Raw genomic sequence first — 121,565 nt, forward strand, 5'->3', positions numbered from 1 at the left:
GTATTTTAAAATACTCATCCCACGAAACCCTTTGCAGATTCAAGCCAGCACCTTAAATTGCAAGCTATAGAGCACAGGCTTAGTGTTCTCGCGCCACAGACACCACGATGTAGCCTCATTTTGCATGAACTACAGCTTCTACATGGTCTTCAACGGCCGCTCCACATGGAGTGTGTTGCAGCAATTCATGGTAGGTAGCAAAGGTCACTGTGTCAAAGTCTTCATTTCCAATAGCAGCAGCAAGCGTCCTAGCCAAGTAGAGATGGAGGCAAATGAAAAAAAAATCTGGACAACAATTGCTATCTGGGGTATCGTGAAGCTCCAGGATCCCAAAAGTAAGCGAGTGTGACTTCAGTCAAAGGATCAGATACCTCCTCCTTTCTGCCTAGCTGGAATGACCATAGCATGTGTCTTGGCCACAATCCAATCTTGGATGGGAGCCAGGCACCGGGAAAGCCAAGCAACCACACCGTGCAGATCAGAGCAATGGTGATGGACGGCTGGCATGTGAACAGAGCTTTTACTCAACACCAGCTAAATTAGTACTGCCTGTGCCACACCCAAGTCCAACAACTGACTGAAGGAGATCTTAGGACTGTTTGATCTTCCTTTCGTGAAGGAGAATGTGGCAGGGACAGGGCAGTAATTGGGCAGATTGTCCCCATCAAGAGACAGCCTACCAGTCATCAGTGTGATGCTGGCACTAGCCCTCATCAAGGGAGGCAAAGGCCAGCTCTGCCAACCAGTGCTTCCCCCTCCCCACCATAAGAATTTATCAGCCAGAGTGTAGGTCCAAGATCTAAGCTCCTTGGGCCCTACCAGAACATCAGCAAACAGTACATTGCTCTCATCCTTAAAAGGTGTGAGCACACAAAGGGAGGACAAGATGTTGCTCAATACTAACACCACCTGCATCGGCTCGGTCACAACTGCAGTTTTGAATCGGTCAGAAATCCTAGCCCCTGACAATCTTAGGGGTTTGCCCTAGAACTGTTACAGCTTTCTTCTGCTGGAGTGGGTAGTACTACTGATCATTATGAGCAATGTCCCTAATATGTCTCCTTCATGTGAGACAAGCGCAACTCAGTTAACATAACTTGATCCTTAAGGACAGCATTAGCAAGTCAGGGCATGAGCCACCTCCACACGCCACCACAGAGTGTAACCACAGCCGTTGGATCCTTCCTGACATAGCAGAAAGTGAAGGCTCCCCAAGGGAAAGTAAGCCAAAATGCTTGAAAGAGACAATGCCTCAAAAAGATAGATTAGAAAAAGTATCAAGTGCTGTTCATCTTTATTAAAGTTCCCCTGCAAACTCTGAGGGGAGATGTATGGGGAAGGGAGTGCGAATCCTAAAATATGATGGCCAAATTTTGAGCCCTATTCCAGTGGTGCAAAGAGGCCATAAAGCAAGCAAATCTGGTCCCCTGAAGACTCATGGGCTACTGCAGCATCATTGATACCATTCACAGTGAAGTGAGCGGCAGGGTGCCCCTAGCCCACAGCAACCTCTGGCTGTCGGAATGAGGCTCTGGATAGTAACACATACATGAGAGCAGTGTTCAATTTGAAACGGGGTCTGGATCAGGGGAGCGTACAGATGGCTGAAAGCCAATTGTGGCCTTCTGGGTGAGATGTGCTTGGCAGGACTAGAGGATTCGGCTCAGTATCTTCAGTGAAGTAGGATAACAGGTAAATAATTATCTCTTCTCGATAGGTACCATCTGTGCAGGTTTCTCACTGCTGCAAAGCTGGTCATTCAAGGATCTCCTCAGACAAAAAAAGAACAAAAATAAAACTGCCGCTAGTGGAAAGAACAAGGCCCATGCCAAAAATGTGAACACGCTTTTTTGTTTTTAAACAGGGGAAGATGAGAGCTCCACAAAACACCATGGGTACAAACATGGCTGCAGCATGGTTTCAGCTTTCACTGTTGGCCCTTGCATCCTCTTTCTGTCAGACTAGTGATGACCTGCAACCTGACCTCAAGGTTTTAATTGAGTTACATGTAGCTGGGCTCCTGTGTACCCTTGTTGTCTGTTGGGACTCTGGGTATATTACCACAAAGTCTGGTAATGCCAACACGCTGGTAAGAAGGTGGATTGTGCTTCTGACACCCTGCAGAGCAGTGTCCTTGATCAGCCAATCATTCACCTAGGGGAACGGAGGACTACAAGCACTGTCAGCTTCTTAGGGTAGGCCTTAACTACCACCCAGACCTGACTGGGAAGCAGGAAGGGACTCAGGTTGATCAGCTACTCAAGGCAGGACTGACCCTGAGCAAGCTGAGATGGGAGCTGTTTTGCTGAACTCAAAGGGCAAGTAAAGAATTGACCTACTGGAAGTTTCCAAGGTCACAGTTAAGTTCTGTGGTAGCCATAGCGGAAAAAGGGGTGATTGGTGAACGTAGATACTGTCAGAATGAGGACTTGATGCTGCAACTGCCCAGTCTCCGGGCAGCCCATGAGCACAGTTGAGCCACAACAGGGCCACTTGATTGACCACTCTGCTTGACTGGCTGAGGAAGTCAGCAACCCCGCTCTTAAGTCCAACAGTAATAACTGATCTCTGGCTGCTCAATGCTCTTTCCCGCAGCTACAATCTCGCCAGTGCCTGCCTGTTCCTAGTCTTGCTTCAGGCCTTGTTCTCAGCCATGCTACCGTCCCATCCATCCTGCTCAGTTCCTGATTCCGGTTGTGACCCTTGGCTCTGACTTTTGGTACCGGACTCTTGCTCTGACCTTCAAGCATTGTTCCTGGCCTGACTGCCTCTTCTCTGACTACTAAGCCTGACCGCCCATATCCTTGATGGATCATTTGATGATTACCTGTTCTGTTCATTCCCTCTGAAGCACTTGGCATTGGCCACTGTCGGCAGACAGGATACTGGGCTAGATGGACCTTTGGTCTGACCCAGTATAGCCGTTCTTATGTCCTGGTTCATGACACATACTACTGCTGCCCTCGAGGACCAAAAATCCTTAAGCATATCGGGAGCTCTGCTTAAGTCATGTTAGGGAGTTGAATCCAGGTGCGAGAACCCTGCACAGAAAATACCTTTATAGGAATAATAATCTACCATTTAAAAGTGAATATGCCCAAGGCTGAAGAAGGGTTGAGATTCCTCTTGTAGGTAAGTGGGGGAAAAAACCCACAATGAACATGAATAGTAGTCACTGCGTGAACTTGCAGAATGATGTGCTGGACCAAACCCAAGCAGCTTACAACCCTTGGGTGAAAGAGGAGTAGATTTCAAAGGATTTGTAATACAGGCACAATTAAGTCTAAGATCTTTATTACATTTTATAGATTAAATATATCTTCAGTAGAGTTTTATTTTAAAACACACAAAAGGGAAAAAAATACATTCTTCATGTACATATGAAATACTGACCATGTAGCAGGGACCATAGACAGTGCAAAGTCTTAACACAGATGCAAAGACATCACCACCTTGGACGATTATCATTACTTTTCTACAGTATAATTAGAGCAAATCAACACTTCTTCATTGCTCCAAAGAGAACTTCAAACCCTTCACTTTCAGGGGATTCTACTGGGTGGAGTGTTAAGGGTTTTTAAACTCACTATAAAATCTTTGCATTGCACAAAAACTCCCATACTTCCAAGTTTTACCTCTGAGGATTTACACATTCATAACCAGAGGGGGATGTTCATTTATGATTGCAGCCAACTCCAAGAAAACCACAGAAAAAAATATACATCCCCAGTAGAGAGAGGAACTAATTGGATTTGTTGATTGTTGCAAGGTCCAGTAAAATGTGTACATGCACACGAGAGACTGGAGACAGTGAAGCGTGATTGAACAGTTCCTATTACTAGTCTGGAGAAAAGGCATTGGGATGTGACGAGCATCATTTTCCCCAGACTAATTCTCCTCGTCTCTCAGTATGGAATATCATTCTGGTAGTACTGGATCATGTCATATGTCCTACTCCTACAAAACAATAGAAGAATCATGGGTGAATGAGAGGCTATAGAAATGCATCAGCAGATCAACTGCAAAAATGAAATCCCAAAGAAATGCACGATACATGGATGATAACCTCTAATTAAACTTAGACCTCCACATTGAAGGCACTGTGAAAGCAGTGTCATGATGAGTAACTCATAACAGTCTGCTCCAGTTTAGACTAGCAGAGCTCATTTGGCACTGACGCCAGTCAGCTGAAAGTACATAGAGAAATCATTCCATAATTTCATGATTAAATCAGCAGGTCCTTTGTTTAAAAAAAAAAAAAAAAATCATACTACTTCCCTCTCTACTTCTTAATCCTGAGCTGAATCCCATTAAGTGGAAACTGTGCTACAGTACAACATTACAGTTGAGCATGTTAGTGACTACAAGGCTAACCTGAGAGATGCTTTGTCACTGACACAAGGACTGGGGCAGCAACATCAAAAGGAGAGACTGACTTATAACATAGTCAGAGTTACATCCTCACTAACTGAACTGGCTAAGCATGGCTCTGACTAGCCTTCCACCATTGCGGGACCAAAGAGAATAACTTCTTTGCACTTTACTAAGGTGAGAAAAAAGGGACAAAGTTGCAGTTGTTTTACTATTTTATGCAATAGCAGCAAACAAGCTTTCAGTGCTTAGACTTGCAAGAGGCACCTTAGGCAGCTTAGATAGACTCAACTCTTCTATTTAGGGGAAAGAAATACATAATTCACTTAAGTAGTATTCAGAGTACTGCACAGGGGCAGGGTCACATAAAAATCCAAGTAACCTAAAATAGACCAGGAACAACAATGGAAATAGAAGTAATCGGAGTAGCAATAGCAGAGATATTAACAAGCAAACCTAAATATTACTTTTATGTTTGTGACACCGATGAATCTGACATGATCTTGTATCTTATGCCATAGTAGGAGTTGAGGCAGCCAACGTCAGCTTTTACAAAATAGGAGCTAAACCTAATATTTAAAATATATATTTTGCATTTAATTTCATTTTCTCTTTAAATCTTTCATAGAATAGCGTAAAACTATTTATGTACCGGGGGCATGAACACAGTTACCACTGGGTAATGAGTTAACAAGGCTTTTGGGGTTTATTGTGAAGCCAATGTGGTGCTTTATTCTATTCAGTACACTAAATACCATATCCCACCCAGACTGGCTTGGGCGAGCCAATCTGCCAAACCGTTGTCTTTGCTCCCCAAGGTGCTGTTCTCATTTTGAACCATTGGGCATTATGCAACGTCATGTCGAGTAGTCGGATGACTAATGCATCAGTGTGATACACAGGTATGAAGAGAAGTTTGATTGGAAAGCCAGGAACGGTTATCACAGAGAAGGGTAGGTTATACTTTTCTCCACAAATAATAATTTAGCACTTACATAGTGCTTTACATCTTCAAATTGCTGTACCGACAGCAGGTACTACTCTCCCTGTTTTACAGAGCTGAAGTAACTGGGCAAGGCAACACAGCAAATTGGTTGCAAAAATTATTTTAAAGCCCAGCATTCCTGTCTCTAAGCCTGATGCTCAGTCCAGTCGGCTGTACATGCTGCTTCCTCTGCATATATACTCCCAGCTTTCTAAAAGGCAACGAGCACGAAGGTCACAATCTCTCTTCATTCAGAAAAGTAGGCAAGAGATCCCTGTGGCCAGCCAATACCATTCTTTGGCAACGTTATCCCTGCATAAATCAGAAAGGATTCCCAACCCCCAAACAGCATGGCACAATTAGCTAGGTGCAATATTAGGGCTGGGGTGCTTGGCTGCCTTGTGAAGCCATCAGGCATAAGTCACTGCTGGAGGCAAACTGCTGAACTTGATTAGGCCATTGTCTGCTATAGCACAGAAAATCCCATGTTCTTTAGACCAGCCAACAAAAACTGCTGCGGACCAGCCTCAGCTTAGCACTACTCTACTCTCACACTAGGGAATATATGGTAAGGTACAGTATGGTCACAAGCTAGGGCCGCTATCTTGCATTACCATGAGGTCAACTACCGAGCTTTATGCCCCCTATGGTTCAGTAGTTCAACAAAATCTTTAACCCCCTCAGAGGCTAACCAACTAGTGTCCAGTCTAGGGAAGAGACCTGGAGAAGACAGACAGAAGATGCCAGACCTGTTACTGAGGAAGCAGCTCTGAATGATCTTAATGATGAAGTTTGCTGCCTCCCGCTCCGTCATGTTGGGGCTGAACCTATGCCTGTATGGGGGGGAAAAAGCACACATTAGCTGTGCTCCTCTGGTTCTTACAGTGGGGGAAAAAAAAACAGTTGGGTATTAGTTCTGTACAGCTTTTCTCCTGTAGTAATTATTAGCACCCAGTGTATTCCACAGACACGGACACTCGAAGAATCACGTAAGTGTTGGTACTCATAAGAGAAGAGATCAATACTGTAAAACTGTGGCTGGATTTCCAGCGAGAACTCTAGGAAGAGGAGAGACCTAACCAAGCTCCTTTTCTCTTGCAGCTCCTGCCCTTCAAACATCTATACTTTGGAGGCCGTAAGTTGGGGCTCAGATGGTCTCCTCCCCATCATATGGAATGAATGAATGTCTGTAGGAAATGGTGACTGCAGAGCTAACGCTAGAGTCAGAAGGTTGTGAGTTTGATTTAAGTGCCACGCTAGGAGCTGGACGTACACCAAACTACTGATGTTGTAATGCAGTATTAGGGGAGTGCTGTACTGTAAGAATAACACATTTAGATCCTTGGTGCCTGTCCTGGTGAATGTTAAAGATATCAATGACATTTGAGAAGAGTGCAGGGGATCATCTTAGATTCTGGACAACATCCCCCTTCTTCAAACAGGTTCTCTCCTCTATGGTTATGTGTTTGCTAATGCTGAACAGTGGAAGCGTGGACTTTCTAATTTCCCTAGGGGTGCTCAACCCTGGCTCCACCCCAGGTCCCACCGCCACTCCACACCTTCCCCCAAGGACCCAGCCCTGCCTCTTTCCGCCCCCTCCCCCGAGCACGTCCCACTCTCACTCTGCCTCTTCCTGCCCCTGCCCCAACCCCGCCCCCAGCCTCCTGCACACATCTGAACAGCTAATCACCAGCAGGCGGGAGGTGCTACAGGGGAGGGAAGTAGCTGATCGCTGGGGTCCGCCAGCGGGCAGGAAGAACTGCGGTGGGGGTGGGGGAGGTGCTGATCAGCAGGGCCACCAATGGGTGCTGAGCTCTCACTATTTTTTTTCCCCATGGGTGCTCCAGCCCCGGAGTACCCACGGAGTCGGCGCCTATGCTGAGCAGTTAAAAACGACTCTATTTACCTGCACAATCACAGCACTAGTTGAATTTAACTCAGTTTGTGCACAGTGCTTTGAAATCCCTATTGCATGAGAGATGCTATAAAACAATCAAGTTCTCCTTCAAAACATTTATTAGGCCATACTTGGCTAGGGTAAAACTACACCTGCTGCTATGTTAAGACAAACAGTAGAGGCAATGCTCCTATGGTGAAAAAATAATGAAAGGGTTAACGGATATCTGCATGACTTACTTCAACAACTTGATTGTCTGCCCTCGGAAACAGGGGAGTCCTGTATCCAACATCAAGGTAACCAGAGAGACCACAGCATCCATGTAGGGTCTAGAGAGAGAGAGAGATGGCAAAAAACAATTAGAGTTCTCAAACTTTTCCTGCCTTTGCTGGGTACAGAGCATAAGCTGAGGAATTCAGCTGGGAACTGGATCACACCTTTTACTGTAATTAAATCTACACAGTTTAATCCTTTTATGTTTGCTGATGGAGCTGTACTGCCGTTCACAGTCTGTCACCCTAATTAAATTACTGCGACAAAGGCAATTTCGTTCCCCTGTGTTTGGCAGCCAGATAAGCAGAATGGTGTGAGATGGATAACAACCTCGGGGAGAATGGTACTAAACAGTATTTGGGTAAAGTAACATTCTTTCGGCAATAGTAAAAATGTAATCAGCTGGATCCAACAGCACACTGCTCTTAAGCCAATAGCATGGGAAATCCATTAGCATGGTACTATTTCCTAATGCCTCTATGTAGCCCTCCATTACTTATCCCCCACCATTAGGTTTGCCAATTTTGGTTGGACGTATTCCTGGAGGTTTCATCATATGACAATCTTTAATTAAAGATTAATCTTTAATTCCTGGAGACTCCAGGACAATCCTGGAGGGTTGGCAACCCTACCCACCATCCACTATGTGAATACTCCCAACATTCAGATGATATTTTTGCCTCAATTTAAGACCCTTCCCAGGCCTGCCAAAATTAACACATTGAACTCTGCTGATATGACGATTGCTCCCAGACGGACACAGGTTGGGCTACCTGAGGAAGTTTAGATTTTTTTAAGTTAGCATCAATAATAGTTAGCACTTATAGAGTACATCTTCACTGCACAGTTAACTTGGGCTATTTTACTTGGGTGTTGCCCCTAACCCTTCTCCTGTCCACACATGAAACACTCTCACCCAAGTGGGGTTGTGCTTTCAAACCAGGCTAGCTGGCTCCCCTGGGACTACAGACTAATGCTCGGGTTGGCTTTCACTTTGGCAGGTAATCTTCCCACTTTTCAATTAGGACACAGGTTAAATCACTCAAGTGCTGATGATCCTCCAGTTGCTTCCCCCAATTCCTCTAATGTGCCTAGAAGGTAGACAAGTTCTCACAATTCAATGAATAAGAATTGGCTCCACTTAGTGCAGCACAGAAAACAACAGGATATGCCGTCAGAAATCCTAGCAACACACGAGAGAGTGCAGTGCCCGTGAGGACACAGTAACTTGGCAAGGGCTTTGCAGTGCAGCTCAGACCTGGGGTAGGCTAACCAGGTGCCAATCCCCTGAGTAAACTCAACATCGAAGACATATCCACAGAGGGCTTCCCACAGAAGCATCTCAAACGCGTTCTATAAAAGGTGGGAAATATCAGCCACATTTTAGACAGAAAAAATCTGACAGAGAGAGATTAAAGGGTAAATTTTCATAAGGGCGGCCCTCAATCTGTCTGAAAATATACTTTTAATGATTTACCCAAAAGATTCGCAATGAGGGCTGGTCTACACTAAAGCTGTACGTCAACCTAAGTTATGCTACTTCAGTTACCTACGTTACATAACTGAAGTCAACGTAACTTAGGAGACACTCTCCCGCCGACTTCACCTCCCCAAGAAGTGGAAGGCGAGTACAGACATCGATGGGATAGTGCTCTGCCATTGATGTAGCTTGTCTTCACCAGACCCATTAAATCGACACTGCTGCATCAATCGCAGCAGTGCCGATTTAGCTGTAAGTACAGACAAGCCCTGAGATAGTGGCAGAAGGGGGAACAGAATCTAGTTCTCTTAACCGCCAGTGCCCCATGCCCTATTCAGTAGGCAATACTGCCTCCCTTGCTCAAGTTAGATGGTGCTGGACTGGTGCTAACACCAAAGTAAAGATTTAAGAAATCTTCATTGGGACTAGCTGGCTGCAAGTTGGACAACTGGACTCACCAAAATGTTATGTGCTTTTTACAATGGAAGTTCTGGCCCCACCTTCTATGGCCCACCTGATAAACATCACATCAGCTGGAGTTAAATGTGGTTGTCCTATTAGTGCTGATGGCAGAGGTTTCAAAGGAATTCAAAAGATTTCTCCATACCCCAGATTATTAACACCATACACACTAAGTACCGCGAAGCAAGGAAAGGGCTACACTGAAAGATCAGCATGGCAGGAATTCCCCCATGTGACGTACAAGTATGAAATGAACAAGAAACCAGGAAGCTCAATCAGAATGAGAAGTCAATGCAAACTTTGTAAGAAGCCACCTTGCCACACACTCTGGCATTGTTAGAGAAGAGGAATGCATGTTGGGATAGACTCAGGCCCATGACAGAGTACTCTTCCCTTCCCAGATTTTAGATCATATCCATTATCTGCTGAATACAAGCTGATTCCTTACGGCAAGGGCAGAGTTTTCACAGTTCTTCATAGTTCAAAGCAAGGTCTAGATTCTGGAGTCATGTCTAAGGGAAGATTATCACTGTTTTGGGGAGCGATGATTCCATCTGCACAGGACCTGGCTTTCAGATAAGCATGAGATTCAAATGCACTAAGCAGTAAAGAAAGCTCTTTGCTGCTTATCCACTGAATTAGATGTGGAAGCGCTTCTGGCTGTGAGCAAATGAGGAGAGATGCAAAGCCTTCTCACCTGACTGCTAGGTACCCCCTGACACACATCTCCATGAACCACTTGAAAGGGGTGGCCTCCATTTTTCCTCCCATTATCATCACCATCTCATCTGTCAGCTTGATGTCTGGTTCCCAGCCCAGATTTCCACCAGGTGAACTTTCAAACATGAAACCAAAATCTGCACACACACAAACACACATAATAAACCAGTGAATGTATTATATAGGTTAACAGGGCACTGATCGCTGTAGAAACTAAATGCTTAATTACATCCAAAGAGAACCAGGAATCCATGTGGAGACTTGAGCGTAAACAGAGTCAGCCTATCTTGGCTCACCCCCTAAAGAAGGGCCATCAGTCTTCTGGACAGTCAGGCTGGAATTTCTCTGTGGTTTCAAGCCTTATGTGACAACAGCCTAGCTCGTGGTGACAGTTAGTGTCCCTTTCATTAGCCATATTTGACCAGAGACTGTGACCATTCCTCTCCCATGCAGACCTCAAATCACTTCCATCCCTGTGTCAACTCCAGACTAGAATATGTAATGCACACCTCTAAGGGCTACCTTCAAGATCTCCCAGAATATCTAATTAGTGCAAAATTCCCCTCAGTATCCCACCTCTCCCAGAAATACTCTTTATCCTTCCTGGTACTGTCCCCAAAGTATGGCATAAAAATCCATGGTTTCTCTGCCCATGAGGATACCAGTCATGGAGCTGTTCCAATCTGGCTCTCCTAAAAGTGGGGGTAACAGCTGAAAGGGATAACAGAGGTGGGCCCAAGACCTCACATTATGACTACATGTTGTACGCACTCCTATTGCCCTCCTCTGAAGTGTGTTTGCAGATGAACTTGGAGTGCATGAATACAAAAGTAAAGATAAAACTTAATGTGAGGTGTTTCACAACTCAGTACATAAGTAAATTTCTCATTGACACATTAGCGGAGTTCCATAAACGCAAATTCTGTGCAGAGGTTACACAGCCTTGGTTATGTAAACTTACCAGCTAAAGCACAAAATCTAAAAATCACCCATACAGTGATGAAAGAAATCAAATGATACTTCACTAGCATATCTAAAATTTAAAAACCAAACAAGTACTTGCTTAAGGCTGGTAGAAATTTGCAAGTCTGCATTACAAAGCAGCAGACAATCACACATATGGTACAGAAATGCACACTTCTTTCAGAAATCAGGAAATCTTCCCATCCTTTTGATAATCATGAAATCACTGAACAGAGAATGACTTCAAAGGAGGAGAATTCTTTTTTTAAACAATATCTTGCAGCAGAATGAAAAGGCAGAGACATACAGAGGGCCAAGGGGACACAACTGACCAATATGAATGATGTGCCCCTTTTTGTCCAGCATGATGTTGCCATTGTGTCTGTCTTTAATCTGGAGCAGAAACAACAGGAGGCTATAGGCAGCCATACTGCGGATGAAATTATATCGAGCCTGCATAAATGAGAAATTAGAACAAATTCAGAAGAGGAGAGCTAATGTGCTACACCATCCCAAGAGCAGATATAATCCGATAAAGAATTTCTTCCATTTATGGTTACACTATTTTAAATGAATCACATTCTCCAGTTCTGCAACAGCTTCTGTGCATAGCCTGCTCACAGTTGAGAAGTGGATTATCTGCATCTGACACCATGTACAGTATTATGGTAATAATTATACAATATAGTGTCATGGTATTTCTTATAGCCAGAATGCTTCTCGAGTCAATATTTTGCTATGTCTGGCCAGTTGGTATGTTACCTTTTGGAAAGCGAGGCTTGACTCGTCTCCATATTGCCTTGTAAAGTAATCATACATTCCGAAGTCTGTCTGCCGGCCCAGCTGGTCACGGGAGGTGCAGTCAGGAATGCATTCAATAACACCACACTGAAGGGGAAGACAAACAAGACTGCAAAGCACGTTCCCAACATACATTTCTCATGGCTGATGGCAGCTATACAGATCCCATGGGACACATGGGTAAAAATTTATAGAACACTGAATATACATTTCCCATTTATTCATAAAAAAGAATGTCCCGAACTTTCCACCTTTCCTATAACCAACTGACGAGGAGATTCATGATTGCTTCCCAGAGGTACTTCTCTCTGGTGCTTTCTGCTGCTCGCACAACATATTCTCAAGGGAGGGGGGGTAGGAGTGTCTCAAGCACCAAGAGCCCAGTCAGAAGCTTAGGGGAAGGTGATCTGTGGATAAAAATTCCCTGCTCTAGAGGAATATGGGCTGAAAGACAGATGCCCCTTTTAACAGTGCTTAATTTTGTTCAGAATAGTTAATCGTCCACTTACCCCTGGGGCTGTGGCCACCACTCTATAGGGGAACACAAACAGGTCCAGGCCTACCAGCTGAAATATATTCTTGAAGAGATCAATGATTTGTAAAGCTAACATGTCCTGTTTACAAACAAAAGGAGGCATAAACATTAGAGAGATCATGCAACAAGATCCAACTGGTTATGAAAGTGGTCTGAAGAACAACAGAGCAAACAAACACTCCACAGAAAGTTAGCAGATGTGTACTTAGTGCTGCACTCACTGTATCTGTAGAGGAAAAAAGCAAGGGAGGAAAATGCAGTTTGGGTGAGCAGGAAGTCAATGTACACAGATGTCATTCAGATAAGGTGTTAACACTGAAGACTTATCTGCTTGCCTCGGATGGATATTAAAATCCCTGGCATTCCTTGAGAACAGGAGTAGGAGTAACTCCAACATAGTAGCCAATATTCCCCCTCTCAGTTAAAAAGAAACAGGTTTGAATACATAGCACACATCACTTTGGAAGCCACCGCTGCACTACCATTATCTACACTTTTAAATAAAGTTTGCTGTTTGGAGTGTGAGGCTTAAACAGGCATTTTTGGCACTGGGTAAAGCTGTGTCTTGAACATATGAGATTTTCTTTCCACCATTTTTCCAGGATGGGGTAATATAGTTCTCCCTCTTCACTCTGTCTCTGTAATAAGCTAAACATTGACTCTAAGAGCCGCACGGAGAAGTGTACTCAAGTGTGATTCTTACTCCCTTTTAAAACACAACTGCTGTCAATCAATTTTCGATTACTATAGAAGCTTTTTACCTGTCTGCAGTCATCGCCCACTTTAAAGATAGCTGCCTGCCAACAGATTTTCTTACTGTCAACCCCTTCTTCTCCACTTTCGTCTATGGAGTCAGAGCGACAACGCAGACCTGCAAATAGAGCACGAAGCAAAACCTGAACATGGAGCTTAATTAGCAGCCTTGAATCACAATAAATTACAGTACTGGAAAAAGAACAGGAGTACTTGTGGCACATTAGAGACTAACAAATTTATTAGCGCATAAGCTTTCGTGGACTACAGCCCACTTCTTGTCTACAGGAGATTTTCTGCATTGCAGGGTGAATTGTACTGAGTAACACTGAATTCCTGAAGACGTTATGTTTCCTGCAGTACAGGTGGAATTTATACATACAAATTATATTCCAAAATAGCCCTCATGGTCCCCCTGAAAAGTGCATGTACAAGTCAAGCCCAGGAGCTAAAAATCCTTCTGAAATTTCGGATTTAAAAAAGGATTGCACAGCCGCATTAACCTGAGTTTCCTTGTTTTCTAAACTACCCAAAGACACTTAATTTACATGCTGGACTTAAAGGTATTGGCAAAATTTCTTTAGTACACAAATATCTGCCCTGTTTTCACAAGATCTGGTTTGCCTCTTGAAACTCAAGCAACAAGCTTATTTTCCCCTCACAATTTACAGAATTCAGTTGAATTATCGTGCCTTATGTTAAAATTTGAACCCAATTTTACTGGAATGATACCATCCACCAAAAGCATGAAATTCCAATGAGTCACTGCCTGTTAACTAGTAGTACAAATGGTTAAGAACTATATTACTGACCTTCTTTTTCAAGTTCACTGACTCCACACCATTTAACCTTGAACTTGGCCAAGTATGGTGCTTTTGCAGCACTGAAAGTACAAACACACACATAAGGAAGTTGAGTTTCATGTATCCAACCAACAAAATGTCCTAGAAAAGACCTAAATATTGTAACTAAGATTATCTGAGGGACAAAACAACATGATGTTGCCTCTGCACAGGAAAGAGACAAGGTAGGTGAGGTAGTATCTTTTATTGGACAACTTCTGTTGGTGGTAGGTACAAGCAAGAGCTACTCCTCTGACACACTGCTTCCTTTCCCAGACCAGAAGAAGATCTCTGTGTAGCTTGAAAGCTTGTACCCCCACTAGCAAAAAAGTTGGTCCAATAAAAGATATTCCCTCACGTACCTTGTCTCTTTCATATCTTGGGACCAACAAGGCTACAACAACACTGCAAATTACCTCTGCATAGGAGTTCCGGACTTGTAGTCAATATCCAAAACAATCGCTTCAGGATTGCTGGGCAAGTAACAGCCTACAAAAGGGGAGAAGAGAACTTGATAGACATGAAGTGAATTCACCAGCTACTGTGACAGAGTAAAGTTCTAGAAGTTTGATAATACATTGATTCATGTAATTTTAAAATTTATATTGAAGTTAGAAATGGATACGTTACTGTCTACCATCATAGGATAGTCTACAGACTGCAGGCTACAGCCTATAAAGGACACAGGATAGCTTTTAGATTGGTCATTAATTGACAGATAAAACTTATCCCTCAAAAATCCCTCATAAGTACTGATATGGTGAGGGCCCCTTGTAATGGACACATGGTACAGAAATAAGGATGGGTTAGGGCAAGGCCTAGAAAGGTTTCCTTCTAAACATTTTAAAGGTGAGATTCAGAGGGAAAAAAATTGTCTTGGAGCAGTAGAGACTTTCAAAGTATGGGATATGTATAGAAGGGATAGAGGGCAGGGAGAGGGAAGGGCAGTTAGATGGATGTTTCTCATCCCTGAAAACTTATTTCTTCATGTGCGTAGCCTGCCCGCCCATCATCTACTAACAATATATGACACAAAGCAAAACCTCGCTCTTCAATTGCACTGCTCCCTTCATGTCTGTCCTTCATGCTCTTTGGGGCAGGGATCTTCATATTTGGATTGTGACATGCCATTCACACTGTTGGTACTATACAAATATTTGTGCTACCATGTTCATGCTTAGCTTGACAAGGAACAATAGAACAAGTCACTTCTTAGCCCCAGGCAGCAAAAATATTAAAAGAGGCAGAGAAGAGACCAACTGTTATGAAATTCCCATGAATCACTCCTACAAAGTACAGTATTCATGCTAAATGCGAAAGGAACATACAATATGATTAGACCACTTCTTACCAGGCTGCACTTTCACCTCAGACAGAGCACTCAAACAAGCTTTCTTTCTTTCATCTCCTTTAGGGAATGGCCTGGGAAGAAAGACAATTTATTTTACTTACTGAAGTCTGTTGTTATTCTAGGAAGAAACATTTGTTTTGTTTGTTTAAATGTGAAACAATCTCTTACTGCACTGCTGCAGCTTTATACCCACTAATTCAGTATCGACTCTGAACCTTTTCTTATACTAATACTGATTAAAGCCTTTTCATTTTTAAAAACTCTTTTCTTACCTCTGTGCAGAACACTGGATAGGAAAGGTAGTCACATACTGTATGGTAGCTGGCAACAAGCCTTAGTAGTCTATTTCCCTTCTCTCCTCAGTTGAAAGGCCACCTGGAGTATAATTTTATTTTCCAAGTGTGTGTGGGCGGGTGAAGCTAGCACCCTAGCGATCTGGTGGCAAATGCACTGCATGTTTTCCAAGCATAAGATATAAAACAGATCCTTAAAGGGCTGAGCTACATGCTCACAATACATGATCGCAGGAGGAACAGTTTCTCATATGCGCAGGCTCCAAGTCCTTTTCAGAACTGGCCAGGAAATCCTTGGATTCAAAGCCCTCTCAAAGGCCTGCAGCCCTTCTCAGTGCTTGTAGTTTATACAGTACCAAACTGTGTGCAATTATAAATGGCCTTTCCCTGGCAGTCATAGAAAAGCTCTATAGAACAACGTAACATGAGTAACGTGAAGCTGCCCAGACAAAATAGGAAATTTGCCTGTATGACAAATTATACCTACACACTAAACCAGGGGTTCTCAAACTGGGGGTCGGGACCCCTCAGGAGGTCATGAGGTTATTACATGGGGGGTCACGAGCTGTCAGCCTCGACCCCAAACCCTGCTTTGCCTCCAGCATTTATAATAATATTAAATATATTAAAAAATGTTTTTAATTTATGGGCGGGGGGGGGGGGGTCGCACTCAAGAGTCTTGCTATGTGAAAGGGGTCATCAATACAAAAGTTTGAGAACCACTGCTCTAAACCAAGATCCTTGAATTCTCAATCCAGGCTCCCATTCAGCACAAAGGGAAGCAAGTGCTTTGCAGCACTTAACAGCAACTCTGGTTGATTAAACAATTAATTTATAAGCTCCAGAGTTCTGTTCAGCCAAGGATGATCATGGCTGTGACCTGCTGGCAAAAGTCTCTGACTCAAGTGCACTGGGCGTAGATACACCTGCAGTGGAAGGCATATGTGCGCAACCACTTGAAGGAGAAAAAGGTGTTTTATTGGCATAGCTTACTCTATAAACGTACTAGAATAAGATACCCAGCATAAGCACCTTCTTACCAGAATAACTGCATCTGCACTAGGGGATTGCAGCGCTTTATCTATATTGGTGTCTAAACCAAGATAATTAAAGTGATACAAAACCTGTGTGTTGACAGGTCGTAAGCCATGTAAACAGCAAAATAGCATCAAAGGCCTGAAGTAAACAAGTTCAGGCTTGTCTATACAGGGAAATTTACCAGTATAATTATACCTCTGATAGTTCAACCACTATAACTCCTCTTATGGGCATTTATTCCAGAATAAGAGCACCTTTTTCTGGTTTAGGTTAGACCACTTTCAAAGTGACAGACAGGCAAAATGTCTGTGCAATTACATTCCTAATTTGTTCATGCACTTACCACCCCTGCAGGTGAAAATTGGATAACTGGAAACATAATTATAAATTAACATGTACATTTCCCAATTTGCACATGCAGTCATGGCAAATGTCTGTGGGCATTAGGCATGCAATTGTACACTTCCAAGGATGTAGAAGTCAAGTACCTGAAAGGCGTTCTTTATGGTATACAGCTAGGTGGTACAGTGGGTTACTGCACCAGCTTTTCATTTCTGGAGACCAGAGTATAGCACTTAGGACATTCAATCATGCTAGGTCACATCTTCATTCACATTTGTGCCCTTTACAAACCCCCCACACGATCCATCACATTATCTGAACTCTTTGCTTAAGAGGTGCCTGGAATGGAGTAGAAGACGGAAATGCCTGCAAAATGCCTACGTGGTTAAAGCCAGTGCTATTAAGCTATTTATTCATAACCTTAAATAAATAAAAATGAGTGGGACATTCACTCAGGCACCAATGCTTTCAAGAGCTAAGACAGAAATGGCCCCTTTAAGTCCATCCTAATGTATCCAACCTTTCAACATACATAAAAAAAGTCTCCTAAGGTCTGGTGACTCCTGTGACAGCTGTACCACTTGGCCTGATCTTCCCGGATTAACAAAATGTTAATGTTAATTAACAAGTAGCAAAATTTCATTTTAAAAAGTAAAACCAAATTTGTTTTATAGGGAAGATATGCTGCAATACTTTCAGCTCCTTTCTATGTCAGAGAATGTTTTAAAGAGTTTAACAAAAGCACATGCTTAGGTTATGAGCTTGTGTGCTAAGCCACTGCCATCCTCTGGCAAACTTTAAAAAAAGTTACTTGATGTACTTTCACTGCCCTTCCTTTCTATTATTACTGTTGTACAGAAGCTTCATGTTCATTAAGTGATAACAAAATCCAGTGTGAGACATCACAATCTATCTCCATTAAAGCTGGTCTGCTGCTCCAGAAACAACGAATTATAACAGCACTTCATGAATAAGACAGAACACTGCTACATATGCAGGATAAATCTTCTATTTACAGTACACACAGAAATGCCTTTGTGAAGAGAGACATTTTCATGGAGATTTTAGTAAAATATAACGTGTATCCTTTGCTGGAGCACATCTGTGGTTCTTTAAATCCAAAACAAAACGTTTCCAGCAAGTTGTAATTTGCAGAAAATAATGGAAAACCCTGACATACCTACATACTTCAGTGCTGCTTTTCCTGCGTGAAGCAAGCTTTGCTAACTTTCCAGGAGAATGCCTCTAACCTATCCAAATGCCCATTTTAATGAGGCAGGTGACACTAACTAGGCCTGTGGGATTTGTTCTACTGGCACAAAAGCATCGGTTGTTTTACAATTTTCATTCCTGCCGAGCTGCACTTTCCTACTCAATGTCATTCCACCAACACTGAACTCCCAATGCTTGCTTGCAAAACAAAGATAAATCAGATTAATTTAAAACCAAAGTTCAATCTATGACCATTTCTTTATGGCCCAAACTGCAATGCGTATTTCAGATGGTGGGGCTACTAAAATAGTCATTGCTTACTTATAGTTTACCCAGGTCTGACCAGATACTAATCGATAGAAATATAAAGCAAAACAAGCTTTTGTATCTTACTAGCACAGATCCATAAGCTGCTGGGAAAATTTATTTAACTTTTGATACACCAGTTTTTTTTGTTTTTTTTAATCTTTCTGGGAATTCATGGTCTCAGATCCCATCCAAAGCAAAGCTTCCTATTCAGGACAACAGTTATTTGCAGAATAGGGAGCTATACAACAGCTCAATCTCCCGAACTCCCACACTTACTTGATGATGGCTGAAACATTGGTGATTTTATTAAAGAAATCAAATTCCCGTTGGTAGAACTCCTTGGCCGGCCCAGATAATGAACTGGTTATCTCTTCTACTAGCTGCTCCAGCAGTTCCCCGATGTCAGCTGCATATGTAACCAAAAGAAGCAAGCCTGAGTAAAATCTTGGACACCTACCCAGAAAGATAACTAATAAGAGGGAAAAAGGGAGATTTTCCTTTGAATCACGAACACAAGCATGCATGCACCTACTTCATTGAATTCCACAAGAAAAAAAACCCTCAACAAAATGGGTCTTATCTGCACAAACAGAAGATTCATAACTCCGAAGGAAAAAAAGATGGGGGGATTCAATCCATGAAATAAGGAATAGGAGAGATTAGGCCCAAGCATGCAGTACTCACGATCTTTCTGGTGTCCCTCTTCATCCAGGAAGATATTGGTTTTCATGTTCCAGATAAACTGGTGGGCCAAAAGCTGGGATTTGGCAGCCGCCCACAGGATGTATTCCCGAACATAGCCCATCTGCGACAGTACAAATTCACAGTCACTCAGAGACCAGTGCCCCAACTTAATCCCATCAGCACCATCTAACCTTCACATCTGAATCTATTTAAAGACTGGAAAGAGAAGACAATGGCAATGTCTGAGTGCTTTTCTAGGAACATGAAGGTGGCACCATGATCTGGTGGACAAGGCACTGCACTAGGAGTCAGGAGGCCTAGATTCTACTCTCGGCTCTGTCACTGACCTGTTGTTTTTTTTTGTTGTTTTTTTGGAAGAATCACTTCAATCTCTGTGCCTGTTTCCCTTCCTTCGTTCAAGAAAGGGGTTAACATGTTCAGGACAACTCAGTCCTTTCTAAAGTGCCTTCTGTGGCTTGAGTCTTATGACTCCAGGGGGCAAGATTTCCTGATATGATGCATTAATGCAATGCACAGCACAATCAACGACAGTAGGACATCTGGACCCACTGGCACTAAACTTGGAGAAAAACTACACATGGTCACCTATACTACTGGTTTAAGGACATTGCCCGGACCAAAATATAAATAGTCTGTGGGTGGATGGGAATGCTTGCATATCTGGGAGCCAATTCCTGGGTCTACCATGGAGCCAGTTTTGCCCAAGGCTTCAACATGAACAGGATATGACCTGGTATCTATGTAGTACATCTGTGTACGTATCACTTTGCACTCTAGCTCCTCTCTGTTGTTAGTAACAGCTATTGCCAACTACATGCCGGGGTACAGAAAGTTTGTTCATGCAGACTTCTCCAATTCTATGATGGGTTAGCGATACAAAGAACCTCACATCTATTGAAGACTACTTATAAGTTTAATATACATGGGCTATGCAGAGTAAACAAGTGCCTCTAAAAAACACACCTGTCTCTAAAGACCATCACTTTTCTTATAAATACTGGATATGAAGCAGCATCATTCGAATCCTAAATTGTGGCTATTCTGCTTCTCTTAATTCAGAGCTAATAAAACGTCTTTTGAAAACGCTCTGAACAAAATGTCTGCATCATGCAGTATTTATACGCTCTCACCTTATCGTAGCGAAGGGCTTGCACAATCTGTGGAATGTAGAATAAAATGGCATCCTAAAAAAAGAAAAAAAAAAAACAGAAATCAGTTAGTTTTTTGCTAGTATCAAGGAAAAATGTTTTTTTTAAAAAGGCATGGGCATCAGGAATTTCATTCTTCATTCAACTGAAAGTGCATGCCCATTTCCCTCTGCCCACACTGCCCCGGCAGAAACGCTATTAACAGGGCTGATGAACACTTAGTATTTTACAGACCCTTGTAACTATTCTGACAAGTATTCAAAACCCCCAGCTTTACACAGTTCCAGAAAGAACACCTTTCACTGAAGGAAAGCAGTTTTACTCATAGAAGCAGTTTGAGACACACGCGGTCTTTAAAGAAATAGACCAAGTACTACAGCACAGAACAATGACTGACAGCAAACACACTGCAAAACAACTGAACCAAGATTATATAGGACAATCAATGTTGATTTCCAAATGCAGCTTCATCTACTTTATCTTCCCAATATAATGAATCAATTAAAAGAAATTTGTTAATTTCTTAACACAAATGAAATTAAGACACGTGGGCACAAAAACCCAAAGTCCTAATTGAGCATGAGTAGGTTCTCTCTCGATCTCTCCTGGAACATAGTCTCTTACCGGAGGGAAGGACCGCAGGACTTTAACTCCATACTGAGCTGTTAGAGGATGAGGTGGGTACATGCTTGAAAAATATGAAAGGCCAGTAGGTGGATCTGTTGGTGCCCAGCATAGAACATGGCTGAGCTCAGGGGCATCTGCATCAATTGTGTGCCATGTAACCAGGTACTGTAAGCAGAACACGGAACAGTCTGAATTTACAGGCCCAAAATAATTTCTGGTGCAACACACACCAGGGATAAATTTGTCTCACAATGTCTAATTATAAAACCATAACCTATGCTGCTACAATAGAGAAAAAAGTGACGCATGAATCGATTTTTGCAAATTAAATGTGCTGCATCTTTAGGTGCTGTATTAAATAGTAAAAGGCATTTAATTTTCAGGCACAAACATAGCACCATTTAACCACTAACTGATCTCAGGTTGAAAATCACCAGGTGCAGTAATTTACACATATTGAACTGGAGTTCAGGTCAACCAAAACAGGGATACAGCTGTTTAATCAAATCATCTCCCCTCCCCCATAGCTGGTCCACTGGCTATATTACTTATGAATGAGTTTTAGTGTATTGTGGGAAGTTTCATATACTTCGGGGAACATACTTTGTAACAAGATGTGAGCACAACTCAGCAACCACATAACTTTGTTTGTGTAATCCTCATCTGCACATCCTATTTCCCTATCTATGGCTGCAGCTCTCACTTACCGAGTCACATTTACAATTACAATGTGAGTTTTTCAGAGTAAGGACTGTGGGAGTTCTGTATGTCTGTGCAGCTCTTAGCAGAATTTGGGCACTGTTATAATATAAATTACTGTTAAAATTAATTACCTTTATTGCTTCAGGTACATCACTAACAGCTCCTGGGTCCAACCGAACCAGGCGGGTCACTTCGGTTCCAATAGCTTCAGTGTTTTTAAATCTGAGTGTAACCAGGAATGTATATGTGTTAGTAGGTCAAGGTGAGCTTCAATTCTCACTTCTACTTTTGTGAAGAGAACAGTTAGACCCAGGAACACACATACTTTAACAACAGAAATACCCCACATGAAATCCATGTACAATAAGGGACAAACATGCTGGCAAAAACTTACAAGTTGGTCAGAAATATCTAACCTCATTTTGCTAGTGTTTCTCTTCACACCACTAGTTGGCTCAGCCAGTCACAAACTTCCTGGCTGAAGAATTCTCTGTGGAACCCTACGGAAGCCTGTCTCCACAACTCTGCTTGTGTTGCAAGAGGCAAAGTACTTCCTTTCCCTTCAGGGGCTAAGCAAGCTACTTCTGTTGTCTTACTTGTTTTAAGGCTCAAATCAATTTAAGGCTAGAACACTCTTTTCAAAGAGGTTTCTAATTCAGTTTTAACTCTGTACCCACTGGCTGATGAAACAGTGTGAAGTTGGTTTAGTTGGAATGGTCTTCAAACATCACATCTGGGCTTTATGGTAAAAGAATTGAACTCAGGCTCCAATTTATTGAAATGGGCTAGGATCTTCAGTAGACTAACTCTTATTGTCTAATGGTCTCAGCCAGCAGTGCAGGGATGCAAGAGGGGTAAGGAGGTGGTAAATGTGAATGCTTGCCTTGAGTATTTCCTATGCAGCAGAGGGAATTATATTTTTTTTTTTTTTTTGTTTTGTTTTTGTTGTTGTTTTTGTTTTTTGTTTTTTTGAGTTGCATCTCACCTGGTAGGCAGCTGCACAGCAAGATGAGGGGAAATGCTCCAAGCCAAATTCACATTATCCTTCCACTGTTTCTCAGTTAGAGTGATGTACTTAGATCTCCAGTTTGCCACTGTGTTCTCTGCAGTTTGATCCAACTCCAGTTCAGGGGAGGAGAGTGGGTTGTACCAGGTGATCAAACGCTCAATCTCAGTAGCCTGAGGACAACACAAAAACAAATTGCTTTCTGGATGTAGATAAAACATTCCAGGTTTTTCTCAAATGCTAGTTTAGTCTATTTGTGCTACAACAACTACAAAATGTTAGAAATCCATTTCACACCCATGCTCTTGTGAAACAAAGGATGACCTACCAGCAACGAGAGCAGCAGTGTCCTCCGTTTCATGTAGTATTTGTGTAGCTGGGTACCTCTGTTAGTCTTCTTAGACATCCCTTGAGAAAAGAGGGAGAAAATGCATTCAGTCGCTTTTCTACAAATACACTGAATGCAGCTTTCAAATTGTCCCTTACCGGCCGTCTCAGCAGACAGGAGGAGGACTGAAATGGCATGGAATGCTCCTAAGATGGGACTGAGTACACTGGCAGGGTGATGGGAGGAAGCCTGCACTGCAGCTGCATGTAGTGTTCTTGTTCTATGAAGATGCCAAGTACTTAAATCTACAGGGCTATCAATCTGGCACCTTCACCAGCATTACGTCCACTTTAATAACTTATAAAAACAATAACCTGCAGCTTGCAACTGTACAAATGTACATTCAGGCACCTGACAAGCTCACGTCCACTTTGCTGTCCAAGAGCTCTGGCACACTGATGAACAATAAGCAATTTCCTCTCAGGAATTTAAGCTACCGTAGCCTCTGGTCTTACATTATCTGCATTATACAACAAAATGATATGGAGAAAAAAAATTGCTAGTTTCAAAACCTTGCTCTTTGCTCCCAGTGAGGCACACCTTTCCTCAGCTTTTTGCAACAACAGTCAAGTCACTTGACTCAAGTGTAACATCAGTAAAACCTGAGCCAAAATGTTAATGCAAATATTGGCCTTAAATGACATTGAATGGAAGTGTACTCTATGGTTACATGAGTAGCTAGTGACAATTAAAGAAAGAGACCTGATTTTTTGGAGATGGTTGACATGCCACTGGACAACGGGTAAGTATTTATCCATCCCTGTGTGGCCTGTTGCCGAGATCCAACGGTAATATCCAGGTTACTCCGGTTGTCTTGATTATCTAAAATAAAACAAAATGTTTACACATAGAACCAAATAATCAAAGAAACAAAAAGGGTTTTTGAGACCGCACATCAGGAACTCACCAGGAGGCACCAACTGGCTGGCTGTTAAATACTTCTTATCAGAGAACATGGCAGTCCAAAACTTGATCAATATGCTGATATCCTCACGTAGCCTCTTCTCCCCTTGTGTGGGGAACTTTGGGGGATAACTTAAAAATAGATATGCAAATGATTATAATGCAAGAGTCTAAAAAAAACTATGTTTCTTCTTCAGACCAGGGGCAATGAGTGAGCACAGATTAAGTCTCATTGTGTTTTATCCTTACACCTTGAATATATTGCACTGGGATGTGCAGCCTTCCTATCAACTTCTGAAGGGTGAAAAAGCAGCCTCTTGGTGTCTATGAATAATGTAGAATTAAAAACTGACATACTTCTCACCATCCCAACACTGTCATATGGTGCTGTCACTTATATTACTTTAGATTGCACCCATGCCAGATACTAAAAAGGAACATTTGTCCACATATTGCGTAGGGGTACATTTTCAAATCGGAGTATAAATTTCAGCCGCACACTCTCAATGGCTTTCACAGGAATTCCATGTCTAAAATCCTTTGAAACACTGAAAAATTTATCTCAGTAGGGTCTGTAATCTTCAAAACCAAATAGATTAAAAGAAATTTGTATTTCCCCTAGTAAGAAGGTACAAAGCACATCAAACTATTAATTCCTTTTTGACTTCTTGAGTATACATAATGAACAGCGTAGAAGCACAGGTGACATGGAAAACGGCTTTTCTTGGGGAATTGGTGAAAAGAAAATAAATAGTACCTGAAGTAATCAAAGGCAGTAGAATAAATCTTCTCTCTCAAGACATTGCGAATGGTTGCATTTGGAACGACATCAGCATGCAGCAGAAACAACCCGAGTGTCAGCAACCTAAAGTTCAATATATACAGAGCATGTGAAGACAACCCTTGCACTCTAAATTGCTAAGAACGTAAGAACGGCCATACTGGGTCAGACCAAAGGCCCATCTAGCCCAGTACCCTGTGTTCCGACAGTGGCCAATGCCAGGTGCCCCAAAGGGAATGAACTGAACAGGTAATCATCAAGAGAGCCATCCCGTCGCCCATTCCCAGCTTCTGGCAAACAGAGGCTAGGGACACCATCTCTGGCCATTCTGGCTAATAGCCTCCATGGACCTATCTTCCATGAATTTATCTAGTTCTTTTTAAAATCCTGTTATAGTCTTGGCCTTCACAATATCCTCTGGCAAGGAGTTCCATAGGTTGACTGTGTGCTGTGTGAAAAAAATACTTCCTTTTGTTTGTTTTAAATCTGCTGCCTATTAACTTCATTTGGTGACTGCTAGTTCTTGTGTTATGAGGAGTAAAAAACACTTCCTTATTTACTTTCTCCATACCAATCATTAACAAGCAGGTGCTTGGGGCGGCCAAGGGAGAGGGGCGGCACCTGCGGCAATTCGGGGGCGGCAGGTCCCTCACTCCCTCTAGGAGCGAAGGCCCTGCCGCTGAACTGCTGCCGCCGATTGCGGCTTTTTTTTTTTTTCCTCCCCCAATTGCCTCCACAGATTGTGACTTTTTTTTTTTTTTTTTTTTGCTTGGGGCGGCAGAAATGCTGGAGCCGGCCTTACCCCTTAGTCATCTCTTTTCTAAGCTGAAAAGTCCCAGTCTTATTAATCTCTCCTCATATGGCAGCCATTCCACACCCCTATTATTTTTGTTGCCCTTTTCTGAACCTTTTTCAATTCCAATACATCTTTTCTGAGATGGGGCAACCAAATCTGCATGCTGTATTCAAGATGTGGGCGTACCATGGATTTATATAGAGGCAATATGATATTTTCTGTCTTATTATTTATCCCTTTCTTAATGATTCCCAACATTCTGTTTGCTTTTTTGACTGCTGCTGTACATTGAGTGGATGTCAGACCATACTAATAACTATGGCACTGTCCAAGCCAAGCATGAACAGATTTCTTTAAGCAAAAGATGAACTATGTCAAGACACAAAGTAATGTCATGGACTGAACAGAAATCTGGTGTATGTGGGTGCAACTCAATTCTCTTCAGAGTTGAGTTGCTTCTACCAGGTCTAGGGATAGTAAAATATGTAATGTCTGAATTTGGCTTTATGTGTTGAGTACTTCGGAGCAATGCAAACTTGAACTAAAAGAGGGGAAAAATCTTTATTTTTAAAAAAGCAGAAAACAAAATCATGAAACATTTTTACCCTGCAATGTTTGCCTAGTATCGCACTTCATGGCCAAGGCATGTGACATACATATTACGTAAAGGATGCCAATTTGTTTTGTTGGAACGAAGACAGCACTAGTCAAAAACAGTGCTTTATTGCGTCATCTTTTTATTCTCTCATAATTGGAATGTGGTGGTCCGTTTTCATGTTTCACTGGCATTGACGCAGGATGAATTATCTGAAGAGATTCAAGGGAGCCAGATCTCTCTCATTCAGACACTCTGGGCAAACTGCATATCATTCACCATCAACCTGTTCCTGAAACTACGGCTGGAAAACAATGGGACATGAAAATCTCCAAGCTAGTAAGCCAGAAAAATGGATACAATGTTTCTGCCAAATCTCTGGGGTGATGCATGAATTACACCAGAGACTAATGCAAAACTCCTGGTATTTGGGGTAAAAAAAAACTTTCAGAAGTGCCTAGAATGACTTAAGAAGCTAAGTCACACTGACTTTTAATGGACTTAGCCTCCTACGTGCTTGAGTCACTTTTGAAAATGGGACATAGTCTATTATATCATTCTAGGCACTTCAGAAAGTTTTATCCTTTGAGATAAAGAACAAGTCCTATACTCGGCATTTAGCTCTTTGTCCTCCTACCCCATGCTCCTTCTAAGAGAATAAACATCACTCACTTGAAACGGGGTCCAATAGCTGCCACATGTCGGTTCAAACTGCTCTTTGCCCCTCCAATATTCAGAGACAGGGATCGCTGCAACAGGCTGGAGAAGATCTCAACCTGGTCAGAACTGCAGTACTTGGCTATTTCAAATCTCTGCACCAGAAACTGAGGAAACGAAAACCAAAGGAAAAATGTAGCTCAACAAAACCAGAATCCCCCTTGCATTTCTCCCATTCTTATGCACCTCTGCAAACATGAAAATGTCGCCCCACACTAGGCACAAAAGTACTGCAACCATGAACAGTGCTACTGGTCCAAAGGCACAGAGCATCTCATTCTTGGTGCCTGTTGCCTGCATCCTCCCATCCCATCATTATCCGAAGTGGAACACTGCAGAAAGGGGGGTACTTGCATCTATCCAGATGTAATGTGGTGTGACCTCTGGAGGGCAAGGCCGTGGCTGACTCTCTTCTGAAGCAGCTAATGGATCTGCTTCTTTCTGCTCAGCGGAAAACAGGCCGAATTTCTGCTCCACTGTCATTTGCCAGGCTCCTGCCATTTCTCGCATGAACTGTGAAAACAAAGATGAGTGTTTGTTGCTCTGAGTGCGTTTACTTGTTTGCAGGACTTTGCATTAGCAAGGAGCACACTAGTTCTGAACACCCCACAACATCTGAAACTTTGAAACTCATTAGAAAGGTATGGGGCTAATCATCGCCGTGACTAAGCCTACTTCTCCACTGCAGCATAGCTCCCTGCACATATTGGGAACTTCTCCCTAAATTACCTGAGAGAAAGTGCTGGTTCTCAGTCATTGTAGCTGTTTCGACATGCAGTGGTTTCAGCATTTCACTGGCTGCCACTACACTGAGGAGTTACCACGCCATTACTGCTAGATTTACTCACATTTCAAGAAGTACAACTGTTTCGCCCGTTACAGGAAAATAATAGCTCTAAAAAACGTATCTTGTAATTCAGGGTATTAATGCCAGAAACAAAATGGCATTGCTAGCCAAGTTCCTTTCACTCCTCAAAAGAGGTGTTATGGCAAAGCAAGAGAAAGGAAAACTCAGGTCTGGTCTATGTACAAAAGTTGTATCAGTTTCTTAAATCAGTGCAAAACGGTTGTACAGACACTCTTATTTCAGTTTAAACAAGATTTATTTAAGGTAAACTGAAATCAGATACTTTGAAACCAAAACAGGAGTGTTCATGCTGGAGTTTGCAACAGTTTAATGACATTGGTTTAAAAACCTAATTAAGTTAAACTGGTGCAACTTATGTGTGCAGATAAGACATGAGCCCGAAGGTACATATCTAGAGTCTGTAATTAATGCTATATAAGGGAAAATTGCCAGCACATCTAGCTTAATCATCCATGAACTGGCTGAAAGTACAGCAGGCGATGTGTAAATAAATCCACCTCCAGCAGTACATCCAGAGAGTGAGATTATCCACATGATAACATCAACTCATTAGCATACTGGGAAATCTTGACTCAAGAAATCAACAGTTGTATTTAACATGCCTATTTTGCACGGATTTATTTTAAATGAGATTTTACTCCTCTCTTTTTTCTTAAAAAAAAAAAACTAAATCATTGAATGAAGCTCCCTACCGGTACTTCTATTCCATTCTTAGCAGCAAGTAACCACTCCCAGCAAGCAATTGCTGTTTCCATGCCATGTTCAGTAAACATTCGCAGGGGGCCCCAGCACAAGTGATGCAGGAGCTGAGGGTCACAGTCTGAAAACAAACATTCATACAGATTTCTTTGACAGAGAAAATAGGAAATAGTTTTCAAGTCAGCAGGAAATTGGTCTGCACAATTTGTGACAATCAACTCCAAACAAATACCGTCTAGCTGTGACTTCAAGAGGTTTCCCCTGAATTAAATTTACAGGCTAGAACACTGTTCTGCTTCAATTTATACTCACTGGGTTTGTGTATATTGCATCTATAATTGTAATTTAGTGCTAAGAGCATCAGCACTCAGAAGTAGAAAATAAAGTTCCATTTGTTTATTACCTTTGCTACTTATTAGCATTGCAGTCAACATAAACATGGCCTGGGTGTAGAGTTCAGGCTGGCCTGGTTCTAGTGCATCATTTAGCTGCTTGATCATCAGTTTATTCAGGTCAGATGCCCGACCTGTAGCATTTGAGAAATGAATCATTCCAGCCACCTGTAAAACATATTTCTTTGGTCAATGGTGATGAGAAAAATCTCTACATGGCTGACTCCCCCCCCACCCCAACGGTCTGGTACATGCTGGAGTCTAGGTGTATTCACAGCTCAGCATGGAGATCCAATGCAGGCCTTGATGCTACATTTTGCTAATATTACCAAGTAGACCCAAAGAGGAACGAGGGCTTTATTTGCAATTGAAATATCAAATAATCTTTACAAGACCAGAAGTGAAATGATCTCCTCAATGAACGGTGTGTATTAGGCCCTAAAACTAGAAAAGAGAATGTTCATTACAGTCCTTGTTTAGATATACAGGATGATGCCTCTTTGCCATTATAGCTGCATTCTACTTAATCCTCCATTTGAAAGCAAGTACAAGTTAGAAAAGCAACATGACCACTTGGGGAACTCCATGAGTTCAGGAAAAATTCTATAATTACCTCTCCTGCATAGCGATTGCGCAAGTTAAGAGAAGACATAAAGTTGGAGTAATCTTTCTTCACACAGGCTGGTCTCTCAGTTAGCTGGGTTGCCTATAAACAACAGTTGTAATTGTTATCAACTGTTAATATTCAAAAATTGTTTTATCCATATAAACTGTCTGGACTTTTAAACAGATCATCCATTCAGTGTCAAAAACTGAGAACACTAACAACTGAAATATTACCATGGCTACCAGAACACTATCAAAGAACATATAGGTTGATCTCCCTAATACTGCGTTATGCTGGTGTTAATGAGCAAATAAAGGAATCAGTGGTGACAAAGCTCCTTCCCCAACACGTGCAGCCACGTAGGGCTTTGCTGGATCAAGAGTTCAGGTATAGGTAGGGCCCTACCAAATTCACAGCCATGAAAAACACATCACGGAACATGAAATCTGGTCTTTTGTATGCTTTTACCCCATACTATTCAGATTTCATACCATGCCATTCTACTTCTGTGGTGCCTTCAGAGCTGGGGGGCTGGAGAGCGGCGGCTGTTGGCCGGGTGCCCAGCTCTGAAGGCAGCGCCCCACCAGTAGCAGTGCAGAAGTCAGGGTGACAATACCATACCATGCCACCCTTACTTCTGAGCTGCTGCCTTCAGAGCTGCACGGCCAGAGAGTGGTGGCTGCTGACTGAGGGCCCAGCTCTGCATGCAGCAGCTGCCACACTCCAGCTGCCCTGCTCTGAAGGCAGCGCCACCACCACCAGCAGTGTAGAAGTAAGGGTAGCAGTACCAGAACCCCCCTACCATAACCGTGTGACATCTCCCACAACTCCTTTTTGGGGTCAGGACCCCTACAATTACACCACCGTGAAATTTCATATTTAAATCGCTAAAATCATGAAATTTACCATTTTTAAAATCCTATGACCGTGAAATAGACCAAAATGGACTATGAATTTGGCAGGGCCCTAGGTATAGGGAAGAGCAGCATTCATGAGGCTGTGACTCCTCTTCTGAAGAATAGCGCGGAAGAGGGGGAAAGGGGCAAGGAGCATGCAGAACCATGGCTCAGCCCTCCTCATGTGCCAGCTTGCAGAGCTGTCTAGGTGCAAAGGAGGGAGCATTCTGCCTCTGACAATAGACTGTCATGCACTCATCGTCCCCCTACCCCTTTGCATAACACAAAGGCTCCTGAGAAACATGACTCCGAGTCACTACTCTGTTTGGGATCTCCTGGGGGAGCACATTTATGCCCTAAACTCAGGACAACAAGTCTTGATACAGCCAACATTTCAGAACTACAGTACTTGTATTGAAATTTCAAAACAAATAAGCAAAAATATAATTACGTCTCTATATTCCCCTTCTCAAAAGGGCCAAAATTCCTACGGATTACAAATCAGTGTGATTAGCTAAATGCAATCAGGCAAGGATCATTTAATTTCTATTTTAAAATCACCATCCTGATATTGAGTCTTAACAGAAAATCCACATGGCTCAGCAAGAACACTGAAAATCCAGCATTCAGCTAATAACACTCTTCTGCAGTCCTGCCTAGTGGCTTGCTCGGTTCACTGGCAGGTAGATAAATTTGTGACAACTATTACATGCTTCGAATGTCATGCTCGTGTAATAACCAAGCAGCAAACCAAGGTTCAAAATAATAAAACAAGAGATGAGGAAAAGACCGTCAGCCTCTCTGATTAACAATGAAAGAGATTTATTTTCATGTTGATATGCAGGGCCTTAGTCACTCAGATCATCATTAAAGGAAGAATTTCATGTATTGATTTGAGAAAGTATATCGTCAGAGTATAAACATCTAATGCAGCTTAACAGTACATATGAAGTAGTGTAATGTAACGAAGTCCACATACGTATATGCACATGGGCAGTCACTGCCATCAATGGAAAACATGCAGTGAAAAGACATGTTTTGGGGTGGAAATGTAACAACATTCATTCAATGGCACTTGGCCAACCTTGCGCTGTTATTCTGGGAAGCATTATCATTTGCCTTTTCAGACATACAACTACAAGAAGTAGTTATATAAATGGAAATACTCTATCATTTAAAAATGACATACGTAATACTAAACCCTTGCTAAAAGTACATCAAAGACTTTAATATAAAGTTTTGTGCTTAAAGACACAAGATTTACAGTTTAACTTGTTGTATCTCTTACCTCCCAACCATTCAAATGAGGAAGAACATGGTTAAAAGACACATTTCCCTTCATTTCAAATCAAGGGATGCTCCAGAGAGGACACCTGGTATGTTAGTTGTGATATGTTTGACTTACAGCATATAGGATTACTTTGTTGATGCCTGATACTCACCCCCAGGGTGATGTTTTGTCTGTTGTAGCCTGCAAAGTGGAGAATGCTTTCTGTAGCCATAGCCAGCCCGGTGTGCTGAGACAAGCCTGACACCCAATTCTGATGTTTGTTTAGGTATTCCTAAGAGACGAGGAATTAGATTCTTTTGAAGAGCACTGTAATTTTCAAGAGCAGCTAGCTCATTTCAAGTATTACCCATACTGAATTACCAAAAGATTTATTATACACACATCTGACAATCTATTTAGTTAGGTTTAGTCCTTGTTTTCCTTTCCAAATATTGCTCCCTCAGCACTAGGAAAGCAGGACTTTCGTTCCCAAGACATTAGACCTTTTGAAAAATCTCATCCTAAAAGCCTAAAATAAAAAGGGACTTTTCTTTCTTTTGTACAGGGGATAAAGCAAACCTAATAGGGATCTAAAGTTTGAAGCAAAGATCATGATTTTGAAAACCAAGTACAAATGTTCTGCAAAAAGAGGTATTTTAGACTCCATGTAAGATGAAGTGAGGTGGAAGCACTAACTGTCTTGATCTGCTAGAAATGAAGACTGAAAAACTAGTGTTCACTCTTCTTTTACAGGAGGGAATACAAATGTCACAGGTAGATCTGAAGTACTATAAACTATTCTTGAGCCTCTCCAGAAACTGCCACATCAGTGCTGAGGGGGGAAAGAGAGGTAACAGAAAGCAGGTTACTCTAGAAACTCTAACCTGCACTAAAGCTTAACCCCCACCTCCCAGCACAGGGTTCACAGACATGTTATTCTGCTCCCATACTACCACGACTTCTTTTTGATTTTATCGAATATACAACAGCACATTTACTGGTACCTTACAAATGATAAATAATTAAAACTAAGCTGTAATTGAGTAAATAAATTAAAGTACATTTCGTGACACATTCTCTGATTCGTGTTTGTGCAAACACATTCTGCTGGGCTCAGCAAAAGGTATTAGCAGCAGGATAAAGTCCTTACTTGCTAACAGTCACAAAATTCAGTAGTTTACCATAGTCTTGTAAGTTAGCATGGTTCTACTGTATTTGAAAGAGAATTAAAAGTCTGAGAAAACCTTCTCTCTCCAATAGCAAAGCAGCAAAGAGCTTGTGTTCTGATCACCTGCTGAGAATTTTAAAATGCATGAATTTTTATGCACGTTAGTCAGAATTTATCTCTCTCATAACACCGAATCAGAGAGTAATTAAACCTCCACAACATTCTGCATTCTTAACATAGAATCAAAGGTGAACAGAATGGTTGAAGTACTCAACATTACTCTGAATAACTTAGCAAAGATATTGTTTGAAGATACCTTCAAAAACAAAATGAAAATGATACCGATTTTAGTGATGCTTCCATTATTGGGGGGTGGACGAGGAATAGGAATCAGAATAGCCAAAAAGATACAAAATAAGCATAAATGCATTTAGTCGAATTATACTGTTATTTCAAGGGATGTGAACTTTGTACTTTGCTGAGGATCATAAATTATTTCTTCACAAATTCAAGTTAGTTACCTGAAGGTGGGACTTTGTGACAGAAGGAGCCCATTTCATTGCTTCTTGAAGAATCATCCCGCAGCGTGCAGCGAAGTCCTTCACTATACTCTAGGAAAAGTGCATTGATACATGAGTCAGCCAGGCAATAATTCACAAACAGCATTATGCTTACTGGCATAGTAAGCAACATTAAGGGCACCAGCAAGAGACAGTTGAAGAGACTTTTAATGACATTAGGATATTGAAGGCTATTTACAAAGTGTGTTCTGGGAGGCAGAGAACTGTTACGCTTTGGTAAGGTGCAATTCTGAAATAGGGAAATTCAGAATGAACTTCAAATGTCTGGTAGCTAAATTACAGCACACAAGCCTTACCTTAGAAGGCACCTTCAAAACAAGACTGTTCAGAGTGGCTGACTGAGACAAGTCAATTAAACTACTTTTTGCCACCAAATCAAGAGACACCACTTACCTCTCTGGATTCATACGTATCAGGGACAGTGATTCTATATGGGGTGTCTGGAATGTCATAGTATGGTTGGTCCTTGTGAATGTCCTAAAATAAAGTATGTTAAAGTCTCAATAAAAAGCAATTCACCCAGGTCTGATTGACTTGTTCACTACAGGCTACACTTTTTGCTTTGTTAAGTCAGTTTGCTAATGACACTATCCATCCCACATAGCAGACTCTTGCATTTTGGTTTTGTTTTCAACATGACCATAACTATAAACTATGTTATGGTTTAAAAAGAAACATTAGAAAATAAATAAAATAGTACTTCTATAGCACTTTTCCTTCTTCAAAACACTTTATATACAATAATGGATTAATCCTAAATTAAAATAATCAAACAAGACTGCACACTTCTCACCTCACATAGGAATTCTGAGTTTTAACTGATTAATAATGTTTGTAACAATTTATGATCTTTGGATTTAAGGTGATTTCAGAAATGTAAGTTATTATGAAAGGTGTCTTTTCTTGGATATTATTGAGCAACTTAAAACTCCAAATAAGCAGATCTTCAGGCAAAATCGTTATCACTGTGAAATGAATAATTTAACTCAAAGAAAAAAAAAGGGGGAACACTACACCACTTAGCCACTTCATTGCTGAATGATGTATAAGATATGTTTTGCAAACATGCACCTTCAATATTATCTGGTATCTCTGTTCCACTGTTATGAAAACTTTGGTCAATATACATGCGCTTTCTATCAGCAATAAAAGGGTTAATTAAAAAGTACTCACCGCACTAAGAGAGAGTGACAGAGTCTGGAGGATATCTAACATGGTCTTCAGAACAGTTCCACTCCACAGTAAATGAGGGAACCTAAAATAAAACAAGTTCACACTGAATAGACAGAGGTGAAAAAAATTATGCCTTCACCAAAAGGCGCAGAATGTAGCTATGTGTAAACCTATACCAAACATAAGGGATTAAGCTGATCATGGCTCACAACAGATTGGAGTTGTCAAAAGCTCTTTTTGAAGGCAGACTCTAAGAGGGGAGATTTCCAAGGGCACAGAGGCAATCGGGTACACAACTCCCATTGAAAGTCAAGGCAATAACATCAGGCTAGACTACTTCAGCTCCGTATCACCCAGGTGTGCCAAGGAGGAAAGGAAAGGGAACTAAAGAGCAGATTACCATTTTAACCTACATTTTGTTTTGTTCTTGATTTTCGGTATTTTCTGTCACCACACATACTAAATGCACTATAAACTACTGGCCAGCAGAGGGCACTGACGGCTTTGTAGAATTGCACACAGCATGATAAAGCAGAGTATATTTTTTGCATTTATTTAAAATTCTGTGATGTGATCATCTTGTGTGGATACTAGAAAGAGGATTGCAATAGTAACTAAGCAAGGATTTCAGAACCCAGGATAACATTTTAGTAGTCCTATAGGCCTTCTTTTAATCATCAGAAATTTTCATCTTTGCTATATACAAAATGACTGTTCAACAAGAACTGGCAGTCATGAAATCTAAATGAATGCCCTATTCAATTGCATTCTTCTTCTTGATAACCAAGTAATCAGTGTGAAAAAGGTAATATAGCAGGGATGTCTATACTCACTTATCTACAAGACCAGATAAGTATTTGTCTGCAACCCTCCTGATCCTCTTGTGAATGTGGTTAAAATTCACTAGTAGAAAGTGAGCATGTCTCTCCAGCTCCTCTTCATTCCCTTTAGTTTTAGCCTAGATAGTCCAAAGAGAAGCATGACACTTTTGTGTTTTTAAAAAGACTTTCACAAAATGAACACACACACACACACACACTTTACACTGTAGTTCTCCTTCCCACATAGCTTACTTTATCAGCCATCATTGTAAGGAAAGCTTCAAACACCTTATCTGCAACAGCTATCACACACTGCATCATACCTGGAGAAGAATCAAGAAAAACGTTGTGCTTTGTTATAAGAATTAAATTTTCCTTGGATACTGCACCATTAACAGTTAAACATGTTTATTTGTACTCAGCCAACACTGAATCAAGCTGCTTTACAATTCTAAATAGTATCAGGAGGCAGCCGTGCTAGTCTGATTTCACAAAAACAAGGAGTCCGATGGCACCTTAAAGACTAACAGATTTATTTGGGCATAAGCTTTCGTGGGTAAAAAAAACACTTCTTCAGATGCATGGAGTGAAAATTACAGATGCAGGCATTATATACTGACACATGGAAAGAAGGGAGTTACCTCACAAGTGGAGAACCACTTATTTTAAATAGTGTCCATTCCAGCAAGAACAATTTTTTTTTTAAAGTTGAAAATAAGCCACCACCAATTGAAAGTAGCATTTAGTAGTATCCTCCGGCTCTTATATGCCATAGCTCTGCAGAATAGTCACTTTGTTTATCAATAGAATATCTCAAATTAAAACATGAATAGTTTAGCGAATTGGTAAGAGTGGTTTCTACAGGTTATACTGTATTTTAATAGGGGGTATTTATACTCAAGGGACCCTTCCTACATCTTTACTACCTTACACTTGCTGCAGTTCTATATAATCCAGATGAAATGACAAGAGATAAACAGGTACATTTCTCAGTGGGGAATGGGGAGGAAGCGTAATTCCAATCACATTTGCAGACTAAATTAGAGCTATTAATAATCCAACAACAAAGTGTTGATGGGACCAAGTATCAACTTCAGGAGTTTCAGAAAAAAGCACTTGGGCAGGAGTTGCACAAAACCTCACTCTGAATACAAATCTTTGGCAATGGTTTTGAGCCAATGGGCTATCCAAAACATGTTGAGAACCAGAGAGTAGTTCCATAAACTGCAATCAAACCTCTTTATGCATATAGTGACAAGTGACCATAATGCTGTTTCATCAGTGAAATTTTCATGGAGAAGACTGTCCTGTCTGATTTAGTCCTCTTCCCCTCATGGTTTTCAGCTAGTATCAGCTGCTAGCATAAACTTTAAGCAAATAAAAAATATCCCACACAATTTGTAGGAAATTTGACTGAAACACTGAGTATACCTAGTCCATACGGCTATATTTATCAGGACTTATCTCCCTGGGTACGCACATACTGCACTGACTCAAGTCAAAACTTAATAATGACCAAACTACTCTAAACATAAAGGTGACTTGCAATTCTCTAAGGCTTTGTCTATACTAGCAACTGAACGATAATGCAGGTTCTTAAAATTGACCTAATTCCATGAATTTTGTTCTAAAAGATACTAGCCAGACAAAGGTTACTTTCTCAGGTAGCATATAGCCAAGGTAATCTTACCAGATTTGTCTTTTTGAATAGCTTTATCTTCAAAATAGCAAAACATCACTTGGAAGCGATCTTGGTCTGTTGAACGCAATACCCTAGGAGGATAATAATTTAACACATTCACACAAAACTAAACATGGAAACCATGCCTCATCCCTACAGTGCAGCGATTCTCAAACTTTAGCAACCCAAGGACCCCCATTTTGATTTAAAATTTTTCAGGGACCCCCAAGCCTCCCTGCTCAGCCCTTGCCCTGCTCCCTTCGCCGAGTCCCCACTCCATCCCCGCCCTTTCTCTGAGGCCCCGTCCCTGCTCACTCCATTTGCCCCCCTCCATTGCTCGCTCTCCCACACCGTCTCTCACTTTCACCACGCTTGGGCAGGGAGTTTGGGTGTGGGAGGGGATGCAGGCTCTAGAGGGAGTTTGAGTGTGGGCTCTGAGAGGGAGTTTGGGTGGAGGAGGGAATTTGGTGTGGGCTCTGGGCTGGGGCAGAGGGTTGGGGTGTGGGGTGTCCCCAGCCAATGGGAGCCATGGAGTCGGAGCTCAGGGTGGGGCAGCACGTGGAGACCCCCTGCCCCCACCCATGGCTGCAGGGATGTCAGCGGCTTCCGGGAGCGGTGCGGAGCCAGGGCAATTAGGATGCCTGCCTTAGCCCTGCTGAGCCGCCAAATTTTTAGTGTTCAGGAGGTACTGGGAGGAAGGGGGAGGAATTGAGGGAGGGAGGGGGAGGAGTCAGTCAGCAGGGGCCACAGACACCCTGAGATACCCTTGGGGACCCCAGTTTAAGAAACATTGCTATAGTACATATCCACACATCAAGAAACTAAAATACAGGAAGATTTAACACCTGAGCCTTTGGGTCTGTTTTCAGTTAAAGGTTTAGGGAAAACATATTTTGCTACTAGGCAAAAAATTCGCATTGCTGTTAGAAGTGGAAAAACTTGCACAAAGTTCACCAATTCAGTGGGTTGTTTCTAGTGTATTTCTACAAACAGAGACCCCACTCTTCTTTACATGCTGCATTTGCTCAATATGGCAATGCCTACCAGTATTTAAAAGACTGTACTTACAATATGTCTGAAAGGCTTTTGTGAATAAAAATATTTGTCCTTATTGTTTAATGCCAAACAGGCATACAGCTTAGCAGTTGTTCCCATCTTCTCCAGTAAGAGCCCTCTTCAGCTCTCACCCACAGACATTCTTTGATAGCAGTCATTAGGAATTTTGTATCAATTTAATGTACTGACTTGCCAGTGTCCATTCCTGTGTATTTTTATTTGCAATGCCGAAATGCACCAGTCAAGAGCAACAATTGTATATTGCATCTACTGATTCCATAACCATGATAACTATGAAGCATCATGGATGAGATTCTGTGCTATGCCTCCAAGAGGTTTAGCACAGGACTCGCAGTCCAGGGGCGAGAGAGTTGAGGATGTTTTAAACTTATAAGAGGTTCCTCGAAAAGCAGCATTATGGCTGTCTTCATTGTGCCTGCACCAGGAGTTTGGGGCTTTTGGGATCGCTTTATGTCACAGCAGCCCTTTTGCCTGCCATAAAGGGCCTGGGCAGAGATGAAGATTTCACTCCATGGGTGAAATCCTGGCCCCACTGAGGTCAATGACAAAATTCCCATTGACTCAAACAGAATCAGAATTTCACCCTATGTTGTCCAAGTCTGGCTGAAGGGTTCATGAAATGCCAGAAACCAAAGATTACAAAACCAACCTGTAATAATAAATATATACCTCATGTACTCTAGACGGTAAACAGACAGTAGATAGGTAGACATGGCAAAGTCCAGCTTATTGATCAGAGCAGACACTTCTGGAGGAGGATCCAAGAGATTTATGATGGTGCTTCGTAACTCATTCAGTTCAGCCTAAACGTAAGCAACTTCAGAATAAGAAGAGATAGCCAACGTGGTGGCAATATCTTTATTTGCATTCTGAAAAGGTTTAATTTAGGTTACACACTGATTATACCATGCCTTTAAAAAGAAAAAACCTTCACACTGTCATTTGCATCCAAGTAAAGAAGAGATAAAAAGGCACATAACACTTATTGGTGACACACAGTGAAGTACTGGAATAGTGCATATGATGCATTAGTGCGGCAGCAGGAAACATCAATGCTCTTACTCAGAAGAGGTCAAGCTCAAGAAATACAGCTCAACACAGTTCATTAAAAGTGAGGGACAAACTGTCTGCTGGAGTAACGAATGAAGTTATACCAGCAAAGAATTTGGCTCTCAATTTTACACTTGTCATTCATCCTTGACTTTTTTCATCTTACATTGTAAACCTGGGGTCCCCGCCGCCGGCCCCGCTCAGCCTGCTGCCGGCCTGGATGGACGGAATCCCGGGCCTGCAGCGGGGCCGGTGGCCGGGACTGGCAGCTGGAACTCCAGACCGGCAGTGGGCTGAGCCGCTCAGCCCGCTGTCGGTCTGGGGTTCCAGCCGCCAGTCCGCTCAGCCCGCTGCCAGTCTGGGGTTCCATCCGCCGGCCCCTGTAAATGTAAAATGTGTGACTGGCACGTGAAACCTTAAATTACCACGAATAAATGAAGACTTGGCACACCACTTCTGAAAGGTTGCCGACTCCTGTTGTAAACAATAACACACATTTTTCTGTTACAGTCTATCATGAAAACATAGGGAGAGAAAAGTGGACAAATACCAAGCCATAGGCAATGGCAAAAGATGAAGGCTCAGCTAGGAGCCACTTTAATAAAGAGAACTACAGAACAACATTTTATTCCAAAACCAAATTCATCCCATCACTGTTCTGCAGATTTCATCTGCCAGACACACAAGGAGAAAACACAAAAACATCATTAGGTTTCCCTTCCCACAAAGGCCTGATTTCTGTAGTTAGCCAATAGAGGATTGTTGCCGCTAACAAAAACACACTTGTACTACTTAATACTCTTGCTTTTTGTTCTGTTAAGTCATGCACAGCTTACAGGATGCAGCAGTGCATTTGGAAAGCTGCTGTTATTTAATGAAGGGAGTCAGTGAAAACATTATATTGCTGTTCTAAGCAGCATCTACTTGTTACTATCCAATATATTATTTAAAGTCTGAAGGAGCATAATGGAAGAAACTGTTTCTTACAGAAGTCACTGTGTCATTTTTCATGGCAGAGTTGTACTGAAGGACAGATCGAAGAGGTTCTTTGCTGGGAAATGTAAGTAGTGGAGACTTAGTGGCTATCTCACATACCCCTTCATACCATTCTTCTGGCCAAAGACCTGTAGTAGAAATTTGGAGGGGCAGGAAGGGGAGAGAAAGACAAACCATGTCTAGGAGAAACATCCTAATATACTTCCATTATATTGTGTCAACTGATCTGGCTACTATAGAAACCTAAAATTAGTTTAGTGATTTTTCTACTGATCCTCAGTTGGTTATCGCCAACCTATATTAAGATTCAAACTGCGAAAATAAGCATCACCAAGTTTTGTGCTACCTCTTTAAACCATCTTTTCACACATTCAGGTATGTACATTCAAACTAATGGCCCACTTTCCAAGCATGTAATAGACCTGTTCAGATGGCTGCAGGTGAAACCTCTCAATGAATAAGCAGTTTCTAATTTGCCTGTGTCTCATCCCTGACCCTCCCATGCTAGTTCACAGCCATCACACACTTATATTTTCACAGAGTCCAACTAGCCATGCCACTTGTGAACTGAGGATGTAAACAATAATAAATTGTACACTTCTGTAGTCTAGTCCACAGCAAAGTACAGCACTTTGGACACAATGCAGTCTGTCATCAGAGGTAAGACACCTGCCTTGTGGTCCATTCTCAGTTACCCCTAGTCCTTCTAGATCTCCACAATCTCTGCTAAACAGCTGATTTGCAAACTAGATAAACCTAAGTCTACCGGAACATCAATGCATCTTTTCCCACTGGAAGTTTTACTACCTGATCCCTCCACAGCAAATCCCATAAGCACCGAATACAGCCAAAAGTCACGGAAGAGCTTCTGTAACCTGGGTTTGGCCTCCTTGATGGGTGGCAAACGTCTGGTGAGCTAACATGAAAAGGAGAAAATAATTAGGGGATTTCAATATTTAATCACTTGTTAAGAATCAGTCAATATAGCCTCATATTCTGATGTTGTTCTAGCATTTCAGAATTTAGTTTCTCCATCTGTTTCAATATATTAATAAAAATCATGTAGTTACTGTTAAAATTACTCATATTGTAAGAATAGTCATTTAATTGTGTTGCACCGCCTTAGCAATAATAGTTTTCAAAGCTGATTAAACAGTATCTTACTTTCTGCTACAGATGAGATACTGTAGAGCTATAGACTAACTATAAGACAAAAGATAATTTAGCATTGCAGAACATGTGGCTTGAGGATTAAATGCAGATTCTGATCACCACCTCCTGCAATCTGTAAGGTGAGGACAATGCTGTTCAACTTACTTTATTGCTGATGAACTCGAACAAGCAGCGATTTCTATTCATCTATCAAAGTATTACTAGAATTGTTTATTATTATTTGTTTTGTAGTAGTACCTAGACGACCCAATCAGGGCTCAAGCACTACACACATCCACACACATTCCCACAGTCCCAAAAAAACAGTCCCTGCCTCAGGGAACTTACAATCTAAGAAGAGACAAGACCAACAGGTATATACAACAAACAGAGAGAAGAAAGTCACTGTGAAACAATTATGACCAGTGTAATGAACAGCAGTCACTTTTGAGTGACTGACTTTGAAACCTTAATCATGTTATTTTAACTTTGTTTTGTGTGTGTCATATGTATATATACAGCGCACAGCTACAGAAAGCGCTAACGAGTTACATCATCCAAAAGTATACACATTCTTGCACGCAATTTTTGAGGAAAATCTTTCACATCCTGCAAGCCCACAGACACAGAGCAAAAGAAAGTAGGCACTCCACAAAATCATAAAAACCTCAACAAAACATCCACGGAAGAAGCAACAAATCACTTGGCAGAGACTACTAAGCAAGTAGAGGGGTTTTGGCTGACAAGGCAAATTTAGCAGTGTTTGATTTAGAGCCTGTTTACTTTGGGAGATATACAATTTACTAGCATCAAAGTTCAGATTTAAACCCAGCAATTCACTTTATTCTAGCTATTCAACGTATTCCTCTCTACACAGTGGCTTGGAGGTAAGGAACATTACTATCGTTTGAGCTGGATTTAAAATCTTAAAGAAAAATATATTCCAATAGCGGGGGAGAATGCTTTGCCCACAATAAAATGAGGGTAAACAATACATTAGTCTATGGAAAAGGTGAGAATATAAAACTAGGAATCACAGACAGCATTGTCTTTCATTAGTGATTATTGCACAGAAGTGGTTTGCCAGAGAAGTACCTTAACCTCTAACCGTATGGAACAAAAATGTAGCAGTCAGTCACTTTAAAAATAATGATAATAAAAAAGGTGAGCTATTAAGACTACAATATTTCACTCACTATTTAGCACAGATTTTAGTACTGTTCTGTTACAAGTCCTTAAGGATTAAATAATGTTCGGTTTCAATCTAGAATATTCATCTCAAATGGTTTTAAGGTTCCCAATGCGAAGATAATTCATTTTCATTCTTTATGTACATCAACAGATGGGAAAAGGAAAGACTGATACATTACCTGGATGCTACAAAAATGTTTAAATATTTCTCTTTCCATCTCCCTCTTAGTTCTCTATTTCATTGTTTAAGAACAGCTTTACATTCTCTTCTTAGAAAACTTCTTCCAAGGTTTTTTTTCCTCCACTCCTTGTTTTGTTTTTTAAACATTTTGTCTGTTTTAAATAAGGGTCTTTGAAAGTCAAATTCAGGATTTCTAAACCAGTTTCCCGTGGCTACACAAATTACCTCAGATTTTGTTAAAATTAATTATTTCTCTTGTTCCAGATAGGATTTATTTTAGCTAAAGGTAAATGTTTAGAACCTGCAATGTAGGATAGTACCGTTGAATGCCACTATTTCAAACTGCTTTCACCCCTTACCGTCATAGAACGGCATATTATCAAATCCTTCCATTCCATCCTTAGTTGATATCACAGCAGTCAATTACAGTTTTTGCATGTATTTTAGGTCACTAACCAAGACAATCAATATGATCAATTAAATATCTAGGGACTGTTTCTGGGAGCTGTGGGTACCCAGCTTCTTGGCAAGCCAGGTCTCTAGTCTCTTACACAATATGTATGTAAGCCCAGCTCTTGATTTTAAAGCCATAAGTCCAAATTCTACCCTCTGAGACATTCATGCTACTCAGTGGGATCAACAGGAGTTGCATGCATATAACCGAGGAACAATCTTCCATAAGAAAAACAGGTTCTACCAAAGCACTTTCCCTGAGGAAGTAACTGAGGCTACTTTCATTTTAATTTGATCCTAAACCCTTCTTTCTAAGAAAAACACTGGCATTTCTAATAATTACAAAAGCTATTGCTGCTCTAGTTTTAATTATATAGAGATCCCACCTTTGGAAAAGGAGTACCATATATTGTATAATCCTACACAAAAATCAAATAAATAATAGGTACAATGCTCAGAAAACCAAAAATTAAAACCAAACAATTCCCTCAAAAATCTAGGCAAAAAAAAGGTAAATGATGAAGTGGATTGGAACAGAAAACCTATACAATTAAGGAACCAAGCACCTCAATATGGCAATATGACCTGGCAAAGTCGCACGCATGTCCCAATTATACTAATCTCAGTAAATAAAGTGCATATGTCCTGTGGGATTGTGCTATATCCATAAATCTCCTTTATTCCAGCCTCATTCAATTCCATCCTTTCAAAGAAACTGCCCATAAAAATTGCATTTGGGTTACGTTTAAAGTATGTTTTACAAATATAAAGCATTTGTCTGTCATGTTTTCTTTGCATCTCTGATGTGCTCTAAACTAATGATTTCCTACTAAATCCAAGCATTTGGAAACTTTTGTCCATCAGACTTCAGCCTTTTTAATTTTTTTTAAAGTACACATACTCTTACAGCTTAAAGTTTTATAATATACAAGAGACCTGGGTATTTTAGTAGATGGCTAATTGTGTGTAAAACAAGCTGGAAGCAATGACACTTTCTCCAATGACAGAAATCAACTGCTGTTTAACTAACTTGAAGGTCTCAGACCAGGACAGGTCCAGGCTTGAGATATTATATGAGCATGAATTAATTATACTAGGCACCACTAAAATGGAAAGGCTATCACACACCAAAAAAATCATTATAGGAGCCAGCCAACTATCCAATGTAGGACTCAACATTAAATTAAACAACCTACTGAAGAAAAGGGTAACCTCTTAAAACTCAGGTACTATACGGTTTCTCACTATGATATATTGTGTCTTCCAGCTTCTGACCTGTCACAATGAAGCTCCTATTTCATTTGTTCGTTCTCTCTTTCGTCATAACATCTGCATTTTGTGGGATCAAAGACTTTAATAAGCACTTTGAAAGCATTGATCAAGCTATAAATCCCCGTTCGCCCCATGAAAATGAAACCCACAATATGCCTAATTTTCCACCAGGGTTCCATAAGGCAAATACTATAACCAATGACTTGATTGCTGAGGAAGATGAAGAGGAAGACTATCTAGATTTGGAAAAGATATTTGATGAGGATTATTATGGTGACATAATTGATGCTTCTCCATATCCCTATATGGTTGCTGAAATTCAGCAAGGAAATATTCTTGAGCTATTCCCTGGTAAAACCAGAATCCAGCGTCTCAACATCCTCAATGCAAACTTTGGCTTCAACCTTTATCGGAGTCTGAAGGACAGAGCCAATTCTTCAGATAACATTCTGATGGCTCCTGTTGGTATTTCCACTGCAATGGCTATGATTTCATTAGGGCTGAAGGGACAAACACACCAGGAGGTACTCTCTGTTCTAGGCTTCAGAGATTTCATTAACGCCAGCTCCAAGTATGAGATTATGACAATTCACAACCTCTTCCGTAAACTAACTCACCGGCTCTTCAGACGCAATTTCGGTTACACGCTGCGATCGGTCAATGATCTTTATATTCGGAAGCAATTTTCTATTATGGATGATTTCAGAAACAACATGAAAAATTATTACTTTGCTGAGGCTCAATCATCTGACTTCTCAGACCCTGCCTTCATCACTAAAACCAACGAGCGCATCCTGAAACTGACCAAAGGATTAATAAAAGAAGCTCTGGTGAACATCAACCCCACAACATTGATGATGATTCTCAACTGTATTTACTTTAAAGGTAAAAAAAAAAAAAAAAAAATCGAAATTTCAGTTTTCAGTCATTTTAATTTATGTTTCACAGCACACGTCAATCTGAGGAACCAAGAACGAATCAAAACCCTAGACCAATGATTCTCAAAGCCAATCCACCGCTTGTTCAGGAAAAGCCCCTGGCGGTCCGGCCCAGTTTGTTTACCTGCCGTGTCCGCAGGTTCGGCCAATCGCAGCCCCCAGGCCAATGGGAGCTGCGGGAAGTGGCGCAGGCTGAGGGACGTGCTGGCCGCCGCTTCCCGCGGCCCCCATTGGCCTGGAGCGGCAAACCGCGGCCAGTGGGAGCCGCGATCGGCCGAACCTGCAGATGTGGCAGGTAAACAAACCAGCCCAGACCGCCAGGGGCTTTCAAACCAGCCCAGACCGCCAGGGGCTTTCCCTGAACAAGCGACGGACCAGCTTTGAGAAGCACTGCCCTAGACTACAACTTAGGCCACAATAATTGTTTTTATTTCATAGTCCCACTGGGTATTAAGAATTTGTATCTATTATTAATTATTATTATTATTACTACTGCTACTACAATGGATCATGACCCCACTGCGTTAGGCACTCTACAAACACAGAACAAAAAGGCAGTCCCTGCCCCAAGGAGCTTACAATCCAAATATAATACAAGGAGGCAACTGATGGATACAAACCATAACCTCAAGAAAAACAGTCACAGCTGAGGGACTCTATGCAAAATTATTCTTGCAGGAAGAATCACTGCAGTGTGTGTTATAAGTAAATGGTCAAATTAAGTCCTACCTTAAGCAGGTGCAACTCCACTGACTTCAGGGGAGATACAGCGGGGTTGAATTCAGTCCAACGCATTTATAAAGAGTTTTAAAGTATTCAGAGTCCAGAGAATCAGCCAGGGACAAAGACTCTGAGCTTAATGTATACACAATGTGATCTGTACTCAGTCTACTCAAGGGCCTGACAAAAGTTATTAGCTTAACAAAAGTGGTCTTCTAATAAAAGGTAGAGCAGAACAGCATTCACTTGATTGGGATACTTTGGGCGAACAAGTGGGTGGTGGTGGTTTTGTAAGGTGGTCTCTTGTAAGGTTTTTAATTATGGGTAGAGCTGGTAGTGCTGCCTGGAGTTAAACTGCCCAAAAACATCACATTATAAGACACTATTTTCAGTTTCTTATAACTTTCAGCCCAAACAGTTAAAGTTTGGCAAATATGCTTTTTTGGCCATGTAAAAATACTGGGACTGGTGCAGGGGAGGGGCAGAGAGGGAAGAGAATGGTATGAAGAACCTGGGGAGAGGGTCTTGGAATGGGTGGGAAAGACTAAGATTAGATGGGGTGGGGGGAAGGGAGGAAGAGACTGGGGCAAATGGCCAGTGGAGAAAGACAGGAATGGGGCAAGGAGTCAGTGGAGACAGACAGGATTCATCATGCCCACCCTACCCTCTTTACATTGGGTGCCTATATAGTGGGAAACTGACTAAGTTGCTACATAGCTGGTTTTTAAACCCCTTTAAAAGGTGTAACAGAAGTCTGGGACTATTTTTGAGACTTCTTTCTTAAGCCCTATCCTGAAGTTTGTGCATTCACACCCCGGTCCTTTAGCGAACCACCATCCCGTATTAGGTCAGCAAGTTATCATGCCTTTGCTAGAATGAGTCCTAGGGTTAGCACACTGCTTCCCTTTGACATCCCCCCGTCCTTTAAAAAAAAGAATCTGGAAAAAAAAACTTCAACCTCCCAAAAGGTGATTTTTTATTTTAAATCTAACTATTACTGGCTCAATACTTCCCCAGTATTAGCTCCTCCATGCACTTACTGTTGTGCTCTACACTTATTTGCTCACTTACATCTAATACCCCTGATTTTAAAAGGAGATACCAACAGCCAAAATAAAATAAATGTAATATATAAAATTCTAACTGTGCCTGTCCATCTACAAAGAAACAAGGCTAATTCCTTCCAGAGCCATCATTATGAATACATTACATTAAAGAAGCAGATCATCAACTACATTCTTTTAATGTTGTATCTTCACTGGACTACTAATGCATACTTGGGACCCTCAGAGTGTCTTCACGCAGCCCTGATCCAAATCCCATGGACCTCAATAGGAAGACTTCCTCTGACTTTAACAGGAACTGGATCAGGTCCTTTGGGTCTGATTCTGTCAGTGCTGAACTTCCTCAGCTTCACTGGAGTCAAGAGTGAGCAGCACCTCACAGAGGGATAGCTCAGTGGTATAAGCATTGGCCTGCTAAACCCAGGGGCTTGTGAGTTCAAACCTTGAGAGGGCCACTTAGGGATCTGGGGCAAAAATCAGTACTTGGTCCTGCTAGTGAAGGCAGGGGGCTGGACTTGATGACCTTTCAGGGTCCCTTCCAATTCTATAAAAAAAACTGGGTAATCTACCCCACGATGGTCCAGGAAGAAGCATATTTGTTTAAATGTGTTCAGTTTAATGAAGTCAAAGCTTTGATATACAAAATGTAAATGTTTTGTTCCACATGGAAATTAAAACTTAGCTGTATTTAGTTAATGTTGATGAGACAGTATAATACAAGATGAATTCTAATTTTGAGCAGAATTACACTGATCTGCAAACATCAACATCAAATCTTTTAAAGCTTGTAATCTGCGCAACAACTCAAAGAATTATGTTTTCTCTCAGGTATCTTTTAAATGATTTCCACTTTATATTTTAGAGTGATTTTTGAGACCAGCCTGTGCATTAGAACTCCTTTAAATGTGTACAGCAAAGTCAGACAAACATCTAATTGGTCATCTACACACACTTGCAAATCATGTGCTTACATTTTTACATGTATTCATGTTTTGAAAACTAGCCCTTTACTTCTAAGATGCCACAATGAATTCCCTCTTATTCCAGCCACAACTTAAAACCATCAGCCAGGCTACATTTTGCAATGATATTTGCAAATAAGTCTTCCTCACTAAAATTATATGTTAACATCTTTCATTTACAAACTATAATTATATATAGAAATAAGGATGAGGTTTTCTGCTATATTACCAGGAACTTGGGAAAACAAGTTTCCAGTGGAAATGACAAACAAACGGACCTTCCGACTGAATGAGAAAGAAACAATAAAGGTTCCTATGATGCAGACCAAAGGAAACTTCCTGGCTGCTGCAGACCATGAGCTAGACTGTGGTGTGCTCCAGCTGCCATATGTGGGGAACATCAGCATGCTGATTGTGCTGCCAAACAAACTATCTGGCATGAAAGCACTGGAGAAGCAACTGACCCCTCAGGTGGTGGAGAAATGGCAAAAGAGCATGACAAACAGGTAAAATGAATCTTGTCAAACAAGCTTGATATAGTTTCCTGATGATATAAGTTTAAATTGACAAAAGTAAGAGTGTTGACATAATAGACTTCTGGAAGATATTTAACTTAGTACTGCACTACATTCTGATTTAAAAAACTTAGCACTATACAAAATCAATGCAGTCTATATTAAATAGATTAAAACCTGGTGAAATGATAGATCTCAAAGAGTAATTGTAAGGGGGGAAATCATCCAGTGGGAGAATTCCCAGTGGGATCCCACAAGGATCTGTTCTTGACCCAATGCTATTCAATCTCTTTATCAATGATCCGGAAGAAAACAAAATAGTAGGTGGTAGAGTTTACAAATTACATAAGAATTGGTGTGTGATAAATAATACCAAGTGTATTCTACAGAATTATCTAGATCACATGCTAAGCTGGGTTCACTTGAACAATATGCATTTTAATATAGTTACATGCAAGGTTATACATCTAGCAACCAACAATGTAGGTCATAGTTATAGGAAGGGGCGACTATTTTAGAAATCAGTGACCTAGAAAAGGACTTGGGAGTCATAACAGATAACCCACTGAACATAAACTCGTAGTGCTTTGTGGTGGGTAGGAAAGCAAGTGTGATACTTAGATGTATAAGCAGGGGAATGTACAGTAGAGTAGAGCAGAGCTTGTACAGTGTGTTACCACCATATAAAGCATTAGTGCGACCATTACCAGAACATTGTGTCCATTTTTGGTGTTGACACTTCATAAAGATGTTGACAAAATGGAAAGCGTTCGGAAGGGACACAAGAATGACCTGCCCTACAAGAAACTCAATCTATTTAGCTTAAAGAGAAGGTTAAGAAGTGATCTGATTGCAGTTTATAGCTACCTATATGGAGAGATTTCTGATCACAGAGGACTCTTCAATCTAGTGGACAAAGGCATAAATGAGATCCAATGGTGGAGAGCTGAAACTGGACAAGTTCAGAGTAGAAAAGAGGGGCACATTTTTTCCACAGTGAGGGTAATTAATCATTGGAACAACCTACTTAGAGATGTGGTGGATTCTACATCACTTGAAGTCTTTAAAACAAGACTGGATGTCTTTCTAAAAAATATTGTCTAGCTCAGGGGTTCTCAAACTTCACCATGACCCTCTTCTGACAACAAAAATGATGACATGACCCCAAGAGGAGCGACTGAAGCCTGAGCCTGCCAGAGCCTCGCTGCTCCAGGGACGGGGGGCAAAGCCCAAGCCCCACTGCTCTCTGGCTTTGGCCTCAGATGCAGGGGCTCGGGCTTTGGCCCAGGGCCCCAGCAAGTCTAAGCCAGTCCTCCAACTTTGGGGTCCCAACCCACAGTTTGAGAACCGCTAGTCTAGGTCATCCAGAAGTTATGGGCTTGATGCAGGAATAACTTGGCAAAACTCTATGTTTGTGTTATGTGGAAGGTCAGACTAGATGATCATAATGGTTCCTTCTGGCCTTATAATCTATGAATAAACAATGAATTCTCTTTTAAAAAACAAATACCGCTGTTGTATGTACTTGGTAAACCTCTAACCTATTGTGGCAGGGAGTTCCATAAGCTGATAATACCTATGTCATCTGAACAGGACTATGTACTGTAGAAATACAACTGATGTTAAGCCTTTTAAATATTATAAGCATGTACTAAATTAATAGTTTTTTTACCTTAGATTTAGAAAAACTGCTTAGACAGACCAGGCCCTACTTTTAGAAAGTTAAGCCTGGGAGAACAGAGAGCAGGACTCCTGTATATGTCAGTGTCATGCCTGCTTGATAAGAATGGAACTGACATGCATAGTTAAGGGATGTGATATATATTTCTCTAAGACCTTTAATGTTTCTGCTTCTTACTAGAACAAGAGAGGTAGTTCTGCCTAAATTTAAGCTGGAGAAGAGCTATGACCTGACTGATTATCTGAAATCCATGGGAATAGAAACACTGTTTGACAACAATGGCGACTATTCTGGAGTATCAACTGAGAAAGTCATCATTGATGTGGTAATTTTTCCCCTTCTACACTCATTCTTCCTACTTATTAATTCCTGTCATCTGAAGTGTGGCAACAAAGCACAATAATTCACAGTTTAGCTAAGCAAGTAACACAATATCCCTGCCTCTCCTGGAACATAAGGGGTCTGTTTTTCCATACATAGTGGAAGACCAGTGGCTCTCAATCTTTCCAGACTATTGTACCCCTTTCAGGAGTCTGATTTGTCTTGCGTACCCCCAAGTTTCAGCTCACTTAAAAACTACTTGCTTACAAATCAGACATAAAAATACACGTATCACAGCACACTATTACTGAAAAAATGCTTACTTTCTCATTTTTACCATATAATTATAAAATAAATCAACTGGAATATAAATATTATACTTACATTTCAGTGTATAGTATATAGAGCAGTATAAACAAGTCAGTCTGTGTGAAATTTTAGTTTGTACTGACTTCAATAGTGCTTTTTATGTAGCCTGTAGTAAAACTAGACAAATATCTAGAGGAGTTGATGTAGCCCCTGGAAGACCTGTGTGTATCCCCAGGGGTAAACGTGCCCTTGGTTGAGAACCAGTGGTGGTAGACTATATACACATCATGAAGGTTATGCCTTTAAATCTCTGAGAGGGGTTAGGTCATGACCAGTCAGGAAAGGGTTTTTGCCAAAGCCAGAGGACTGATGCCATATAGGAACTACCAGTGAAAACACAAGAAAGCCACGTGCAGGATAGAAAAGATGTGATGTTGTAATTAAAGTTCACCATTCTTTCAGCAAATTAATTCTAGTGCAATTCACCGAAAGACAAAATACTAAGACTTCAAAGTCTAACCAAAAGGATTCTGCATTTTCTGTCCCATTTTTTACAGTTCAATCACCAAGGCACGATTACTGTGAACGAGGAAGGCACAGAGGCTGCAGCTGTGACCACGGTAGGGTTCATGCCCCTTTCCACTCAGATTCGCTTCGTCGTTGACCGCCCCTTTCTGTTTCTCATCTACGAGCATCGCACCAGCTGCCTACTGTTCATGGGCAGAGTCGCCAACCCCAGCAAGTTTTAAAAAACAGAGGAGTGCTCTCATATCCAGGTTGTATGGTTACATTTTAGTATAGCTGTTTTTGAAAGGAAGTTTTTACTTATCACATTAGTCAGAGGTTACTGTCATTACACATGACTCACCATTTATCAGTGGAAAATGCAATATATACGAGACCATTCATGTGTGTATATATATATATATATATATATATACGAATGGATTCACAGCAGTAGATGATTTGACTGCAATTTATAAAGATTAATGACAGGCACTGATATATCTGTATTAAAATCTCATTAAATAACTTACACAGTGTTATATTCAATGTATTGAACTTAACCAGCAAATAAAACCTTAGACCAGGATTTTTAAAAGTGGATATCTAAAGTTAATTTCTTAAATCTGTATTTAGACACTTACAAACAGGCAGGCCTAAGGAACTGCTGAACCCCTTGCAGTTCTGGGGTTATCTTTTCAGGTACCTAAATACAGAATTAGGGACCCAACGTTAGGTGCCCGTTTTTGAAAATCTTGCCCTCAGAGCCTGATTCTGCCCTCTGATATCCCGTAGGCCAAATTCAGCCTAGGGGAACCCTGGGAATTGTGCCAGTAAGTCCCAGCCAAACCCAGGAGCAATCTAAATGGAGGTATAAATAGTGAAGTAGAGAAACTTGTACTGATTTCACATTCAACAGGTTTATAAAACATGAAACTTACAAACCAATGAGGCAGAAGAGGGATTGTAGGGAAAACCACTTACAGTAGGAAAAGTAAGGTACCATTAGGTCTGGTTTTGATTTCATACCAGTTCTACATTGGCATGACGCCAATGATTTCAATACAGTTACTCCTGATTTCCAGTAGTGTGAAATCAGAGTCAGGCCAAATGGGTAATTTATACCACTGTAAACTGTCACCAAATTTAGCCTATTGTGTATAGACACACACCTGTGGGGAGCATAAGCTCCATAACACAGCTTATATACAAAAAGGCATTTTATATAAATGAAGTAGACAGAGAAAATCTCCCTCCCCCCCATACCCTCAATACCTGAAGTCCTACATTTTCTATCACATTTTATTTTCTCCATTTCTTTACAGAAAACATTTATATAAACAAAGCATCTAGCCAGAAAATAGGGGCTCTAAAGCTCACCTCAGGCTCAATCTAATGAAATTTAGTGGGAAAAACCTGATAAAAAATAATAAACTACTGGTGACCTTTTCAGACTTTATAGTAGGAACATAAACACTGTGTAATTATTCTCATCATCCACGTAGATGCAACGTACTTCCATTCTAAAATGCTACCCCTTGACAGGAGGAACAAATTTACACTTTTTCTATGAATTGTCAAGATAAGTACACTGACAACACATATATTCACATTTCAAAAGTTCCCTTTTCTCTGTGCCTTTTAAAGAATTCATATTGTAGTCTCACAAGTTTACTGTATTATTCAGGATATCTACTGTTATACAAAATCTAAATGTTTTCAATATTAAACTTTCCTTTGCATATTTTCTTTGGTAGCATAAGAGAAAACAAACAATAGTACTTTTATGGATTTACAAGTCTTTAATGAAGTCTTTAAAATGCAATTTGTAGTTGATCCTGCTTTGCTTTTATTCAATATGTGTCATTTTGAATTTTGTGCCCAACCATAAATGAAGCTGTTTAAACATTCAAGTAAATGAAAAATACCTATTGTATAGGAAATAGCATGGTGAAGAACTGATCTCAAATAATTATTCAACTCAATAAATAGTTTTTCCCCCTTTCAATATTCCTACTTCATATACAGTCCTTGTTCAAGAAGTTTTTTGCGCACACATACTTTGAGTGTTAAAAAGCTTTGCCACAGAAAACATCAAATAATAAATGCAAGTATGGGAAGGTTATCTTATTCTTCACAAATGTGGAACACATATTAAAGAATATAATCAAATCAAGAAGCTAAAAGAAACCTTTGGCAATCAAGAATGAGGCTGTCAAAGACTACGTTAGTTGGAAACAAAGTTCTAAAAGTTATTTTTGAGGCCAAGACCAATTCCTGTAACCAGGGAAAGAGGACAAACAGAAAAGCAAATGTAGCTGCAGCTCAGAACTCATGATCTTTATGCATTGTGCAAGAAAATCAAATATTTGCTTCTGCACCCATAATGTAACCATTAACTCTTGCTACAGCTTCTGACACTAATTTATTTTACTCCATATAAAGGTCACATTGGTTAAGAAATACGCAGTATACATCAAGTATTCAAATCAAATGCATTTTATCAACCAACATGTGAAACAGAAAATAGTCCCTTGCAGTATGTCACAAATGAAAGAGACCATTTTTGTACATTTTTAAAGGCCTGATCTTACTCCCTTTGAAGTCAATGCCAAAATTCCCATTGATTTCAATAGGAGATGGAGCAGGACCTGAAAGGGCAAAGCAACACAGCAGTCACCACTGGATTACAGGCCTCAAATAGGACTACAATTAGTCATTTAAAAGTTGCTCTGTTTTTGAGCAAGCTACCTTTTGTAGCAATAGCTTCCAAACTAGTAGGGGCCCAAGATATTTATGTAAATGTTCCAGTAACCTCTAGATCTAGCCTTTACAATTACGGATGAATTCAGTGGGAGCTGATGTTGGGTGCTCAGCACTTTTGAAAGTCAGGCAGGTGCTGAAAGACAGATTTAGGAGCCTAACTTTAGGCTCTTGTTTTTGGAAATCTGAGCCAAGAAGTTTGTAAAGCTAGGTAGGGTTGCCAGGCATCCAGTCTTCAACCAGAACGCCCAGTCGAAAAGGGACCGTGGCCGCTCCGGTCAGTGGTGCAGTGGGAGCCTGGGACTAAGGCAGGTTCCCTGCCTGCCCTGGCTCCATGCAGTTCCCGGAAGCGTTTGCCAGGTCCCTGCAGCCCCTCGGCACATTGGTGGCCATGGCGGCCAGGGAGGCTCCACACACTGTCTCCACCACGAGTGTTGGCTCCACAGCTCCCATTGGCCAGGGACCGCAACCAATAGGAGCTGTGGGGGCAGCGCCTGTGGAGGCAGCGCCTGCAGGCGCGATGGCAGTGCGTCGAGTCTCTGACTGCCCACATGCCTAGGGCAGAAAGGACCTCATGGCCACTTCCTGTGAGCCGTGGTAAACGCCACCGGGATCCCACACCCTGAACCCCCTCCCTCACCCGAACCCACTGCCCCAGCACGGAGTCCCCTCCTGCACCCCAAACCCCTCATCCCTGGCCCCACCCCAGAGCCCACACCCCCAGCCGGAGCCTGCACCCCAACCCCCTGCCACAGCCAGGAGCCCTCTCCCACACCCTGAACCCCTCATTTCTGGCTCCACCCGGAGTCTGCACCCCCAGCCCAGAGACTTCACCGCCCTGCACTCCAACCCCTACCCCAGCCCAGTGAAAATGAGTGAGGGTGGGAGAGAGTGAGCGACGGAGGGAGGGGGGATGGGATCTCGGAGAAGGGCAGGGGTGTTCGGTTTTGTGTGATTAGAAAGTTGGCAACCCTAATGCCAGGACAATAGCAAATGTGTCGTCATGTGTTAGAGCTGCAACAACTAGTCGTAGCAGCACCGTTCTCCAAATACACCTCTACCTCGATATAACGCGACCCGATATAACACGAATTTGGATATAATGCGGTAAAGCAGTCCTCTGTGGGAGGGAGGGGGTGGGGTGGGGAGAGGCTGCATAGTCCTGTGGATCAAAGCAAGTTCAATATAACGCGGTTTCACCTATAACGTGGTAAGATTTTTTGGCTCCTGAGGACCAGGGCCGGTGCATCCACTAGGCAGCCGCCTGGGCGCCAAAAAGCAGTGTCCAAAATGTCGGGGAAGCTCACCTTGCGCCGGCTAAATGTGTAACCCTCTTCCCGCCGCTGTGCGAGGGGGCACTGTGCTGCTCCGGCTCTTGCCCAGGGCCCTGCCCCCACTCCCTGAGCACTGCAGCAGGGCTGGGGCTGCACTCACCGGCAGCGGAAAGTGCAGAGACCCGGCCCCAGCCGCGCTGCCGGTGAGTGCTGGGGGGTGGTTCCCCCCTTTCCCCCAAGCCAGCCCCGACCCCACGGAAGCCGGGGCCTCCCCCTGCTCCCGCCTCCCCCTGCGTAGGGCCCCAGAATATCTAGGGACGGCCCTGGTACCCGCCACCCTGTCCTCAGACAGCCCACACCCCCTGCCCTGCCTCCAGCCAGCCCCTGCAGCACTCCTGTACCCGAAGCCAGCCAGCCCCACACCCCCATCTCCAGCCAATCCCGCACCCCATCTCCAACCAGCTCGGCATCCCCTGCCCTGCCCGAAGCCAGCCAACCCCACACCCCCGTCTCCAGCCAACCCCTGCCGTACCCCCGTGCCCGAAGCCAGCCAGCCCCACCCCCCGTCTCCAGCCAATGCCGCCGCACCCCCGTGCCCGAAGCCAGCCAGCCCCACCCCATCTCCAACCAGCTCCGCATCCCCTGGCCTGCCCGAAGCCAGCCAACCCCTGCCGCACCCCCTGCCCCAAGCCAGCCAGCCCCACACCTTGTCAGGTTATTCATTTATTTTCATTAAATATGTAGTCTAAATAATGAAATTAATAAATTTTCAAGACAAATATGTATTAATTCTAATGAACAATGCCATATTATGCAGTATTCATTTTTGAAAATTTATAATAAGCAATGCTCCGGGGGGGACGGGTAGAGTTGGGAGGCGCAAGGTGGAAGTTTCACCTAGGGCGCAAAATATCCTTGCACCGGCCCTGACGAGGACAGTGTTATATCGAGGTAGAGGTGTATTTGACACGGTTCCCCTTTTTGCTCACTAACTGTATAAAATAAACTTTCCACAGAGAATTCAACAACAGGAGAGGGAAAGGCAATCACAGCCATTTCCGGTACTCGCTTGAATCTGTCCATCAGCATATTAAGGCTCAGATTTCGAGTTAGGCACCCAACTCCTCCCACTGCTATTTAATCCCAACCTAGACTATTACATGTCATAGAATCATAGAATACCAGGGTTGGAAGGGACCTCAGGAGGTCATCTAGTCCAACCCCCTACTCAAAGCAGGACCTAATCCCCAACTAAATCAAATTTGCTGCTGTTCACCTAGAAAAGCCATGAATCAATTCTGTCTTTGGCTGGACTACTTGTTGGACTTGGTTTAGAAGTTGTTCTGGCTCGGAAAATCCTCTCCGTCTAAAAGGGCAAACTATATATACGCATCCCTATTTTGCACTAGTTTAGTCTTTTGTTTAGAATTGTCTTCAAACCTCAGCACACTTGAACATTTCATAAAATGTGTATATCACAAAAGCTAATTAATATCCACAGAAGATATGGAGTCTTTCCTCTCTCCTTTATTATAATTAATCTGCTTTACAGACTCTCGGTTATGCTGCCTTCTGGAATTTATTTTTAACTAATTTTTCTAATAACTTTTGTTTTTCAGTCCTCTCCCCAGGCACTGTTTTTTTCAGTTACGTACCTCTTACTACATTGGCTGCCAAGTATTAGTCAGTATAATATCCCCTGTAGTATTATTTGGATCACAAATCTCTTGCACTCATGACTAACAATAGAGCCTCTCTCTGAATAAGACAAGATTAGCGGCTTTAAGAGAGACGTCATGATCAAACAAATGCCCATTTGTTTTTAACTTCTAGCAAGTAAGAAGTTATAACATGTATTTGTCTTTCATGGCTACTTATCAGTCCCATCTGCCACCCGTCCCCTCCCCGCCCCCACACAGATACTTGAGCTTTTGGGGAAATGATCATTCAGCTTGCAAACGAACACGATGAACACTCACCACAGCAATAACAGGAATAAGCACTCCCAGGTTCCCTGCGCTACTGGAGGCCTAAAAAAGAAGAGAGGTTTTAAAAGATGTGAAAATGTCGAAGAAACACAAAGCAATTTGAAGTGATATTTACTACAAAGCTCACTTCCAATGGCTTACATTCTTTAGCTATTTGTATCCGTATTGATGCATCTGTACATCGCAGACCACAGCCCTGAGCCTACAAAACCACTGGGTCATCCAACCCGAGCACCACTGAAACCAGTGGGCCGTGCATAGGCACAGGGCTCAAGTCTACATGAATCACTTGGGGTTCCAAACAGGGACAACGTCTGCCCACGTGGAGCCAGCAGCAGGATCAGGCTCTAGAATGTAACAATATGCACCACTTTTTCCCCTCAGGGGGTTACTGTTGTTAAGGAACACACTATTTTTAATCAAATGGATGAGCTGAGGGGCCTTCTTCCATAGACACAGCACTGTTATAATTACAAATCAAACATCACGCTTTCAGTTCGGGAGAAAAACATACATTAATCATCATCTCTATTCCGAAACATCCAGAAACTGAAAAGTCTCCTATTACTCTACACGCCTGAAGCTAGCTGTCAAATATTTGCAGAAATCAGATTTTACTTTTGAACTAAAGCCAAGATTATGAATCTGTAAGGGATAAGGAATTTAGGGGACTCACTCCAACAGAAAATACTGCCCATCCAACTTAATCATAACAAGTTAATTTCCTTTTCTAACAAAAAACAAACAAACAAACAAACAATTTTGCCTGGCTACAAAATCTGCTGACAACTAGTTAATTTTGAAATTAAGCAAAAAGAATCAATGCAAAGTGGTTTAACAGACTGGTAAACAGATCTGGAATAATAACAGGCCTGTTAAGAAGCACAGGAGACTTGACAAACAACAAAACATTAAAGCCCTGACAATGCTATACAAAAAGTGAGAATTCTGCTTTTACAACCATTGCTAAATATAGAAATGGTTAAGCAACACAGTTTGGACCCAGCATGGACAGGGCCTAATTTAGTATAAATTACTTTTTAAAACATTCAAGGGTAAGAAGTTACAGTCTTAAGAATGATTTTCAGAATCATTTTGAGCAGATTATTCCCTGAACACTGGGGTCAAGATTGTACTGGAACCCAAACCATTTAATATTTTTAAAATAAAGGAATGTTGTTTTCTAGCACAGATGAAGCTTAAAGTGGATTTGCCAGGGGTGTGAATTCAGCTCAGATATTAGTTCCTGGGAGGTGGAACATGGGAGAGAGACAGAAATTGCTGGGTTATCACTGAGATGGGGATGATGAAATCCAGTATAAAGGTGTTGTTTTAGAACAGAGTTATATTTATAAGCATCACAGTCACTTATCTGTGAGACCAGAATCTAAAAATCCTGGACATAGGCAGGATTTTCCATGATGGCATTCACTGGGTTTGCTGAAACAATAAACAAACTGTGAATTGAACTTGTTTCTCTCATAAGAGCTGAGTGGCACCCCAGATTAGGGACTCTTATCCTTATGAAACAAGTAACCCAGCAGCTTTACTGAGTTGGTCAGTGACATAAAAGGCATTTACTGGTTACAGATGCAGTTTATCTTCAAAGCAAACAGAGCTTCTATTCATTTCAAAGAGATTTGCCAAGAGAGTTCACCAATCCCATACATGGATAAAAAAGGAACTTTGCACTATTAAAATTTGAAGCGTGTGTGTGGGAGGTGGGTGTGCGTTGTGTTGGGGATGTTAAAAAGAGAAAAACAACTCTTATTGTACTGCTAGCACAGCTTTAGGTATAATTTTAGTCACTAACATTGCACTAATTTAAATGGAATATAGACATACACACACACGGTATGGAAAGAAATTCAACTTTTCACAGTAATTTTTCCTTTTTTTTAATTACAAAACATCTGGGAGGTTTGAGTGTCTGGAATAGCCATATAAAATCACAAATGGTGAAGTGTTAGTTCATCCCCGATAAGCAATATGTTCAATTAACTTCACTCTTCATTCTTGAGCAGTGAATGTGATTGTCTATAATCAAAAGCAGGATTTCCCCCTCCTTCCCCTCCCGCCCCCAAAATGAAGGTGTTGCAATTCAGTTCAGAGCCAAACCAAATTTACAACTTGTAATATATTTGTATATCCTTCCATTCATTTGAAGAGAAACACTGTTCTCATTTATTGTTCCTTGTTTTCACACTTAGGGTAGGTCTACACTTACCTCCGGGTCCAGCGGTAAGCAATCGATCTTCTGGGATCGATCCCGGAAGTGCTCGCCATCGATGTCGGTACTCCAGCTCGGCGAGAGGAGTACGCGGCATCGACGGGGGAGCCTGCCTGCCGCGTCTGGACCCGCGGTAAGTTCAAACTAAGGTACTTCGAATTCAGCTACGTTATTAACATAGCTGAATTTGCGTACCTTAGTTCAAAGTGGGGGGTTAGTGTGGACCAGGCCTTATGTAGTAAATAGTACCTAGCTGTCATGTCAATAAACTCTTAATATGTCAATAAGTGCCTGATCCCGAGTGGTATCAGTTTGATTTCAGTGGGACTTACTGGAGCACAGCACTTTAGGAACAGGCCATAAGTGATGTAAATTGTATTCACCTCACCTTTGGAAATCTATCCTGTAAATACTAGATAAGATTGTAAAACAATCAGGAAAGAAGTCTTGTTATGGTAGAGTATTAAAAAAAATTGAAATTTACATATGTTTAAAAATACCTATTTTAAAGGTCTTTAGGAACTACACCTAAATTAAAATATTGCAGCTATTTAATAAGAGTAGGTTGCTGAACTGACTTACGGTCTACAATCCTTTCATATCATAAACACAGATTTAATAAATTATAGGCCGAATCTTGTATTCCTTGCACTACGAGAACTCACTGAAGTAAATGGGAGTCCTGGAGCAATAAAACACAGACTATGGGCTGCTACAGCAGAAAAATGTCAAAGAAAATAGCATACAGCAGGGAAAGGTAATTCAAATGGCTTATTGGGTTCCTCTTCTCAGGAAAATGTACATTTTTCAGGGTGGAAAATTGTCCAGCTGGACTAAAAGGAAGTGAATCCACTAGAAATTGAAAATTAAGAAATTAGGGAATATTAACATTGAGAAGAACAGAACTAAAGGAAGGCTCAAATTTCTAGTGCTTTAGGAATGAAAGCAAAATATGATTCCAAGTGATAAAACAGATTTAGACTGCACACAGGCCAAGGCTAACAACGTGTCTCTGAATGTTTTAGAGGAAGGGAGGGATTGTGGGGAAAGGTTTGTTGTTTTTAAAAAGTGTTTAAGTACAGCAAATACTGAAGACATTTATAAAGCCACAGGAAAAATGCTAATAATATGAAAATAAAGCAAAAGAAAAGCACAATTACAAGAATAAACTGGAGAACTACAAAAGCACGACAGCTTATAGGGGGAAAAAATATAGCCCAACTCTACTGTGCAAGGGGTACTATAATAACCATTCACGCATATTTAGTTAGCACTTATTTAACGGACTCCATTTCTAGACCTTTGCACGTATTTTTTAAGTATTAGTTTACATTTTACAGGCAATTGATCATAAAGACCTGGAAGCAGTCCACATGCAGGCTTGCAGTAGTTTACTTAAGGTATGATTTTAAACCAATTCAGTTAGATCAGTGCAAAAGTCTGTGTACACACTTTAATTTCAATTTAATCCAGGCTTATTTTGATTTAGCTACTTGTGAGGGCATTCTGTGCCAAAAAAATAAAAATTCTGTGCACAACATTTTAAAATTCTGCAAATATTATTTGTCAAATAAATGTGGAGGTTCCAACCTGGCACTGGGGAGCACAGGCCACTGGCTGCACAGAGGTAGGAGATCACTGTGCAGCTCCCCGGCAGGACACGACTCAGTGGTGAGGCTGCACCCAAAGCTGATACAGCACAAGGACCAGGCCTGTCCCAGAAACACCCTAGGGCCCTGACCCTCCATGTGAGGTGCACCAAGCATGGGCAGGCAGGCTCAGCAAGGCAGGATCCAAGTATGGAGGGGCTTAGTGTGGGGGGATCCAGGTGTGGGTTGAGAGGGTTCTGTGTGGAGCAATCTGGGTGCAGGTGGCTCAGTGGGAAATCCGGGTGCGAGGGGGATCTGGATGCACAGGGGCTTGTTGGGGGGGGGGGGGGGAGGGGAAGGGGGGCAACGGTAATGGGTGACGGTGAAAGTGGTTGGGGCTCAGCAGGGGTGTATGTCTGGGTTTCAGGGGAAGAGAGCTCAGCAAGGGGGTCTGGGGGGTGCAGCACGGGGCCCAAATGCTGAGGGAGTGGGGCTCAGTGCGGTGGGGATCCAGGTGCAGCTGGTTGGGGCTCAGTGGGGTGGGGATCCGGGTGCAGATGGCTCATCAGGGTGGGCTAGGTGCAGGGGGAGTAGGGCTCATTGGGGCAGTTCTGAATGTGGGAGGATGAGGCTCAGCAGGAGGATCTGGGTATGAGGGGATCTGGATGCATGGTGGTTGGGCAGATGGGGGAGCAGCTCCCTGTACGGGGATCCCTCCGTCTGCAGCTGAGGAGTGAAGGGTGCATGAAGGTTGCATGACTGCTCTTGTGGCTTCCCTTTCCTTCCTCATCAGAAAGTCATTTTTCTGCGAGAAAGCAAAGAAATCAGCGAGAGACAAATTCTGCACAGTGGTGCAGAACTCCCCCAGGAGTAATTTAGCTTAAATCACTTAGCTTAAACTTGTTCCTATCCGTAAACAAGCTGCTCTTAAACCAAAATAAAAGAGTGTCCGCACAGGGGTTTGCACCAATTTAACTTAACCGGTTTGAGGATAACAGGTAGTTTGTGCATAGACAAGATCTTAAAATACAACAGAGCACTTACTTGAAAGCTGGAGAGCTGGATTCTAACATAAGCATTAACCTCTCATTTTAATTTTATTAGCAATACAATGCCCCCTTGAAAACAGCTCACTGAATTTTTTCACATTCATTCCCAACACCAAAGAAAACCAGCACTCCCACTCTACTTTTCTGTTAGCGATCACTGACACCACCAGTCAATTAACATTTCTGATTTCCCAACAATGTCCAACACTTCTTTTCCTGTGTCACCTTGCACTCTCAGAATGTAAATCAGGTGTGCTGATTCCCCCTATTCACCCCCCCCCCACACACACACACACACCAGGCCCCACACACAGTAGGGTAACATACCAGTGTAATTCCCATACCATTAGAGAGAATACAATGATCACAAGGATTTGTAGATATGAACACATACAGTTGGAGATTACATTTAACAAGGTAAGAATTTGTACTGCACATGTCAGAACTGCTCAGTTTTGCTTTGCAGTTCTTACACTTGCAATGCATATGAGATTGCGCTTCTAATCAGCAAAGCATTATGGTTTCTCTATCATCCGAAGAAGTGGGCTGTAGCCCACGAAAGCTTATGCTCAAATAAATTTGTTAGTCTCTAAGGTGCCACAAGTACTCCTGTTCTTTTCGCGGATACAGACTAACACGGATGCTACTCTGAAATCTATCATTCATGTGAGAACATCCCTGTAAGTTTCTCTTTAACAACCAATTCCAATTCATGCTTATCCAGTCAGGGTAACCCGAACTGATCTCACTGCATCTGTAATTCACACCATGCTTTTCCATTCTATGTAGTCTATTGTAAATTTAGTTATGTAGGCCTCTGTCGACTCTAATATTGGAAAATCCACATGTGTAATCACAACAGTAGTTATTCAGGAAAAGTCAACATATGAGGTAGCTGAGATTAGAACTGCAAGTTTATAACACTTCACTATTTCTTAGGAAGTGGTAATAGCAGGAGCCTAGAAGTCAGGACTTCCTGTTTCTGTTTCCAGCTCTGTCACCAGTCTACTGTGTGCCTTAGACAATTCACTTAACATCTACCATGTCTATGGGTATGTCTTCACTACCTGCCGGATCGGCGGGCAGCGATCGATCCAGCAGGGATCGATTTATCGCATCTAGTCTAGACGCGATAAATCGACCCTCGAGCGCTCTCCCTTCGACTCCTGTACTCCAGCTTGGCGAGAGGCGCAGGCAGAGTCGATGGAGGAGCGGCAGCAGTCAACTCATCGAGGTGAAGACACCATGGTAAGTCGAGCTAAGTACGTCGACTTCAGCTATGTTATTCACGTAGCTGAAGTTGCGTAACTTAGATCAATCCCCCCCGATGCCCTCCAAGTGTAGACCAGGGCTCAATTAACCTATCTGGAAAATGGGTATACCGCTACTAATTACCTAAGCTTACAGATACTATGTGAAGTTTAATTGATATGTGAAAGGTTATGTAGGCTCTATATTATTAATAGGCACCAAAACACACACATCCATTTCTCATTTGTTTCAGTAGTTAAACGTGCAATTTTTAAGTATATACACTTGGTTCAGAGGAGATCAGAATAAGAAGTTTCCATTAGCCTTATCAATGCAAAGAGGTACTGAACTAAACCCCACACATTTTATACCATTCCTCACCTTTAGTGCTGGCCCCTTTTCACTTGCTCTCTCACTGGCTCTCTTTCCTTCCAGTCCAAGCTGTACAAACAGTTCCAGCAAATTCATTAGTAATTCATCCACAAGGTGTTCTCCCTGAATGTTAGCAGCTATGTTAGCCAAGGCATTAATGACAGCTAAGGAACAGTGTCTGACAAGAAAGAAAGAGAGAAATTAGAAACAACCAACTCTTTGATGAAAAGGTTTGTATTTATTTTATAACAGTTTCTCACTAACACTGTTCAACAGCAAATCTGCATAATATTGGGAGTGGCGGGCACATTTTGTACATTGAGGATTTAGTGAGAATGGATGGCACACTGGGTTAATGCATTAGCGTTCCAATTCAAAAAGCCAATTAAATATTGCTTGAATCATAATTAAAATGCATTTAGTGGTCTCAACAACAAAGAGCCGATGGAAGCAGCACCAAAGACAGAGAGGAATGGAATAAGCTAGTTTCCTCCCTGTGCGCCAACACTGGTGTGTAAAGAATGAAATGTAATGTAATTGGTGGTCTCAATTTCATCTCTAGGGAATGTTTTGTCTGTGCTGCCACCATCACCAATTCACCAGGACTGACCATGTTTGGTATGGGAAACCTAAACCTAAAACAGCAGAAAGATATTGTATTTCTGGATTGGAAACATTGTAGGGTGTCAGAGAGATTCAAATTAACAGCTGCAATTAATTACTGGGATCCACTGGGCAGGACAGTGTGTGAAAGCCTGTATAATGAGCATGTGCCAGTAAGCTCGTTTGTAGTTATTGTCAATCCCTCACCCTCATTAGAATTGAATTCAAGTGTTTTTAAAGGTTAAAATAATGCAACATAACTCTGATACAAATGACCATTTCACATTCCTGAATACTTCAAAAAAATTAACTCCTCATATGACATGATGAATACAGCAGGAATTCTGTGCTATGCAGTTTTATACTTCAATATCTTATTCAAATAGGGCTTGATCCAACTCCCAGTGAAGTCACTGGAATATTTTCTATTAGTTGTAACAGGAATTGGAAGGCATGCCTAGTTATTAAGCATTCTTTGATAAATTATTCTTAAGGAATTCAATACCCCTTAAGAGTACTGGGCCCAATCCAAAACCTAATGAAGCCAATGCAAATTGTTGACTTCGTTGGGTTGTGGATCAGGTCTATTAAGAGGATAGCTTGCAACTACAGCTAATGCATTAGAAGTTATAAATAAATAAATAAATTAATGGAGATATCCCATCTCCTAGAACTGGAAGGGACCTTGAAAGGTCATCGAGTCCAGCCCCCTGCCTTCACTAGCAGGACCAAGTACTGATTTTGCCCCAGATCCCCAAGTGGCCCCCTCAAGGATTGAACTCACAACCCTGGGTTTAGCAGGCCAATGCTCAAACCAAGTTTTTGACACCAACTAGAATTTACCAATCAATCAATCTTTTAGAGAGACAAGGGGGAGGGGTAATATCTTTTACAAGCTTCCAAGCTTACAGAGAGCTCGTCTTCAGTCTGGGATACTTACTCAGAGTGTCACAGCTAAATACAAGATGGTACAGATTGTTTAGCATAAGCAGTTAACATATATTTAAAGGAATTATTCGAGGTGAAATGGCCCCTTCACACCTATTCAGTTATAGGGAAGAAAGGATGGGGAAGTGGGGAGGAAGCTGCTGTGGGAGGTTTGTTAGTGGATTACAGATTCTTGTAATAAACGATAAATTCAGTGTCTCTGTTCAGTCCATGATTTTTAGTGTCTAAAAAAGTGTTATGATGTTAAGCTCCCAGGCTCATCTTTTGAAAGTGGGGTGACAACTAGGGATGTGCAGTGTGTGTGTCGGGGGGTATTTTTGTATTGAAGCAGGTTTTCTCAGGGGCTGTTCCATGATGTGATCCACTTCTCTGGTGGAATGTCCTTGTTTGGTGAAGGTAGTTTTGAGTGTGTTAAGGTGTATATCCTGACTTTTTCCTTGGAATGGTGCTTAATATATGCGTTAACTACTCATGCTAAACAATTTGTTCCATCTTGGATTTAGCTCTGACATTCTGATTAAATTTCTCGCATCTGAAGAAGAGCTCTGTGTAAGCATAAAAGTTTGTCTTTGTCACCAACAGAAGCTGGTCCAATAAAAGATATTACCTTACTCACCTTGTCTCTCTAATATCCTGGGACTGATAAGGCTACAGAATCTTTTGTGACAGAAGTTGGTACTGCCTGATGCTAACAGTTTCTGAAAGAGATCTAGGAATCTCCATTATCTTTCAGTGTCAACTTCTAGCACCTTTGGACTAAGGCATCATTGCATCACTGTGAAGAAATAATTGCCAGCTGCTCAACAAGAGAAAAATAAAACCACAAGCACATTGTTCATTCTTAAATCCAGCTAATGGCAGTGAAACATACACACCAGTCGTTTTTAAATATTAAAAATGTTACTTTAAACAATACAGGAATAGGAGACTACATGAGATCTGCATATATTCAAAACACCCACCCTCTCAGAAATGGACAATTAACATTAACAAACCTCTGGAATACAACAAAGATTGAAAGAAATAAAGCTGTAATGTCTGTTGAAAAAAGTGAAAGTGCATAACAACAATGCATAAAGGAAGATGTTTGATTTAAATAGTCATGAATTCTAAGGAGGCAGTTATATCTGTTACCTGTATCCATGATCCTTGTGATCTTTAGTGGCAGAGTAAACAACTGAGCTTGCTTTTACACTGATTTGCTGGAATAGATTCCATACCTCCTGGTAAATATATTGCTGTAAGAAAACAAACTAAGTGGAGTACATTGAATACAATACCTGTTAAAGGAATAAACCTGTAAAAATAAATTCTATCCAACCAAATAAACGTCTTATATAGAATGCTTAAGTATCTTTAAAAATCTGGGCCTAAGTGACTTAGGAGCCTAAATCCCATTTTCAAAAAGGATTTAAGTTCCTCAGGCCTAAATAGGACCTGGGTGTCCTAAGTCACTGAGGAGCTTTTGAAAGTGTTACCTTCATATTTTTTCCTCGACATTAATTGTTTTAGTATATATCTGTGGGAACTAAGGTTTGCTGGAGAGGCTTGGCTTTGCTAGTTACTAGTGACACTGTACAAAAAGGTACATGCAAACAAATGATTGTAAAAGTGTGTGTATGTTACGAAAACAGGACAAATGCTGCAATGCTGCGTTTAAGGAAACACTTTTCGGGCTTGAACAAAGTTGACAGCATTATTTTAACTGAAGGAAATAAATAGACAACTGTCATTTAGGGGTCTCTATAGTCTGGTTTGTTCTCTTAGCCAGCTCTTCTCTCCTTACGTTTCCAGTGATAACTAAGCAGCCCAGCTGGTCAATGATGAGTACGTCAAGTGGAGATGGTGGTTGGCAGAACTTCTGCTGTAGGATCTGCAGGATCGGTTCCATCACTTTGGGAGTGTCCCTAAGTGCCACTGCAATGTGCCCCAGAGCTCGAATTGTGTGGTCAGGAATCAAATGGGCTTCCCTAACAAAAACCAAACGAACAAGCCACATTCATATAAACATCCAGAAACAATTACACATCTAGCTCTACAAGTTGAACTACAATCTGCCTGAGAAACAATGTACACTGATGCACCCAGTAAACTGTAATATCACTTAATTTCATTTTAACCCCTTAATGCTGTTTTTCCCTTTCATTATAATCAAAAGTATACTTAGTACAGGAAACAAAACAATTGCTTTTATAGTACCAACACTGATCGGTTAACAATTCACTACAGTAGAATCAGTAGAAAAAGATAAAAGGCTTGTCTGGAATGACTATTTTTTTTAAGAACAGTTGTGGTACAGTGGGGTAAATGTAGTGGGAGTTTCCCTTGGAGATGCCTTGTCAACTATCTTAGCCCGGACTTGGCAGACCAACCTCTCAGTAGGAGAGGGGCAATTCAGACTCCACAAGCAGTAATCAATTGTGCCAAACATTAAGTGATTGGCTTGTACAGCCCACTGAAGACTTAGTAGAGACAACCTAATTTCACTTAGTACTTCAAATAAACTAATACTCACTGCAGACATGAAAACAGTATTTTTATCCAGTCAAGTACGTAGGCCCGTCAGTATTAAAATAAAGGCCCAATCCCACAAAGAAATCTACACGAGCTGATCCATATTCCCACATGTAATCTTACTGATGTCCGTGGCATTTCACACAGGAGAAAAGCTCCTCATGCTTGGATGTCTTAACAGGAGTGGGTCTTAAGTTAAATTGACTGAAGACAGAAAAAGATTGGCATTATGCCTAACAACTTACTTGTCACTCTCCTGTGAGATGTACAGACGGTTAGACAAACTGGCTAGGAAAGCCTCAACAATCACCGGGTCTATAGTCAGGCCAGCTTTCAAGCACCTACAGAACATTAAACACAAAACTTGTCAGGACAGCCAAACAGCAAGAGTTATATTTTCACATCTCACTTTAGGTGAGAGTAAGGATCCAATACCAAAACCGCTACACATAAAACTGATACAATCTGAATGGTTCAGTCAGAATATTATTCTTATGAAAGAATATATTCACATTAGCACATGTTTGGCATCCCCTAAAACATTCATGAGACCCTGGCATTCAGAAGATGCTGTTCAATTATTTCACGAGTTCAGGATTCTTTACACGTTCATGCTTATTTACATATGAAATATAAACAGGGTGAACAAACAGATGATTTTTTTAAAAATTAAAATGGATTTTTTTATTTAAATTAAATACATTTTTATTTTTAAAATAAACCTATTTAAAATTACAATTAAAATTATGACAAGCTACATTAAAGCCTACATTTAATATTATCTATTAAAATCATTTAAATAAAAAATAATATTTAACCAGTACGTTTGCTGCCAAAGTTTTAAAGAAAATCAAACGGCTGAACTGGCGGCTAAGCACCTGGAACAACAGTTGGCTGAAATGCTAAAGCAGTTTTTGACAGCGGTAGCCTCTTTGGCAGGTACGAAGAAAATATTTTCAGTTTATTCAGCTAGTTCAGTTCAATGACTAGTTCATTCAAAGTTAAGAAACCAACTGGAAGTTGAAAAAGCAAGAAAGCTTGTTTTCCTGTTCCAAGCTATAAATAAAAACAAGATGTAAGAGGGTAAGATCTACTAATATTAAAATCTTGAAGGACATGGTGACCAGAAACAATTAGCTCAATTCATTAACTACAGATAACACTTCCTTTGCCAATTAGTTTTACATGTAAAACATGTTTTGATACATAAGAAAAAGATTAGTTTATCCAGCATGTCTGAGGTAGTTTTATTTAACTAATAAAAAAAAACACTTTAAAATGGTGTTTTTGTTCATTTTGTGCAATTTCCATCCAAACACATATTAATATAAATCATGAGTCAAAACTAATCATCTTCTAGTAAATAAAGGTGTCATTCATCATTTTCTAACAAAATAAAAAATGTAAACACTAAGAAGCTGAATAAATGTATGTTAAGATACATAATTGCTTAAATAAATTTGAATAGACATTGTATGCCAAAGTAAAACCTTTTTAAAAGGAAAAGAAAAAAAAGTACAAAAAGTACAAATGCAGAACAAAACTGAAATCAGTTATTTCAATCAAGCTTTCCTAATTGCCAATTTAAATCATGTTTAAAATACAAGTGACAATGAACACTTCTCAGACACTCGTGTATTTTGCAGCTGATTCCCTGCCCTCCAGTGTTTGTATCTGCAGAGCTGGAATTACCTCAACCCTCTTTCTTCCAGATGGAGACAAAAGGACTGAGGAAGGCTGTATGCAGTGTACCTTCCATGGCATTTTAAATATCCTTGACAGGTTGGCCCAGCTCACCGTCCTCCCAAGCACCAGATGGTGGATGTGGAGGGAGGTAAACAAGGTCTTTTATAAGCACCTAACAGGGTTCAGGAGAAGTATCTTTTAGGAAGAGAATGGGATTAGACTGTCCTGCTCCAGCTGGAGCCTTCCTCTCTCCATCCATCCAATCAGCAGCTACTCCAGACTGCAGGGGCAGAGGGTCTAGTGTGATGGTTTAGAAAAATGGGAAGGTGGTGACTTTCCATTGCCTGAGGTTACAAGGGTTTACCAGCGCATCTGCTCCAGGAGAGCTTATTGTGCCAACCTCAGGAGGCAACAGAAGCCTACTGAGCACTCTGGAGGTCACTAGGTGGAGTTAAGGGTATATAAAGCAAGTGGCCCAGTGGCTAGACAAATACTTTTCAGCTGTACAAAAGGTAGCAGGGACCATCTAAAACACTCTGTGTTACACAGCTTCTCCGTTTAACTGATCGTAATGTTTGTCCACTTCAGTGAGAGAAGCGCCTGTGTCTTCAAACTGGTATAAATTAGTCCTTCAGTGTTTCTAAGCACAATTCTTACCTGCAGATGTTGTCTATGGCAATGTCTCGAAGCTGTTCATACATGGATGGTTGACTTTTCTTGCCGGGCATTACATTTAGAGTGGACTCTGAATGCTCATTTGTTACGCTGATTTTGATGTCATTGCCACCTACTAAGAACAGAGATGGAGCATAAGAGACAGTGTCTTTTGCTATATCTTTCCTTGAGTTATGTATACATAAGTAGAGAAATACCTGGCAAGTGAATGCAAAACAGACTAGGACACAGGTGAGAGAGAGACAGGTGCTCTGAAGAACTTTGGTACCATGGGAAGCATGGCTACCAACATGAGCTATAAATTTATTTCATTACTCAATTCACTTTCAGAACTCTCTACCCTTCTCACTTTCCATGGTTTTGAATATTGCTTTAGTATTAGCTAAAATCATTTAATTGGCCGGCTCAAAGCAGAATACTCAAACTTAACATTAGGATTTTTCAAATCAAATCTGCTGGATGTGAATAATTAGTAAACAATTTATTAAACTGATTTTACATTGCCTTACTTTTAATATTTGCATCTACCTTCGTATCTCTAACACTCTGAAATACCTTGAGCCAGATTCATTCCTGGTGCACGCTGAAGTAAACAAAGCTACAGGAGGGATTAATTTCCCTTCGAGTGTTTTAAAGCGTGGTTCTACTTTGGGCATCATTAACAAAATTGCCATCTAAATTTTAGCTGGAGACTCTTTACTAGTTGTGGTACTGTAAGAGGCAGAAGGAGTACAGATTCACATTCAAATCCAGGGATATTCTGCAGGACTGTCAGTTAGGGGGGAAAAAAAAAAAAAAATCAACATTCAATTTGTAATTGAAAACTTTGATATGAAAATCCTGGAGAACAAATAAAAATGGAACTCCACGTTGTCAGTGAGTCGCTTTTCCGAAAGTAATCATAGCAATATCCAATATGTAAAAAAAAAAAAACAACAACAACAACAAAAACACAACAAGTTTATGATTACATTTTTGGTGGTCAGGGAACTTACGAGTCATAACATTGGCTCACTCGTCTATACACCAAACAGTCAAAGCGTGTCTTTAAATAGACTAGCATGCAGCAATGAGCATACACTTCTGCTTTCCATCTAAACTGTTTGATTTGTGGTTCTCATCCTCCCAAACCATCCCCAACTAATTGGTCTGTTTCATCCACCTAACACAGACTGAAAGCAGCCCAAGGCAACTGGCTGGCAACTCATGCTGCACATAAGAAGTGGTGGGATTTGCTGGAGGGAGGGAGGGGGGCACCTAATCTTCCTGGGTATGAAACAGAGGATGGATGGATGAACACAATTCTTTAGTTACACTTCAATCTATGCACTAACAGATGAAATTCTAAGCGTAACCAAGATGTCACAGTAATTTTCAAAAACAGGCTTAACATCTTTAGACATGACACAAAAAATAGACCATTTAGAACCAACCAAAAAAATTTACAGAAACTAGGTTATTTGACCAACATGAACACACATTTGTTTGTACCTTCTATTACAATCTTGCTATTTCAAAAGTCATAATTTTCTGCTGATATATTTGTTCATAGATATATATACACACTCTCTCTCTCTCTCTCTCTCTCTCTCTCACACATGCTACAAATTTAACACCTTGATACCACTGTGGGTCAGAGGGGACACTAACTGTTTAAGAGAATGAAAGTTACTGAAATTATAAAATATGACAGTATTAGGCAAAACTGACTTTGCAGGGTTGAGAGAGTAGGATGCAATGGACTTGTATTTCTGTATGGTTATTGCTAGCTCTGAGACATCAGGGTGTATTTTTGCATGAATTTTTTTTGCATTCCCTCTCTTCCTCCAAAACAAAACAAATAAACCCAACCCACGAATAAATAACTTGGTAGAAAATGAAAAAACCTTTAAGTAAGTTGTAATAATAAAAGGAAATTTAAGAGCAAATTAGTGTTGTTTGTGGTACACCACATGACTGGACCATAGATGGAGCTAATATTGCTTTCATTTACCTGTATGATACTGGCTGTGGTACTTGTAAAGTTTCACTAGCACTGGGGAAGGAATAACGAGGAAGTCCCTCAAAGACGGAGTGACAGAATGAACCACAACAGGGAACCTCTCACACAAACGACCTAGACCCTAGAAGAAAAGAATTGACGCATTAAAACTTCTAACTTTCTTGCTGTATAAGCAGACCTATTTTTATTTTAACTGTGTGCTCCTGGCTTTAAAAACAAAACAAAAAATCACTGCTGAGGGATTTGTACTCCAGTGAAAGACTGTTTCAAACCTCTGATTTAAAGATCCCTCTGACAGCATGACAAGTAAGCAATTTCTTGCCCTTTTCTTCCCAGGGGTTTCTCAGAAGATAGCATCCAATATATCAAATGAACAGGCTTCCCTGGAAGCAAAGTTATGGAATAAACACATTTTAAAGAGCCCTCAGGAGTAACATGTCTTTGCTATTCCGATCTTGATTACAGAATGACAACTGTGGACTGGTTTTGCAAAGTGGATAAGTTTCCAACTAGAATGAGGCTGATAACACCATACTCCTTTTTCCCTTTTAAAAATGAATTTTCTACTCCTGGATAACACCACATTGATAATCCTAAAGGATCACATACATTTATCGACAGATCATGCGCAGCATGGGCAAGTTTCTGCACACTAACCTGCCAATATGAATCAACCCTGACCTGAAAAGAGATCACCATAGCAATGAGAAAGGCAGGTCAATCTCCAGGACTTTTTCCACATTGCCCTCTACAGACTGTCAACAAAGAGGTTAATTAGTTCTAAATATGGTAGGGCCTTTATGAATGGGACACCTCACTTTCTAGGCTGGTTTGCGTCCTATTTAATTAATTTCACACAGGCTACTGAGGCATCATCAGATGGTCTCAGGTTTTGACCACTACCAACCTCTGTTGGATTTAAACTGGTGAACAAGAGGTGAAAGGTTTCATATCTCAACTAATCCCAGGAGCCACCTAGTCTCACTTAACTTTTTTAAATTGGTCAGGTAAAGCAAATATGAACCCAGGGTTGACAGAAATAAATGGCTGATACAATAACCTGTTGATTGCGTCCCACAAAGAAAATCTGAGCTAAGCTAAGTGCTTCTGGGAAGCACCACCTCACTGTGGTTTCGAGCCCCTAACATACAGAGGACACTGGCAAGTAGTAATATAACCAGAAGATGAGAAAACTGTTAAATTAGTCTGTAAACACCCAAGCAATTTTACTAAATGATTGCTGAAATCAAAATACTCCTTTTCAATCCTTTAATGACAGACCTGCAAGCAGCAGATCAGCAGCGGCAAGTGAGCAATGATGACTTTGCTGGAGGTCTTGGACTGCAGCTTTTCCGACAGCTTGATGCACAGGTTTTCTGCACCTTTGTTCCAAAAGAAGGAAATCAATAATAGATCTGAAGAATGTATGTGAATTTATTAGCCTAGCTAGTACCATGTGCTTACTGAAGACCATAAAACAGGTAGGGAATCTGCTGGATCCACCTACTCCAGAGTGCAGAGACTCCGAATAATTTCAAGTATCAGAGGGGTAGCCGTGTTAGTCTGGATCTGTAAAAAAGACACGTCTAACGAAGTGGGCATTCACCCACGAAAGCTTATGCTCCAATACATCTGTTAGTCTTAAAGGTGCCAGAGGACCCTCTGTTGCCTTTTACGAATAATTTCAGTTTTACAGAATGTTATCCATGGCGTTTTGATTTGGCTTGAATGGTTTAGGAGTCTTTAAAACTTTGTTGGTAATATTTTGGTTAAAAGTTTGGGAATCTTATTAATATCTGCAATAAACAGTTCTTTCAAATATTCTGAACTGAGATAGCTACAGGTCTCAAAGACAGCTTGGGTTTGTTTGTTTAATTGGATAGCCATCCACAGGTATTTAAACAAATGTTTAATAGATCAGTGGGTAGAAGTTTAAATTTAAAGAAAGGAGGAAAATGTAGGTAAATATCAGGAAAAGCTTCCCGACAATATCTACGAAAAAGTGGAAGCATCTTGTTGAGACATTCGTCATCTGGATGAACTAATGGGCCTTTTCCACATAATTTCTATCAGTAATTTTGCAAGATTTTTAGAAGATCTTGCATGTCCATGCCTATATTTCTGATACTGTAAAGTTATCTTTAATGGCAATATATGCAGTATGTATGAGATTTAATGCAAATATCACTTTTAGGGGGATCTTTCCACTCAAGTCAGAGTATCCCACATAACACAAACATAGTATGACCTTAAGTCAGGAAAACATCCCTATTCAGAAAAGCACTTTCTTACTTTAAAAGCACGCGATTAGGTGCTTTACTGGATCAGGTCTATATTAAAAAGATATTCAGAATGATTTATAGCAACTACAGTTAACAGATTCTGCATTATGGAGATGTCAAACCCTCTCTGTAGGCAAGGATGAATTTAGATTTGCACTTCATGGTGCAATAACATAGTGCATTCTCTCCAAACTTACACAACTTATTCTCTGAATTCAGAAAGTTCTCAGAAAATCCTTTAGATCAGTTAACCAGCTTATGAGTTACAAGCATTTTAAAATGACCCTTGTATTTTTCTGGCAAGGTTGACTTTCTTTGGCTTTCTCTAGCAAAAAAATTCCTGAAGTTTATCATTAAATGTATTTTATGGTAAGCATCATGTAATAGAAATGATCCTTCATCAACTACTGACAATGGAGAATGAGTTGTACAAAACACTTCTGGCAAGAGAAAAAGACATTCTGATGAGACAGAAGCATGTATTTTTCACCTTGCTCATCTTTCACAGCCCACACCATGAGATCCACACAGGCTGCATTAGCCTGGCAACGCAATTTCAGAGGGCTCAGTTCATTGTGTAGCCGATCTACATCATGCAGGATTTTCTGAAGCTCTGACTGGCTGCTGTTGAATTGTTCCAGCACAAAATCATGGATTTCCTTAACAAATGAGTTTGGAAGATCTGCAGGAATAAGAGGGAAAATGTATTCTAGCACAAAGAAAGTAACTGTGCCCCAGATAGCATATACATGAGATCAATCCACTTTTATATTAAATATAAAACATTATTCATAAAAGATTTCTTTCCAAATGAGAAGTAAAATAATTTCATAGCAAAGACCACTGGGAAATTAACAAGTTGGATGCTGATTGTCCCTCCCCCGGCAGATGACTACAACAGATTAAATAATTACATTTTATAGGGCAATTTTTATACCAAAGTGCTTCACAAACTGTATAGCATACATACAGCACCCATGAAGCACTGCACCCTTCCCAACCACTTGGAGCACAGCATTCAATGCACACAGTGCTTTATATTCTCCCTGTGGTGGGGCGATTGCCCCACGCCCAGAAAGGGTGGGCTGCAGCAGGCCTAGGCGCCTGCGCAGACGCACAACCAATCAGAGAGGGGCTTACAGAGAGCCAATCAGAGGACAGATTGGGGCCAGCCAATCAGGGCCCGGCTTAGCCATATAAAAGACTGCCCAGAGCAGGAGCAGTCAGTCTGTCCCAGGCCTTCAGAGGGGAAGGTCTGTCTCCAGAGCTGGGAGGCCAGCACCACGGACAGCGCAGTGCAGGCCAGCTCGGGAGAGTGGGAGAAGGCCCTACTCCATAGCCTGCTAGGCGGCAGGCCTGGGAGAAGGAGGCCTAGCGTAGAGAAGGGCTGTTGGGGAAGCGGTCCAGAGGGATAGACAGAGGAGGAAGGAGAAGGAAGACAGCGAGACTGTCACCCGAGGGCCTCTGGACCGGGACTCAGAGTAGTGGGTGGGCCTGAGTCCCCCCCCCCTTTTCCCCCCTTGGTTTGCTGTGCCGCCCTACACACAGCCACAGGCCGCAGGGAGTGGCCGGCCCGAACCATGCCATGTCCTAGACTGTAAGGATCAGACTCGAAGGTGTGGGGCTGCTGTTTCTCCTCCCCCCCCCGGAAGGGGGTGTGAATGGACAAAGGGACACTGTTGAAGGACAGTGCTCCGGAAGAGGACGCCGTACGTTGAGAGCAGCGTAAGCCCGCGCACCCAACGAAGGCGAGACGACAGGCGGGACGCCACCCAAAGAGGGCGCTCTACTGGATCAAACTAATTCCCCGAGACGACCAGGAGGAGGTGCCGCAGCGGTGAGCTACCGACCCTCTCACACTCCCCCATCATATTAATACTAATAATAATAATATATGGAGATAGACCAATCTCATAGAACTGGAAGGAACCTTGCAAGGTCGAGTCCAGCCCCCTGCCTTCACTAGCAGGACCAAGTACTGATTTTGCCCCAGATCTCTAAGTGGCCCCCTCAAGGATTGAACTCACAACCCTGGGTTTAGCAGGCCAATGCTCAAACCACTGAGCTATCCCTCCCCCCATTACTTAGTAGAAAGTTATATTACTATAAGTACCGTACCTTTCATGTAGTATAATGTGTCTCTTAACATTTTAAACTGGGCCAGGTAAAGCGGGTCACTGAATGTTTTATAATAGAGATCTGCATTAGGACTTATCTGTAAAAGTAAAAAACAGCTGTAAGTTTCAAAAGGAAACTAAACAACATTTTCCTATGAAATAAAAAACTGAAGAACAAATAAAACCCCTTATTCAGATCAGGTAACTGTCATTTTCTATATTAGAGATGTAATTGTGATAACTGGTACTGTTTACATTATACTCACACACCACACAGAAAGGGTTTGGGTCTTTTTTATCTTCACAGTTAATCAAGATGCCAACTATACCTGTTCAATGCATTAAATAGTACTTAGCTATCCCATCTATTTAAACACCACAAACTGTAACAAAATTCTGGCTAATGAGAGAATCCAAAATCCTTTTAATTGGAAAAGCAGGAACAGAGACGACAGTTGTTTCCATCAAAACCTACGTTTTGCACTAGCAAGAAAGGCTGTAGACAAGAGCATAGTTCTTTTCCACAGATGAAAATATGAGTTTGCTATAGCTCTGAACATAGAGCTGTTCTGAGCTGAGTGCATGTCTAAAATTTCTGAGATCACTAGAGGTGACGTTGATAGACGATGCTGTGCAATTGTAAACAGTGTGAGCAATCATTTAGCCCCAGACTTTTATTCCATGCAAAATATGTTCATTGAAAGTAGTCATTCACTGGGTCAGAAGCAGCTAAACTTGGAGGACATCTTGAAAATACAACAGTATCAAGAACTTCCAAGCCAAAAACAGTGAAAAGCAAACGAAGGTCAACACATTTTTGTTTTGTTCGGGAAATGAGAATGAATGGGAATTAAAGGCCTTTACCAAAGGTATACCTTTATTATTTTTTTTAAATCTTTTGGTTTACTCTATTTAGGAAGTATTAACAGGCTTACCCATCCTTGCCATGTAAATATCGGAAACAAAGCAATAATTACAATGGTGAGGTTTTTTTAAAGAGACGTCATAATCATCAGCTCTCTATTTAACAGGGTATTACCATATTACAGAATGAGCATGATCGCAACAACTATGACGTGTAATTTCTAGTGATTTTATTAAACTTGAGTGAAATATCTGATTATGTATATTTAACGTCTACCTAATAATAATAATAAAAATGGACAGGTGTGCAGGATTTTTTTTTTATATTTTATTTTTCTGATGAACATACTTTGTCTGGGTATTGAATAAATGGTACCCAAATATCTAGTCTGTTTTGCTGGGTACATAATTGTTGCATTAATTATTCCATTACTACCATCTCCCATATTTGTTAACCATTCTTCTACAGATGGACTACTTTTCTTTTTCCAATGAGAAGCTATGAGTAGCCTAGCAGCTACTAGCAGATGGGAGAATACTAATTTGTTTTCTTTTGTGTGACCACTTCCACTGGGAAGCCCCAGGAGGATTACCAAGGGATCATTTGGTAATATATATCCAACAATTTGTGATATGTGGTTACAAAATGCATCTCAATACTCTCTAATGATTGGACAAGTCCACCACATATACATAAAATCTCTTTCCAAAGAATTTTAATAACTAGTTTCAAATTCTCCATACTGAAGTGCTTAGGATGCCAATGCTGCAGGGGAATGTGTGTTTAAGAACAAATATTTCCACAGATTTCTCATAAGTTAATGGAAATATTTCTACTGGTCTTAGGCTTTGAAAAAAATAAATTCTTATTAATCAAAAGCATAAAGCAAACATTAATTGAGTGTCCCTAATCACGTCCCTTATTTTTATTCATTTTATTTTTAGTCATCTCTTACCTTTGATTTCACAATAGTTAGGACTTTAAAAAGAATCCCACATGGTTTTTAAACATTTCAAATGGGAAATTAAACTAAGACATACCTCTGCAACTTCATCTACAACTGCATCTAAGCTTTTGAGAACAGAATCCCCAACAATCTGTTTCACCTACACAGAAAATAGAAGTTTGGTGTTATCATTGGCATTATCTTGGTTGAGAGTTTGTTTTACAGTCACAATTTAGGCTGGTCAAAGAAAGCATTCAATCATTTGAATATTAAACATCAGACTAAATTAAGGCAGCAAAAAGTTATATAGTAATTCCTATTATCACCCTTTGTATTACCATGGTGCACAAAGGCCCTGAGCAATTACACAGGATGTGCCTAGAAGAGCCACCAGGCTCTGCCATCAGATGCAGTCCAATAAACCATCCCCACTAGAAAACGGCACTGTTCTCAAGTTACAGCAGATTAATTTGCCTGTCAGGTGCAAACAAGATGGCTTAGCTAATGCAAACATTTCAATACCAACTTTATTACTTTAAATTACTAACATTTCATGAGCAATATTGATCAACAGTATTAATCAGTAAGGCCTGATGTTAATAATAGCATAGAAAAAATATCCTTCTATTTACATGCTAAAGTAAACACAGCATGGACACAACCTACGTGTGTGTGTGTGTGTGTGTGTGTGTTCACACACACACCCCTTACATTGCCTAATTACACAAGGCACCTCCTCTTATACACCTGAAAGCTGCTCACTCTGCAGCTTACACAAAATACCCTCAACTGCGGTGTCTAAAATGAGCACATAGAACCCAGACCTTAAAATCAGCTCATACTGTACCATGAGCAGCAGCTGCCGGAGCATTTCCAGTGGAATATCAAATTCCTTGTTACTAATACCATTAAAGAGAGGAGAAACTGAGAAGCTAGAGCTGATTGTAGAGAAGTAATAATCAGGGTCCAATGCACTCCCATCAGGTAGGTAGGACCCTGCAGACAAGAACAGACGAGAACACAATAACATTAGGTTATTCAAAATGTTTATTGTGTTCTTTGTTAAATGTGAAGGAAGACTCTGGGGCAAACTATGAAAAAAAAAAAAAAAAAAAAAGATATTTTGATCTTAAATTTCAATACGGTAATGGTCTATCCCTGATAAACCATGAAGGGCTTAATCTATAACAACTATAATAATGGATATCCATCTATAATCTAATGTAAACTAGAACTACAGATTCAGCCATTTGATACATACAAGCTTAAAGAAGAAATTCTGTTAAATATTTGCATTCATTTTGTAATCAGCATTTGGTAGGACTTTTGCTCAACTTCTGCAGTATGTTTACTTCAAAAAAACCCTCTGTGCACATGATTTTGGATGGAAATGTAGAAATACTGGCTAACAAATTAATGAGAAAATCTTGCAAAGCTACGTAAGTTTAAAGTCATACTACACCTTCCATCTTAAATAGAAATCAAGATACTGTTACAATTTGAAGGTACAAGAGAAATCAATATATAATTTTAATACTAGAGTACACTGGTCATCAAGAAGCCACGTATGAACTTTTGGCACTCCATTCCCTTTCTGGCATCACCATCTTGCTTTTTGTAACTCCTCAGCTGCGTGAGTTAATACAGTGTTTTTCTTGTGATTAACAGACTTTCAAAATGTATTATTTACTGAAGGAAAAAAAAAATTTTTTTTTAGTTCAACTCCTGTATCTTGGATAGAATAAAAACAACAAAGGCCATCAATTCTCTTGCATCAGAAAGTAAGGCTTGGTCTACACTACCCCCCCCAATTCGAACTAAGGTACGCAACTTCAGCTACGTGAATAACGTAGCTGAAGTCGAAGTACCTTAGTTCGAACTTACCTTGGTCCACACGTGGCAGGCAGGCTCCCCCGTCGACTCCGCGGTACTCCTCTCGCCGAGCTGGAGTACCGCAGTCGACGGCAAGCACTTCCGGGTTCGACTTATCGCGTCCAGACTAGACGCGATAAGTCGAACCCAGAACTTCGATTTCCAGCCGTCGAACTAGCTGGTAAGTGTAGCCAAGGCCTAAGACTATTACAAACCCGGGTCAGGAAAAAGAAACAAGTGTGTAACTGTTCAGGTGCATTATGGGGGATAATGCAAGGTTTATCTGCCTTTTAAGCGTTTGATAGAAGCTAGTGCTGAAAGCAAAATCCCGAAGTAGAGGGACTATTAGTCTGTTCCAGTATTATAGTTCCTATGGTTCAAAAAGGGAGCCTAAGAAATTCCGCATACATATAGCCCAATCCACAGTATGCCCCATTCATCTACGTTTTTTCATTAACAGCATAAGAGAAGAATTCTCTAACTCCCCCTTTCCTTTTTTTTTTAATCCAAACATGAATACCTGAGCTGAAGAGGTGTAGGTGGGTATGACGGGTTGTACAGACTGACCTAAGACAGGAAGGAATTAAATGAACTGCCCTGTGACCAGTTAATTAGGCGAGCCTTACTCTGAAATCCCTGTTCAAACTATTGATCCTGAAGGGAGAGTCCTCCAGAAATAATTAATAGGAAGGACAGATAGGAAATAAAAGGGAGAAGACAAACTTAAGCCAGAGTTGCCCAGAAGAGGGAGAGCACTATTCAGTCAAAGGCTGGGAACAGCCCAAGCAATAAGGCGCCCAAAAGGGCTAAACAAAGCCAAAAAATAACAAAAGACCCAATAAGTACAGAGCTCACTCTCCTCCCACTTCATCAAGAGTATCAATTTATTTTTTCAGCTCTGCAAGTGTCCCACTGAAAGGTGACAGGCTCATCTCATTCACAGCTGGAATTCTACCACTTGATTTTAGTATTGTATCCATAGCAATGAGTACATACATAGTCAGTATAGTCTTTCAAGATCTCCCTTTTGTGAGTTTTAACTTTGACTTTTCCATGACAGTTCACAATTTTGGCACGCCAAAGTAAGAGTTCCTATAACCTACACATACCAAATTTATTTCTAGTAAGGTGCGTTACTTTGGGCTTATACAACTTGCCATCAAACAGGATTCAAGATTCCAATCCTCAGTCTGCCATTTTAGCTGTACAGTGACATACAATATAAAACATTTGTTATGTAAAGTTATTCTGCCTAATCTTCTAAACAATGTTTTGCCACAGTTTGATTAAGCTCTCTAGGGCTAGGCATAAACTGCTTAGCAGTCAGAAAATGTCTCTCTTGGAAGCTAGACAAAAAAACATTGTTGTTGGAAACCACTATTGCTGGAAATAAAGATTATCCAATAACTTGTTAATGCAAAACGTATCAGAACTCTACCACATACATGCCAAAGAATTACTACCAGCAACCCTGAAGGCAAAGAGAATGCACGGAGGTTTGGGTTCCCTAGCCTTCCTATTGGTAAAGAGTGACAAAAAACACACTGCTCTTTGGCAATATAGTAAAGACTGGAAGCTGAAGCTTTACCTTCAAAGTAATGAATGGCAGATCCTCCAGGGGAGCTGGGAGGGGGAATTCCACGTTCAGGACTGACCTGAAACACAAGATAATAGTTGCATTTTATCATTAAAGGCCAGTGAAGCCTTGAGAAATCTAACATGATATGGATTCAAATATATTTTCTCTTTTAAAAATGCATATTATCATTAATATATCCAGAAAGGTGCTGATGAGCCCACAACCCCTACTGAAGTCAATGGGAGTTTTGAGTGTTTAGTAACTCTCAGAATCGGGCTTGAGTCAGGCCACAACTTCAAACACAAAGAGGCACTGATGAAGAAGGGAATGAGTGTCCTGGTTAACGGAATGCAGTAGTCATCAGGATTCCTGGGGTATATGCCCAACTCTGCTAATACCTCATTCTGTGATTCTGGGCAGGTCATCTGAAGTCTGATTTTCCAAAGGGGGTGCACGCTTACAGCTCCTCCTGAAGCCAAAGGGCATTGTCAGTGGTCATCACCTCTGAAGACTCAAACTGTTAACTTCTCTGTCTAACTTTCCCATCTGCTAAACAGGTATGCATTATTATACCTGCTACACAGGGATAGTGCAAGGCTTAATGATTGCAAATCCTTGGAGATCTTTTAAGTAAAAACTATTAATATGGTGGTAGCTAGCTTAACTGTCATCAATTATTCTGTGGTTCAGGGAGAGCTGAACAACTGAAAAAGATAGAAAGCTTTGAATCTGTTCAAGTACAGCACTGAATGACTGTCATTGGACATAATTTTGAGCATCTCTTAATTCCACCAAAGAACAGAAAAGGACTTAAGCGCTGTCTTCATTGTAAAGGTGGCCACACAAACCTGTGAGATGCTGGACACACTGCTGGTCTTTCTCTTTAAGGTTCCTTCTTGACAGACTGTGAGAAGAGAGCTGGGAAGAATTGATCTAAAATCATTAAAAGAACGTCTGCGAATTCCTTCAAGTTCTTCCGGGACTCTCAGGGAATGTGGAAGAGCTTTAGGGAAAAGCTTTGAGAGGAGAGACTCTTCTGAATTGCTGTAGCGACCAAATGCTCGTGAAATTCCAATCAGGCACGGGACTGCATATTTGCACAAGTATTCTAGAAAACAAAATTAAGTCATGTATCTTTCTTACTACAGTATACTACTAGCAGCTTATGACTTCCTCTTGCCAGCTTTGCTACAAGCTCACTAAAAGCATTGCAGCACAATATACATCACAAAGCCAGACTTGCATTATTAGAGGAAGAACGGCAAATTTACATCATATAAGTAAATATGTATTTTCAGCTTAGCTCAAAATTTACCAATCAGCATTCAAACAAAAGACAGAATGCACTCACCAATTATGGACATTCTGTTATCAATTACAGCCCAAATGATTAATGCTAGTTATATAATACACCTTTTAAAAAGCATGGTGGTGAAGGTTAGAGAGCAAGTGAAGTTCAGATGATGCTAAAATAAAGTTGCAACACCAATTTAAAGAACTGTTCCAATACCTTTCTCCTGGTTTTGTGGGGACTGGCACATTCCCAGCAGGAACTGCATCACTTGCAGAATTGCCTCTAAAACCTACAACAACCAAGGAAGACGTACAAAAACATTCTTCAGTGAACACTTTAAAGCTAGCACATGCCAGATCATTACATTAAGTCAAATGAAACTTGCAAACATTAATTTTGAACATCACATATTTTAAATTGAACGGGTTTTTGATACTGTATGAAAGAAAGAAATGTTTCTCTCTAACTCATTTAATTAAAGAAGCCTCCTTAGCTAAAGTAATAGCCTAAATAAACTCATAAGCATTAGCATTTTGAGAAAGCAATATCTCCAACTCCGGTATAAACACAATAATTCTGAGTCACTTGGCTTTGTTATGGGCAATGTTTTGGGCTTAAACCTCAAAAGACATGTGTGAGTAACTTTTGAGCACCACAGGACGATTCACAGAAGTAAAGTTATTCAACTGCAGTGTTTATGTGATCGCGTCCTTTGTGAAGAAAAGTAGCCATGGTATTCTTTATTTTAAACCCTTTTTGCACCTTTTTGAGATAGTTATTTAAGCAACAGACATCTAAGAGTGCACATTGAAAAATTTCAGTGAACTCTACCTGTTCTCTAAGAGTGGCATCCCTATAGGCAACATCTGACAACAAAGTCACCAAGCAGAAGCTGAAGTTTTCTGCAACTGGAAGCATGCCTACAGAAGCGGGGAGGGAAAGGGTGGAGAGAGGAGAGACAACATTACAATAGGACTTGGGTCAGCCATTTGAAAATAAGAAGTAATATTTTATTATTGTCACAAGAAGTCATAAGGCAACCTTTCAATAATGCCCCATGGCACAGCTAAATCAACCAAGTCAGTGTATGAGTAACTCACATATACATGAAGATTTAAATCATACCCTTTAGCCAGTAATTAGTGAAAAACAAGAGAAATATGTTGCTTTAGAGGGAATAATAAATATTCCTTGTTTCATATATAAGCCATGGCAGAAGACAGATTAAAATAAAGTAGTCATTTGGCATTAACAGTCAGACAATGAACAAATTCCAGTGTTGAAAGAAAGCGAGAAAGAAAGGCATACTGATTCCAAGTCTGAGAACTAATGAAAGATGCAATAAAGGAAAAGGAGTAAGCGCAACAGAAGCAGAAAGATTTGCTAATATGGAATAGTCATTATTGCAACAACCTATAAAGCTAGCATATCTGTTTCAGAAAAGCCAGTGTCTTCCCAACATGCAGGAGAAACCCTATTGTTTAATAATCATAAGGGCCGCAGGATCAGGCCACAGGACAGGACTGACATAGGCTGCAAGGCAGGATATGCTGATGAGTAACAACTTCACTACCACATTATACCCTGACAGGTTATCCACTGGTGACAATAATGGACTGGAGTGCAGACAAGACAATAGCATCATTGTCCAAGAGAGCTGGCTGTATTTTAAAGAATCCTTATTGAGGTTGCAGGAACAAACCATCCTGATGTGTAGACAGAATAGTAAATATGGCAGACGACCACCTTGGCTTAAAAGTGAAATCCTTGCTGCTCTTAAACACAAAAAAGCAGCTTACAGGAAGTGGAAGCTTGGACAAATGACCAGGGAGGAGTATAAAAATATTGTTCAGGCATGCAGGAGTGAAATCAGGAAGGCCAAATCACAATTGGAGTTGCAGCCAGCTAGGGATGTTAAGAGTAACAAGAAGGGTTTCTACAGGTACATTAGCAACAAGAAGGTGGTCAGGGAAAGTGTGGGCCCTTACTGAATGGGGGAGGCAACCTAGTGACAGAAGATGTGGAAAAAGCTAATGTACTCAATGCTTTTTTTGCCTCTGTCTTCACGAACAAGGTCAGCTCCCAGGACTACTGCACTGGGCAGCACAGTATGGGGAGGAGGTGACCAGCCCTCTGTGGAGAAAGAAGTGGTTCAGGACTATTTAGAAAAGCTGGACAAGCACAAGTCCATGGGCTTGGATGCACTGCATCTGAGGGTGCTAAAGGAGTTGGTGGATGTGATTGCAGAGCCATTGGCCATTATCTCTGAAAACTCGTGGCGATCAGGGGAGGTCCCAGATGACCAGAAAAGGCTAATGTAGTGCCCACCTTTAAAAAAGAGAAGGAGGAGGATCTGGGGAACTACAGGCCAGTCAGCCCTCTCCTCAGTCCCTTGAAAAATCAAGGAATCACTTTTGAATCACTTTGAGGAGAGGAAAGTGATCAGGAACAGTCAGCATGGATTCACCAAGGGCAAGTCATGCCTGACTAACTGCCTTCTATGATGAGATATCTGGCACTGTGGAGGAGGGGAAAGCAGTGGATGTGTTATTCCTGGACTTTAGCAAAGCTTTTGATACGGTCTCCCACAGTATTCTTCCCAGCAAGTTAAAGAAGTATGGGCTGGATGAACGGACTATAAAGTGGATAGAAAGCTGGCTAGATCGTCGGGCTCAACGGATAGTGATCAATGGCTCCGTGTCTAATTGGCAGCCAGTATCAAGCGGAGTGCCCCAAGGGTCGGTCCTGGGGCCAGTTTTGTTCAATATCTTCATTAATGATCTGGAAGACGGTGTGGATTGTACCCTCAGCAAGTTTGCAGATGACACTAAACTGGGAGGAGTGGTAGATACACTGAGGGTAGGGATAGGATACAGAGGGACCTAGACAAATTAGAGGATTGGGCCAAAAGAAATCTGATTAGGTTCAACAAGGACAAGTGCAGAGTCCTGCACTTAGGACAGAAGAATCCCATGCACTGCCATAGACTAGGGACCAAGTGGCTGGGCAGCAGTTCTGCAGAAAAGGACCTAGGGGTTACAGTGGACGAGAAGCTCGGTATGAGTCAACAGCATGCCCTTGTTGCCAAGAAGGTTAACAGCATTTTGGGCTGTATAAATAGGAGCATTGCCAGCAGTTCGAGGGACGTGATCATTCCCCTCTATTCAGCATTGGTGAGGCCTCATCTGGAGTACTGTGTCCAGTTTTAGGCCCCACACTACAAGAAGGATATGGAAAAATTGGAAAGGGTCCAGCGAAGTGCAACAAAAATGATTAGGGGCTGGAGCACATGACTCATGAGGAGAGGCTGCAGAAGAGAAGAATGAGAGCGGATTTGATAGCTGCTTTCAACTACCCGAAAGGGGGTTCCAAAGAGGATGGACCTAAACTGTTCTCAGTGGTACCGGATGACAGAACAAGAAGTAATGGTCTCAAATTGCAGAGAGGGAGGTTTAGATTAGATATTAGGAAAAACTTTTTCACTAGGAGGGTGGTGAAGCACTGGAATGGGTTACCTAGGGAGGTGGTGAAATCTCCTTCCTTAGAGGTTTTTAAGGCCCACCTTGACAAAGCCCTGGCTGGGATGATTTAGTTGGGGATTGGTCCTGCTCTGAGCAGGGGTTTGGACTAGATGACCTCCTGAGGTCCCTTCCAACCCTGATATTCTATGATCATTTGAATCTCTTGGACAAAAAAAAAAAAAGCTAACAGTGTTTGAGTAAATGTGCCTTTCAGGTGGCAAAGATTTTAATAAAGCACCCCTACCAATCCTTGCTGAAATTAAGTTGAATCTGAAAAGAACCTGACTGACTCATTCTAAGAGGTTTTAAACAGAGAAGGCTGGACATTCTCAGTAGGAGAGGAAAGTACAAAAACCAGCTGATGTCAGAAAGTTGCAAACTATGAAGTTCAGAGTTGTTCCCTGGTAGGAAAGTGAGATTTGAGAGGAGAGAGAAATGCCCTAAGAAAAACATATCAGACAGGTGGGCTTAGTCTTTCCTGAAGAAGGGAAAAATAGGAGTTTCCAGTTTCTATAGCCTTGCTGTGAAAAGGGAAAATCCTAAATATGTCGCGCATAATTTAATAAAAATAAATAAATAAATAAATGAACAGCAACATGCACTCTAATGAGGAGCTTTTCAGGATTTCAAAATACTTTTACAAACATTAGCAAACTAAACCTTACATACCCCTACATGGTAGATAAGTATTCTCTCTACCATTTTAAAGATAGGTAAATTAAGACTCCAAGAAGTTAAGTGTTTTACCCAAGTTTGAACAACAAACCAGTGGCAAAGCTGGGAATAGCACCCAAGAATCTTGACTATCACTCTCCACTCTAGTCATTATACTATCTCTTAACAACTTAGCCCTGAAGATGTGACTGACTGGTATCGAATTATTTGGAAAGCAGCTAAGCTGACATCAGGAAAGGTGTGAGCTATTCAACTTCCTTTCTGGCCTCTCAAGAAGAATCAATTTTACTGCTGTATCTTTCCAACACAGGCAGTTATGTCAACAGCTAAAAGCACAAGGGAGCTGATCACTTCCCTTAGAACTAAGTTCTGGACTGAGTACAATTTCCCAAGCACATACTCTGAAGAGTAAAACTTAAAACAACCTCTGCCTTTTCGTGCAGTGCTTTCTTCTATCCATTGCACTTTGGGAAGACCCCTCAGAAGCCGGAGAAGATAAGGAACCACACTGTCTTTGTGCTGAAAGAGAAAACATTTGTTTGAAATGGAGGATAAAAATTGAGTAACAGTTTCAATACACATTAGTCATGCAGAGGAAGGGTAAAGTGACTATATATATAGAACTCAAGTCATCTAATGATTATTTACAGGCTACCTAAATATCGCATAACAGACTTAATACAGACAAGGTAAGTCATGTAACTAGTCCAATGCTATAGATAAAACTGTTCCATCCTGCCAATTGCTAAATGAGACAGGACACTGTTGGTCTATCATGCAATTTGGGGCTGATTATATGTCTTGATCGTTTGTCTCTAGTATGTTGACTTGAGTCTAACAAGAAGCAGAAAATCATTTTGCTAGATTGCTAAAACAGTGGAAACTCCCAAATTCTGCCAGCCCTTCCTCTGTTGCATTCCATAGCCTTGAGCAAATCACTTAACCTCTCAGTACATGCTCAGTTTCCTAATGTATAAATTGGGGACAGTACTAACTTCCCTCACAGGGGTGGATTAACACTTGTTCAATGCTTTGAATACATAAAGCATCATATAAATGCCAAGTTCCATTACAAGTGATGTGGTTTGCCCAGTTCTTAGTAATGAGTTCACATCACAAAATTAAAAAACAAAAAAACAGCAAAGCTGTTAATAATATCGCATTCATCTAGATCAACCAAGGGGGAGGCTAAAACAGAGGTGGCTTATGGCCTGATCCAAAACCGACTGAAGTCAATGAAAAGATTCACATTGCGTTTAATGGATTTTGGATCAGGCACTTAAGGCATCACATCTCTCTCCTTCTAGAGATGACACCACCTTTGGGCAGACTGAAGCCTTCGCATCAGCTCACAGAAACATCATGGCTGCCTGTCCCAGAGAGGCCAGACGTTTAAGATGAACGTTAGTGAACAACATAAACAGCCTTATATGTATAGGTTTTCATCCTAATCCCTCCCATGCATAAAAAGGAAATTATGGGCCTGATTTTCAGGTGTAGGTATATGTTCAAACATAATGTGTGTGAAAATTTAAGCAAGCAATTGCACATTACATTTTTGTGCAAACCGTTCTAAATAGCGAGTCTAGATAGAGGCTACGTTCACTTCCATACTTTGCCATGTCTTATTTCAAGCAAGGAACTGCCATACCTACATTTCATTCACCAACCAACCCCATTTAGAGATTTATTCAAAAGTATTTCAGCTAAAGAAAGTCAAAATGAGGGAGAAAGTTGTACCTGAAGGTCAGACTCAATGAGAAAAATTCCCAAAGCAATCACAGCATCTCTGCGGCGCTCATCTAGCTGGAAAATCCCATGGAAATCCACCGGGCACATACATAGCAGCTTCTGTACCTGCAGAAAAGAAAAAAAAAAAAAAAAAAAAAAAAAAAAAGAAAGTTAAAAAACGGCATTGAGGAACACAACGCACACATTAAAACTCTGACTGCCAATACCCACAAGTGACCCTATGGCTAGGTCTACACCAGGGATCGGCAACCTTTGGCACGCGGCTCTCCAGGGTAAGCACCCTGGCGGGCCGGGCCGGTTTACCTGCCGCATAGGCTGTTTCGGACGATCCTGGCTCCCACTGGCCGCAGTTCGCCGCTCCAGGCCAATGGAAGTGGCGGCCAGCACATCCCTTCTCCCGCGCTGCTTCCCACAGCCCCCACTGGCGCGCCAGGGGCCAAAGGTTGCCGATCCCTGGTCTACACTATGAACTAGCTCACATACACATACTCGCCCTCGTTCAATGAGAAAGCAGAGCGGCGGTAGCATGGGCAGCAACAGCAGAGGCATGGCTGAGCTGTGCAAAGTACAAACCCACCTGAAACTGCCTCCATTGCCACTGTCCATGCTACTGAAGCTACACTACTAGTTATATTTCGGCTAGCTCTCATTGAACTACTTTGAGTGTGTGCACACAAGCACAGGAATGACACCCCTCGTTTGTAATGTAGATATAGCCTAAGAAAACCAAATTAAAAGCCTTGGCTTTATCATTCTTAGAAATCAGAGATGGAAGAGACCTAAAAGGTCATTGTGCCATTCCCCTGCCAAAACAGGGTTCTTCCATACAGTACATTCTCTAGTTTTTTAAAGATACCAGGCAATGGGGCTTCCACAATTTCCTCTGGGTAGCCCCCAGTGCCATCACTAATGTTTTTCAGGGCAGAACACTGAGTAGACTGCATCAAGTCAATTCAAAGAGTCAATTCCACACCAAATGTCCTTTATTATTCAGCCTTTTAATGAAAATAACCAGGTTCCAGTGGAAGTGAAGAATGATGTTTAAAGAAAGGAAAGAATGGATGCCAACTGTCCACTTTTATACTTAGGGTCATTTAACAATTTTCTTCTACAATTGTATAATCTTTAGATCTCCAAGAAGTCTTTCTGGAAATCTTGAAACTTTGCATAAATATCATATAGTATGTGACAGGGCCCAATCCTGCATTCCTTGTGCACTGAAAACTCCCTTCCACTGAATTCACTGGGTTTCTGGATGTGCAAGAAATTCACAATAGGGCTATATACCATTATATTTGCTCATCTCCCTTGAATACGGAAACCTTTTCTTAACCATGGATGGAAGTAGATGTTGTCATTGCCACAGCGATGCTTTCTTCATACACAGTATTGCTAAAGCAAACAGTATTGCCTAGCTGGGTGGGACAGATTGTTCAAATCCTTGTAACCACGTAACAGAATAAGTTGCCAGAGCTAAGTATTATTCTACCATTACCTTACCTACTACTGTAGTATCTGCTTTCATATTTACTGAATACACAAGCACAGAATATATCAAATCTCACAGATGTCTGCTTTACATACCGAAAGCGGACATTATTTAAAAGGAGAAACCTGTAAAGACAAGTCATCAAAATGCCCTGACTTTCAAAGGTGTTGAGTACCCACAGATCCTACCGATGTTGAAAAGGGGTGCTCAGTACCTTTGTCTGTCAGGTCACTTCTTACTTAAGTGCCTAACTTTAGGCAGTCAGGTTGAAAAAAGGTTAACCAAGTATTTTAATATCTGAAAAGGAGTATTTTCTACTGTAAGACCAGAAAGGAAAACAGTTATTTTTATTATGAACTATTATATAAGAGTACTCAATATGTCTTACTGGATAAGTGTCATTTCATTTGCAATTCAGATTTTCTGATCACTGTATTTCATGGTTCTCTCATCCAAACTTCTCTAACACTGAACAGTTTTAAAAAAGGTTTCCAAACAATATGCATTAATTTATAGTACAGAAGCATAAAAGCAATGTCCCCCCCCAGCATCTTGTGTTGTTCAACATATTGATAAAAAAGCTGGAAAAAGGGGTGAACAGTGAGGTGGCAAATTTGCGGACGATATAAAATTACTCAAGATCGCAGTCCACTTTGGATTTAGGTAAGACTTACAAAGGGATCTCACAAAACTGGTTGACTGGGTGACAAAAATAGCAAATGAAATTCAGTGTTGATAAGTGCAAAGAAATGCACACTGGAAAACACAATCCCAACTATACATATAAAATGATGGGGTCTAAATTAGCTGTTATCAATCCAGAAATATCTTGGAGTCATCATTGATAGTTCACTGGTAACATCTGCTCAATGTGCAGTGGCCACCAAAAAAGCTTTCTCCACACCATTTAGGTGTGATGGTTAAGGTTGAGCATTGCTTACTGTTAAAATATTTTATCATACCACACAAATGACATTGTTTTGACTGATGTAAAACACCACCATGGGTGGTTATGTGAAATAAAAAAAACAGTTTATTTTAATGCTCTTTGTTTACTTTTTGCATTTCCCACAATTTAAGGACAGCAGAAAATAAATCAGTTTCACTCTCCCTCCTTCCCCCTCCCCCAGATTTCACTTTCAGGTTCTTTAGTAGTTATAGTTCTGTTCTTAAGCACTTTGGGAAAATATTTATTTTGATGAAATTTACTTTGGGTCAAAACTGAAGGTGACATTGTCTGGTAAGCACCACCAATGTAAAGAAAACTGCGGAGGCTTGGAATTTACTCCACTGGTTTGCAGTCTAAGAGCCTGTCCCTGCCAACAGTTAATACCAGGCATACTGCTTAATATTCTGAGTAGATTACTTAAATGAGAAGTAAGCATTCACATTAGTAAGCTCTGTGCCTGGTAGTCTCAGTGTGTTTGGTCTTCTGCACAGAACTATATTGTATGCTGGGGCTCCGATTTATCTTAAGACTTCATAGTCATTGATAGGGCCATAGTTTCTGAATGTGCATGTCAGAAGTGGATGGTTGTATAGAAAGTGGGCATAAATGTAAATTTTTGTTATATTAACAAAGTGCCTGCATTTTAAATAGTTTTTTTTTTTTAAATTAGACATTGTATCTTATGACTGCCACCTGGGACTTGTTGTTCATTGTAACAAAATAAGAACGGCCATACTGGGGCAGGCTAATTAATGGTCCATCTACCCCAGTATCCTGTCTTCCGACAGTGGCCAATGACCAATTTCTTCAGAGGGAATGAACAGAACATGGCAATTCTCCAGTGATCCATCCTCTGTCATCCAGTCCCAGTTTCTGGCAGTCAGAGGTTTAGGGAAACTCAAAGCATGAGGTTGCATCCCTGACCATCTTGTCTAATAGCCATTAATGAACCTATCCGCCACAAACTGATCTAATTCTGGGAACCTTAACCATCACAGTACTGCCATTGATCCTAAAAACACATCCCTATCTCCTAACTACATTATTCATAGCATACTGACAGTTAATCTTCTGCATCACATAAAATTGTTCAAATAGTAAAAAAATAAATGTAGTTACTTTCCTTTATTTTTAATAATCTCGGGTAGTTAACAACACAACAAATTTATTTACCGATAAATAATCTGACAGCATCCCTTAAAATCAAATAATAACCCTAACCCAGGTTCCCATAAAATACTCTAAATACGGGTGAATCTGTAATGAGAGAACTTTATTTTTAGTTGACTACCGCATCAGAGATAGACATCTTGGTGGTCCATCAAACAAAATTAATTCTAAAAATGTACAAGAATTGGCTAGGGACAAGTCAGATACTGTTGTTTACATTAATGCAGAATTTTCATTTTGGAAAACTCAACTACCCATTCATTTATGTTTTAGTTCGAACAATTTTATATGCAATAATAATCTAGTAAATTATAACTTATCATTTTATCATTGTTATGTACTACAAAACAAAAAGAGCTCCTACAAGCCAACTGTTCTTTGTGAGCATTAAACATCTACGTTAAGGACCTATTCCAGGCCTAACGTTCACATATTTAGGCTTTGCTCTCGTAGGCTTGCTTTCACTAGACGTTTTTAAACTGATTGCCAATTAGCTCAAGGTAAGAAGCATAACAAAGACATACCCATAGGTCTAAAGTCCTAGACCAAACTGATGCTCCGCAGGTACCATGTCCTACTCAGCACCCTTGGGAGACTTCCTATGCCTAGTCTAACTATGCTAAAAAAAACCTGTTACAACAGCACACTTGCCATCAACCTAACCTTATACATTTCTAGCTCCACTACATACCAATACCAAGCATTAAAGAATGTTGCTTTAACTTGACATGACACAGGAAAAAACTTGATTTCTTATACATACCATAAAAACAGATCTAATTATTGTTATGCTAATTCAGTGGTTCTCAAACTTTTGTACTGGTGATCCCTTTCACATAGCAAGACTCTGAGTGTGACCCCCCGTTATAAATTAAAAACACTTGTTTATAAATTTAACACCATTATAAATGTTGGAAGCAAAGCGTGGTTTGGACTGGAGGCTGACAGCTTGTGACCCCCCATGTAAGAACCTCATGACCACCTAAGGGGTCCCAACCCCCAGTTTGAGAACCCCTGTGCTAATTCCTCTTAAAAAAACTAGGTTCCTTAGGTATCTGGGGCAAACTCTCTTTCAGCAGGCTGTTAGGACAAGTGCTCTGCAAAAACAAAACCACCGGGATATTTTGAAAACCTTCCTGAACATTCATCAACGTTCATAACCTGAAACCAATTTCTGTCAAGCTCTTCTTAGCTTGGTTGCCCTATAGGTGAGCCACACAAACATCATGCATAGATCCAGCATCCACATAGAGACATATAAACTCTGACACACCGCCTTCACCACACACTGACTCCATCCCCAGGCATAACACCCAGCTTGTCACAGGGGACACACACGCTGCCTCACATGACACGTCCCAACATGTATGACGCACGGAGCATCCCCAGGCATGAAACCCTGTTCCCTCCATGTATGACATCTACCAAAGAGCGCGCACCGCCCTCCATGCAGGACACGTCCCCCTCCGGGACACACGCTGCCTCACATACATGTCGTACAACTCACATACGTGACACGCCCTGACGCCCCACATACATGACACCTGCCGCCCCAAGAGGGGTGGGAGGAGCAATGGGAGGAGCCCCACCCGTTACCTTCTCCAGGGGAGCGGGTCTCTGCACGGCCAGCGAGCGGGACAGCGACAGCACCGTGTTGAAGTAAAAGCCCCGTGAGGAGCCGGAACCGGAGCCAGATCCGGAGCCGCTTCCCCTCCACGCAAACCCCGCAGCAGCCGCCACCGCCAGGGCCGACATATTGCGGGCCAGCCGCAGGGCGCAGCGCACCCTACGCTGTTATCCTCTCCCTAGCCCCCTCACCATCCTCTCGCGAGCCTCCCCCACTCCCCGCGGGAGCTCCGGGCTCCAATCAGATAACACATATGGCGGCGCCTACGTTGACTTCACTTCCGGACTCGAAACCCATCCACTCACGGGCAATGGATTATCCCAACTCTCAAACCACACCCCCCACTCCAGTACTAGCAATGGATTATCCGAGCCCCAGCCTGAAGGTTCCCGCTTCCCCAGCCTAGAATGGTTGCACGCACACCCCCGCCCGCGGGTAGTGATAGTTTATTCCAGCCGCTTCCCCTGCGCAGGGGCAGCGATGGTTTAAGCCAGTAGTCACGGGGTGGAGGAGCCCGGCGGGTGCTGGCACCCCTCGGGCGGGAGTCGGGGTCGTTGGCGGTGGCAGCGGGTGAGTGAGGACCGGCGGCCCGGCTCGGCCCCTCACCGCGGGAGCGAGGCCAGAGGTGATCTCGGTCGCAAGGCCCCTCGGGGGAAGCGGCTCCCTGGCCCCTGCGGGGGGCGGTGTCCCCGCTCCGAGGGGTTGGGGCCCGGAGCGCCGGGAGTGGGGGCGTCTCGGAGACGGAAGGGGCGTGGGGGGCCCCCGATGGGCGGCGGGGGGGCGGTATGGGGGGGGCTGGGGAGAAGGGACCGCGCCGCGTCTGTCCGGGGTTCAGACCCCCCCCCGGCCCAGCAGTGTGGGGCGAGGATACACACGTACCCCGGGGTGGTGCTGGCGGAGTGATTCCCGAGCGCTTCCCGGGGAGCGGCCCACAGCGGGGCCGAGCTGGGGATCGGGGCCGAGACCGGGAAGAGCCCCGTCCCCGGCGGAGCTGCCGAGGAGAAGGCTCTCCCGTCTGCCGCGTGACAGGTCCGCGAGGAGAAGGCGAGAGCTCGCTAGCGGGAGGCTCCAGGAGAGAGAGGCTTTAGCTGTCTCGTGGTATCTATGAAAACAAGCTGAATGCCAGGGCAACTGCAGTAGCTTTGTGTCTGGAATTACTTTGCTTGTCAAAGGGTAATGCCGACTCCTTTCCCCGCCGCTCCCCCTCCCCGTTTTAAATAGCAAAGGAGAGAGACATCTACTGTGATTTGTTTAGTCAGGATAAGAACCTGTAGAGAACAGCCTCCTCACCGTAGTATCTGAGCCCCTTCTAGTAGTGTATTAAGCAACGTGACTAATATCTGTCACGTGTGGCTCATTCTTTCTCTCATCCTCTTCCGCAGGGGAAAATTGAATGTGCAGTGTAATGTTTTGTTTTATAAATTCTGTGTACACTGTGCTGTAAGTGTTAGCAAAAGTAATGTTAAATAAGTACCTGTTGTGCGTGAAACAGAAGGTGGTGCGATCTATGATGGTGTGCAGATCCTGTGGGAGTCTGTTCCACAGTCTTGAACCAGCCCCTGAGAATTTCCAGTTGCCTGCACAGATGTTTTACCTTACAATGGAGAGATCCATTGTGTCCCAGAAGAGGTGTTTGTTCTACTGGTAGGAGGAAGGGCCCTGCAGGATTATGTGCAGAGGATCAGTGTATGTGACTGAAATACCAAGATGCAGTTTCCCACCCAGATATATAATGTATGTGCTCCTCTCTCCCTTATGTATCTTCTGTGGCTCATATCACAGCTTATATTTTTATACCTTAGTGAACAGTTTTTCTTAAAAAGAATGAGGAGTACTTGTGGCACCTTAGAGACGAACAAATTTATTTATTATTAAATGGGCCATCCTGATTATCACTACAAAAGTTTTTTTTTTCTCCTGATAATAGCCCACCTTAATTGATTAGTCTCGTTAGAGTTGGTACGTATGGTATGTTCTCTGTGTAGATATATCTTCCCACTGTATTTTCCACTGCATGCAGCCGATGAAGTGGGTTTTAGCCCACAAAAGTTTATGCCCAAATAAATTTGTTAATCTCTAAGGTGCCACAAGTACTCCTCGTTCTTTTTGCTGATATATAATAATACAGCTACCACTCTGAAGTTTTTCTTAACTCAGTGTTCTAAAGATAAGTAAAAACTGTTTCCTTTACAGGTAAAGATCTTTCATCCTGTTGAGGTTCAATTCCTCTGAAACTAAGCAATTGCTGTAGGCCCTGGGAATACCAGTGTGACTCCAACCTCACTTATCTCTAGTTTCACTCACACTATAGCAAAGGGAGAAAACAGGAATTGGCATTATGTCATCTTACACGAAAAACTATAATCCCTTTGATGATGATGATGATGAAGGTTTGAAGCCAGTAAAGTGGAACAATGGAAATGACATCTTTGATGACCCTACTGAAAGGCAACATAGGGAGGCTACAGACAAACAGAGGTATCTTCAGCAGGAAGTTCTGAGGCGGGCTCAGGCCACAGAGGCCAGCACTAATAGATCTCTTTCCCTCATTTATGAATCTGAGCAAATTGGAGTAGCCACATCAGAGGTAAGTTCTTAATAACAGTAATATTGATTTTTATACCAGATATAATCAAAACTTTACATAAGTGCCCTTTTGGTTTATTTAGTCACCTATTAGACTGACTCACCAATATTAACACTAAACATAAAGAGATCGGTAAGGACCAGATCTTGTAAACATTTAAACATGTGTGTAACTTTCCTCAGTAGAGTAACATGGGTCTAAATGAGTGCAGGCTCAGGGGACAAGTTTGATTGTGACAATATTTTCATGCTGAGTGGCTTCTGTTTTTAACTAACCCTATCAAAAGGGTCCATAGTGGCCTACTGGTCTTATTAAATGTCTGAGTAGTCTACACAAACTTCAAAAACACCTGAAACCAGGAAAAAATCTAGTTCAATACCTTAAAAAGCCTTAAATAAAAGTGCCTGCCAATATTTTCCCTGCTGTCATGGTGAACTGCTTTATAAACTGTATTTAAGGGGGTTTAAAGTGAAAACATTATAGGTCTTTTATCAAACACTTCTATTAGTTTCTCTTGGTAGTCTGTAGAAACTGTTCATTGTTGCCGGGGCTGGGAGGTGATAATGACAAAGAAGCTGTTAATTAGTTTTTTTGTTTGTTTGTTTTTTTAAATCCAAGTTGCAGCTTCCTTGGCTTCTTTAAAGTCTTGAGGAAAGCATACCTGAGTTCTCACAATAAAGCTTTCCTTTATAGAGTCTGATTAAGACTCTGATAACATTAGTCTGATATGTATTTTGATAAAAATGCCAGTTAAAAATTAGCAAAACCTATGCAGGTATTCTGTTACCACAATTGTTTAATGAAAATGATTGTTCTACCTGTGTAAAGTCTGATAGACCTTCTTTTTCCTGGTAAGTTGTGGCCTGAAACTAATACAGCACTTGATGCAATGTGCTTAGACTCATCCCTGTTAATCATTTCCCTTAGTCTGATGGAGATGTTTCAGAATAAGTGGTGATGATACTTGTTCCAAGTATTTAGAGTCATTAATTTGGTCTTCTGGGCTGCATCATCTGTTGAGGGAGGATGTTTGCTCAAATGATAGTAATTTGTTTACATATACTATTCTGAGGGAATGCATATACACAAGTCATATAATTGTCTATAATAAATTGCGTGAGTAACTTGATTTAGATGGTGAACTCTTCAATATACACACTTTGAGAGATAATAAAAATCCTCTAGTAGTGAAAGGAAAAATCCAACCCTTATCACAAAACAATTTGGTCTGTTACCGAAAATCTGAAAGAAATTTGCAATGTAAGCCTGATTTAGTGTTAATGGTAGAGTCTGAATGTCACAGAACTGGTTGCTTGAGTGGGGAAACGTAAAATAAAAAGACACTGCAAGACTACTCATCTAAAATTCCGTAAATCTAGGAGAGAATATGGACAGCAGTTCTGTTTTTCATTAATGCAACTGCAAACAGATGGATTCTGGCTGCGTATCTTTAAGCCATTGAAATATCAAACTGCATACCTGTGTGCTTTAGAATTTTAAAACCATAGGCTGTAGGAATCAGTTAATGCAGAAAAGACTCTTATAAGAAAATAACACTAACATTTTTCTATCAGTGGATCCTTTCTGAATGACCTAGTGCAGACTCTTAGTGTGAAAATGATACCCTTTGTTAGTGAAAATGTCAACCAGGAATTGAAATAATTCTAACAGCATTACTTGCCTCACTAGCGTAGATTCTACATTGGTAATCTCTTTTCAGCTCTGTACTTCCATGGTACAATGTAACATACCTTAGCAAGGGCAGATAAAGGTGTTAGGACCTGATAAAAATTGTGACTATAACAAGTTTCTAGATGTTGTTCACAGTAGGTGGCAGGAAGTTGGCATGTCTTAATAAGAATTGTGGAGCTAATGAAGGCTACAGTTGCCTTGAGCTGGAGTTGGCAGTTCTTGATTTTAGTGCCACAGGGCTGGAGGCCTTAGAAATACTTCAGGGAGAAAGAGGCACTTTTTTGTTCAAGCATGTCTGTTTTCCTCTGTCTCTTTGCATTTTTTGCTTTCTCTTTTTTTGGTTCTCCTCCTCTTCCTGGAAGCTTTTAGTCATCCTTTTTCACAATTGCCACCACCCTGAAATGTAATCGTCAAGTTCTTGTCACTTTTGTTTGCATGCATCTAATGCTGAAGACACAATTAAATTAATAAGGAATCCTGTTGTTTCCACTTTTCTACTGAGCTTGTACTAAGGAATAGGAAAGTGAAACTAATTCTGCTTCTCCATTTTCATGGAGCAGTAAGAAGCAGTCCCTTTGGGTGGCGGGCCAGAGAGCTTAGAGAGATGCTGGTTTGATTCCTGATCATAGCCTGCTTACAACTGCAACATTTGTACTAGCAGGTAGAGTGGTTCAAATCTGGACCGTTTCTATTTGTCACTTTCATCATCCACATTAGGAATTGCTGCATACATAATTAAATATGGTATGAGGCAGCATGGTCTAGTGGATATAGCACTAGGCTGGGACCTAGGAGAGCCATGTTCTGTTCTTGACTCTGCCAGTGACCTGCTGTGTGATCTTGCCCAAGTCCCTTCTTTTTGTGCCTCTCTTTCCCATCACCGTTTGTCTGTCTCTTTAGACTATAAACTCTTCAGGGACTTCAAACAGTGCCTTGTGCAGTGGGCCCCAAGGTCAGTTGAGGCCTCTAGGCACCAGCATAATATAAATAACAATTGCATAAAGGAAAGTTAGAGCCTGGAGAACAATGGGTTTAAAATGTAAGAAAATTTACACTATATTTATCCTTGATTCTTGTGAAAATCTCCCATTAACATTAATGAAAATTCTGCAGGTAGAATGAGAATAAAATAGCTTCTTAAATTTACATGTATTTCACAAAGCTGTGGTATATCGTCATAGTAGTTGATGGGCCAGGAAATTGAAATTTTATATAAAATTTCCACATATATAATATAAATTAGAGGAAAAAAAGTTACAAAATGTTGGAAGTAGCATGTCATGGAGGGGGGTGAATATAACTTGTTCAGTAGACTAGACATATGTAAGCAAGGAGGGCTTAACTCAAACTTCAGGAAGGATTCATTATTCTGGCTTCCTGTTTCCATCTAACTGGCTCTCCTGAGTAAGAGCAGTATCTTAAAGCTGTGACACTTTAAATGCATGTGTGATAAACAAAGAGGATCTCTTATATGCTAAGGAGACGTATAGCAATTCTATATAATTATCCATAAAACACAGCCCACTACAGACTGAAAAGGGGAAATGCAGCTTTTGAAATCTTATTCCTAAATGTTAAAACCATTGACATCACAATCCCTTGACTTGACTGACTTCCGTTTTTCTGTTAATTTCCCTTTAGGAACTTGTACGTCAGGGTGAGGCATTAAAGCGCACTGAACGAATGGTGGATAAAATGGACCAGGATTTAAAGATTAGTCAGAGACACATAAACAACATTAAGAGTGTCTTCGGTGGTTTTGTAAACTACTTCAAATCGAAACCTCCAGAGACCAAGCCTGAGCAGAATGGAGCCCCTGAGTACCAAGGAAACAGCCGGTGAGTACAATGAGAATTTTAAGAGTAGTAGTGGTCAGCTGGAGTTGGCAGCAGAGGCGGGGCATAGGTGGGGCATGTGGGGTTTTATTCATCCTTTTTCACAATTGCCATTGCCCTAGATTGGCCTTTGGAAGAGGGAGAAGGGCTCTGTTCTGCCACTGCACCTGCCCCCTAGCATGCTTGGCCCCAGTCCCAAGCAGCCCCCACATGTGACATGGGACGGGGAGAGCACCCAGGCTGGTTGCAGGGCAGAGGAGGGTGTCACTGGGCAAAAGAAACATGTGGGATGGTCATGTGTCCTCCTCTTTAGATTGTGCCCCTTCCACCTCCCAGTATGGGGAGGCATGAGTCATCTATGGTTGGCAGGGAGACCTGCCTCTTAGCAGAGAAGTCTTGCAAACTGATTCTGTGCACTGCAAGGTGTAGACAAATAGAACACTACTCCATCATGCCACCCCTATGGCAGGAATAGCTTTCTTGAGATGATCTGCAAGGCCACTATCCCCTTCTCTATTCAGATTCCTTCTTAAAACCTACTTCTTGCACAATTTAGAAGAAGCCAACACATTTTAGTTTAAATAACATAACCTCCATTCTCCTTTATTCCATGCTGTGTACTAGCCTGAGTAATGGTCATCTTACTGACTTCTACTCTGTTGTGCTGTGTCTGATATTGAACCCCAATTCTGCGCTGGAGTCTGCATAGGGACCAGACTGCAGTGTTGAGGCTTTAGTTTGTAAGCTCTTCAGGTCAATGACCAAGTATTTCATCTGTATTGTGATCTCCTAGCACATACTTCAGTACTCTATACTAATAAATATAAGCCTCTGGAATTTTGATCAAATCAGCATGCGTTTCTGCCCACTAAATATGAAAAGTCTTCAATACTTAAATGGACAATCAGTCAAATATTGCAAAAAATATTTGCAAAATAACTTGTTCATTATATGTAAAAGGCAGCTAAATCTTTAATTTTCTAACTTGATTTTAAAATTTGGAAGAATGAAAATGTTTAAGCCTTAGTCGTGGAAATCGTATTGCTGCGAGTTTGTACTGGTACATGCAGATATATTTCATGGGGTAATAAGAAAATTGAATATTTAAAAGTGAATATTTGAAGACAAAAGTGCTGTATGTGTGCTAAGTGTTTTTCATGATCTCTAGAGAATCAGTATCATCACAGGATGGTAAGAAACTATATTAAATTTGGCTGATCTAAAATAAAAATGATTCAATTTTAGTTGTTATAGAATTTGCCTTACGGTAGTTCTGAAATGTTCCAGTTCTCCAATGACTTGTAATGGGAAAGCAGGTTTTTTCAGTTGTACGTTGTAAATTAGCAAGATGGTGACTATTTTCTTTTCTGATGCTTTTGCTAAAAAGTTCTGTGGGTTTTTGTTTGTTTTTTATTTTTTTTTGGTACTTGTGGTAAGAATGATTTCATATTATCTAGAAAGTTCCTTTAATGGGAACTGTGTAGAGGTTTGTAGCTGTACAGCCTTGTAAATTTGCGTACCAGCTTTTAAAAAAAAAAAAAAAAAAAAAAAAAAAAAAAAAGGGGGGGGGGGGGGGGGGGGGGGGGGAAATCCAGAGCTGGACCCCTGCCTTAATCAAGCATTCTGAAAAACTCCCTCTTAAATATCATGTGGTCTTGAACTATTTCTCTTCCCAATTTACTAACAACTCTGAATAAAAACAAACAAAAGTTAAGCTAACTGACTTCTTAGAGCAGAACCATGTGACATTCACTTTCAAAGAAGCAGCAATGTGTGAATAACACAGCAACATTGTACGTGTATTGTTGTTTCGGGGGGAGAGAGGACAGGTTAGTGTATGGTATTTGGCTATATGTCTTGGCGAGTGCCTCTACTGGTAAAGACTGAGGGCTTGATTCTGTTCCCACAGAAGTTTATAGGAATTTTGCTGTTGACTTCAGAGGGGGCATGATTGAGCCATGTAAGGTTAAAAACGAATGTCAAGAGAAGGGGAACTGGTTCTAAGTAAGAAGCAGTTAGCTGTTCTTAAAGGAATATGGGGCCTAATTCTGTTCAGTCGGTACAGAGTTCAACCAGTGGGCACCAAGAATATTTCTTCTTTATTTTTTCTCTCACCAGATTAAAAGAAGCCATGGTCTTTAGTAAAGAACAGGAGTCAAAGTACCAGGAGAGTCATCCAAATTTAAGGAAGCTGCGTAATTCTGGTTTGTTAATTTATTTGATGTTGCCCATCACTTTGGGTATACTTTACATAGCTTAGAGCTGTGTCTATTTAGCCTTTCTGGAAAGAATATCATCACATTAGATGCTAACAATAAAGAGGGTTAGAAGCTTGCAAAATTCAGCACCGTTCCTTCCTCCTGCAGATGCAGCCTAAGCAGTGTACAAGAACCTACCTAGTGTGTTCAAGTATAGCCATATCCTGTCTCTGTCAAATGACTAAAAATGGTTCAGAAGGAGCATATTTGAACCCTGTCTTACCACAGCTTTCAGATGTGGCTGATTCCCTTATCAGTACAGACGTAGCTAACCCTGGTCCAGGAGACGCATCTTATTCATACAAAATAGCATGTAGGCTTTTGTTCTGTCCCTTGCTCTTATACTAAGGCCTAGTCTTCACTTACCGGCTGGTCCGGAGGCACGCCATCGATGTTCTGGGATCGATTTATCGCGTCTGGTTAAGACGCGATAAATCGATCCCGGATCGAACCCGGAAGTGCTCACAATCGGCGCCGGTACTCCAGCTCGCCGAGAAGAGTACGCGGCGTCGACGGGGGGAGACTTCCGGCCGCGTCTGGACCGCGGTAAGTCCGGAGTAAGGTACTTCGAATTCAGCTACGTTATTAACGTAGCTGAATTTGCGTACCTTAGTCCGAAGTCCGGACTAAGTGTGGACCAGCCCTAAGCAAACTTCAGCTAATGTTGTCTGGTGCTGAATGGCCATAGCCTGCTTTAAATAAGGGCCCATTTTATAACTAGTTTTCATTTATATTTGTGAGGGTTAGAAAATACTGAAGTCTTTGAACTAGATCTATAAATAAAGCAACGCTGTACCTTACTGATCTAATGCACGCTGAAAACATAACAATTGAGTATAATTGTGTGAACTTGGTGTTTGGCACTTAAATGGTTAATTTCACCACTTAGCATTTACCTTGTTATATGGGGTGCAGAAATGACACTTCTGGTTCGCTCTTGTTTGTCTGCCAACAGATTAGAGAGCTTCACTCTGAAGATAGCAAAGCATTAATTTACAACAGAAGGCTAGAAGCCTTTCAGTTAAAAAGCAAACACAACATTTGGGATTTCTTGCGTTTAAAACATCTAAATAGATCTCCAACATATGAAAGCTGACCACTAGAGGGTACAAGAGCTTCCTAGTGACTTGCCCTTAAGGGGCACTGTTTGGCTTTTGTGGTCCAGTTTTTTTCCCAGCTAAGTAACAGAACTACAGAAAGCAACACACAGACTTTAGTTACTGCTTTAATTTACAACCAGGAAATCCACTTGCAAACTTGTATCTCTGCATATCATAAAGCTAGACCTACTGATAGTGATGTTGGATTGAATCTATTAGGTCTCACTGACAGAGTCAGATGACAGAAAGCCAGCTGTCAGTCAGCTAGAGCAATTCTTAATAGTTCTGAACCATTCCTTTGTTTATTTATGTGGACTAGAAATGTCTTATGTTGTTAACAGACGATGATTTCAGTGGAACCAATTCAGAATCTTCTGTCCAACCCGATGTTTATCCAAAGAATCAACATCTCCGAGCTTACCACCAGAAAATTGACACCAACTTAGGTGAGTTAGAAATGGAAGTTCTGTGACTTAACATGATTTACATATCTTGCTGTTTACAGCCTGAGAGAATTCAGAGCAGTCTATTCCCGGCTAGCTCTGTCCTTAAAACTTGTAGTTCACACACAGACCTTTGATCATAAAAGATCCTCTGTGTATGCAGTTTCTATTTCAAAAGTTTCTGCCTGGTAGATCTGCTACATGCTTTAGGCCAGTCTTCAGGATTAAGTCCACATACTATGAATTTTAATGGTCCACTTCTTGTCCAAAATGGATTTTGACCAGATGGCAGACTGTTGTAGGACAGATGACACAGGTTAGTAATAGATCTGAGTTAAAAATGCTTTTAATGTAAAACCAGCTATAGATTGCAATAATCCTAGCCAGTTTCAATAATATAAATCTGTATGGAAACTAACATCTGCAATGGGGTATCCCTGCTGGGGTCTCAGCATTTTCTGTTCCCTGTGCTCTTATGGCTTTTCTTTCAGTATTGGACTTCACTAAGACAAAAACAATTATTCAAAGATGTTTGGTTACTGAACTGCTGAACAATTTATTTTTTAAAGAAAGCCGCACCACAGTCATCCCAAAACTTTAACCTGATACCAGTTGCTACTTTGCGTAATTTAAATATCTTGCCTTTGACTACATCAAATTAATATCTGCTGTATGTTTAACCAATTGCTGTGCAGATATTCCTATGCAACATCTCTTCAAATGAATGGAACAGGGCCAAGCAGGTTCATCCGGCTATGCTGAAAAAGCACATTAGCTGGGTATTACTGATAAGAATACCAGTGAGGAAATACCCATGTTAGCATTTAAATACCAAAAATATGAATACCATAGTCTCCTGTAATGTAGACTGTACCGTTTATTTTGCATAGAATGATTGAATTTATATGAATGTCAGTAGTGCATCAATTTGGATTCTGAAGCCTTCATAAGCAAATACTTAACTTTATTTTAATGAGCTTAAAATTCTGGAGAAAACGGAACAAATTGGAAGGAATGAAATCCTTAATGTGTGGATTTTATTATCTTTCTGCATATATCTCTGAAGAAAGTACAATCGTAATCTGTTTTATTCTGTATAAAATGCCTCTGTAGTTGTCTGCTCTGTCTGACCTGGAAAGAGTGATGTGGAAGAAAACAAATACATGAAGAATCAGGAAGCTGAGCCAAAAATGTTAGGATAGATATAACAACTGTTCTACTCCCACCTCATTCTGAATTTGTTAGTTTCCAAAACATTTCTGCCAGCCAGTTGTGCAATAAACGGCTTTTCTGCAGCTAAGTACTTCAAAGAACACATTCTAGGATATGGGAACAAGTAAACCTGCTCATCCACATTAAACAAACGTGTACCTTATGGAAGGAAATGCTCTAAAAATCCGTGTACAGAAAGTGGGTGTACTGCAAGGATTGGGGATTTATAGAATTAACCATTTTTACACCTGTATATTTTGATCTTTCTTGACAATAAATATCAGTTTAAAGAACTAACTGTGTTGAGAGACTACTCATGTTAGGGTGTCAAATGTACAGAGGCAAGGAAAAAATATATCCATCCTTAAAGTAAAGGGAGAAAGTTAACATGTTTAAATGTATTTTAGATACGACAAATACCTTGGTTTATAAAGATCAAATTTAGTTTTCACCATTTATTGTGTCTTTTAGTTTACAATGTACTCACTTTGAGCAATGAAAATAGATGAGTCACTTTTCAGGTACCAATGCACTACCAGTGTTGTAACATTTGTGTTGCAAATATTGTAGGGGAATAGTTAAGCAGCTTTCACTGACACTTGGTTTAATTAAAGGTTTTGGGGGAAATGGGGGGAATTTTGACAGCACCCATTTAAATGGCACCCTATATCTTGTAATTCCTGCTGTTTGAACCTTCATACTCCCTCTCTCCATTGGCAGATGACATGTCCTCTGGGCTAGGCCGTCTGAAAAACCTGGCTTTGGGTCTGCAGACAGAAATTGATGAGCAGGATGACATTCTTGATCGGCTAACTGGAAAAGTAGACAAACTGGATGTCAGTATTACAAGCACTGAAAGAAAAATCCGACAACTTTAAAGACTTCTCAGAAATTCTTTCCTACAGTGTAAGATCTTCTTGGATGTTTATCTTGCTGGGGGTTTTCTTTGTTTTTTTTGTTTTAAATCTTGGGCAATATCCATTTCTTACTTTCAGTGGCTTAGCTATCATTAAAATTGCAGAATTTTGAGTGCAACATAAGATCTTAAAACACTTCTTAATATATACATATGTGTACATTGGACAGCACATCTTTCTGCATCTGGTTGCAATCCTTCACTCTGGATACCTGCTCATTTGTATTATGATGTGCCATGTGCATATAGGAATTTTCAGTCTACATGTTTCAATGCCCTTACACTTAGAACTGTGGCAAAGAAAATAACTAAATTTTGCACCTGTTTTGCAAGGAATTGTTTAAGAATTTAAAAATAGCTATATGTAAACATACAGATTACCAGCTGTAAAAATAATTCTGAATGATGTCCCCTAGCATTTCTGTGTTTGTTCCTGAGGAATCTCAGAGGTCTCCAAACAACTGGAATAGTTGTCAAATGTGACATGCAGTGATGCTGGTACTAACACTGTGCCAACACTGTGCCTAGGGGGAAGTGATTCTGCACTCTCAAAAATCCTCCACTGATGGTGGCGGTTGTCCTTTATGTGCTGCTTTTCACCAGCCTACTGAGTAAGTGGCTATTTGAACAGCAGCATCTCTCTTAAAAATGGAAATTTGGACTAGTAATTCAATTTTAAAATTTTTAATGTTTTGAAATAGGAAAGGTGGAGTGGGGGAGCTCATGCCATAGTCTTATGTGATGACTATTTCTTCCACCCCCATCACCATTGTTGAGAAATTAAACTTGCACATATACCTACATGCTCTCCAGCTCTCTGGCTTTGCAGTTTTTAGTTCCTACAGATGACCAATGTTTTAATTACTTCCAGTTTTCCAAATCCAAATTGGAATCCACCTGCTGGGTTTTTTTCCCCTTATGCCTTTGTAAATAACACTGTTAAACAAAAATCATTTTAATTCTACAGCCGTGGGAAGGTAACAACCAAATGATCATCATCTATCTGCCTGATTGGTGACGTCTCTAAAATGAGCAGATAATATCGATTCAGATCTTACTGGACAAGTGTCCATATCGCAAAATTCACCACCACATTTGACAGTAAGAACCTGGTTGGCAGTCCCAGCAGAGAGGCCAGCAAATTAAAACCCCGTTCGCTGCACCTGGTCCCTCCAGGTTGTCATGGCATATCGATTGACACTGTGAAGAAACTTGCATTGTATATAGTTCCCTGTGCTTCATGTTGTGTTGATAAATGGAAAACCAAAGTTTTCCAGGTCTGTTGATTCAGTACCTTTCATAATCACTAAATTCACACATTTTTCCCTTTTAAAAAAAGACTTGTTCAAACACTTAAAAATCCCATCTTCTGCCTTGGTGTGAACATACTCCCTCTAGCGCATAAAGGACTTAGAGAATTTTCAACCCTCTTGTTCTATACAGTCTGTGTAGGAAAGTAAATCATTAAACCATCTGAACTTCCTTGCTATTGGGGGCAATGTTACTGGAAAAGAACTCCTCTAGTTCTCCTGGTAATTACATTTCTCTGATGTGAAACCATTTGAAAACTAGTTTATGCTGCACCCTGCCCTGCTGGTGTCACAAATATCACTTTGCAAAGAAAGTGGCTGCCACCAGCTGGAAACACACAGGTGCCAATTATAAGAATATTCTGCCATATATCTTTCATTACCTTTAATTTTCTTTTTATCTCCCATTTGGAAGTTTTGAAAAAGCCTGTTACTACCTACACGTCTTCTGCCCTTGTGTATACATACCATTACTAGTGCTTTTCCCCTATTGCCAGGATATTCATGAGTGATTAGCTGTCTCTTCTTAATGTTAAGGCATTTATTTAGGAAGTAACAGATATCATTAACTTGTAAAAAGCTGAAAGCATGAGAGAGGCAGGAAGATTCAAATGTTTGTCCTGCCTACCTTTGATGGCTTATTTAAGTACTCATCAGAAAAAAATGTGGAGAGGAGAGAGGGAGGTTTTTGTTTTCTTACTATAGAACTTCCAGAACACAGTGCTGATTGACAGAGGCATCTTTCTTTTATGCGCCCAAGCTGTGTGTATATGTATTCTATCCCGAGTTTAAAAATTTGTGGAAAATTCCACTACCAGTTAGTAACACTGTTAACGTATTTGAAATCTGCCTTCACGTGAATATGCTTACCCCGCAACTAGACTTTTTCCTAAAGCAAGACCTTGGTAATCAGCGTGCAGGCTGAATAGTTTTCTCCATTGAGTTGTAGCTAATGGAGAAGAAATGTAGCTAGAAGATCCAGCTATGTGTTCATGTATATTGAAAAATGAGAGGAAGATGGGGCTTGGATACGAACAGTGATGGCAATAGATCTGTTAGTTTAACTTGGATGCTTTCTGACATAATTTATTTTGTGAAATAAATTCTATTTCTTCTTAAAACAGGACTTTTTTTTAATAATGTAGTTTTATCAGCCTTACTAAAAGCTGCTTGTGTCCTTGGGGGAGACCTTTGCTATAAGGAATCTACTTTGGCTTTTAGAACATTTTGATCATTACACATTTCAAACCGGAACTCAGAATTACGTGGGAGTTCTACAAAGGCCTAATTTCTCATCTCTTTACCCCATTCACCGTTGCCAGTTGGTGACATCTGCTATTTCCTCATTGTTTACAGGCTTCCTGCTCTACTTACATCTAGGGTCCCGTTTTTTAAAGGGTTGCTTTCCACATTAGGGCTCTTTTGTGCGGATGATAGTTGTGTTTAAGCATAAACTAAAATCGACTGCAACCTGAACTCCTTTCCTAGCTTTCATAGAAAATACTTTACACTGTCTGCCGCTAAAGAACATAAACGTTAACAATGTGAGAGAGCAATGCTGTGTTTTGTAATACAGTGATGAAACTCTTGCTGACTAAAAACTATTTTACAAAAAGAGGAAATAACTGAAAAACTGACTTTTTTTCTTTCCTAGAAATTTCTGCCTTCCCATGCTGCTGAAGGGTTAATTTCTGTAACTAGTCTTTTAGATCCTGTCTAAAATACCATTTCATCTTTCTGTCGGATACCATTGAGAAACTTACCCCTTCATGTTGGCCTAAGCTTTTTAAAAATGATTCTGCAAGCTTACCCGTGAGTGCCAGTTCAACCAGCTATTCTGCTTAAGTGTGCCTGTTAGCCTTTCTTTACAGCAGAACTTCAAAAACAGACTCCAACGAGAAACTGTTGAATTGGAATTAATTTGCAAACTGGACATCATTAAATTAGGCTTTAATAAAGACTGGGAGTGGAGGGGTTATTACACAAAGTAAAACTATTTCTCCATGCTAATTTTTTCCTCTACTATTACTTACACCTTCTTGTCAACTGTTGGAAATGGGCCATCCTGATTATCACTACAAACGTTTTTTTTCTCCTGCTGATAATAGCCCACCTTAATTGATTAGTCTCGTTATAGCTGGTATGGCAACACCCATTTTTTTCATGTTCTCTGTGTGTGCGTATATATATCTTCCTACTGTATTTCCCACTGCATGTATCTGATGAAGTGGGTTTTAGCCCACGAAAGCTTATGCCCAAATACATTTGTTAGTCTCTAAGGTGCCGCAAGTACTCTTTGTTCTTTTTACTGGTAATACTGTAGACTAGGCACCGTTTATTGGCTTGAGTGGCAGTTAGTGTTATATCAAAATAAGGTTGCAAAAATTTCTATGCAGGCATCTTTATAAAGTAAGACAGGCTCCCTTGTAGGAAGATTTATTTCTTTAAATGAGGTTAGGGGTATTCCGATTATTCAGAATTTTTATCTGTCTGAGCATAGATTTGACAATAAGCAGCCTTCTTTTAAAAAAATAGATCTGGCCATTGGTTTGTAAAACCTATAAATTGCCATGATGAAGGAACCTATAAATAAATTGAACCTATAAAACTGTTCTTGAGCATTGAACCAAAACTGCACTAAATAATTGAGGGCAGCCAAGATGTAGGCTCTAAGGCCCTGTTCTTGCACTGGGAACTGCACAGGCTGAGTCTGACTGAAATCATTGGGGCTCTGCCTGGGCACACAGGTCTGCCTGCATGCTACTCAGTGCAGGATCATGGCCTACGACTTTGTGTGTACATACAGAATGTCTAGAAGAAACTCTTTTGCTGTATTGAGGCTACTGTATTTAGATTGTATGCAAACAATACTCTGAAAATTTAGCTTGTTTAGGTCTAAAATTTCAGTTTTTTTCCATGATTGAAATGTAAAATATTTTGCTGCTTAATAGCTTTTGTGAATGTTCAGCTTATGTAAAACTAGGAAATAGAAAATACTTTTTCTAGCCCTTCAGCCTTCAGAACAAACTGACTTTTGTTGTTCCTTTTACATGGATAAGTCCATAGAAAAGATAATGTTTTTGGCTTTGAAATGTGTGTGACATCAGCCTTACAGGTCGCGATTATTTGACTACAGCCCTGGCCATTGTTTTTAATAGTAACATAATTATACACCACACAGATTTAATAATTTTTTTATGCAAGCAAAATTGAAGTCTCTCTTTCTTTCTTAATGAAAGATTAAAGTGGATTATAATTCTGCAATTTAAGATGTCAAATGGAATCTATATTGAATGGTGAGATGCTCAATAAAGGTGCTTATTGTACATGAAGACTTGTTGCATTTTATTTCCAGGATGAAAGTATCGTTGCCAGATGCTGGACACTATCAAAGTATATTGATTGGATTTCTTCCAGGAAAAGGATATTCTTTAACTGAGGATATTTCCGTTATAAATAACGTTCTGTCCACTCCCATAAGCTGCTATAGTATCGTGTCATTCTTAGGGACTATAACTCTGGAAGAAGATGCTCTAGCAAATCTTGTAACTTCACCAATCATTTCCTGCTGAACGACAACCCTTAATACTATATAGGAAAACTAGGATTTCCAATGCATGGGCCTATTGGGATTGCTGTGCCTGGTAGCAGATGCTTTTGAGAGTGGGGTGAATTTCTGCCTGACTCTGTGGTGATCACTCTGGTACCTGAATCGTGGGGTTTGGCACGCCCTCAATTAACATGCATAGCTTTAATTGTTGGTAATAAAATGTAGACTTCATTTAAAAACATCAAAATCCTGCCACAGTATTTGAGTCTAACAGTGAATATCACAGGTTGGCTACATTCTGTGTAAGGGGCAGCTCTTAGGGAATAAGGCAATCAAATTATGTAGTGTGTTGCAAGCTTTAAACTAGGAGGGATGTAGTTTAGGGCATGGTCCCCAGTCTGGTCATACCAGTATTTTCGAAGGTGCCTTTAACCGTGGTAGTGATAGTACTTGTATTTGGGGAGAGTAATCTAGATTTTGGAAACCTCTGTATGATAGGGATTTAAATACCTTAGTGCCACAGGAAAGATCCTTTGAAGGTCTTATTGCAAGAAATTCTCAGTAGAAATGAGGAGCTAGTTCTTAGACGAATCAGAATGGTGCTTAGAATTTAAGTATCTACTACAATTCTAGGTCCGCTTGTGTCCCTCCTGTTTGTAGGAGATCCATGCGGAGTTGAGAACCCCTCTGTCCTCCCACCTTGTAAATGTGACAGACAAATCCTAGAGTACAGCAGAGATGTTGGAGAGAAGTTAGAAGCACTGTGTACACTAGTCTCTTCTGGGTCTCCGCTCACTGTACTTATGTGCAAACTTAGATTTCTTTCACAATTGCTAGAATTATCTGGCTTCATGTGAAGGTATGGGGGTATTTTCTTTATGGCTGGCCAGGTATTTTCTCCCTTTTATGCTCTCCTAATGGGTTTCCTTGACCACAACTGAATCTTTGGCATTCTTGGAAGTGAGAAAGGGAAAGGAAGGTGAAGGAGAAATGCTTATGCAGTTATGTCGGCAAAAAATAGAATGAATGTCCTTTTGGAAGAAACGGATACCCTAACCTCAGCTGTGTGTCTCTTCTCCTCCCCCAGCCCCTTCTTTCTCATCATTCTCAACTCCCCTCCCGCCCCCTCCACCACACAAACCTCCAGGAAAGAGGGAATTCTCCCATTTTTCATTTCCTTCAGTGTGCCTTTTCCCCAGGGGAACATAAGATTTATAGAATCCTGGAGCTGAGAGAAAGATGGGGTTGGCCCCAAAATAAGAGGGCTGCCAAACTGTTATTAGGAAGCTGTCTGGATGTCTCACTAAGGGCAGGGTTATCTAAATACAAGAACGTGGTAGCTCTGCACCAGCTATAAAGGGCCTAGTTGGAAAACAAGCAGGCTGTGACTACACTGTAGATGGAGTGGAGGTCCCTAGCAAACAGATTCCCATTGCTGTGCATTGATGCCTTGTGGGAGAACTGACCTCATTGACATCCTAATTCTGTTTTTCTTGGTTTGTATAGCTTTCTTAATTAGTTTATTTGTAAATATGATTTTCCTGTTTATGGAAAATCAGTTCTATCCAAAGATGAGCCCAGCACTCTATAAGCAGGTGACATGCTGCCTCCAACAGTGTTTGGTCTTGTCAGTACCCCTGACATCCTTCTGTTTTTCACAGCAATTGGGGCAACAGAGATGTGAAATGTGCTACTGAGACACTCTGGGTTTCTTTTTCCTTCATCATGGCAAGGAAGGGAGAGGAGAGGGGTTGGAATTTATAAATAGTGTAACCAAAATGTCCATTGTCCCTAGAATGTGCTGGACATTGCCCTTAAGAGTTTACACTCTAAATAGACAACATGCATGCACATAGCAGTGGGTGAAAGAAAGGCAGTTGCATGAGATGTTTTTAATCTCTCATTTTAAAATGTTTATCATTTGCCTTTATTTATGTAAAGCTGTACCCAGACTTATCAGATGTGTTTTTAAGTAAAACACACAAGGATTAATGTTTATGTATTTTGTTTTTGTTTGTTTCACCAATACCAGTCTATTTACTCATGAGTTTTAATCCCTTCCTGTGGTCACTTTAATTCTGCATTCTCCTTGTGACGTTGTGCAGTCTATATGGTTTTTGTGACATTGTGCAGTCTACATGGTTTTATAAAAACTTGATAATAAGTCAATATAATGTAACTGAGCTGGTTTTAGAGAAAATACGGTAATAAGTGAATGTAACGTAACTGGGATATGCTTCATGCAAAAGGTCTCTTGTAAGGTATCATTACAAAGCTTATAATCTACTGAGTATGATCATCTGATTTGTATAAATGTACCACTCTTGTATCTAAAACTAGAAATATAAAATGTAACTCTGAGGGCCTATTGTAATTGTGTAAAGTGTGGACCATTAATGATGGTTTGGAATCTTGATGACTCCCATTGTCTGCAGATGGCTGTATTTACCTGTGAGTCTTCCTGTATATGTGTGTGCTGGCAAGTGAGTAATGAAGTCTTGCAGTGACATGTGATCATGTCACCTGAACTGGAATCCATCTTTAACCTGGTGCTTTTCCAGTGAGGGGGGGTGGAAACCCAGAGAGACAAAGAGTTCCCGCCTTATGCAAAAGATATATAAAGGGGGGAAGAGAAGAGAGAGGGGGAGGAGCCATCATGAAGAATCCCCTAGCTACCACCTGAGCTGCAACAAGAGTTGTACCAGGGGAAAGGATTGTGCCCAGGCCTGGAAGATGTCCAGTCTGAGAGAAACTTACTGAAGCATCTCTGAGGGTGAGATTATCTGTATTTAGTTTGATTAGGCATAGATTTGCGCATTTTATTTTATTTTGCTTGGTGACTTACTTTGTTCTGTCTGTTACTACTTTGAACCACTTAAATCCTACTGTCTGTATTTAATAAAATCACTTTCTATTTAGTAATTCACTCAGAGTATGTATTAATACCTGGGGGAGCAAACAACTGTGCATATCTCTCTATCAGTGTTATAGAGGGCGAACAATTTATGAGTTTGCCCTGCATAAGCTTTATGCAGGGTAAAACGGATTTATCTGGGTTTAGACCCCATTGGGAGTTGGGCATCTGAGTGCTAAAGACAAGCACGCTACTGCGAGCTGTTTTCAGGTAAACTTGCAGCTTTGGGACAAGTGATTCAGACCCTGGGTCTGTGTCTGGAGCCAGACGGGAGTGTCTGGCTCAGCAAGACAGGGTGCTGGAGTCCTGAGCTTGGCAGGGAAAGCAGAAGCAGGGGTAGTCTTTGCACCTCGGGTGGCAGCTCCCAAGGGGGTTTCTGTGATCCAACCCGTCACACTCCTCCTCTAACTTAACCCTGTCCCTATACCCCACTTTCCCTTCCCCTGTATCTCTGCACTGTAACCTTTAGCTTTCCCTCCAGCTTCCTCCCTATTCCTCCATCCCAATATTTATCTCCTTCCCTTCATTGGACCTACCCCTTCCCCAGTGGAAAGGAAAGGGGTTCTGCTGATGTTGATAATTAGACCTTTTGCCCCTCCCTTGAGTCCAAATTCTTCTCAGTGCAGGTAGTGGGCTGGAATTCAGAAGACATGGGGTTCAGATCCTGGTTCTGTCAGTTTCTTTGTGTAACCTTGGGCAAATCCTTCAGAACCTTAATTCCCTTTCTGAAAAATGGGGATTGTAATATTCTCCTATTTCAGCAGGGTAGTGTCAGGTTAAATTAACCAATGATCAGGAGTTGCTTGGATGCTATTGTGATAGGGGCCATAGTTAGCTAGCTAAAAAGCTGTCTGTGCTAGCTGCTGATCTGTTATTGGCTGGATCCCTTCTAGATGAGCACTGTGCTGTTTTAGCTCATTGAATAGTTAGTGGTTGGGTTGTGGTGTCTGGGGGAAAAAGTTCTTCAGCCACAATCACGGCCTAGCTCTTCTTTTGAGGAAGACCAATACTGTAATTAGGCTTTCATCTCAGAAGCTGAAAGCAAAGGAGATGAAGATGATTCACAGGTGCATAGTACATTGGCCAAACCGGACAGTCTCTACGCAAAAGAATAAATGGACGTATCAGACGTCAAGAATTATAACATTCAAAAACCAGTCAGAGAACACTTCAACCTCCCTGGACATTCAGTAACAGACTTAAAAGTGGCAATTTTTCAACAAAAAAACTTCAAAAACAGACTCCAAGAAACTGCAGAACTGGAGTTCTGCAAACTGGACACTGTCAAATTAGGCCTGAATAAAGACTGGGAGTGGATGGGTCATTACCAGGACCAGCTCCAGGGTTTTTGCTGCCCCAAGCAGTAGGAAAAACAAACAAAAAACCCGCGATCGCAATTGCGATCGGCGGCACTCTGGCAGCAGCTCTACCGCGCCGCTTTCTTCTTCGGTGGGAATTCAGCGGCAGGTGCTTCCCTCCGAGAGGGACCCGCCGCCAAACAGCCCGACGTGCCACCTCTTCCCCTTGGCCGCACCAAGCACCTGCTTGCTGGGCTGGTGCCTGGAGCCGGCCCTGGTCATTACACAAGCTAAAAACTAATTTTTCCCACTAGTGTTACTCACACCTTCTTGTCAACTGTTTGAAATGGGCCACCCTGATTACCACTACAAAAGTGATTTTTCCTCCTGCTGATAATAGCCCACTTTAATTGAATTGCCTCGTTAGAATTGGTAAGGCAACCCCCATCTTTTCATGGACTATGTATATATGTCTTCCTACTGTATTTTCCACTCCATGCATCTGATTAAGTGGGTTTTAGCCCACGAAAACTTCTGCCCAAATAAATTTGTTAGTCTCTAAGGTGCCACAAATATTCCTCATTGTTCTGGCTACACTGGCTTTCCTAGCATTTCTAGGTTAGAATTTCTGGAAAGGCATTTCCTTTCAACAATCTCCGTAAGCTAAATAAACAATTTAAAAAAAAAAAGTTTGTTTTACTGATCTGCATCTGGACTGTACTATTTCCCACTCCAGCTAGTGTGCTCCAGAGCTGGGTTTATGTTGGCAAGCTCTCAGGAGCCTGAAGGCTTCACATGTGTCCAAGGGAGGTGAGCATAACCCCTCCCCATGTGTATCACATGGTTTCAGCTGAATCCTTAGGCTTCTACCAGGCAATAACAAAGCTCATTCTGGTTAAGATGGAATAATGCTATTTTCTGGACTGTGCCCCGTTAACAGAGATGAAGGAGGCAGCAACCTGTCATCCTAATTCAGCAAGGCATGTGCCTAACTTTCACCATGTGGATAGTACAATACAAGTCAATGGGGGTTATTCGCATCCTTAGTCAGACACCTGGTTACATACTTGCTGAGTCACTCAGGGCCTGTGTTGTTTGGTATCTTGGAGCATCTTCAATAATCTAAGGAAACTTCTTTCTCCCCCAGGCTTGGTGAGTGTCAGTACTGTGGGGACAGTTCTTGTGAGAACATATTTTTGTTGTTGTTTTTTGACCTTTTGTAGTTCTCTTTCAACTTTTACTCCCTGGGAGTAATGGCATATAATAGAATTTGAACAGTTCAAAGATTTGGACTGAAACTTGATAAGCTTTGTGAAATTGTTGAGTCCTTTTGTTGGGGATGTATATAAAATGAGATGTCTTAGCAGAGAAAAGAGATTCATTCTTGAGATATATTCTTACCCTCTTTCTGCAATGATTTTTAAACTATTCAGTTAGCCATTGGCCATGTACTATAACAGCCCTACCTGACTTTTATTTTGAATTTCATCAACTGCTTTCCCATTTTGATACCTCCTTTCTGCAGTATATCATGACTGGAATGTTGTCAAATAATGAAGGAGCTGGGAGAAAACAGCCAGGAGGGATAACTTGAAAATCTGCTGACAAGAAGCAATTAAAGGCAATGTTGGGATATAGTGAAAGATGGAAAATATTGAAACTCACCAGAAGTATCAAAATAAACATCAGCAACCGTCGTGTCTCTGAAGTAAATTTCTCTGGTGCTTTGCATAGCTATCATCGAAAGAAAACAGATGGACTGTGAAATGTGTGAGCAGACTGACAAATTGGAGTCTGATCTTCAGGAACTTGTCCATATTGATGTTCATAATATCTTTTCCCTAAAATAAGGAGATAAATAGCTTCCATGCACTATCATATTTTTATAATACAGAGAATAGCTGGAAAGTTAGCCTCAATGTAGGTCAAATATAACTGAAACCAATTTTGCTTGTATTATGTGATGGTGAGTAGATATGAGCAGACAAGCACTTCAGTACATACTAGCTTTCCCCTCAGTGAAAGGATAACATTCCCATGAGGCTAGTCAACGGAGGGCCACACTGGCAATTTGCCAGGATCATGAGGGCCCCGCAAGTTGCGCAGAATGGATCATATTGCATCTGCCTCATTTTTAAGATGTTGTTTATGGTTGGTCAGGATGGAGCAGAGCATTTTGGGATCTGTAACCTTGCCTGACCACCCTCATTTGTAATACAAGGATAAACTCAGGCTCTGTTATAAGTCTGTGGGCTGTATTTGGCCATCCCTGTTTTAATCCAAGGGTATAATGGGGTTGGAGGGATAGCTCAGTGGTTTGAGCATTGGCCTGCTTAAACCCAGGGTTGTGAGTTCAATCCTTGAGGGGGCCACTTAGGGATCTGGGGCAAAATTAGTACTTGGTCCCGCTAGTGAAGGCAGGGGGCTGGACTTGATGACCTTTCAGGGTCCCTTCCAGCTCTATGAGATAGGTATCTCTCCATTTATTTATTTTTTTTAAAGCGCAATAAACTTCCCCTCCCCAATTCCCAGAAAATTACCTATATTTAGGGTTACCATACCTCCAGATTTTCCCAGACATGTCCGGCTTTTTGGGCCTCAAATCCCCATCTGGGAGGAAATCCCAAAAAGCCGGACATGTCCGGGAAAATAGGGAGGGAGGGGCCGTGGGGCTTGGGTCCGGGCTGGAGCCGCTGGGGCCGGGGTGGGCCGGAGCCGCTCGGCCGGAACCAGGGCCGGCGCCCCAGGCCCCAAGCCGAGCCGGGCGGGAGACGCTGGGGCCAGAGCCTCTTGGCCTGGGCTGGTTGGCTGCCGGAGGGAGCCGCTCACCCGGGGGTGCCGGACTGGGCTGGGCCGCGCCCCGCCCCAGCCCCAGCTTACCTGCTACCTCCCTGTTTCAGGCTTCCTGCGAACATTTGATTCGCGGGAAGCAGGGGAGGGGGAGGAGCAGGGGGGCGGAGCGTTCAGGGGAGGGGGCAGAGTTGGGGCAGGGACTTTGAGGAAGGGGCGGGGACGGGGCAGAGTTTGGGAGGGGCTGGGGCGGGAAGGGGCGAAGTTGGGGCGGGGCCAGGGCCCCGTGGGCTGTCCTCCTTTTTTTAAATTAAAATATGGTAACCCTACCTATATTCTTTCTCTTTGTGAATGAGTATGGTCAATCACAGCCCAGGCTTTGCTCACTTCATCACCTAATCAAGGCTTACCAGTATGTAGTAACTAAAAGTAGCAGTCAAACTGTCAGGAGCCACATCTTAAGCTGGGCCATTCATGTTCAGGGTTGCTAGAAGAAGATCTGGATGTTATTGAGGCATCTTTGGGAGGACCCATGAAAATAATTTATTTTAAAAATAACTATTCATGTCAAAATTAATTTCCTCCTTTCACGCACCCCTTCTCCTCTTCAAAGGCAACCAAAAATCAGTTTCAGGACTGAGGCTATTAGAATAGGAAGAATTGTTTACTACTAACAGTTAAATTTCAGCCTTCATAAAATGAAAATAGGCAGAGGCTGATACAAAAAGGAGCAGATTCATTTCTGACACTGGCTACACAATTTCACTTGATGCAGGGTTTTTTCATATGCTCACATTAGGACATTGTTGAATCAGAGAGTGATGTGTGAATGGTCACAAAAGAACAGATGGAATTCTGAAAGGTCAAAGTAGGACTCAAGAACATTTTCTCCCCTTGTTCCTTTTCCTCTTGAGTGCGGTACTGCTCAGTGCTGCCAGATGGTGGCTCAGCTGCAAGCCGCTTCACCAGAGGACCTACATAAAATCTTTGGGGCTGTCGATTAATTGCAGTTAACTCTCAAAATTAACACCAAAAAATTAATTGCAGTTTAAAAAAATTAATTGCAATTAATCGCAGTTTTAATTGCACTGTTAAGCAATAGAATACCAATTGAAATTTATTAAATATTTTTGGATGTTTTTCTCCATTTTCAAATATATTGATTTCAATTACAACACAGAATACAAAGTGTCCAGTGCTCACTTTATATTATTTTTTTATTACTAATATTTGCACTCTAAAAATGATAAAAGAAATAGCATTTCTCATTGCACTACAGTACTTGTATGAGGTGAAATCTCTTTATCGTGAAAATGCAACTTACAAATGTAGATTTTTATTTTTTTTTGGTTACATAACTGAACTTGAAAACAAAACAATGTAAAACTTTAGAGCCTACAAATCCACTCAGTACTACTTCTCATTCAGCCAATCACTAAGGGTACGTCTACGCTACCCGCCGGATCGGCGGGTAGTGATCAATCCCCGATCGCTCTGCTGTCGACTCCAGAACTCCACCGCGGCGAGAGGCAGAAGCGGAGTCGACGGGAGAGCAGCAGCTATCGACTCGCCATCATTCTCGTGGCCAGTAAATCGACCTAAGATGTGTAGCTGACATTGTGTATCTTAGGTCGATCCCCCTCCCAGTGTAGACCTAGCCTAAGACTAACAAGTTTGTTTACATTTACAGACATAATGCTGTCTGCTTATTATTTCCAATGTCACCTGAAAGTGAGAACAGGCGTTCGCATGGCACTTTCGTAGCCAGCATTGCAAGGTATTTACATGCCAGATATGCTAAATATTTGTATGCACCTTCATGTTTCTGCCACCATTCTAGACACATGCTTCCATGCTGATGATGCTTGTTTAAAAAAAAAATGCGTTAATTAAATTTGTGAACTCTTTGGGAGAGAATTGTATGTCTCCTGCTCTGTTTTACCTGCATTCTACAATATATTTCATGTTATAGCGGTCTCGGATGATGACCCAGCACATGTTTTGTTTTTAAGAACACTTTCACTGCAGATCTGACAAAACGCAAAGAAGGTACCAATGTGAGATTTCTAAAGATAGCTATGGCACTCGACCCAAGGTTTAAGAATCTGATTAGCCTTCTAAAATCAGAGGGATGAGGTGTGGAGCATGCTTTCAGAAGTCTTAAGAGCAACACTTCAATACAGAAACTACAGAACCCGAACCACCAAAAAAGAAAAACCTTCTACTGGGTGGCATCTGACTCAGATGATGAAAATGAACATGCATTGGTCCGCACTGCTTTGGATTGTTATCGAGCAGAACCCATGAGCAGCATGGACGAATGTCCTCTGGAATGGTGGTTGAACCATGAAAGGACATATGAATCTTTAGTGCATTTGGCACGCAAATATCTTGTAACGCTGGCTACAACAGAGCCATGTGAACGCCTGTTCTCACTTTCAAGTGACATTGTAAACAAGAAGTGGACAGCATTATCTCCTGCAAATGTAAACAAACTTGTTTGTCTGAGCAATTGGCTTAATGAGGAGTAGGACTGAGTGGACTTGGAGGCTCTAAAGTTTTACATTGTGTTATTTTTGAATGCAGGTTTTTTTTAACAGAATTCTACATTTGTAAATTCAACTTTAATGATAGAGATTGCACTATAGTACTTGTATTAGGTGAATTGAAAAATACTATTTCTTGTTTTATACCCTGCAAATATTTTGAAACAAATAATTCTCAGATCCATCTTCCATGAGGGAGAGTGGAAATAAGCATGAAACCCTGGCCTTGTAACCACCTACCTGGACATCTTGAGTGGGAGAGTTGGAAAAGTAAGGATGAGCTAGCTCATGCAACAGCCAGACCACATCCTTAAAGGTGAACTACAAAGCAAAAATGAAAACTGAGGTAAGTACAGATTTCTGTACAGCTCCATTCACCAGGCTTTGGAGGGTATTCATCAAATAAATGTTTTAACTAGCCTTTTCAAAATATTTTCCCCTTTCTGAAATTAGCATTGCACATCCTCGCTTGCTGAAGTCCTGCCCATTCTGAAA

At 41.2% G+C, this 121,565-nt stretch overlaps 3 protein-coding genes across 7 annotated transcripts; 2 read left to right on the top strand and 1 right to left on the bottom strand.

Annotated features, from left to right (window-relative positions):
- Positions 1-3,277: 3,277 nt before the first annotated feature.
- Positions 3,278-94,805, bottom strand: PI4KA (phosphatidylinositol 4-kinase alpha). Of its 2 annotated transcripts, none has more exons than XM_034791615.1 (55): positions 94,589-94,805; positions 89,373-89,489; positions 88,058-88,151; positions 84,268-84,356; positions 83,653-83,725; positions 82,991-83,250; positions 82,152-82,218; positions 79,539-79,687; positions 78,786-78,851; positions 76,882-76,978; positions 75,254-75,445; positions 73,763-73,863; positions 72,473-72,602; positions 70,462-70,591; positions 68,364-68,459; positions 67,391-67,574; positions 66,739-66,842; positions 64,063-64,231; positions 57,554-57,604; positions 41,082-41,190; positions 40,266-40,402; positions 38,898-39,031; positions 37,161-37,243; positions 35,723-35,793; positions 35,483-35,607; positions 34,650-34,731; positions 33,870-33,953; positions 33,417-33,506; positions 31,900-32,019; positions 29,568-29,660; positions 28,966-29,122; positions 28,556-28,683; positions 27,350-27,508; positions 26,951-27,102; positions 24,864-24,971; positions 24,111-24,238; positions 23,906-24,025; positions 23,144-23,223; positions 22,795-22,988; positions 21,941-22,031; positions 21,105-21,272; positions 20,463-20,516; positions 19,312-19,432; positions 18,904-19,033; positions 15,434-15,504; positions 14,499-14,571; positions 14,053-14,123; positions 13,249-13,358; positions 12,462-12,566; positions 11,914-12,039; positions 11,484-11,604; positions 10,166-10,325; positions 7,493-7,582; positions 6,106-6,189; positions 3,278-3,957 (listed from the first exon to the last, which is right to left on the bottom strand). In XM_034791615.1, the coding sequence occupies exons 1-55, from the start codon at positions 94,745-94,747 to the stop codon at positions 3,906-3,908; spliced, it is 6,309 nt and encodes a 2,102-aa protein (XP_034647506.1). In that variant the 5' UTR covers positions 94,748-94,805; the 3' UTR covers positions 3,278-3,905. The 2 variants fall into 2 exon arrangements, with proteins under 2 accessions (XP_034647506.1, XP_034647505.1); XM_034791614.1 differs by having other exon boundaries at positions 70,462-70,594.
- Positions 42,169-52,126, top strand: SERPIND1 (serpin family D member 1). The gene is made up of 5 exons (XM_034791616.1): positions 42,169-42,313; positions 44,519-45,408; positions 48,440-48,713; positions 50,584-50,728; positions 51,591-52,126. Exons 2-5 carry the CDS (start codon positions 44,535-44,537, stop codon positions 51,780-51,782), a joined length of 1,485 nt encoding a protein of 494 aa, XP_034647507.1. The 5' UTR covers positions 42,169-42,313; positions 44,519-44,534; the 3' UTR covers positions 51,783-52,126.
- Positions 94,806-95,022: 217 nt separating the features above from the next.
- Positions 95,023-117,761, top strand: SNAP29 (synaptosome associated protein 29). 4 transcript variants are annotated; one of them, XM_034791050.1, is made up of 7 exons: positions 95,023-95,244; positions 96,813-97,206; positions 100,540-100,736; positions 102,852-102,937; positions 104,433-104,537; positions 106,467-106,652; positions 117,260-117,761. In XM_034791050.1, the coding sequence occupies exons 2-6, from the start codon at positions 96,958-96,960 to the stop codon at positions 106,622-106,624; spliced, it is 795 nt and encodes a 264-aa protein (XP_034646941.1). In that variant the 5' UTR covers positions 95,023-95,244; positions 96,813-96,957; the 3' UTR covers positions 106,625-106,652; positions 117,260-117,761. The 4 variants fall into 4 exon arrangements, with proteins under 4 accessions (XP_034646941.1, XP_034646939.1, XP_034646940.1 ...); XM_034791048.1 differs by lacking the exon at positions 117,260-117,761 and having other exon boundaries at positions 95,024-95,244; positions 106,467-109,970; XM_034791049.1 differs by lacking the exon at positions 117,260-117,761 and having other exon boundaries at positions 95,024-95,189; positions 106,467-109,970.
- The last annotated feature ends 3,804 nt before the right edge of the window (positions 117,762-121,565 follow it).

This window comes from Trachemys scripta, chromosome 15 (genome assembly GCF_013100865.1).
Source record: "Trachemys scripta elegans isolate TJP31775 chromosome 15, CAS_Tse_1.0, whole genome shotgun sequence".
NCBI classification, from domain to species: domain Eukaryota; kingdom Metazoa; phylum Chordata; order Testudines; family Emydidae; genus Trachemys; species Trachemys scripta.

Coding starts and splice junctions, on each gene's coding strand:
- SERPIND1 (XM_034791616.1), top strand. CDS start 44,535: ATGAAGCTCCTATTTCATTTGTTCGTTCTCTCTTTCGTCATAACATCT. Junction 48,714..50,583: donor CAAAAGAGCATGACAAACAG/GTAAAATGAATC, acceptor GCTTCTTACTAG/AACAAGAGAGGTAGTTCTGC. Junction 50,729..51,590: donor AGAAAGTCATCATTGATGTG/GTAATTTTTCCC, acceptor CATTTTTTACAG/TTCAATCACCAAGGCACGAT.
- PI4KA (XM_034791614.1), bottom strand. CDS start 94,747: ATGTCGGCCCTGGCGGTGGCGGCTGCTGCGGGGTTTGCGTGGAGGGGA. Junction 41,191..57,553: donor TTATTCCTGTTATTGCTGTG/GTGAGTGTTCAT, acceptor TTTTCATGTTAG/CTCACCAGACGTTTGCCACC. Junction 29,123..29,567: donor GCAATCGCTATGCAGGAGAG/GTAATTATAGAA, acceptor TATGTTTTACAG/GTGGCTGGAATGATTCATTT.
- SNAP29 (XM_034791050.1), top strand. CDS start 96,958: ATGTCATCTTACACGAAAAACTATAATCCCTTTGATGATGATGATGAT. Junction 102,938..104,432: donor AAGGAAGCTGCGTAATTCTG/GTTTGTTAATTT, acceptor TGTTGTTAACAG/ACGATGATTTCAGTGGAACC. Junction 104,538..106,466: donor GAAAATTGACACCAACTTAG/GTGAGTTAGAAA, acceptor CTCCATTGGCAG/ATGACATGTCCTCTGGGCTA.